The 135,971-nt window shown below is 55.8% G+C and overlaps 7 protein-coding genes and 1 long non-coding RNA gene across 19 annotated transcripts; 2 read left to right on the top strand and 6 right to left on the bottom strand.

The window, feature by feature from the left end:
• The first annotated feature begins 582 nt into the window (after nucleotides 1–582).
• On the top strand, nucleotides 583–19,056 carry LOC116799420. 2 transcript variants are annotated; one of them, XR_004361049.1, is made up of 6 exons: nucleotides 583–728; nucleotides 10,298–10,415; nucleotides 11,881–12,031; nucleotides 12,754–13,601; nucleotides 13,919–14,274; nucleotides 17,278–19,056. It is a non-coding gene; the product is annotated as an uncharacterized LOC116799420 (long non-coding RNA). The 2 variants fall into 2 exon arrangements; XR_004361050.1 differs by lacking the exons at nucleotides 583–728; nucleotides 10,298–10,415 and adding an exon at nucleotides 11,532–11,789.
• Nucleotides 19,057–26,157: 7,101 nt separating this feature from the next.
• On the bottom strand, nucleotides 26,158–26,949 carry TCIM (transcriptional and immune response regulator). Its single transcript, XM_032712550.1, has one exon. The coding sequence runs from the start codon at nucleotides 26,883–26,885 to the stop codon at nucleotides 26,565–26,567; it is 321 nt and encodes a 106-aa protein (XP_032568441.1). The 5' UTR covers nucleotides 26,886–26,949; the 3' UTR covers nucleotides 26,158–26,564.
• Nucleotides 26,950–40,635: 13,686 nt separating this feature from the next.
• On the bottom strand, nucleotides 40,636–47,589 carry IDO2 (indoleamine 2,3-dioxygenase 2). 2 transcript variants are annotated; one of them, XM_032712410.1, is made up of 11 exons: nucleotides 47,088–47,589; nucleotides 46,880–47,035; nucleotides 46,279–46,374; nucleotides 45,625–45,744; nucleotides 45,311–45,429; nucleotides 44,974–44,988; nucleotides 44,442–44,541; nucleotides 44,134–44,251; nucleotides 43,990–44,041; nucleotides 42,086–42,234; nucleotides 40,636–41,443 (listed from the first exon to the last, which is right to left on the bottom strand). In XM_032712410.1, exons 1-11 carry the CDS (start codon nucleotides 47,286–47,288, stop codon nucleotides 41,073–41,075), a joined length of 1,497 nt encoding a protein of 498 aa, XP_032568301.1. In that variant the 5' UTR covers nucleotides 47,289–47,589; the 3' UTR covers nucleotides 40,636–41,072. The 2 variants fall into 2 exon arrangements, with proteins under 2 accessions (XP_032568301.1, XP_032568300.1); XM_032712409.1 differs by having other exon boundaries at nucleotides 46,880–47,589.
• Nucleotides 47,590–47,617: 28 nt separating this feature from the next.
• LOC116799339 (disintegrin and metalloproteinase domain-containing protein 32-like) lies at nucleotides 47,618–54,956 on the bottom strand. Of its 7 annotated transcripts, none has more exons than XM_032712404.1 (20): nucleotides 54,731–54,956; nucleotides 54,425–54,486; nucleotides 54,209–54,287; nucleotides 53,993–54,069; nucleotides 53,676–53,868; nucleotides 53,411–53,476; nucleotides 53,101–53,172; nucleotides 52,346–52,512; nucleotides 51,830–51,911; nucleotides 51,525–51,661; nucleotides 50,798–50,984; nucleotides 50,455–50,544; nucleotides 50,000–50,198; nucleotides 49,485–49,593; nucleotides 48,976–49,159; nucleotides 48,589–48,669; nucleotides 48,379–48,490; nucleotides 48,135–48,300; nucleotides 47,812–47,938; nucleotides 47,618–47,781 (listed from the first exon to the last, which is right to left on the bottom strand). In XM_032712404.1, exons 1-20 carry the CDS (start codon nucleotides 54,941–54,943, stop codon nucleotides 47,674–47,676), a joined length of 2,511 nt encoding a protein of 836 aa, XP_032568295.1. In that variant the 5' UTR covers nucleotides 54,944–54,956; the 3' UTR covers nucleotides 47,618–47,673. The 7 variants fall into 7 exon arrangements, with proteins under 7 accessions (XP_032568295.1, XP_032568298.1, XP_032568292.1 ...); XM_032712407.1 differs by having other exon boundaries at nucleotides 47,618–47,751; XM_032712401.1 differs by having other exon boundaries at nucleotides 47,618–47,938.
• A 106-nt stretch (nucleotides 54,957–55,062) lies between these two features.
• On the bottom strand, nucleotides 55,063–79,030 carry LOC116799337 (disintegrin and metalloproteinase domain-containing protein 9-like). The gene is made up of 22 exons (XM_032712400.1): nucleotides 78,908–79,030; nucleotides 71,798–71,895; nucleotides 71,333–71,397; nucleotides 70,234–70,312; nucleotides 68,296–68,372; nucleotides 67,372–67,561; nucleotides 66,529–66,594; nucleotides 66,022–66,093; nucleotides 65,300–65,469; nucleotides 64,079–64,160; nucleotides 63,208–63,341; nucleotides 62,821–62,992; nucleotides 62,641–62,733; nucleotides 62,241–62,436; nucleotides 61,763–61,868; nucleotides 61,153–61,336; nucleotides 60,428–60,508; nucleotides 59,847–59,952; nucleotides 58,693–58,831; nucleotides 58,140–58,242; nucleotides 57,762–57,889; nucleotides 55,063–57,041 (listed from the first exon to the last, which is right to left on the bottom strand). Exons 1-22 carry the CDS (start codon nucleotides 79,014–79,016, stop codon nucleotides 56,933–56,935), a joined length of 2,559 nt encoding a protein of 852 aa, XP_032568291.1. The 5' UTR covers nucleotides 79,017–79,030; the 3' UTR covers nucleotides 55,063–56,932.
• Nucleotides 79,031–80,542: 1,512 nt separating this feature from the next.
• TM2D2 (TM2 domain containing 2) lies at nucleotides 80,543–81,735 on the top strand. 2 transcript variants are annotated; one of them, XM_032712412.1, is made up of 4 exons: nucleotides 80,543–80,764; nucleotides 80,841–80,928; nucleotides 81,002–81,117; nucleotides 81,225–81,735. In XM_032712412.1, exons 1-4 carry the CDS (start codon nucleotides 80,577–80,579, stop codon nucleotides 81,436–81,438), a joined length of 606 nt encoding a protein of 201 aa, XP_032568303.1. In that variant the 5' UTR covers nucleotides 80,543–80,576; the 3' UTR covers nucleotides 81,439–81,735. The 2 variants fall into 2 exon arrangements, with proteins under 2 accessions (XP_032568303.1, XP_032568304.1); XM_032712413.1 differs by lacking the exon at nucleotides 81,002–81,117 and having other exon boundaries at nucleotides 80,553–80,764.
• Nucleotides 81,736–83,034: 1,299 nt separating this feature from the next.
• PLEKHA2 (pleckstrin homology domain containing A2) lies at nucleotides 83,035–97,512 on the bottom strand. Its single transcript, XM_032712411.1, has 12 exons — nucleotides 97,462–97,512; nucleotides 93,874–94,037; nucleotides 93,415–93,471; nucleotides 91,895–91,943; nucleotides 91,677–91,774; nucleotides 89,493–89,639; nucleotides 87,466–87,615; nucleotides 87,132–87,200; nucleotides 86,940–87,010; nucleotides 86,524–86,587; nucleotides 86,159–86,236; nucleotides 83,035–85,790 (listed from the first exon to the last, which is right to left on the bottom strand). Exons 2-12 carry the CDS (start codon nucleotides 94,012–94,014, stop codon nucleotides 85,455–85,457), a joined length of 1,260 nt encoding a protein of 419 aa, XP_032568302.1. The 5' UTR covers nucleotides 94,015–94,037; nucleotides 97,462–97,512; the 3' UTR covers nucleotides 83,035–85,454.
• Nucleotides 97,513–103,941: 6,429 nt separating this feature from the next.
• Nucleotides 103,942–129,274, bottom strand: TACC1 (transforming acidic coiled-coil containing protein 1). Of its 3 annotated transcripts, none has more exons than XM_032712598.1 (14): nucleotides 129,189–129,274; nucleotides 121,077–121,189; nucleotides 114,262–115,276; nucleotides 113,190–113,225; nucleotides 111,489–111,564; nucleotides 111,087–111,285; nucleotides 109,633–109,688; nucleotides 107,992–108,114; nucleotides 107,746–107,822; nucleotides 107,259–107,302; nucleotides 106,997–107,157; nucleotides 106,655–106,761; nucleotides 105,957–106,077; nucleotides 103,942–105,490 (listed from the first exon to the last, which is right to left on the bottom strand). In XM_032712598.1, the coding sequence occupies exons 1-14, from the start codon at nucleotides 129,251–129,253 to the stop codon at nucleotides 105,422–105,424; spliced, it is 2,262 nt and encodes a 753-aa protein (XP_032568489.1). In that variant the 5' UTR covers nucleotides 129,254–129,274; the 3' UTR covers nucleotides 103,942–105,421. The 3 variants fall into 3 exon arrangements, with proteins under 3 accessions (XP_032568489.1, XP_032568487.1, XP_032568488.1); XM_032712596.1 differs by lacking the exon at nucleotides 129,189–129,274 and adding an exon at nucleotides 121,775–122,030; XM_032712597.1 differs by lacking the exons at nucleotides 113,190–113,225; nucleotides 129,189–129,274 and adding an exon at nucleotides 121,775–122,029.
• Between the last annotated feature and the right edge of the window lie 6,697 nt (nucleotides 129,275–135,971).

Below are 135,971 nucleotides of genomic sequence, written 5' to 3'. Positions count from 1 at the left end.
TGGAAACGTACCCAGCATGTCCCTGGCTACTCCAATCCCATTTGATAACCAGCAAGGCAGAAATAGTGCTTTCATGCTTCCTACATATTAGCTTGAGTGACTTGTGTAAAGAAAATATTGGCCAGAGAATGAATCCAGAGTGCAAAATGTGCTGGTTTTTACGTGCTGTTTGTGCTAGTGTTTACCCATGCCTCAACCAAAAATAGCAGCCTTTGGAGATATTTAGTGTTTTCCTCCTCATCAGCTCATAACATTCCTGTTGCTGTTGTCTGGCAGAGACTGTCTGAGCTGCAGAGCCGGTTCTGCCACCCTTGGCGGCTCTTTTCCTCTTGGCAGGGGTGAGCTGGCTCAGTGCTGCTGCTCCTGCTCGTGTCCTCTGCAGAGCCTTCCTCGGTCCTCCTCCTCCTGGAGCCCAGGGAGGGTGCTGGGCTGAAGGGGAGGGTGCTGGGGTGAAGGGGAGGGTGCTGGGGTGAAGGGGAGGGTGTTGGGGTGAAGGGGAGGGTGTTGGGGTGAAGGGGAGGGTGCTGAGCTGAAGGGGAGGGTGTTGGGGTGAAGGGGAGGGTGCTGAGCTGAAGGGGAGGGTGCTGGGGTGAATGTCTCCCTGCTGCCTGAGCACCCCCATGGCTCTTGCCTTGGGGCCCAGGTTTCCCTGAGTGTTGCTGGAGGCTGCCCTCGTTTGGTGTCAGTGAAGTCATGGAATAGAATTCCAGGGAGAGTTCCCTAAAATAGTGAGTTCAATTCTTTCCAGCTCAGGGTTTTCACTGTTGCATCTCAGAATTCCAGGCACAGCAGCTCGATCCATGAGCTCTGCCATAACCTGTGGTTCTTGTTTTGCCTCTGGTGACAATGTGACCTCATTTTGAAAGGTCTGAATAACTTTGGCCCCTGGATATGGTGCCGAATCTGACTCCTTCCCATTTTTTTATATCTGTGGCAATAATTATTCTTCCTCTCCAAACACAGCATTTTCCTCTTTATGAGAGTTTCTTCTCCTTCTCATTTCCATTCTGGAAGTGCTGGTTTCTGTTCTACTTTTAATGGAAAGGCTGGAGGGCAAATGTAATTAAACCACAGTGTATGAACTGTAACTTGTAATAGTTTTTTTTAAAAAAACCCCAAACCAGCTTGTCACTCACAGAGGACTGGCTTTCTAACCTGGGCTCCATCACAAGTCCAAGTTTCAGTTTTTGTGATCAGACTGAATGAGATCAGATCACAGAGGATTTGATTGAATGTGTTACCAAAGGAGATCTGGGCTGCAGACAGCACAGAGCTGGAACTGGGGGACAAGAAAACAGCACTCAGGGTCACTCCTCCTGGTGTCATGGGGGGGTTTGATGGGGAGCCTGGCTGTGTGTGAGTGTGGAGCTGCTCCCCTTGCATCTGGCACCAAGAATTATAAAGATAAATGTGCTGTTGCCACCTCCAGTGTCCCTTGTGGGCACAGGTGTGGGACTGTAGGATGCACCTCCCTGAGGCTGCCAGTCCCCTCCTGTGCAGCCCCTGTGTGCTCATGCCACGGGTAAGGAGGCAGCTGGGGAGGATGGAGTGACCTGCCATTATCTCTAATAGATAGGATCAATAATGTGAAATGTATCATCCTTCTTCATTTTCTCATCGTGCTGGAATTGATGCCCTGCCTGGCACAGGGGCTGCTGCTGAGGGCTGAGCTCACCCCTTATCACTCACCTGCTCCTGATTTACACCAGTGTTACATTTCTGCCATGTAAAAAATGGGCCATGTGTCAGTGGTGCTGATCACATCTCGGGCTCAGTAACCTCAGAGCTCTGAAATTATTCCATAAGAGCATCTCCTGCCTCAGTGATTTATCCCCCAAACTGCGCCGTGGTGACTCAGGGTGGTTGTTTCCCTGGAGAGACGTCTCTGGGCTGTGGAGAGGCACAAAACAGGGAGTCAAAGAAATCTTGTCCACCACTTGTCTTTCCTGCTCGTGCCTGGTGTGTGAGGGGCCCGGGGTGTGCACTTCCAGTGGGGATTTGCTGCTGGTGGTTTCCAGAGGTGCCGTGATGGCTGGTCAAATTCTGACGCACTCAGACAAAGTTAATTACCAATTCCATAAAACTTTTCACATCAAAGGTTTGAGAATTGTGCTCATTTGATAAGGAGTCACTTGTAATACCTTGTTACTTCCCTGGTTCTAATTATGCTTATCAGTCCGTGCTGATAATTAGCGTGGTGTGCAAGGCGAGAGCTGGTGCAGTGCCCAGGGAACAGATGGAAATCTCTGGCTGTTGGGGCTGGAGAGACATTCCAGGGGCAGCACAGTGACAGCAGGTGATGCACAGTCCAGGCCAGGCTGCCCCAGCACAGGGGGAATGCTTCCCGGGGGTGGGTCACACTTCCAGCCCCGGCTATTTAAATGCCAGTGTAACAACAGGACAAGGGGGAGTGGCTTCCAACTGAGAGAGAACAGGTTTAAATTGGATATTAGGAAAAAATCCTTCCCTGTGAGGGTGTTGAGGCCCTGGCACAGGTTACCCAGAGAAGTTGTGGCTGCCCCATCCCTGGAAGTGTCCAAAGCAGGTTGGACGGGGCTTGGTCCAGTGGAAGGTGTCCCTGCCCCTGGCTGGGGTGCGACTGGATGAGCTTTTAAATCCCTCCCAAACCATTCTGGGATTCTGTGATTAACACAGCCAGCTTCTAATGCCTCTGAGCTGGGAAAAGGTCCCTCCCCTGTCCCTGTTCTCCAGGAGTGTCTGGGAGAGGGTCTGTGCTACAGCAGTCGGGCTGCTTTGCTGCAGTGCAGGTGAGAGGCAGAATTGCAGGAAGGTAATAAACTGCCCCATTTACCAACCGATTAAACAAGTATTTAAAGCCTGACTTGGCTGCCCAGGCAGCAGAAAACAAGGTACAAGGCAGTAGAGCCTGGAACAACTGCTTGATGGCCATTCTGGCTGCAGCTATTTGAAAGTTGAGGTGCTGTTAATCACCGGAGTATGGTTTTATCTGCCTGGAATAGCTGCTTTTTGCAAGTTTTTTCTAATGTTTATTAGATGTCCCTGTTTACTTAAAGTTCACAGCATTTAAATAATATGTTTGAGCAGGTTAAAAATAGCACGAGATGCTACCTCTCTCCAGGCTGTGGGAAAGACTCCAGTTAACAGGAAATCTCCCTGTCCACCCTGCCAGTGCCAGATTCTCCTCTTGCTGTAGTTCATGCCAGTTCGTTTTTTTAATTGGCAACTTATTGAAATCAAAATATTGTGTTTGCATATGTTGTCACTAGCATTTAAGCAGCTCACCTTTCAGAATTCTGCCAGTTCTCCTTGGGGCGAGCGCTGGGATCAGATCTGGGGTCCCTGGTGAAAAGGAGCTGTGTGTTGTCTCATGCCTTGCAGGAGCAACTGGTAACTAAATTCATTTATTCCTGAATAAAGGCCATTTCTGACGGAGCTGGTGGTCTGGAGAGGGAAGTGCTGCTGACCCAGTGCAGGGAGCCCATCTCTGAGCCAGTTCAGTCTTGTTAATGTATTTCTTCCCTCATAATGAGCCTTTCCTGTCGTGGCAGATGCCTTATCCCCTGTAGGGCCTGTGGGCTAGAATTGGTGTTTTCCTGCTGGCAATGAGGCTTTGCTGGAGTGGGATCTGTGGGGGGAGGTCTCCCCGGGGTCAGAAGCTGCCTGAGCTCAGCTGCAGCCACCCGGGAAAAGGGCTTGGGGGGAAGGATGTGCTGGAAAGCAACTCACACTGTCAGGTTTGGAGTCAAACAGAATAAAACTGATAGCTTTTAAAAATTCATGGTGGTGTTAATGCACTCAGTCGAGTGTAATTAAATGTAGAGACTCAACAGATTCATATAAACACTCTGTGGGAGCCTGTCAATCTTCCAGGGTAATGAACCCCCAAACAAATGTACAAATCTTTAATATCTCTGGCAGAGCTGAGGGCTGTGGAGCAGCATCCAAGGATCCCTCTGTGCCCGTGTATTCCCAGGGGGACACATCACCTGTTAGTCTGGAGGAACAATTCCTCACAGTGGCTGTGCACACCTTTTGCTGCAGTGCAGACCCACAAATCTGGGGCTGTGAAAAGCAGGATGAGTGATCAGGGCATGTCCTGGGCTTTGAGTGCCAGCAGATGGAGATGCTGTGCCTGGCACTCAGCTGCACTCACCAGGAATTCCTCCTGCCCCTACCTTGTCCTTCAGGAGCTGCTGGAGCTGCTTTGCTGTGCCTGGACCTCTCTCCTCTGGTCTGGACAGAAAATAGTTACGCCATATTTAAAATGTGGGGGAAAAAAAGAACCAAAAAGTGTGTGGGGAAGGTGCTGTGTGCACAGCTGAGCGATGGAGGGCTGGCTGAGGAAGGAGAACATCTCCTCCACAGGAGAGGTTTTCTCCCACAAATTGCACCTCATCACTAGTAAGTGTTGGAAGTCAGGTGTGTGCAAAGGGCACTGAAACCCAGAGGAACCCACCTGGGCCCTGGCCAGCTCCTGTGCCACGGTGAGGGTTGGGCAGGGGTGGGTTTCTGGCAGCTCGTGGGGCAGGACAGTGCCCTGTGCCCCACGTCTCTGTGCATGTCGAGGGCTGCAGTGCCTCCTCTGGCTCCTGCACATTAACCAGGGCACTTCTGGAGATGTTTCTCCTAAATTTCTTCTTGGGAACTCTTCTACTGTCATCAGCAGAATTGGGAAAATCATCTAAAGCAGAGTGAGAAAGGGAGGATCAGCCAGTGCTGAGCTAATATTTTTCCCATTTGTGTTTTTTTTTCCTCTTTCCTTTTCTCAGTTCTCACCTCCTCACAACAGTTGCATACCACTGTAAACTTCATTTAATCCTTTGTGAAGTTAAAGTAAATACGCCTGAAAGACAAAATACATGCTGTACTTGATGTAAGCCTAATGACACGTCCCCCAATTATCTTCGGCGGTGGCACAGCTATAATCAAATTTAGAGAGCAGCTGTGTTGCTCAGTGCTGCTGACAGGGATGCAGCGAATTAGAATTGATGCTGCCTCTCGTCAATCCAGCAGCAGCCCGCTGGCCCTGGCAGGGGAGTGCTCACCCAGCCCTGGCACAGCTCCTGCACACCCCAGCAGCAGTGCTGGGCATGGCCAGACCCGCTCTGCCCCTCACCTTGGCACTGCCCCACGGCTGCCCCTCTGCCCCAGAGCTGCTCCTGGCTGGGTCCTGCACTTCCCTGAACGTGGGGGGAAGTGAGATGGAGCTCCCAGGCACCTTCTCCCTGCTGGGCTGCCACACCCTGCTGAGCCATCACCTCCCATGGCCCCTTCCCAACAGCTCCAGGGGGGAGCTGGGAACCTCTCCTGTTGGGCTTCAAAACCAGCCAAGCACCTGAGACGCTTTTGTTTTTATTTTTATTTTTTAGCTTTAGCACAGGCGGGTGTTTGGGCAGAGGACTCCTTTCAGCTGTCAGTTTTCTCAAAGAAAATAGCAGCTCTTTGCCTCCCTGCTGTCCCGGCTGCAGCAGGAGGTGTCCATCAGCAGCAGGGAAGGAACCCGGTGGTTCAATAACCCCAGAACCTTCTGTGGTGCTCTTGGGTTTTCACAGTCAATGTAATAGTGGTGTTCAAAATAATTGCTATAGAGCGAAAATGTGCCTTATCACAGGGAGCAGCATGTGGACAATGGGAGCATTTCAGAGCGTATTTTTAGGACAAGGGGAAAAAAAAATCAATCTAAATCTTATGCTTTTTTATCATATGCCTTGAGCAGTGAAAGGGGGGGGAAAGGGCTCAGCATTTTTGCTGGTTGGATGAGGCTGTGAGCAGCCTGGTCTGCTGGGAGGTGTCCTGGGGACAGTGGGGTCGGGGCAGCAGATGCAGCCACGAGGTGCCTCAATGCACCACGTTGGTTTTCCCTCCCCTTGGTGCCCATCTGGGAAAGTCAAACGTTTATGTGTAACCTAAAAGAAAAGCTGTTCTGCTGGTGTGAGCTATTGGGTAATAAAACAGGGAAAGGCACTGCAGTCAATAAAAGTAAATTAATAACTAGAGACAACAAACCTTGCTTCCCTGACTGGCATAAAGCAATCCTGTGCTGAAAGAAGGAAGAATGTCGCAGTTTATGAGGAGGCAGGTCGAGTCCAAGAGGAATGGGCCACGGAATTTTGTGGATATTTGTGATCACAATGTTTTCTTCCTAAAGCTTTCGTGGTTTATTTGTGCTGTGCTGCAGGCAGAGCTGTAGAGCAGCTCCTGCTGAGACAGGATGCGCCAGGACGAGGGAAATGGGTTTGGAAGGCTGTCGATCCAAGCTTTGGGAGGCAGCCCCTAGGACTGTGCAGCCCAGGGAGCTCCTGCTTCTCCCCATTCTGAGCCCTGGTGTCTCACAACACCTGAGAAACCGCCCCAGGAACTGGTCTGGGGCTGCTCGGGCGATGCCGACTGTGCCCGTGGTGCCCTCGTGGTGCCCTCGTGGTGCCCTCGTGGTGCCTGCCCAGCGCTGGGGTCCGTGCCTGGACCTGCCCTTGGCTCCAGACGAATCCCTGGCACAACTCAAGCAGCCCCGTGGTGCTGAGGGGAGCCAAAACCCCTTGGTGTGGTGGGTACCACCCACCCACAGCCGGCTCAGGGCTGCCCACACCTGCCCTGGCAGTTGTGCTGCTCATGCAGCACAAATTAGGAGGCTTAATTATTTCAATAGAGGTTAATTACATTAGTCACTACAGCAAATCTCCAGTTCATGCCATGCTTTCCACTTCATTTAATTCATTACCCCCTGTGACAGTAGATTCCTGCACAGAACTGCTCATTTGTATCCCCTGTCCCTTCCAAGAGCAATCCTCCACCTCAGCCCTTCGTTTGCTTTTGCTCCTGTTCCTTTCAGTGTTCCTGGTGGCAGTGACAGAGGGGTTTTGTGGGAGCAGCCTCAGCCATGCTGAGGTGGTGGGCAGAGCAGTGCTGTGCCCAGCTGGGCAGTGGGCTCCTGCCAGGGGGACAGGCTGTGCACCCCACAGTCTGTGTGTCCTGTGCTGTAGCTGAGCAGAGGGTGACTCTGGACGGTGTTTGTTGTCCCCTTCCCTATCTGCATTCTTGCTCAATGCCTGGATTTACAGATATGTGTCCTCTCCTGCCTGCCAAGTGTGGTGCTGTGCCCTGCTGGTCTTTGCCCGTGAGCCCCCTCTGTCCTGCCTCCCCTGTGTACAGGACAGTCTATATGGGAAAAAAAATCAGCCAGTTGTGCACCCAGCCCCTTGCAATGATTCTGAAAGAGCCATTCCTCATGGTTTAATGTGTTTCTGTAAATGGCAGAGTAAAGCTCTCGGATGGCATTTAATTAGTTTTACTGTGCCTTCCCCGCTCGGCAGAGATGCATCGTAATAGCTGAGGGATTCATGCAAAGGCCTGCTTCAATAATCAGAAATTCAAATGCCAAACAAGACAGAACAAGAAAAATGTGAAAATAAGCACAGAATATTTTTAAATTGCCCAGGTGAGTCTCAGTGCTGCAGGCACACAGTGCTGCTCTCAGAAGTAAACTGGGGAAGCCCCAGCTCTGAGCCGGCTGATGCTGGATCACAGTTAATCCTCTGGAGACGTGGTGGTGTTGGGAAGGGCATTGGCTGGGCTGTTCCAAAGCTGATCCCAAAGGAAGGTGAACTCAGTGCACACTGCCATTTGTTGAGCATTTGCCACACCCTGGGCTGAGCCCAGAGCCTGGTGTGTGACCACGGTCACGGTGCCCAGAGCAAACCTGTGTGGGCTGTACAGAAAGGACCTTCACCTTTCCAGGGCTGCCAAAGCCTGGGGAACAGGAGCTCTGTGCTACCACCTGGCTCCGTCTCTCCTTGTCCTATTTCGTTTTCAAACTTAGTTCATTCCTTTGTCACTGCCCCCAGGTGGGTGTTTGTTGTCCCCAGGTCTCCTGCCCCTCCAGCCCCCAGCACACACCACGGGGGGAGATTTCTGCAGTCAGTGCCCAAACTGCAGCTGCTGACATGTGCAAGGGGGAGGTGAGACATTTCCCACCTGTTCAGCTATTCTGTAGCTTGGTGGGATATTTCCTATTTTTAACCGTAGCTGCATTAAAAGGAATAAACTTGTGAAGGCAAACATAAGGTAACAACCAACGGAGGTAGTTTTTTAGATGCAGATCTGTCTGATTTAGTACGTGGTGAACATTTTCTTTAGCATAATGATACTTCTTAGGGTGCATGATAGAAACCTGCAGTAATGAACAAACACAATTCTCAGTTTTCACTCTCATCATTGGCTATCATTAGCATTTTGCTATTGTTAACCTGTGCTGGATAAACTGCTTATAAAATAGATATTTCTTTGTTGGGCACTAGCAGGTCTGGTTGTGGGGAGGGATGTGGAATTCAGTCTGCAGTTCTGCATCATGAACATGGACCGTGTGTGGCTTTGAGACTGGAGGTCAGGCCAGTGTAAACCAGGGAAATATTTCCAGATTTTAATCTGAATTGGGACTTAAGGATTTAAGGAAATTTGAACACCCAGCCAGGCGTTCCCTTTGGCTGGGGAACCATCAGCCTTGTCTGGGGGCAGAGGGACCTTCCACGGGGGTGGGAGCTGCTCTGGCTGCTGCAGGAAAGGCTCTGCCCTCTCTCTCCTCTCCTTCCTGACATTTTAGCACTTCTCCTCTGGCTTTTGGAGATGCTGCCTGTGCACTTCTGTCCCCTTGGCCGCTGGCATCCTGCGGAGCCCGGCTGGGATGCTGGGATGTGCCAGCCTTGGCTGGGAGCGCTGCAGGGGCACACGGGGCGGCTTCAGCTGCCAGAAAATTAGGCTCATTTATTTGGGAATCCGTGGTACACAAAGCACTTTAATAACCACATTCATCTAAAGGCCACATCAGGAGAAACAGTACTGCCTGTTCCCTCTCGGATGCCAGTTAGTGGGGAATGCTGTTGTTAACATTTAGCAGGAGCTCCAGGTCACCTTGATACGATTGAGCTAACACACATTTTAATGGTTGTTTAATTAGATTTACCATAGGGAAGATGCCATGGAAGAAAGCTGCATTTCTGCTTCCAGCACTTGAGTTGGTGGCTGGATTCAATAAAAATGCAGATAAAAAAATGCAAGTGATAGACAAAGATGAGGGTGGGTTTTTTTTTTACCCCTGTTCAACATAATCTTCCAGCCTGGTCTGGGTGATGTGGCTGCTCTTGCAGGGCTGGAAGCTCTCACACCCAGGCAGGATGATGCTCTTTTCTGCCTGCCACAAAGTGCAGGTGCTCCTCAACAGCTGATTTGCTTTTAGGTGACCTGAGCTTTGAGCTCTTTGCTGTGAGGCTCCCACCAAATCATTCCTCAGAAGCTGCCCCTGTGCCATCAGCAGGACTGAAGCAGAAGGGAAGGGATCTGTCTGGTTTCCAGCAGCAGTATCCGAATGTTGTGGCAAACTGGTCCCTGCATTAGAGAGCAAACAGCTCCTCTCCATGTCCCATCAATTCTGATTCCTGCACGAGGCTGGGGGGGCTCTGAGGAGCGTTTGGTGAAGCAGCCAGTTGCTCCCTCACAGGAAATAAACCATTGAAACATATTGCTATAAAGGATATGACACCTCTCCTGATGGATTTATTAAGAAGACCCCAAGAGTGAAGAGTTATAAAACCTGATCCAGTCGGCAGTTCCAGCTGTGTAATTGATATCCATTATTTCCCATCGACTGCTCTGCAGGACTTCGCTTTCTGTAGCATCAACAGATTCTGCCTCTGAGCTGCTGGGGCTTGGCAGAGAGCAGAGTCGATAGCAAACCCAGAGAGAATCCCAGGAGACAGCTGAGTTGGTTTTCCTCAATTTCTTCCCATAAATACACACCTTTATCCTAATTTATGCTGTTTCTCAAGTCACTCCATTTTCACAGGGCAGCACAGATCTGCTGTGGCTTTGCTGAAGCAGAGGCTGGGTGCCAGTCTGGTTTCCCCAATGACACAATTTCTCCTTATCTGCTTCATTTTATGGCAATTCTATATGTTTTACTGAAATAGGGTTATTATAGTAATGAATTTACTGGAACAAAACAGGCACAAAAAGGCTGTCCCCACAGATGCAGGGTGCTGGCTGTCCTGGGGACTGACCTCTGCTCCTGGGTGCTGCAGAATCCCTGAGGAGGCTGAACACAAGGAAGGGGCTCACACCAACCTCCTGCCCCTGTCCCTGCACAGGACAGCATTAGGCAAACCCATCATTTCTCCCTCTTATTACTCAGAGCTTTTCTATGCCATTGACCTCCTGCCCCTTTCTCCTGCGAATCATTTGCTTTTCCAGATGCTTCAGTATTAACTTGTACCATTTTCTTTCCTTTTTTTTTCTTTTTTTTTTCCCTCTCCTTATCTCACCTCAGGAAGAAGAGGGATTACCTCATTTCCACCTCCTCTGAAATAAATCCTCATTATGGATTTGCACCCGGGGAGGAAGAAGCTGATTTCCACTCCCAGCCGGTTCTGAGCAGATATTTGAAGGTAATTGTGCAGCCCAGTCATCTCACTTGTCCAATAACCATAAAGAGCACTTTTATTAGCACTGGGCTTGGGGCTGGCACTATTGAGAAGATATTTATGGGGAAGATATTATTTCAGAAAACTAGAACGTGGACATCAAATATATGTTTTATTCCGAGGTGGAGCAAAGGGAAGGACCCGACATCCAACAAATGTCTGAGTGCTGGTGGGGGGCTCATCCCTGGGCTGGGGTGGCTGCACTGTGGTGCCTCCTCACAGCACTCACTGGATTGCCTCAGATTTGCCAAAAACCATCATCTGAGGTGGCTGAACCCAGCAGGGCTGAGCAGCTTTTCCCTCATGCTCCAGTTGTGAAAACTCTGGTGTGAGCTAGCAGACATTAATGGTGTTTTTATTGAGGATCTTGTGCTCTAAGTTCTGCCTCCCTAAACACGAGGCTGAAATGCTGGTGTGATGAGGCCCTTTTTTCTCGGCTAATTGCTGCAAGATGAAATATGGGCCAGAATAAAATGTGGTCATCTGCTGAACGGCTGCTGTGCCCGGCTGTCAGGCTGTTTGCTGCACCCAGGATATACTGACTGTGGCAGCTTTTGGATGCTCCAGCTCAGGGCAGAACTGTGCAGTGATTTCTCTGGGCTTTGACCCGCCCAGTTCTGAGCTTCTCCCACAGAGCCAGCAGTGATGGACTGGACAAAAATAAACAAACAGCCCACGAGAACTTTCCGGAGGAGCAGTGGCTTGGCCCAGTGCTGCAGGTTTATGCTGAGATGCACCCAGACAAGCAGAGGTGTGAGACAGACGTCCCCAGTTCTGCAGCTCTGGGGCACTGGGACTCGTGGTGCCTCTGTGTCTGTGCCCTGTGCTGCTCTGCTGCAGCTTTGGAGGTGGCAGGGACCCCTCGGGCACCAGCTCAGCATCCAGCTGCTGGTGAAATTTTGATGAAAAGTCCTTAATTATTGATGAAGAATAACATCTCTGTTGCACAGCTCATCTCGTGGGGAGCACAGTCATTTAGTACTTGGGGCTTCAGGGCTGTGGTGGGCTGACATACCACGAGCTTCCTCCCCAGCCTCTGGTCCCACTGGTGGAAGAGGAGGGGAGGATTTGTTTGTGCAGGTCCTGATCCCAGTGAAATGGAGAAAATGTAAGTCAGACTAAAGTGCCAAAACCAAACACAGCAGAGGAGCCTTCCAGAGGCTTCCAGGGAGCATCCAGAGGTGCTTGCAGAGGAGCCTGGAAGCACACAGCAGCCTGGAGCCCCAGGAAGCACAGGGAAGAGCATTCCATGGTCAGTGCCCTCACTCCAGAGGTCCGTGGCTCCATCCAGCCCGTGTGTGCCTGGGGCTGTGCTTCAGCCCTGAGCCACTGCCTCGGGTAAGTCCGTGGGCTGTCTCACAGCAGCCAGGAAAGGTAACAGGGAGAAGCAGTTATCTTTAGTGTCTTTAATTCCCTTGGCTTTTTTCAGAGGTCCAGAAATGGAAAACCAGTCGAAAAGCACTGCAGCTGTGCCACGGAGCCTGTACCACGGTGGTGGCACTGGGGATGTGGCCTCGGGTTCTTCAAAGCCTCTGCAGCTGCCTCTGGACCTGAACTGTTGTGACTTCATGTTGTCCAAGGTCTGTATAACTTCATCATTTTCTGATAGCCTGTGCATAACAAGAGCACTAGAAAACTGTAGAGGTGGATGTTTCAAAGTTAAACTGATTCCCAGTCATGGTTTCCTTCCCCTAGAGCAGTTTTAGTTGTAAAGAAGATGATAGATTAAGTTATGTTTGACTGACAGATTTAAACTGGGGCTTCTTTCTGCAGCCTCCACATCCATGCTCTAAATTGGAGGCTTGGGATTAGAGCCACTAAATTACTTAGTTTATTGAAAAAATAAAATATCAGGAACAGATGAAGAGAGAGAAATGCAAATTGAATGAGTGTTAAAAAATGATTAAGGTAAGGTAGCAAATGAAATAGAATGGCACTAAAACTGGATGACACGTAAGAAATTCTCTCCAAGTGGCAGCACTGGGGAGCTGGGCTCTCAAAACATGGAGCTGTGGAGCTCAAGACAGGTGAGCTTGACATTGCCAAGAGCTGCTCTCTGCACCCACCTGCCCAGTGCCCTCTGCCCGTGGGGGTGGGAGAGGGATGGAGAAAGGGCAGGTCACGGATGGAGCTGACCCTCCAGGGGTTTACAGGGGGGTTGTTACTGGCCCTGGTCCTGCCTGCAAGTGGGGAACTTCCCACAGCTCCCCCAAATCCAAGCAGAGGTGGATTTCTGTCTGCTGGCTTTGGATAATTTCTTGTAACCTCTCTGAGTCTTTGCACATTTGCTGTCTCCCCCCAGAAATTACACACAAGACCATGGAGAGAGATCAAATCCTGCCATCTCCCTTGGATCCTGGAAACGGCCCCTTAAGGCACCCTCGAGCCTCGTTAAAGGAAACAAATCAAAGTGCTGCACCAGAGGACTGCAGGTAAAGCTGTGCTCCTGAGGACCTGCCTTTTCTAGATAGCCCCGTGTATGGGGAGTGAAACATTTCCAGGAGATTCGATTCCACCTGGGGCCTGGGGAAATTCCGCAGCTCCACCAACAATCCATCACCACTCGCTCAGGGAGGAGCGATAAATTCACCATCACCTTCTTCTGGAGCAGCTGTGGGGATGGCAGGAGGAGCAGCAGTGCAGACTGCCTTCCCTGCACGTGGAGAAGAGCCAAAATTGGGTCAAGGGAGCAGCTTTCAGCCTCTCCTTCCCCTCCTCTCCCAGCAGCTCTGCTCCCTGTGCCTGTGCAGCTGTGCTGGCTGGCAGCAATTACTGCTGGTTTCTTCACAGCCTTTGCTTTGGACTCATCATGGTGGTGGCTGTTACACCCCTAGGGCAGCAGTGAGTGTCCACCCAGGTGCCATTGGCATGTCCATGCTGACACGTGCAGCCTGGCTCAGGGAATGTCACTGTTCTCAAAAGCAAAATGCCTTCAGGGGGTTGTGCTCTGTCCCAGGGCGATGCTGCCCAGAGAGACAACCTCCTCCTTCCTCCTCCTGCTCTTCCTCCTCCTCCTCTCTGCAGGGCCAGCTCCTGGGATCACTCACACCCAGGAGGGACTGGATCTCTGCAAAGTGCCAGGTGGCATCCACGGGGAAGAGGCAGATGTTGCTGGATGACAGGATGGAGATCCAGCCTCTGGACCTGGTTGTAAGTGGTTTAATGACATCACAGCACAAAGGGGAGAGTTTGGAAAAATGGTGTAAGAGAACATATTCTCTCATGTTAAATCACCCTGTTGCCATTGGCAGCCTGAGGGATATTTTGCAGAGATGCTAAAACACATTGTAAATTAGGAAAACAAGAGAGAAACCAAACCAAAACACCATATTGTGTAAGACCACTTCTCTTGATACCAGAAAAGCTTTTCAGAACAAACCACCCCGTTCATGTTTACCTTTGTTTGGGGTTTTTTGTTTGAAGAAATGATTTCTGTTTTTCAATAAAAATTGATGTCCCCTTTGCAGCCTTGCCTCGCTGCCTGCAGAGGTCAGCAGTGCTGGAGTCCCTGTGGGATGTGGGCAGCCCTGCTCCTTCCCAGGCCAGGAAAAGAAGAGAAACACTTCATGATCCTTAAACTTGTCGAATTTAAAACTTGAAAAGGCACCTTCACGCTTTCAATCATTTTTACTTCTTCTAATGCAACTGGTCTAAGCTTTCCTAGAAGACCCAGAGGGAAACCAGGAAAGATCAGATGTGACATTCTGGACTTGGCATGTGAAAAGCAACTGGGGAAAAAGTAGAATAAAGTGAAGTACAGAGAGACTTGTGGCCGCACTTGATGCGCTGAGAGGAGAATAAAGAGACACAAAATCATGTGCAGGTCAGTTTTATACAAAACATCAAGGAGGGGTGGGATTGACTCCTCCCGAGCATGGTCAGCACTGGGGAGCAGCAGCTGGGAGGGATTTCAGAGTGTGGCCACCCAGGGAGCCCAGCGGGGACATCTGAGTGTCCTCAGCAGGAGTGAGAAACCTGAGCAGTGCTGGGGAGCAGCCCTGATCCCTGGATCCCTGATCCCTATATGCCTGATCCCTGGATCCCTGATCCCTGGATCCCTGATCTCCATATGCCTGATCCCTGATCCCCATATCCCTGATCCCCATATTCCTGATCCCTGATCCCCATATCCCTGATCCCTGATCCCCGGATCCTGTATCCCTGATCCCTGATCCCCTGATCCCTGGATCCCTGATCCCTGGATCCCTGATCCCCATATCCCTGATCCCTGATCCCCGGATCCCTGATCCCCATATCCCTGATCCCTGATCCCCGAATCCCTGCTCAGCTGTTCCTGCCGTGGGAGCCCCCAGGCTGGAGCCTGGGCAGGTGGGAGCCGCAGGTTCCAGGGAAGGGAAAAGCCACCCAAATCCCAGAGAGAGGTGGTGACCCCCCTGCAGGTCCCTGGCCTCTGCTCTGCCTTTGATGGCCACCTCCTGCTGTCCTTAATGGACAATGGCTGAGGCAAACTATAAAATTAAAAGAAACAGGGTGAGGATACAATTAAAAGCGGCGTCTCCGAACTGGAACTGCTTTGCCGTGAATTGAACGTGCCTAAACCTGGCCATGGTTGAGCAGAGCCATTCCACTCAGCACCGGATTAACTCATCAGCAGAGTGCCCACAATCTGATTTAATTTGAAAGACTACAGAATTATATTTCTCTGCTGATTTTCCAGGTGGCAGGATTAGACGCAGAGCTTTTAGTTTTCCGCTACTTCCTTTTAACCTAATTTGACAGAAATGGCTTCTGGTACAGGGCAGAATTTGCTGGGTGCTGCATCAGGGATAAAGGGAACATCGGAAAAACGGCACAGCGCAGCTGGGGGATGTTGTTTCCCTCTCTCTGGAACATGCTGGGTTTGATAAACTACAAAGGCTGAGTTTTCTGGAAGAGCATAAACCAGGGAGACTCGTGGCTCTCGTGGAACGTTTGCCGCTCCACCAGAGCAGCCCCTCTTTCCAGGGAGAACGAGGAACACCAAGAGTTGTGGCAGGACTTGGCACATCAGGTGTGTGCTGGCCCTCGTGAGGACACAGGGAGGGATTTTGGCACAGGCATGGCCACGGGCACGGCGGCTGCAGGGGAAGGAAGGGTGGTGGCCACAGTGTGGCCACAGGGCCGGCATGCAGGAACGGGAGCTGCCCTTCCTCCCGGCTCTGCTGATTAAGGAGCTCCTTTTCTTGGCAGTTAGAGCTGGAATTAAAATATTGCTGGGAGAGAGAGACCCAGGGGCAGGCGAACAGCTTGTTCCCAGCTGGCTCAGCACTTTCCTGTTTGCAATTCCACCTACCAGAGCTCAAAAAAGGCTCCCTGAAGGCGGCCGGGTGCCGGGCTGGCAGCCCCGACAGCCCCCAATACCTGGCATGCCCCAGTGCCCCCCAGCCCCTCAGCTGCACCAGCACTCAGGGGGCATCTCTGCTCCTCCTGCTGGGAAGGCAGTGGGGCTCCTGGAACATATCCAGCTGGAGCAGTGTTGGAGCAGAGGTGGAGGCAGGAGAAGGGTGTGCCCAGGCTGGCTTGGAAGCTGGTTTTTGGCTGCTGATGCTGCCGGGTGCTTGTGGGGATCCTGGAGGCTTCCAGGGCTTTGTCCCCATTTCTAAGGAAGGAAGGGGATTTTCAATCTGACCTCCAAACTGCAGGAGCTGGGGAAGGGTCTGCCCTGGAGGGGCACCAGCTGGATGGTTTAAAGGCCAAGCTACTTGGCTGCTCTTGTTTTCCTTCTCCCATGTCCTGCACTCCTCTGACTGCTGGAGTGATGAGGCTCCTCCTTGCCCTGGTAGAAGGGACAGACCCTGGTTAATGACCCCCCTCCACGACTCCCACTGCTCTTCTCCTGGTCATTTTGCCAGGCTCCAGTGGAATGGTTTGCCTGGGAAATGGTCTGTGACTTCGCAGGCAGTGTGCTTGTGAGAGGCAGGTTCCTAATGACTCCTCAAACTGAGATTTTATCCCTGTAAATGCAACTAGGTCCCAGTGTCCCTGATTAGCTTCTTGTGATGAATTCCATCTGCCTGCCTGGGAACAACAAGGAGCTAAAAAACCTGAGCACCAGCCATGCAGCCGGCTGCTCCCATGCTGGGCTTTGTCATCACAGGAAACCACTTAAAAAACAGGAAACTCTTCCTTGTTCCACTCAATTTCTTGGGACAATTTGCCTGAAATGTCACCTTCACAGATGAAGGAATGGGATTTATCACAATCAAGGCTCTGACATGTCCCTTTAAGTGAATTGAGGATGCTTTAAATTCTGACTCTGCACAGGGTTTTGTTGGTGCAGTGTGAGTCCCTTGCATTTTATAACACCCACAAACATGCACGTTTTTGGGCAGTGCTGCTGTGGTTTTGCTGCTCTGGGCAGCGTGGGCTGCCAAGGCCAATGGAGCACATTGATGGCACGTGGCTCATTGTTGGAATGCTCCAGGCATTCCTCAGGAATGCAGGGAGACAACCCTTGTGCTGGGCTATTGAGTGACTGAGCAGTTTCTTACATATTTTGAGGTATTTTGTGTATTGTGACTGTAACACAATACACAAAACATCCCGCCTGCGTCACTGCCCTCGTCAGTCACCGCATTTCTGGGGAGCTTTTTTGGGTTGTTTGTGGGACAAAGAGGAGCCAAATCTGTGACAGGGGTTCTGTGACATCCAGGTTCTGTGACAGGGTTCTGTGACAGGGGTTCTGTGACAGGATTCTGTGACAGGGGTTCTGTGACAGGATTCTGTGACAGGGTTCTCTGACATGGATCCTGTGACACACAGGTTCTGTGACATGAGTTCTGTGACACATGGGTTCTGTGACACACAGGTTTTGCTCTGTCCTCAGCCACCGGAGCTGCTTCAGCAAAGGGAGATTCTGGTGTGAGACACCCCACAAAAATGTGTTGCTTTTGCTGTTGCCATAGCACACAGAGGAAACCTGGAACACGGGGTGAGTCACTGGGGTGAAGCATTTATCCCAAACCCCCTGTCCTGGAAACCTTTTGGCAGGGATGAACTTTACAGACCCGATAGGTCGTGGTGGGAGTTACTGGGACCAGTCAGGGAGTGTCTGTCCAGGCTGGTCACACCCACCTCCCTGTGCTCAGACACCCAGCCCCAGTCCTGGGGCCAGATGTGCAGCTGTGGTACACGAGTGTCACTGGCCCTGCTGAGCCCCTGTGCAAATCCAGGGGGAAATGGTAATTACTTTTCAAAGCAAGATTTGTCCCTAAATCCGTGTTTAAGTCTCAAGGGAAGGCCAGATCCCCACGAAGTGATCTAGCAGAAGCTGTTCCCTCTGGGGGCTGGTTGTGGGACCTTTCCATGATCCAAGTTTGCTGCAGGGACTTGGACTTCAACATAACATACTATTTACCTGCAAATCATTTCCTGTTTTAAATGCCTCTCATAAAGGGGGAAAGGTTGAATTTGCTGGCTGGTTTGGTTGTGTTTGCAGCAGCTTGGGAAATAATTGAAAGAGAAAATGAGTGCAGGGTGAGCGTGGAGGTCCCACAGGGCTCGAGCCACAGAGGAGCCACCAGGGGTGGGTTTAAAGCTCCTGCCCAATCCTCCTGCTTTACTAAATAAAGAAAACATTATATAAATGGTGTTGAAATGTGGAATTGTTGGCTAGATGCTGCCATGGTCTGCAGGTCTCAGCACTTGGCTGATGTTTAACCTGAAATCCTGCTCAGGAGAATGGGATTTGCTGTCTGAGGGGTGTGTGAGGGTAAGGCCAGGCCAGGCCAGACTCAGTGGTGTTTTCCTCAGTTGAAGATAATTTGGGTTTGCTTGGTCAAAGCTCAATCAGCAGCAGAGTAAGGGCATTACCTTCCAAGAAGGCTTGTTTGGCTGGTGGAAGTAAGATGTTTCTGAGAAGTGCCTGCAACCACTCGAGGTTAAACTAAGAACTGGCATAAAGTGACAAGGGGCAGCATTTAGGACTCAATACCTGAACTAGCCAAACCCTGAAGAAACAAGTTCAAAATGGAATTCTTTCATTAGCTTTCCCCTGGCACTGACACCTGCAGACTGTGGGGGAAGAGATCACACTGCAAATGTAATTCCCATAGCATGGGACTTTGGGGAATCAGATTGTGTTTGAGCCCCCCCTGGAGAAGGACCCAAACATGCTGACTGTGCTACAGATTGCAGAGAATAGTGTTGCAACAGGGGTTAACATAATTAGAGAACTTGGAGCAGCATTTGATCTAAAATTAGGGAGGTGAGCCCCGGGCTCCGTCCTTGGCAGGTCTGTGATGCAACCCAGCACTGGGAAGCTGCTAAAATATATTGGGACACTGCTTCAAGTGCCAGTACAGATTGAATTTTAATATCCTACAAAAAACAGGTTACATTATTCAAAATTAAAGGGTCTCAAAGTCACAGCAAAGCTGAATTTCACTCTGTAACAGCGACCTCAGGTCATCACTGGGTTTGGTGCCAAACTCACCCGGGTTCTGTGAGGAGACTGAACTCTGCTCTACCCTGGGATGGGGCAGGTGTGTGTGGCTCTGGGCATCAGCTACTGCAAAGAGCAAGAACTGTCCCCCTAAAGCCAGGAGGATCCTCCTCATCCCCCACCGGCAGGGACTGGCTCGGGCTGGAGGTGGAGGAAGGTGGAGGAAGGAGCAGGAAGGTGGAAGAAAGTGGAGGAAGGAGCAGGAAGGTGGAGGAAGGTGGAGGAAGGTGGAGGAAGGTGGAGGGAGGTGGAGGGAGGTGGAGGAAGGAGCAGGAAGGTGGACGAAGGAGCAGGAAGGTGGAGGAAGGTGGAGGAAGGAGCAGGAAGGAGCAGGAAGGTGGAGGGAGGTGGAGGAAGGTGGAGGAAGGTGGAGGAAGGTGGAGGAAGGTGGAGGGAGGCTTCCCCTCCACGCTGCCAGGAGTTAATGGGGCTCTTCATTTCCCTCAATTACTGGGCACCCACCTGAGAAGCTGTAAAGAGTGGAACAGTAAATCTTACAGTCAAATATTAAATTATACCTAATTTATTTACTCCTGGCGAACTGTAAGCCCTGCAATCAGGCGTGGAAGGGTTTGTGTCACGAGCACTCCTGGGAGCCAGGGGCTGTCCCTGGCAGGGCAGCACAGGGAGGGTTTGCTGAGGGGGGCACAGGCAGGGACTGATTGCTGCAAACCCGGGGTCTCCCAGCTGCAGAGACCCTCGGGCAGGCAGAGGGCAGCTTGTCCTCTGCCTCCTCCGTGCTGCAGAGCTTTGCTGCCTCAGGCTCAGGGGAGGAAGGAGCTTCTCGAGCCTCCCCTCAGCCCTCCAAAGCCACCCCCACGCTCGTGCCTGCCTAAAAATCAGAGGCACTGACTGTCCCCATCAGTGGCCAGTGAGCCCAGCTGGCACCTCTGAGAGGTGTTTGCTGCAGGGGGGGCCTCTTGGAAGCAGAATAACCCTTCAGCACCCCTGACCCCTCTGTGCCCCTGGCCTCTCTGTACCCCCCTGCCCCTCCTGCCCCTCTTGCCCCTCCTGCCCCCTCTTGCCCCTCCTGCCCCCTCTTGCCCCTCCTGCCCCCTCTTGCCCCTCCTGCCCCCCCTTGCCCGTGCTGCTCCGTGCTGGCTCCTGGCTCTGCAGTGCAGCTGCTGTTGAGCTCTGGAGCTTCTTCACTCCACTGCTCTTCCCCACCACACACGTGGGTTTGCAGGGGGTGTCATCTGGCCGAGCGTGTGACGGGTAGAAATTGCTGTAAGGGAAAATATATAAGGGGGGAAATAAATGTGAGAGGCTTATCTTTAATGGCCAGGGTATAAATGTGTGTCAGTCCTTGCAGGCAGACGGAAAACATCTGTGAAAACTGTCCTGGTTTGAGTGTTAATTGCTCAGGTGGCTCTTGGGTTTGTCTGCAGTGACTGGGGCTGTTGGTTCAGGGTAGCACAGGGCTTTTCTTTCTCTCTGACTTGCAAATATTTAACCTCAGAAGGCAGAAAATGTTTTAGTCATTTCTCAAAAAAAAAAAAGGCCAAAAAAAAGGCCAAAAAAAAGCTATTTTATTTTCTGGCAAAAAAAAAAACAACTATTGTATTTTCTGGCCGAGTAACCAGGTAAAACCAGGTCCTTGACTTTGATAAATGCCTCTCCACCCTCATAATGCATTTTTGCATACTTTTATTGCAGCTAAAACACTCAGTCTTTGGGAAGAGGTTTATTGTTTGAATCAGGATGAAACTGTCATGTGTTTGGCAGCACTTTCTACAGAATATATTCAAGGTTCTTTTACTTCTGTACAAAATCCTTCGAGTCGTCTGGATTTTTTCCATAGGCTGCACTCTGCTCAAGGTTTCAGTTTGCCTTTGAATTGTGGGTTTGTCCTTGTCCCCTCTGGCAGCCCTGTGCTGCCATCCTGCAAAAGGGCTCAGGAAATGGCACCAGGCAAAGGTGCAAATTGGAGCCTCCTGGAAAGTCTGGTGGAGGAAAAGGGTCTGATGTCTCCTGAGCACGTTTGTAATGATAAACTGTGTCTTGTACTTTACTGTTCAGAGAGAGGGGGAGAAAAAAAAACATGTCTGGATTTGAGTTTTTTCAGCATTTGGGATGGCAGGTGAATTTTAAACAGAACCCAGCTGGAATATGGCCAGTCTGAGAAGCACAGTTTGACAGTTTTCTCTTCCCTTTCCATTATAGTCCAAGTAGGAACAGCAGCAGGTGGAGAAAGTACCTTGAGTTGTGTTGGGGTATTTTGTGTGCCAGATTTTGCCTGATTCCTTAAGGCACTAAAGCATCTTTACTTTGCAAAGACAATTTTTTCTTTTTTTTTTTTTTTTTTTTTTTTTTTTCTTTTTTTTTTTTTTTTTTTTGTGCCTGGATGTTTTAAAAATGGAATTGTTTTACAGTGATGTGGGAGAGCAGCAGCTTTCACAGGGATACCACGGGGAATTTCTTCCCCCGGGGTGATGGGTCCAGCGCGATCCGCAGGGAGGTGCCCGGGGGGACGGGCGGGGAGCGGGCAGGGCTCGGCGGGACGTGCCCGGTGTGCAGCGCCCGGGAGCCGCTCCACGGGGTTTGCAGGCGGCTGTTTTGGGAAGCGGTGGCTGTGGGATGGATCAGTGACCCCGCCAGGCCCGGGGCAGCGCTCAGTCACTGGCAGAAGCGGGTTTTCCACGGAGGAGGACGCAGGCCGTGGTGCTGAGCCCCAGCTGCTGCCCACTCGCCCGGGTGATGCTCCGATGATGTTCCCTGTGATGCTCCCGATGATGCTCCCGATGATGCTCCCGCGCGTGGGCGCCCGGAGGAGCCGCAGCCCGGGAGGTGCCGTCTGGCTGCCTCGGCTCTGATTCACTTCCCCGAGCCCCTGCTGGGAACCACGGACCAGGAAAATGTCACTGCTTCCCACGGCAGAGCAGCTCACGCCACGCCACGGGCACCAGTTCAGGGCACAGCTCGCCGGGAATAGGGGTTTTTCCCAGGGCTGTGTGTTAAGATTCTGGTCACAGCCCAGCTTTTGGTTTTTAGCAAAGATGAATGGCAATTGTGCCATCTCTTGTTGCTTGCAGTATTTTGGAGGCCTTTCTTCTCATAAACAGCCTTGTCTATCACTTCAAAGTGACACTGGAGCATCATTTTGCTGCATGTGAGGCATTTGTGCTTTGAAACCCCAGACCAGCCCTTTCCTGTGAAAACTGCACTAAATCAGCCACAAATCTCTTGCTTTGCAGTTCCTCACTCACATTTAACCCTCTTTAGAGTGGAGCTTTCCCTTGGCAGCCGCAGATGAAATATGTTTCATCTCTGTCTGTTTTCCCCAGCACGAGGTCCCCCCGAGCCGGGGCTGTTGGGGGCACCCGGGGTGTTGTTCTTCTGCTTTGCAAAGCAGAGTCTGTCCCTCCAGGTGAAGCAGAGCAGCAGCTCAGCTCAACAGTCAATTTTTAACCTGCCCCTTGCTCCGTGGTGTGGAAGGGAAGTTTGCCAGCGAGGTGTTGCCATTGACCCCGTCTCCCCACACACAAACACGGCCGGGTGAGGGCTGGCTGGGCTCTGCTCTGGACTCTGCTCGTGCCTCGTGTGCTGGATTTCAGCAGGAGCTGAAGGTCACAGTACGGGGTGTTCCGACACTGGGGAACGTCCCCATCTTCTCCTGAACCCCGTGGTCAGGGTGAGATGGGCTGTTGACTTGTTCCAACCCCATCTTTCTGCAGATAGGATGGTTGCAAGAGCAGTTTTTGGGAGAGATGGGTGTTTGATGGGAGGGCAGAGGGTGGGACCTCTCTGCTGTCTGCTGTCACTGACACCCTCTTTGCACCGGGCTCTCCCTTTCCAGCACCCTGGTAGTCAGTCCCCACCTTCCCCAGCCTGCCAAGCCAGAGCCTTTGCCAAAAGTCTTCTTATTTTCTGTCCTGGCTTTCTGTGGCTTCTCCCCAGAAGGCAGTGGTGATGGGGAACCACCGGCGTGCTCTCCTCACGGCTGCTCAGGCTGGGGCTGCACGGCCACCCCTGCACTGTGCCCTGTTAGACCAGCCAGATAAAATTAGCTGCTGGGACGCATGTTCCTCAGGATGCCGGGACAGAGGGACACCCAGTACGGCCAGTTCGGCTGACGGAGAAGAATTAATGGAAACGCCCGGCTCCTGGAGGGAGGAAATTCCTCCAACAGCCTTTTCCTCCGTTTGTTGCGTGGGGAGGGGGACAATGGGCCCTGTCTGGCCACAGCACAGCCGGGCTGGCTCGGGGTGCAGCACAGACAGCGAGTCTGCGGCACCAGGAGCTCAGGAAGGGCCTGGCACTGACGGGTGACAGCACAGCCGGTGACCTGCTCTCCCACACTGATGGGTGACAGCACAGCCAGTGACCTGCTCTCCCACACTGATGGGTGACAGCACAGCCAGTGACCTGCTCTCCCACACTGATGGGTGACAGCACAGCCAGTGACCTGCTCTCCCACACTGATGGGTGACAGCACAGCCAGTGACCTGCTCTCCCACACTGACGGGTGACAGCACAGCCAGTGACCTGCTCTCCCACCCTCCCCTGCACACACCACGGCAGGGCCCTGGAGCACAGCACAGCACAGCACTGGCAGTGCCTGCCCTGGCAGTGCCAGCCTTGGCTGTGCCCCCCCGGCACAGGGACTGCCACAAATGCTGGATTGCCAGGGTTGGGTCCGGGGGCTCTGAGCCACCCTGGCACAGCCCTGGAGAGAAGCAGAGCAGCAGCACCATGAGTGTGAGGTCCCTGGGATGGCTGGACATTTGTACCTCGAACTCTTGCTGTCAAATGTTCCATAGGAATTCATTACAGGTTTTTGTAACCCCACTGCCAGACACCTTCCTGGAGCACAAACCTGCCAGAGCAGTGGACAGGCTGCAACCAAGGAAAATTACCTTTTTCCTCTGCAAAAATCCAATAAACACGTAACTTCTTTGCAAGTGGCCTTTTTTTTTTTTTATCAGGGATGCCCCTTGAGCTGATAATTTCAGTGTAATGAGACAAGAGGGACTATAAAGTCTCCAAATCACAGGATCTTATCAATCATGTAAGTGTTGTGAGCAGGAATGTCTGGGCAATCCTAGGTCATGCCAGCAGCAGCCACTTCAGTGGGTGTTGGTTTCAGTCTGCCACAATTGTGGCTTCTGTCAGACTCTGTCCCATAAGGAAAGAGTCAGCAGCTGATGCCTGAGGCTGCCCAGGCTGTGGGGAGCACTGGGCAGCTCTGTTTGGTTTTGGGGACCCAGAGAGTGACAAGGCTCTACCAAACCCACTGTTGGCCCTGGCACGGGGGGTGCATTGTGGGCACCCCAAATGGCCCAGGGCAGGGGAGGGGAGAGCAAAGCCCCACAGGCAGAGCTGGGGCTGTGGGAAGCAGTGGGACAGAGTAAAGCTGATTTGGTCCCCACGGGGTGTTCTCAGAGCATCCTTGGCAGCAGCATTGTCAGGTCCCAGCAAGTAACACGTGGGTTTGGGGGCTCTGTGTTTGGCTTCTGCTGTGAGTGTTTGTGGCAGAGGAAACAGCTCTGATGGGAAAAGCCACCAGAGCAGGAGAAACTTCGCTGCATCCCCCGGGACAGGAGGGGCTGAGGGGGCAGGTCCGGGCAGTGGGCGGCCACCGAGGGGCCCTGTTTGGCCTTTTTTGGAAACAGCCCATTTGAGGCAGTTTGTGGGGATGTGTCGTGGGTGGGTGCAACAGCTGCAGTGAGTGTGGGACACTGCCCTGGGAGAGGTCGAGGGCTGGAAAACTGACAACTTCCTCCGGAGCAAACCTGCTCTGAGGCAGATTTTTCTGAGCGAGGGCAGTTCTGAAAAGCCTTTGGAGGCTCTTTAAAACAGGTTCATCCCCAAACAGCTCTCTCTAGTCTTCTTGGGAGGGGCAATCACCACGTGTTCCCCTCCAGCCGTAAATAATTACAATTACCCATTCTATTAGGCGATGTAAAGGGTTATTTCTAGTCTCCCTGACTTACAGGCAATTTACAGTTCTTACTGTAGGCAAAAAAACTGTAGCTGGGCTATCACTCTTCCAAGCTGCTTTATCTTTGTTGCTCTAAGCAGAGTCATGGGAATGTTTTTTTCTAACCCAGCAGGTTATTAAAGGACAGACTTATAAATAACCACTCTTGGCTATTTTTAAGTATTTTCAGCATCGTCTATCATGATAGTGCAGCACAACCTGCAGAAAAACTGTCCAATTTCGCTGTCAAAACTTCATAACTCACTTCTGGTTCTTTGGATGGTGAGGAGCCAAGTCCAGGCTCCCACTCTGCTCTAGGGGAATGCCAAGGACCAACGAGCTGCGCTGCCCACCCTGGCCCTGGCCCCTCATTTTCTAAACCTTCTTTCCTCCTTGCAGAAGGTGTCGTTCTCCTTTATCACAGAGAGGGAACTAACACTGGAGTTGGTCTACAATAAATTTGGTGAGGTATTTCTGGGGGAAATGCTGTAGTCACCATAGCAACCATGGGCCAAACTGGTGCTGCCAGGTGGGATGGTGGGGCTGCAGGGAAGGGGCTGCTGCAGCTCCTGAGGATGGGCTGCCAAAGCCACACCAGGGCGAGGAAGGAGAGCTGCAGGTAGTCTGCTCCTCAACTAAGTCTCTATGAAACGAGCAAAAAAGTCTGACCCCACCACTCTAGGAGAACTGAGCATTTCAGACAAGATAATTTATATTTACTTCATAATTTATTAATTTTCAGGTTACCGTATGCAATAAATTATAGTCAATATAATAATAACATTGTCATAAAATATTACCATGAAGTAAGTACTCATCTAATAGTAACCATAACCTACACAGAGAAGAACCAGAGTTATTATATTTAGATTTTTAGTGTTAATGGGAAGTGAACAAAATATTAAGGAACTTCACAGTAAATTCAAGGAGATCTGTCATTATTATTGCTTCTGTGCAAATGACTTTTACTGCACACAAAGAGCTTCAGAAGGAAAGGTACAGTTGTGCAGAGTTACTCTGGAGCAAACGTGTTCCCTGATGGCTGGACTTGCTGCACCTCACACTGAACAGATGCAGAGTGACCCTGATCAGGAGCTGATGGGTCTCCAGAGCCTCCCACCAGCCACAGCAGGAGGCTCTGCAGGGCTCAGGCTTCAACACAGCGAGTTTGAGAGGGCAGAGCCCCCGGGTGAAGTCAGTGAGCACCGAGTCTGTCAGAAGGGCCAGAGTCACACCCGGCAGTGGGGGGATCCCCCACAGCTCAGTCCCACGGCTGCCCAGAGGAGCCTGGCTGTCTCCCCCGGGGAGCTACCCTCCTTCTGGGAGCTGCCCTCCTTCTGGGAGCCTCTGGCCACCACGCTGCCACCCACATCAACGCTACCACGGGCACCAACGCTGCTGTGGGCATCGATGCTGCTGTGGGCACTGACGCTGCTGTCCACACCAACGCTGCCATGGGCACTGATGGTACCACGGGCACCAGTGCTGCTGTCCACACCAACGCTGCCATGGGCACTGATGCTGCTGTGGGCACCGATGCTGCCCTGGGCACTGATGGTACCCTGGGCACCGATGGCACCCTGGGCACTGACGCCGCCCTCGGTGCACAGTTTGCTGCGGGGCTGCAGCCCTGCGGGCAGTCAGTCAGGTCCCCAGTTCCACGGGGCAGTGGAGCATGCTGAGTGTGGCGGGAGGTCACAAACAGTCCCGTCCCCAAATGTTCTCCTCCATTTCTGCTCCCTTGGCCAGCTCAGTGGACTTTAATGAAGAATTTCCGAAGCGTCAGGAACTGGAGCAGTTTGTCTTTCCTCCTCTGCTTTAGCGCCATCAGCGCTCTCGTTTTCTCCTCCACGTCCTGGTCGGTGGCGAGGATTATCTTGGCTCTTTCCTCCGCCTTCTTGTCCCCGGAGTTTCTGAAGAGCTTCTGCAGGGACTCCTGGGTGATGCTCTCGAAGATGTTGGCCGTGGCTTTCTTGCGCAGGGCGGTGTCGAAGCGGTAGCCGTGCACCGAGGGGCTCACTCGCAGGGACGTCGACATGGCTGCAGCGCTGGAGCTTGTCTTTGCTTTCATCTACGTGGGTGCTGCCGGCTCTGCCCTGGGCTCCAAGGAGGAGAGATGGGTGCTGCGCTGGCTCCAGGACTGGTATTTAAGGGCAGGCTGGAGGAAAAGCTGGAGGGCTCAGGTTACAGTGGTGAGATCATGATGATGTCAACGCCCAACAGTCACAGGCCAGTTTAACAGTTAAGTTGCCAACTTATTCCCATCCTGCGGAAAAGAGGGAAAGTTCTCTCTGCTTCTGCAACAGAAATGGTTTTTCTTTGGCCCACCACAGAACAGGCTTCAACCACTGCTGTGAGACTGAGCCAGCACAGCCCAAACTCCACTCCTGCCCTTGTTGCACGTGAAAAGCATCACGTGCAGAAAATATATCATATCATAAACCTGTAAAACTCCAGGTGAGAACTGTTGCAATCCTAGCAAGAATTGTTGGCTGGAGCCTGCACACACAGCCGAGTGCTTGGCTCAGTGTCCATCAGTAACACTGCAAACCTGCTCCTGTCTGGGCATGGGGGCCTTTCTGCTGCTTCCCAGCAGATGCAGCTCATCTTTAGTGCACACAGAGCTGCATTTTCTAATTGGAAAGTGCTGTCCCAAAGGCAGGGGATGCCCAGGTTTTACACCCTCGGCTGCCCAGCTGCACATGGCAATGCTCTCGGGGCAGCAGGAAAATTCTCAGTTTGCTGCCCTACTCCTGCCTCCAGTGTCCTTTTTCTTAAATTTCCTGCTCACTGGGGCTGGAAAGAAAACTCACCTCTGCTCCAAAAGAGTCTGTGCTCTCCACACCACCCTTGGCCAACGCCAAGCCCTTGGGCTGGGAGGACTCACTCTTAGTCATATTAGGTTAGTTTTTGGCAGCCTTGTGAGGAGCAGGGAGTTGGATTTCATGGCCCTTATGGGTCCCTTCCCACTCCAGATACACTGTGGACAGGGCACAGCTGCCTGCAAGGGGGTGGCTCTGGCCACTGGAGCTCCTGCTGGGCTCAGACAGCTGCTGTTCCCGAGCACAGTCAGACCCGGCCCAGAATAACTGCGGGTTCAAAAGTCACTCGAGGCCGGGAGCCAGAGATAAGTGTATTTTGGTTAATGTTTTAAAGCAGCCGGATGCTGCAGAGGTTGTGTTTGGAAAGTTAGCAGCTTGTTTACTGTTGTGGCTGACCCTGTTACTCACCCTTGCTGAAGGACTCCAGGAACAGCCTCTGTCCCCGTCCCACTCGAACCAGGGGTTTCCCTTGTTTACCGGAGAGCTGCGGAGGTGACCTCTGACCACAGGGAAGAGCAGATCCAAAGGAACATCAGCCAGATGCTTCTCATTCCACATTCCCTTTAAAACTTCTGTTCCCTCGGGCGGAGAGAGGGGACACGTCTGAGTCCCAGCAAACCCCCTCTCCAATGGCCAGGGGAAGCCAGGGGAGAGGTGAGAGCACCCGAAGCCCATGTGGAGGTGCTTGTGCTGGCTGAGAGCAGAGCAGGGCATTACCTGTGAGCTGTTGCTCACCAGGTGATGTGCAGAGTGGGGCAGGTGGCTGCCTGGGCCCCAGAGTGACAGGCAACCACAGTTCCATCTGGGCTCAGGTCCACATCCAGCTGGCCGGGGCTTGCCAGGCTTTTATCCTTAGGGGAGGGATTGGGCTCATTTCGGTGCCTGACCACTTTCCTACCTGGGACTTGGGACTCGTCCGTTGGTCGTGGGCATGCCCTGGCACAGCCCTGTGCCCTGCACATGCCACATCCCGCCAGAACACGGGTTTCCCCACCGCTGCCGGGACTTTGATCCACGCCGTTGCTCCAGCACGAGCTCTCCCTGCACGTGCCTTTGCTCCCCGCTGGTCCTGTCTTTGTGTGAGTTACTTTTTACGAGTCTGTCCCAACTCCTCCTGTACGTGCAGGCTGTTCCACGCTTCAGTGGATAAACAACAGCCTTGCAAACCCCTGGGGTTCTCCTTTCCCCAGCCAGACGTGCAGCCTCTCACCTTGCCGTGGTCTTGCTGAATTGGTGAGAATTGCACCTCGGCCACTGTTTACTCGGTGTTTGCGGGGCTGGTAAATTCACCCTGAAAACAGGATGTTTTTGATGTGGCTGGGTCTCTGCCTGGGGAAAGACCCTCATGGTTTATAGACTCTGTTACCATGAGATGTGAGGGGGGAGCAGGGGGGAGCAGGAGGGAGCAGGAGGGAGCAGGGCCACGTGCATTGCCCGTCCCTCTGCCTGCTCAGAGCTGCCCAGAGTGCTCTGGGAGGGCGAAACCTGCCTGCAACACGGATGCAGCTGATATGCTGAAGGTACTTTGCTTCACTGGACAGATAACACAGTGTCAGGGTTCTTAGGGCAAAAAAACAGCGCCAGAAGATCGGACAAGATCTTCTGGCTCTAGAAAACAAACCCTTTCGTGTCCCCTGGTTGAAAACAAGAGCTGAGGCATGTTCACGTGCTCCTGGTTGTCACCACTCCCACTGCACATGGAATCGCTCTGCAGGTATTTGCAGAGAGCATAAATTAGCAATATCTGTGGAAGATACAAGCTCAGAAAAGTATCTGCCATGGAAACCAAGACTAAAGCTGATACTTTAGGAGTAAGACATCAGAAAACTGCCAAGATCAAGCATGCATTTCCTTGTGAGCTCATCTCACACGGAGCAGTAACAAATGTCTTTGCCCCTTCATGCTTCTCTGCCCACTTTGTATAAATTTAGTTGTGCTTGGCTCTGACGGAGTGATGAAACATGCCTCGTCTGTTTTTTTCCAGTAATTTTTGTTTATATCAGTCTTTTAATACTGCTTTCCCAGTAGTGTTTAGGAGGAATTATTCATGTGTTGGATTGGAGCAAAACTTCAGAGATGTGATCTCTGTCATCGTCCTCCCGCTATTACTGTGTAATTGCTTTGTGAGACACAAATGCTCCATTTCACCCGTTAATGGGAGGATTAATTCCCGTCCCCACCGTCTGCAGAGCGGGGCAGTCACGTCCCTCAGCGTGCTCTGCTCCTCCCTGCACGACGGGCTCGGGGCACTCCGGGTCTGCTGCTGGGGGGGGCCGGGCAGGATTGTGCTGAGCTTCGGGGCACAGGGTCCCTTCCAGGACAGCCACGGTGCCACTGGCACAGCACCCCACGGGCACCTGCCCCAGATCGTGGCCACGAAGGTTTTGACACTGAAGCACTTGTGGTTTGCTAAAGCCAGCCCTCGGGGCTCGCTGTCAAAGCCAGGCAGTGCTGGAGGGAAGGATTTGGGAGGGATGGGGACTCTGCCCCCGGGTTAGTGCTCTCAGGTGGTGCAAAGCCTGATTAAATGGACCCAGAGGCTTCTCCCACTCCAAGCTGCAGGATCTTGCCCGCCCCAGCTGCACCCGTGTGGGGACAGGGGAGGGCAAAGCAGGGCACTCACCAGGCCAAACACCACGGCAGGGGCTCCTGGAAAGCCCCCAGCCCCTGCAGGGAGCCAGCAGCCCCAGGGCAGGAGGTGGAAGGGAGCTGGGGCTGCTCTGACCACAGGGGTCGCTGGGGCAGCCAGTGCCTGTCCCACAGACTCTTGCAGGGGACTTGCTCTGCCTTTGTGTAACTTCCAAAACCACTCCAAAGAAGGTAATCTGGGATGGCTTTGCAGTTCCTTGGGGCATGTTTTGCATAGCTTTCCCTTCACCAGCCTCTGCTGAAGCCTGCAGGGCCTGTGACACCCCGTTGGGATCAGAGGATGCAGCACCCCCCATGGAGCATCAGTGCTGCCCAGACCTCCCCAGCCACACCCAGGATATTCAGAAACTGGGCCTTTGGAAGGGCACCTGGGAGGCTTGGGAACCAGGGAAGAAAGTTAAATTATTGCCTTAAAAAATGTATATATATGCATGTGTGTATGTGTGTGTGTGTGTGTTTCCATGAAAATCTAAAATTTGGGAAATGCCCAGGATTCTCCAGCCATCTCTGCTCTTCCCATTCTTTCCTGGCTCCATGGTTTGGAACCCTGGCTCCTCACAGCCTTTGCTGCTGCTGCCAGCCTGTAGCTGGAGAATCCCAGCCCTCATCGGGAGCCAGAAATCTTGCTCCTGGTGTGTGCTCTCTGCTGGGAAAGGTTTCCCAGATGGAAAGGTTTCCGAGATGGAATGCTCTGCAGAGACAGCTGTGGCATGGCTCTAAGGTCAAAGAGGAACCGCTTCATTGTGTTCCTCCTGGAACCCAAATTCCTGGGAGGTTGTCAGACACCCAGGTCGTGCGAATGGCAGTGCCTGCCCTGGCTCCAAGCTGCCTACAGCGTCTTCCAAGTGGAACTCATGTGCCTCTGGGACTCCACCTGGGATTTCTGTTTGTTTGGCTGTTGCTTGGGTTTTTCTGTGGTTGTTGTTTCTTTAGTAGAGCATCTGGGAACACTTGTCCAAATCTCACGGCAGGACACTGTGCCCTTTGCTCACAAGACCCTGTGACTCCTCTTGTGGTCCCCAGTTCAGAGCTGCAGGACAGGGCAGGTATTTTAAGGGCATTTCTGCTGCAGTTCAGTGGCTGGAAAGCACAGACATGTCTCAGACAATCCTCACACAGCTCCCTGCCACAAACCAGGGAAAACTGACTGATTTTCAGACAACAGAAGGCATGACTGCACAGACAAGCCAGGGAAAAACTCAGGACTGGCCTGAGTGAGGGGAATGCAGCCCCAGAGCTGTGCAGAGCAGCCCCTGCACCAGCCAAGGAATGGGCAGAGCTGGGTGAGCCCTGGGTGAGCTGAGCTTCGCTCTCTGCGGGGAGACCATATAAGAGTAAAGCCTGTGGTGGTGCTGATAATGAATGTCTGCTCATTTCTCATAAATTCTCTGCTAAATGTACGATCACCAAGTTAATAATGCAGTGCAGGACATAATGAATAGCCAGTTACAGTGAGTAAATCACGGCTGGTAAGAAACAGAACAGAAACAGAAACTTCTGGCGCTTTTACCAGGCAGAGCCCCTTGGAAGGAGCATCCAGTAAAGCAGAGCTGAGGACACAGCTGGTGTGGACCAGATGCCACTCACTGGCACAGGGAGCTGGAGGGGCTGGGATGGGGGTCTTGCTGTGTAAGGAAGCCACGGGTGGCTTCTCCTGGTCCTTGGGGCTCCCCAAATCCATCTTGCAAAGGGAAACCCTGGCTGTGTGCTCCCCACTTGTCATTGCTGAGAGCCGGTGGCAGGTTGCCAGCCAGAGAGTGGGCAGAGCTGAAAGCCTCGTGACAAAAAGAAGAGCCACGTCCGCGGGGATGCAGGGGGGTCTCAGGCAAAGGATGGGGTCGGGGTGTGGGGCAGGGGAGGAGCTGGGGTGGGATAACTCCGTCGGGTGGGAGCGTGTGCCCGCAGGACCAGCACCCTGCGGTGGCACCGACGTGTCGCGCGTGCAGCCCCACCCGGCAGCTCCTGCTCCTTCCATGGGAGACAGGGAAAGTGTTTTAACATCCTGGCTTCGGCATCTTCCCCCCGGCTCAGCAACGAAAGTTTAGACTTTCGAGCACGAACAACCTTTTTCTTTCTCTGCCCGGTTTCCTGTTTGATCTTCCTGAAGGTCCCGAGGACCCCTCGCTGGAGAGGGGCGAAGGCAGAGCCGTCTCCAGATGTCAGACAGCTCATTGTCTGGTGCCGAGGGGACGGGCTCACGGGAAATCCTGCCCGGGGTTGGGCCGCGGGGCTGGCCCGGGTCATTGTCACAGCCCGGCCCGCGGGCAGCAGCACCCGACACACGACACACGTCCCGGCGCCCCAGTGCCCCCCTCCAGGGCTCTAATCTCTGCCGAGCCGCTTCCTCTGCTGCAGGAGGGGTGGCAGACAGGATGTGCCTTTGTGCCTTTGTGCTGCTCCGGCTCCTGGGGGTCTGCGGTGCCCCCATGGCTCCCGGAGCCTCCGTGGCTGCAGCCCAAGGCTGTGCTCCGGGGTCAGCACCGCATCGGGAGCCAGATGTGCAAAAAGGGACGAGCCAGCACCTGGGAAGTGGGTGCTGGGGCTGGCAGGGGGGAGGCAGGATGGTGGCAATGCCCAGCAGCGAGGCAGGGGGGCCTGGGGGGTGTTAGGGGTGATCTGGTGTACCTGGGAAGGGCTGTGGTGTTGCAGAGGAGGTCCTGGGCTGGGCAGGGGGTCACCAAGGGCTCAGGCTGGTGGATCTGCTGGGGGGCCATGGCACAGGGGGAAGCCTGGGTGACCCTGCAAGGGGTCCAGGCTGGGAAACACCAGCTTGGTGTCGAGGGAGCTGAGTCCATCAGAGGAACAGGTTTCTTGAGCAGAAACCCAGCAAATTTAGTTTTGAGTTCCTTAATTTTGTGTCAAAGCAAAGTGACACGTGCCAGAGGGAGCTCCTGTCCTTGCTGTGTTTTGGGGAGCAGCAGCTGATGTCTGGGGACTTGTAGCTGAGCAATGCCGGGGGAAGAAAACTGAAATTTGGAGCTGAGGGAAAGAGTAAAGCAGCACCTGTGGAGATTTAATCAGGGAATCAACCTCTGCGTCAATCGTCTGGGAGATGAGCTCGGCACTGCAGAGTTATCAGCCTTGTAGCTCATTCCTCCACTAACAAAAGAGTTCCTGGGAGGGAACAGATGGTGTTTGGCTCCTACCACCTTCTCCAGTGGCCTGGCAGCCTCGTTTTGTAGCTGCTAGAAAAGCAATTTCTGTGATCCCCTTCCTGTCCCTGCGGCCATCCCCGAGCCGCAGGGGCTGCTGGCTGCTTCTGGGGGCTTTGGGGGTATTTTTTACATGTTGAGGCTCTCCTGCTTATCCCCCCCCAGGTGCCCCTGGGGCTGGCTGTGCTGCTGCTGCTCTGGGGGGACGGGAGCTGCTCCACGGGTGTCACATGGGTGGCACACAGGTTTGTGCCTGGGCTGGGGTTACAGCAGGTGACTGAACTTCTGCCAGCGGTTGTTTTCCTCAGAAAACTGCCATGGGCTGTGCACGTCAGCCCCGCTCCAAAGAGCAGCAGCAGGGCTGTAAAGCCTATCCCTGGGACAGGCGAGGCTGGAACTTTCAGGCACCAGGCTGGTTCACCTGCCACAGGTCTGTGCCGGGCAGAGCCAGAGCTGGGAGGCTCCTGCGATCCATGAATCATCCGTGGGGCTGCTCCTGCTCCATACGGTCACAGAGTGCTTCCCCTGTGCCCTGGCTCCAGGCAGAACCTCCAGCTCGAGTGCTGTGGCCCCGAGGCTTTCCGAGCCGCAGCTCCTGCTCTCAGAGGTGTTTAGTTCTCACAGAGTTGCCTTCGAGATGTTTCCCCACAATCACGTTGCCTAAATGTTACAGTCTCAGTGGCTGATGCCTTGTTTACACGCGAGCCTTGTCTTTGTTCTCGAGATCTGTCCTTGAGTCTTTGTCAGGTGTCAGTGTGCGGGGGCTTCGGGCTGTCTGTTGGGTTGTTTATGCAGCAGTTCAAACAAAAAAGAACCAGTTTAGAACTGCCAGTAGATTTTAGCTCTGTGTAGGAGGGGAGGGAGAGGGGTGATGCTGTGTGTATGGCAAGCAGTGCTTTGCAGTCCCTCTGGCAGAGCCCAGAAAAGCAGCAAAGTGCTGACGGTGAGTCTGGGCTGCGGCGGCTCCCGCTGCGGCTCTGAGCCCTCAGCGGTGCAGGGCTGAACCAGAAACCAGCCCAGCACTTCCTGATCTGGAGTTGTTGGCATCTGCCGGGGAGAAATAAATCGGATTTGTCTTTGTGTCTGCCTTGGGGAGAGAATCTGCCCTTCACAAGGGTCTGTGTGAGACTGAGGGAGCCGGGAGGCTGCTGTGCCAGGGACGCGTTGGGAGCCCCACACTCACTGCTCTGACGTGGAGCACAAATGGAAATAAAATACACCGTGTGTCAGAAAACAGTGTCGAGTGTGACGTCGAGTTGTTGGGGCCGGTGAGCTCATCCCCAGGACCCTCTCTGTGCAGAAAGCTGAGTCAGTTCCGGCCACGATGAGCTCTGGGGAAGGAACGTTTCCCAACACTGTTTAGGAAAAGCTTATGGAGAAAATAAACAGATATCTGAGCCCCAAAACCTGCCCCTCACAGGCCTCTCTCATCACAGCACCAGCTGGGGAAGAGGGTGCTGGTGCAGCAGAGGGGATCCACACACCTCGGGGCAGCCTTGAGGTGCTTCCGTCGCTGTAATAAACACCAAGTCTCTCGTTCAGCAAATCAACTGGGGAAGAAAAAGGATTAATAGCCTGGCCAACCACCCCTGGGCTGGGGGGTGGGACGGGGTCCTGATCTGTGGGGTTGTGTCCTGGCTCTCAGGGGTGGTGTCCTGACGTGCCCCATCCTGGGGTGTCCCACTGCGCGCGAGCCACGTCTCCTCCGGCAAATAGTTTCCTTGGGGACTTTTACTCTCCCCCCCTCCCCAGGGCTCTGGGGCTCCTCTCTGTTGAGGAAATGTCTTTGATCAGTAGAAATTAAACCAGGAAAATATTTTCCATTTGTGTCAGGATAAAAATGGCTCAAGCTGGGAGTGATTGATAGCTGAAAAAAATGGGAGCAGCCCCCGTGCCGTTTCGGAAGGCTTCCCACTGTCCTTGCTTACAGTAAACACAGAATATATTTAGCTGCAGAGCCCAGCATGACACAGCCTCTTACTGCAATAATAGCAGTGCCTTGTCTCTTTTCCTTTTTTTCCCCCTCTTTTCTAAGAAATGGAATTGATGGAGTGCCTGGGAAGCCGGGCAGGGATTGCCTCACAGGCTCACTGCACCTCCTGCAGTGTCTGTGTTTGCCTTTGTTTAGCAGGTCTAGCAACCACCGTGGTGACTAACTGGGCAAACAGGCGTTGGGGTGGCTGTGGCGTGTCCTCCGGGTGACACCCACAATGTGCCACCGCACAGGCGCTGGCCCAGCCCTGCTCCCGGGGGGAACCGGCACCCCGGGCATCAGAGAAACCACTCACAGCCCTCTGCCCACTTTCCCCTTGGACTGACCATGTCCCGGGGCTCAGGTCCAGCCCTGGGAATGGCACCGCTGTGCCAGGGCCCAACAGGAATGCTCAGGCAGCCTGGCATGCTTTGGCAAGCCAGGAAAGGCTGGCAGGAACTGGGTCTGCCCTGGCAGTGTGATCCCCCTGAATCCTGAAACGCAGAAGTGACTTTTATTGTGTCCCAGAATCCCACAAAGCCCCATCTGCCCCTTGTGCCTCTGGCGGGGAGCTCAGGGCAGGGCTGTGGGCAGGGGGCTGTGGTGGAAATCACTGCCATGGTCGTCATCCCCCAGCAAGGTCAGAGACCTTCCTCAGGGCCTGCCTGTGGCTTGTTTCCACTCTGCTTCTGCCCCACGCAAAGCTGTTTTTATTCTAATGCCAATGTTTGGGTCTCTGGTTCCTTTGTTTCCAAACAGCTCTGCAATGGAATACAAACGCTGGCCAGGCAAGGGATGCACGAGCAAAGAGGGTTCAGGGCTGAATGACAGAGCAAGGAGAACAGGATGATACAAATGACAGGACGAAAATAGTGCTGCCAAGAGGTCCCTGCTGCCTCAGGGTGCTGTGTCTGTGTTGGTGGCCCCGGGCTGGGACAGCCATGTGTCATCCTTTCTGTGCCATCCTTTTTCAATGATGGCTTCTCAATCTGTTCCCCACTTCCCCTCCATGTTAGGTGCAATTTAGCAACTCCTCTCTCCTCTTCCTTCTGTGCTGTAATTAGCACTTTTCTGCTTGACTCATGGCCTGTAATCATATCTGGCCTGCAGTCACTCAGCCAAGGTGAGCCCTTCCCTGGGCACAGATAAGGCTCTGCTTGTGCCAGGCTGGGTGTCCCGAGGGACACGGTGCTCGCAGCACACACCGACACACCACAGCTCTGGGTGAGTGGCAGCACCCAGAAGGACGGGGAAGGCAAATATTTTCTGTGCCCTCGTGTCCCTCCCAAAGGGGAATTGCAAAGCAAACTTGGTTGTTATTAATAAATTGCTTTGAGGCCCGTGGCTGAGGCAGGCAGGACCCTGTCACTGCCCAGGTGACAGGGACTCGTCTGCAGGGACGGCTGTCCCGGCTCTGGGCCGGTGTCCTTCCAGAAGAGCCCTGGGATTGTGGTGCAGGGACATCTGGGCCGCAGATGTGACAGCACTGGGGACTGGCTGGGCACAGCAAACGGTTCTGCAGCAGGGCAGAATTTGGGATGTGACATCCGGCAGCCCGTGGGTGCTCCCAGGAATGCAGCAGGTCTGGAGCTCCCTCCAGCAGCGCGAGTGAAGCAGGAGCTGGGGAGGGGAAATTACTCTGAGATAAACTCGCCAGTGGATGGAGGAAGACCGGGATAGAAATGAGCAATCCTGGCACGGATCAGGAACACAGGGAGAGGAATGGCAGTCGTGGCTTGGTCTGGATCTGGTCGTGGCTCCAATGGGACCTTCATGATGTAATGACAGCCCCGGGACCCTGAGATGGGGCTGCAAACTCCTGAACACTTAAAGGAGGTTGATCATGAAATAGTTTATAGCTTATGAGGAGGTTGTAAGTCAGCCAGGGCCTGGATAATGGGGGATTTTAATTACTTGATATTGATGGACATAATAAGTGTGCAGCAAACCACTAAGGGAAACCTGTGGCTGGAGGGGAGAGCGAGATTGATCTATGCACAGCATGTTAAATCACTTAAATCATTCAGAGCCTCTTCTGGCCCCAGCTCCAGGAGCAGAGCCAAGTATGATAAATAAGGTCGGGGTTGGGAAGTGTCTAGAATCCAAATGTTTTTATTCCTGTTCAATTTCCAATATTCTCGGGGACAAAAGAGCGAAGCTGAGTCTGCCCGGGGGCTGTGGGAATCCCTGTGGAGGGGGCTGGCAGCCAGAAAGGGCTTCCACCGCTGGGGGCAGCTCGGGAACTTTCACACAGATCTGTCGCAGGGGAAGGTCACCTGGGTGAGACCCGGGCACGGTGAGGAGGGAACCAAAGGCCAAAGCGACGGAGAAGGATGGAAAGTCTGAGCAAACAGTGTGGGTGGGATGACGGCTGCAGTCTGGGCACGGCCTGTGGGGCAGGGCTGGCCACCTCCTGCGGGCAGCTCCCAGGGCTGATGGGGCTCAGTGAGGTTTGGTGGCACCAAAGGTGTGCCCAGGTGAGGTCTCCTCCTGCCACCTTGGCCGGGCACCAGGATTCCTTCTCCATCACACGGGTCCAACCATCAGATACCATGGGGGAAATCTCTGCTTAAGGCAATGGGACAACAAGGAGTCAGGAGACAGATGGACACCCCAACGTGTGGCTGGGAGGGCTGTGCTGGGCCTGCAGCTGCAGCTCCACAGTGGAAACGTGTCCAGCAGCACTGCAGGGGCAGGGCTGTGGCTCCAGTGATAAGGAGGGAGGTTTCTGTGTGGGTGGCACACAGAGGTTTCTGTTGGGGCTAGAGCTGCTGCTTGAGGTGTGGCCGGGAGCTGTGACATCCCTCCTGGTTTCCCATCCCCTCCCTGGCACAGGTCAGTCCCAGCTGACCCGGTGGATGCTGCCAGGCTTGGTGAGATGGTTCAAAATCTTGTTCTCACTTGAGCACAGAGCCTGGGCAGTCTGAGCATCCCAACCTCACTGCAGAGATGTGCCTCTGGGAGCTCAGCACCTCTGAAAGAGGGAGAGGGCTCTTTTGCTGCTTTTCCCTTGCTGAGATAACATTAATTTTATTACAGACCTGCAGAAATGGGTTTAACTCTGCCTGTCCCAGTGTGGGGGGTCTCAGGTGTCCCCCAGGCTCAGGTTGTCCCACCTGGGGTGTGGCTGAGAGATCAGCCAAGCCTGAATGTTGCTGCTCAGTAAAGGTGATGGGCAGCTGTGGCTGGGCTCATCCCACACGTCCCAGGCTCTCCTGGTGCCTGGGAAACAAACCCTTCAGGGCAGAGCAGCCCCCATGGCAGTGCAGCTCCCACTGGTGGGATGTGGCACCGATGCCAAGCACGTGCTTCTCCTCAAACACATCGTGCCATTTTTAGGCACAGGCATAAATTATTTAAATGCCACGTGCTTCCAGTCAGAACACACCTGAGACCTCAGGCGTCTGCCTCTTGTGATCACTGTTAGACAGCAGTGGTTTGAAAACAGAGGGAAATCAAAGCTCTCATGGAGCAGCTGTCCCAGCCTGCCAGGAGAGCACAGGGGAAAGGGCTGGGCCTCACTGTGCAGCAGTGTTTGGGTACTGCCAGAGTGGCAGGATCCTCCCTGAGTCTGATTCTAAAGGAGCTGCAGCTGATTAATCGTGAGCTGGCTCCAAGAGAGAATTTGGCAACAGGAACTCAGAGGTGGGGAGCCCTTGCAGTGCAGTTTGCTGACCTGGGGATGCAGTGGGCTGACTCTTTCTCTGCAGTTTCTTAGGCACCTTCTTTGTCCCCCAAAGTGTTGTACATGAGTGTGCCCTTCAGTGCAGGGAACCCCTTTGGCTCTCCAGAGCCCTCCGACACCTCTCTGGTTTCTCAGTTCCCATTCTCTCTTCTGGGGTGACACAAGTCCACCCTCCTTGCTCCTGAGGATCTGCTCCTGGATCCCCCTGGCACGGGGCAGGGGCAGCCTGTGCAGCGAAGGGAGTTTGCAGCAGGAAGAAAATCCACCTGTGGTGGGTCCTGTGGCCTTTCCTGGCATCAGCATCGCTGCTGCCCAGCAGGATTTGTGCATTCAGAGCACGAGTGGAGCCCCTGCCCTGCCCCCCTGCAGTGCCAGCCTGCCCCAGCTCCCTCCAGTCCTGGCTGCATTTCTCACTTAGCTGGAGTGATTTTTCTCCAGCTCCAAGTTTGCTGTTTTCCTGAAATGGTCTGAAATGTAATAGACCAAGACAATCATCAGGATGAAATATTTCCTACATGAAATATGCAGCAGCTATTCAGAAATGAAGATCAAGTGGAAGGAGGGCTGCCAGGCAAAGATTTAAAGGTGCTGACATGTTCCCGTGGGTTGTTTACTGAAATCATCTCTGAAGCCCCAGTTTTAGGGCTGCATTTCAAAAAAGGGCACAAAATACAATTTAGCAAGACCTTTAATAATTCAAGCTGCGGCGTGCTGAGCTTCTTGTTGCCCTTATGGGAATGATGCCTCATTTCAAAGGACCTTGACTCTCTGCTGGTAGTGCAGAAGGGGCACTGCCAGGGCTATTTTTGCACCAAGACACTGATTGGGTGTGAAACCTGTCTCTGGTGGCCGTGCCAGCAAAACCTGGGCAGGCAAAACGGAGCCATATGGCCTGATTTCCCTAAAGATGAGGATTCCAAGGAATTTGGGCGTGCTCTCTTGCTATAAAAGGGCAACTTGGGCACCTGGCTCTGTAAGAAAAAAGGTTTATCCCTGCTCTTGGCGCCAGGCTCTGCCTACCCAGCCCAGCCCGGCGGGGTGAGCCGGTTCCTGCAGCCCCGGGCCGGGGAGCGGCACCCGGAGCCGTCGGGGCCCAGCACGGGGCTGTCCCCGGCTCTCACTTCACCCGCCGGGTCTGGATCGTGGGAGCCTCCACGGTGGGCTGACCCTGGCACCGGGCTGGGTGTTGTCCTGCTGCAGGTCCCTGCTCAGAGCCCTGGGTTTGTCCATCTATTTTTCCCTCGCTGTCCCCTCGAGGAAGCCGCGTCCCGTCGTGTCCCCCGCTACAGCGCGGTGTTACTGAGACTCAGGAAGGCAAAGCCCGTGTGAGCCCCAGCGTTGCAGCTTTGCCCCTGTGACATCCCGAGCCCTTGAGGAACAGAGGCTCCCCCCGCAGCCCCCCCAGTGTTTTGCTTCTCCTGCCGCCCGCCCGTTCCTCTGCCGCGGGATCGTCCGCGCCGCAGCCAAACGCGGGTTTCTGCCGCCACCTCGCGATGGAGCAGCAGCCCTGGGATGTCGCGACGGACACAGGGCCTGGCAACACGGCTGGATCGGGATTCGCTGCTTTATTCGTCCGTGTAACCCCCCGTGCCCAGCAGCCCCGACCCCTGGGGTGCTGCTGGCAGCAGGCGGGGCTGGCAGGGACGCGGCTCTTCCCGGTGCCGTGGGAGGAGCTGCACCCACCCTGCTACCTTGGGACGATGTGCTGATGCCAGTGCCACGGGAGGACACTGTACCCGTCTCCAGGCCGTGGGGGGGATGCTGAGCTCACTGGGTGCCTGCTGGAGGGGGGGAAGCAGCAGCACTGTCCTCCCTCGGCAGCCCCGAGCACGTTCCTCGTGTCCCAGACACGCACGGGTGGGAGTGATGCTGCCGAGGGGAGGTTTTGGACCTTGGCTCCTGTGCTGCAGACGGACAGAGGGGCCGCCCGGCCTCCTGCACCCACCATGGGCAGTACCCTGCCGACCCTCGGGGCACCTCAGGCACTTATCATCCCCTCCCTGGTGGTGTCCCTGATGCTCTTGAGGAAGCTGAAGATGTGGGACCCGCCCGTGCCTTTGGCCTCCAGCGCAGACGGGGCCTTCCCCAGGGCAGGGCCAGCCCTGGCACCGGGCTCTGCCCGCCCGGCCCTGGCTTTGGCCGCCGCCACGGCCACGTACTTGGTGACCACGGTGATGTGGTAGGACCTGAAGTCTGTCAGTGCAGACACGCAGCGGTTGAAGGCCCCGCGGAGCCGCCCGTCCCCGCGGGACAGCACGTGCTGCCTCAGGGACGGGCCACGCTGGATCTCCTCCACGAAGGCTCTGTGGGGCGGGGGCATGTAGTTCCTCATCCTGTGCAGGAAGGAGGCTGCAAGACACCGGCAAAGGGTGGAATAAGTTATGGGTATGTGGATTAAAGGCCCCAGAGAGAAGCCAGCCCAGAGCTCTGCTGCTGGCACGGTTTGCAGGGACCACGGTGCTGGTGGTGCTGAGAGCCTGCACAGCTTCCTCTGCTCTGCCTCCAACTCAGTGAGAAAGAAAACCCATACTAGGTCAGTGCTCCATTAGGGTTGGTCTTAACTCCAAAAGACAGGTTTTAGCCCTGCTCTCAGCCATTTGGTTTGGTTTATTTTGGGGTTTTTTTGCTAGTAGAGTGGTTTTGTCAATTTCTGGTAAATATTTCTGTTGTGGCTGGACCAACTCTCTGAATGGATGGGGTAAATCACTGGCAGGATGCAGGCAGGCTCTGCTCCCTCATCTCTGGGCCCACAGATAAACTCAGTAAAAGGTTGACAGGCAAAAAGCAGAGTGTGTCCTTTTGGGAATTTATCACGGTGAGGAAGCACCCACCAGAGCCTCATTTGTAACCTAAGGAACTGGGCAGAGCCTGGGCCCAGAGATGGGCACGTGTGCTGCTGGCTGGCAGAGCTGGCACAGCCGTGGGAATTGCTCCGGCTCATCTCTTCCCCTGCCCCTTATTTGCCTGGAAAAGGAAAGGCGTGTGGCTCACCGGTGTCCTGGCTGTGGCGGATCCCCAGCAGCTCATCGAAGGCGTGCAGGACCGTGCTCTGAGCTGCGCTGCCCCCCGAGAACGCCAGGGGCTCCTCGGACACCCCCTCATAGACCAGCCCGGCCGGCATGGCAGGATTGTCCTTCCAGCTGGGCGGGAGACACGGCGGTCAGGCAGTGCCCGTGGGGCAGCTGGGGACAGGGACTGTGAGAGGGGACTCTGGGCTGGCAAGATGGAACAAAACCTTCCTGGCCTGACCCCTCCTCACTCAGCGGTGCCAGCCCTCCTCACACGGGAGATGAACTTGGAAATCAAATGCTGTGCCAAGGTGCACCACGAGGCTGTGGGTGCAGGGAGGAATCCTTAATTTTCCTTTGCCAGGAGCTAGGGATTGTTCTCTGGGGTCACCATGCCCTGGTGAGCACCCTGTGGCGTGGTGCTGGGACACCCTGCCCTGCCTGGCTGCACCTCCTGCTCCAGCTCGGGAAGGTTTGTGTGAGCAGAGCTGCCTTGGGGAGGGAGGGGGCACTTGTCTGGGCAGTAGTGGCACAACAACAATTCCTTGAATGCCAGTGGCCATTCGAATAAGCAGCAGGTAGAGTCACCCAAATGCTTCTCTGAGTCCCTGAAGTTTGTACTTTGGATTTTCCTTTGTTCCTGTTACTCAAGGTTACATCTCTAAAAGCATTTAAAGGATAAGTAGAGGCTGGGTCAGGCTGCCTCTATTTATCTCCACAGATAACAAGGCTGGGATGGGATTTCCTCCCTCTGAAGCTGCTGGTCCTGGGCGGGCTGGGAGCCAGGAGCTCCCCCCACACACCCTGAACTCAGAGCCTGTCAGCCCCCACTGTGCAGAAACGGAGAAGTGCTCGCTCCCAAACAAAGAGAAGAGTTACGATTTCAGGGAAACAAAGTGCCTGGCGCAAAAATATCTGTTGACCTCCTGCAGAATGCTCCGTCCTGGGAGGCTGCTCGGGCTGTGGGGCTGCAGGGACACATTTTGCACAAACTGCACAGAAAATAGATTCATTATCAAATACCAGAATATTTTTAGTTCTCCCAGGGTTGTATTTATAGTAACCTCTACTAGTGGGAAGTTCTTATAAGCAGAAGGGAATTTTAAAGGCATGTTTTTCCAGGCTGATGACCATCAAGACAAGGTCAGCTTGGATGAAAAAAATAAGAGAAACCTAATCAGGATGCACGGAGCCTTTTGACTTGGGAATGCTGAGACATGCCGGAGAGAAATAAAAATAGAACCCCCCTGAGCAGCCCGGGAGCGAGCGGCTGTGGAAGCTGCAGCCCCGCAGGGATGCTGAGGGATGGGGAACATGCCACGCTGGGCTCTCAGGGCTGTGATTCTGCCTTGCCCAAATGGCTTTTTCAGTGTCTGGGGGATATTTTGTTTTTTCCAATTGACAGAATTGTATCAGAGCAGCAGCAAGAGGCTTGTTAGGGATGTTTCCTTAACGTGCAGTGGGAAGAGCCTCCGCTCGGCTTCGCAGCCTTGTGTGCACAGCGTGGAAGTGAAGAGAAATTCCTCTTCTGCTGTCAAAACTGTTCGGCCAAGAGCAGGAATGATTCATTTGTGCACAGTTCTGGCTGTTGGGGCACAGAGGCCTTCTCAGGGCTGAGCTGAAGCGTGGGATGGAGTGTGGGTGGAGGGGGGCAGACCCAGCCCTCAGCCCTGGTCTGTGCCCAGCAGATCCAGTGCCTGGGAACTCCCAAGGGACAGGATCATGACACCCCGAGGAGCATCACTGCCAGACATAGGGCTCGTCCCCACCTTGCCCTGGGGGACCCCATGTCCCACCTGGGCTGCCCCTTCCCAGCACATTCCCAGTTCCCCCCGGCCCTGGGAGCTGCCAGCATGGTGGGTCTGAAGGGAAACCCCCTGCACTTACCCAGAGAGAAAGATGCGGATCACAGCATAGAACACTGCAGGATCCACGTGGTCTAGGAGGAAATCAGTGAGGTCAGAGCTGGCTGCCAGTCACACCAACATGTGTGTGGCTGTGCAGACACTGCCTGGCTGGGGCTGCTCTCACCGTGCATCCGCCTCAGTGCCTCCCTCATGGCCTCGATGGCCCCTGCCAGCTCCTCCAGGGCTCTCTGCAGGGTCTCCTCATCGTGCTGCAGGATGGCATGAAGGGCCCTGACGATTGCCTGTGAGAGAAGGGAGAACACCAAGTGACAGGGAGTGGGATACCTGTGTACAGCGGCTCTGGACACTCACTGCCACCTATGCCAGCTCTGCTCCTTCCCAGTCCACATGCAGGGGACAGGGTCACCTCGTGGGAGCACCTGTGGGCACTTTCCAGGTGAGCAAAAAGCCCTGGGACAGGGTGGTACCCACCTTGATACCAGGCACAGCTGCTTTCTCAACCAGGAGGGTGACGAGGACGAAGCCCCGCAGGCTCTCTCCCCCGGGCAGGGTGATGATGGGGTCCAGGTTCCTGCACGGAGCAGCCAAGGAGAGGGATTAGTGGTGTTGTGACTCAGGATTTCCCTGCACACCACAGGACCTGCTGAGCTCTTGGAACAAAACACTCCCAGGCTGCAGAGCCTCTTATCTGCACCCCAGGCAGAGAGGAGCTGGCACAGAGCAAAGGGGGAGCTGGTCTGGTCTGGTTTGGAGGCACCCACCACCCTCCCCATGCCCTTCCCACGGCCCATGGGTGCTGGACCTGCACAGACAGAGCAGCCCACGCTCTGCTGCAGTCACTTTGCTGTCATCTCAGTGGCATTTGTGAGACAAACCCTGGTGTTGTTTTGTGTGCACATCGAGAGAGGCTCAGCCTAAGCAGAACCCTGCAGTGCTGGAGAGCTGAGCCCATCCAAACAAAACCAACACCGTGAGAAAATAAACGAGCATCTTAACTACTTACTCGATTTCCAGAGGCCTGAAGGCGTTTCAGTTATGGCCAACAAATGCACGAGAAAATGCGGGAGAGAGAGAGAGGAGCATTATAAATTGTTCTGGTGACGGGCTGTGCTCTGCAGGGAACGGGGGAGTTGTCCCCAGGGGCTGCTCCCACAGGCACCCACGTCCCCACAGGGTTCCTGTGTCCGCCCGTGAGGAGCCACCCCAGCGATGGTGGGGGGTTCAAGGGGGTTTGGCAGAACAGGAGCAGTTTGGGAACCGTCTGTCCCCGGCACCTGCTCGTTGCTGCTGCCGGAGCGCGGGAGGAGCCGCGCTTCGTCCTCCGGCGTTTGCCCGTTTACCCGTTGGGGTCCTTCCTCCTCCAGTTGGCCAACACAAAGTCTGCGTGGCTGAGGATGGGCGGGAGGCCCAGGGCCTCGGAGACCTCCCAGTAGGGGACGGCGAGGTTTCGGGGCAGGACCTGGACGGCACAAAGCACAGGGGAAGATGGGGACGCTGCCAGGATGCTGAACGGTGCCCGTGTGTGGGCACCAGCCGGGCACGAGGGGTCACACTCCTGCTGCAGCTGCTTTGCTCCTGTGGGATGAGTTCCGTGGGAGCAGCATCAGCCCCCGGATCCCAAGGAGCAGGTGAACCTGCTCTGCGTTGTTGTTACCTGCACAGTGCCCTCCTCGCCCTCCTGCCAGACGTAGCCCATGGTGATGAAGCTGAGCACCAGGTGTGCCAAGTGCAGCTCCTCACGTCCTCGGAGGTGCCGGGTGCTCAGCTGCGGCATCTGCCAGGGAAATCCTTGGGAGCAAGGGGCAAGGCCGGCAGTGCCAAGGGCCCCCGTGGTGGGGTCTGTCCCACCTGCCAGGGTGAACCCTCCTAAATGCCTCTCTCTGCCTCCAAACCTCCCTTCCCACCCACCCTGCAGGATTTGCTCCTGTTCCACTTCTGCTGGTTTGTGAGCAGGGACAGTAATCCGTAGGATTTTCCTCAAAAAGGTGCCCCTCTTCCCGGTCCTGGGATGCCTGCGGGAGCAGCTGATCCCTGCGTGCCAGAGGGGTCCTTGGCAGGGAGCACGGCTGGGATGAGACACGGCTCTTGTGACATCTAGAGGGCCCCTGCTCGCCCTGCTCCAGCCCTCACTGGCTGCTGCCTCCCGGCTCTGCTTCTGTGCCGATGTGAAGGCTTTGCTGTCCCTGGTGTCAGCCCTGGCTCAGGACACGGCCGTGCTGCTGAGTTGCTTTCCCACGCGTTTTGCAGATGCTGCTGTGTCAGACCGAGGTTTGAGAGAGCTCCAGAGGCAGGGAGGAGAACACGGTACCTGGTGAACGCGGGAGCGGAGCCGGTGGCTGGCGATCAGCTGGGGCAGCTCGTGGGCAACCTCCATCCAGGGGCTGTAGGGCTCTGGCAGCTCTGTCTTGGTGGAGAGAGGCAGAGGGGGGGCTGTGAATGTGCCCAGGCTCCCAGCACCCACCCAGCCTCGCACATCAGGGCTGATGGCTCGTGTCTGGTTCCCTCTCCTGTAACAGGAGCCTGCGTGGTCACAAATTAACGGGTGATGAACACGACCTGTCTGTGCCCCTGCACTCCCACTGTGGAGCCAGCCCAGTGATCAACGGCCCCGCTTTGGACACGGGAGACCTGCAGAGTGACTGCTCTTCTCGTGCTCCCCAAAATCCTGTAGAGCCAAGGCCAGTGTTTAAATGGCAAAGCTCATTCTCCTCTCCCCCCAGCCACTTGCTGCAGCCACTTCTGTCATTTGAAAGTGAGGGGTTTGTCCTATGAAACTGCCTGTACCAAAACAGCCCCTGCCTTCCTCACTGCTCTTTGTAGCCAAATCAACCCCCCCCTCCAGAAAGCTGCTCACAACCCCTCTCTTTTCCTCTCAGTAGCATGCAGATGGGGGCACAGCCAGCTCCTACCAGAGGATCAGGAAGCAGGAAGCCGAACTCCTCGGAGACCTGGAACCTGCTCAGTGCCAGGGGCAGCGGGGGCTCCTCTGTGCCATCGCCAGCCTCCATCGCTGGGTGCTGGCCGTGGGCTTGGGGTGTGCTGTGGCCTGGCTGCCCTGGCAGGATGTGCTGGGCCGTGGGCTCGGGGTGTGCTGTGGCCTGGCTGCCCCGGCAGGATGTGCTGAGCCAGCGCCGCCTGTCCTGCAGCAGGAATGTACCTTGTCTTGGGGGGAGCCAGGCCCGGCCACCCAATGGCCAGAGGGTCTGAGCAAACACGGGTAAAGGTTGCAGATAAGGCTTTGTCATGGAGCAAACACTGATCTCTGTTCCCATGGAGAAGGCTTGGGGGACCTCCCTTGCCCTCGCTAAGGGGTGTCATTGGCTTCCCCCCTGGACCACCCCGAGGGGCTGCCAGGCTCCCATGGGATGCTGCATCGAGGGGGCCTGGGGTGGCAGCTCAGGGCCACTGTCCCTGCAGGTGGGGTTCTCCAGGATCCTGGCAATGCCAAACTAGTGTGCCATGGGCTGCTGACCTAATGGTGACATGCAGGAGCCAACCTCCTTACCTGGGGCTGATCGGTGCCAAGAGGCTCCTGCTGCCCTCAGGGTGGAGATGGATGAAATGGGGCTGAAAGGGACCGAACAAGGCTGGGACCCCACATCCACCCTGCACTCTTCCTGTTCCTCTGACAAAAGGCACAAACTGTGTAAGCATAAAACCAGGGGGCACCGGCCACAGCACCGGCTCTGCCCAATGCCTTTAATCAGTGCCCGTGGTGCTGCTCCAGCTCCAGTGCTGGGCCCACGTCTGCCTTCAGCTCCGGGTGCAGCTCCAGGTCTGTCTGTAGCTCTGGGTCCAGCTCGAGGTCTGCCTTCATCTCTGGGTCCAGCTCTAGATCTGCCTTCAGCTCCGGGTCCAGCTCCAGGTCTGTCTGCAGCTCTGGGTCCAGCTCTGCATCTGACTCCAGGTTCAGCTCTGGGTCTGGCTCCAGCTCCCTGTCCACGTCCTGGCTGGTGCTGTGGGGAGACCTGGAGAGGTGCCTCAGCCCTGACTTGACTCAGGGTGGTCTCAGTCTCCCAGGGCCACCTCAGTCCAGAGATGACCTCAGCCTTGGGGAATATGCTCATGCCTCACCTGGGAATCACCCCATACATCCCTGGGGAATCACCTCATCTTCTCCCCTGCCCTCCCTGAGGATCCAGCCCCAGGCAGGGCCCCACTCACCCCTCTGTGCCCTGCGGTCGCTGCCCATGGCACCAGCCCAGCACCTCCTGCTGCCACAGGATGAGGATGAGGACGATGGCCGAGGCAAGGATGAGCAGGACGAGGCTGGAGCCCAGCACCAGCCAGGCCAGTTGCCCATGCTCCAGCGCTCGCTGCAGGGGCAGGCCTGGCAGGAGACAGCCCAGCTGGCACAGGGCACCACCACCCCTGCCCACGCCATCCCCCCTCAGCTGCCTGTACCCACCTCCCTCCATCAGCTGGAAGCCGCTGTCCACGCTCCCCCCAGAGCCCCTCCTCTGGCAGCTGGGGGGCCTCCAGCCCGGGTAGCAGTGACAATTGCCCTTGTTGTTGCACACCTGGAACAGCCAGGGGTGGGGGTAGAGGTGTGCAATGAGCTCACAGGACCTGCCCCCCTGCAGCCCCTCTGCAGCCCCCCCAGCCCCGGGGGACTCACGCCGTGGCCGTGGCACATCACCTGGCTGTCACACCTGAACCCCAGCACCGAGCGTGGGTGACACGTGTTGTTTATACACACCTGGGAAAAAACCACAGCAGCTCCAGCCCAGCACTGCCTCACCCACACAGTGCTCAGCAGGCCCAAAGGGGAAGGAAAACACACTATTTCTAAAAAAAAAAACCAACAAAAAAAGCTACAGTTCTGCTCTGGGGCTGGGTCATGCCTTGTGCTCACACACCACCAAACCTTTATGCAATGTTTGCAGGGGTTTATAGTGTTTTAAAATACCTGGCACACTGCTGCAAGGAGCAAGTGTTTCTAAAACCTTCTTAATATTTACAGTTTACATCTGTCATTTCAGATGATTACAAAGAGCTTCCTCACCCTTTCAGAGCCACATTTTGTCCCTGGTGGGACCAGAAGTGGATCCAGCAATGCTGATGCATTCAGATAGTTCATAGAGACACACAAATGCTTCCTCACTCGGGCGTAAATCACGGCGGCAGCAGTTGATCGGAAGGGGTTGCTGGACGGGTACGTGCAGACCAACTTCCCACACCTGAGATTCCTGGAAAGCCAGTTTGCACAGGATGTGTGTGACACACACACACACACACACACACACACACACACACATGTACTGCCTGATGAACACAGGAACATTAAACAGCGTATTCTGGAGCAGTGTGGGAAAACATCAGCAGGACTGGGAAGTCCGAGAGAGGATCTGTGACATAAGGAGAGAAGCCAAAACAAGGACAACGCACAGAGAACTATTTATTGCTTCACAAATCTCATTATGAACTGGAGTTTTGACACTCCCCTTGACTGCCCAGTCCCAGTTAAATATGCATTTTGACAGAGCCAGTGCCAGTGCCCCCTCCCCAGCGTACCTCCAAGAACAGCCTTGGTACCCACGGCCTGTCTTGAACCCGCAGTGCCCAAACCTGTCCCGCTGGCTGTTGATCTCCTCATAACAGGCCACAGGAGCACTCTTTGAATCTGCAAGTTTAGCAATTATATTTGTTATAGTTCAAAGGAACACAAAGGGACATACTATAATAACTTCATTTTTCCTCCTTTAATTAGAGAAAACATTCCTGTCCCTGCCCTGGCAAACCCCCAGCAGCCCTGAACCCCAGAAATCAGCAAGGGAGTAGCAAATGGGGCAGTCCTCTGATAGAGTTCACCCACACGTGACAATTTGCTTTTTGTCACTTCCATTGTTATCTCTGAAGCACTGGGGGACTTCATTAACCAGAGCCAAACCCAAGCTTGAAACACTTTCCTAAGGCTGTGCCCTTCCCTCCCGGTGCCCCACTCTTACCCGAGGCCGGTGCACTGGAGAGCACTGAACATCATCATCCCGCCCCCAGCCAGTGCCAGTGCCACCAGAAGAGCCCGTTACCTTTCCCGTAGAGCCTCTGGCACTGCAGGTCCAGGGACTGGCAGCGTCCCTGGTAGCAGTAGCCGGTGCCGCGCTCGCAGCTGTGCCCGTCCTGCACGTACACGTCGGGCGGGCAGGACCCCGAGGAGCCGCTGCAGAACTCGGGCAGGTCACACTGGGAGTCCGAGGTGGGGCGGCACAGAGAGTTCTTCTTCCTGAACTGGAGAGCAGGAAGAGCTCTCCACCCTCCCCTGCCAGGCTGAGCCCACACAGCCCCTCCTGCTGCCGGGCACTCGGGTCACCACACTCGTGTGACACTGCCCAGGACGATCCCCCCGAGGGTTCCCAGGAAGCCCAACCCCGGGAGCCTCTCCCGTTGCACAGCAGGAAGTTTGGCTCCATCCCTCAGCATGGGGACATACTACTTCTCCAAAAATAAACAATGATTTTGTGATAATTATAAAAGTGTGCCTCACCTGACAATTTTTACAACACGGTCCAGAGGCACATCTCGCTTTCGGCATAAGCCGACATCTCCAAGTGCAGCACTTGTCATGCAGGCATTGCTGGGGAAACATGGCAAAACCCACATTATTCTACTTTTCTGTACCCCCACTCTTCCTCCTTCTCCCCAGGAGGCTACACTTGGGCAATACTGAGCAGAACAAACGGGCAAAGCTGCCACCAGACTGGTGCCATCTCAAACCCAACACAACCCTTCTGGGCTGCCCCCTGCTGCAGTGGGGCCCTCAGCCTCAAGGGTTCGTTATTCCCTCATCCCAAATGCAGGGATTTAGCCGCGGTTCCCGTGGCACCCACCTGGGGTGCCCCGCAGTCGCACTGCTCGCCCGGCTCCACCACCCCATTGCCACAGAAGGCCCCGCTCCGGGGGGACAGGGACCTCAGGCGGGGTCTGTTGAAGAGGCACACGCCTCTGCCCTGCTTCAGGAAGGTCTCAAAGTCTCTGACGCTGCAGTTGCTGAAGGCTTTTGCCCCACTGAAATGGCTAAAATAAAGCAATTTTCAGTTTATGTGTTATGCATTCACCACCCCTCGCTCTCTCCAAACCTCTGTGCAAGTCAAGGGCTCGCCCAGACACCGGCACAGGGCACGATGGCCCTGGGGGTCTGTCAGTTCACCTGGTCTAAAGCTCATTAACGGAGACTGAGAAACATAAGTACCCTCGTTTTGGAGAGCAAAGGTCTCTTTTGTCAAATTAAGCACTGAATTGCTATTTAATTATTCCTTTTTTTCGGTCTCAAAGGAATAAAAGCAGGTATTTGTTCACTGAAGGGGTGTTCAGGCATTGGAAGGGGCTGCCCAGGGAGGCAGTGGAGCCACCACCCCTGGAGCTGTCCAAGGAATGACTGGACCTGGCACAAAGTGCTCTGGTCCAGTTGACAAGGTGGTGATCGGTCACAGGTTGGACTCGATGCGATTCCATGACTCCATGATTCTAATTTGTCATAATTTTTGCCATGGAATGACATTTGCTGGGGACACCCCTGAGGAGGGGACACCCCGTGACCACCCCCAGCCCACTCACAGTGCTGAGGGGCTCATGATGCAGCCGCGCCCGGCACAGCCGCAGGCTCGGGGGCCGTCGGAGCTCACGCCCAGGCTGCGGCCCAGCACCTGTGCCAGCAGGACAGAGAAGGACTCCAGCGTCGCCTTCCCGTGGTGCTGGAGGGAGGAGAGAGCCAGGATGCCACGGCTGAGCATTCCCTGCAGAGCCCCCTGCTCTGGACGTGGATACTCCCACCCATCCCCGCCCTGCTGCCCATGGGCGAGCTCGGGGTTCTCGGCCACGTGGGCTGGTTGGGGAGAGGCAGGGGGCAGGTGGGACTGTACCAGGGCCACTGCAGCAGCAGCATCTCTCTGACAAGCCTTTCCCAGAGCCGCTGCACCCACAGGTGCTCCTTGGTCCCTGTACCTGGAACAGAGGGGAGTGCACTGGTCACCCAGCCCGGGACACCCCATGGCTGTGGGTCAGTGGGTCTGTACAGCCACAGTCCCCTCCAGTGGCCCCGATGGCTCTGCTGTCCCTGGGGGAGCTGGGATGGGCTCTGTGTGACAGTGTGTCCAGTGCCAGAGCCTGTGGAGCCTCTCCTCAGCCAGGGCAGGTGGGATGGGATGGAATGGGATTGGATGGGATGGCACCACCGTGGCTGCTGCACTGCCACAGAAGAGCTGGTTGGAAGGAATGCCTTGGAAGAAACGCTTCCAGAATATTAAGAAATCAGGAATTGTGTAAGAATTATGGCTTTTCAAAAAAGCATTTGTCATGGGAATCTTCGTAGTTCAACCTACATTGGTCTGAGTGATCTCTACTACGTAACCTTTAGTGCTAAGGAACCCTTATCTTACCCTAAGAGAAAAGCAATATCATGAGCCTGCAGTGCCAGGGTCAACTGTTTCCACTGTAAAAATCGCTGCAGAAGGTCATCTGGGTCCCCTGCTGTCTGTATTTTATCTCCCTTTGCCCACAGCTCCAGGGAGGACAGCACAATGGTGACGTTAAGGGGACTAAACATCTGAAAGCAGAAAGGAAACACCTTCTCACAGACCTTCCCTTTTGAACTCTGCTCACAAACACATGGGAAAAGCCAACTGCTGCTGTCAGCCCCTCAATGACATCTGTAGCCAAAAAGAATGAACACACCTAAAAAATAGAGAAAAATAGCAAGAGGCCTGAGCCAAAGCCCAGTAACTTCATAGGAAGGCCTTAGGGATTTTGGGACTAATTTCTCATTGCACACATGAACCATAATGGCACCAGTGGAGTGAAGAACAGGATTGGAAGCTGTTTATAAGCACCTGAGAGGAAGCAGGTTAATTGGATCAGTGAGAACAGGGATCTGCTGTGTGGAGAGGGGAGCAATGCTGGGTTTTGGCAAACTGCCTGTGTTCTGTCCATCTGCACGAGACATGGCCACTGCATGGGGAAGGATGTTCTTTTGCAGCAGACTGACACCCAGAGGAAAAACCTTCTTGGGAAAGTTGGAATTTTTTACATAACCTCCTCCTAAACCCAAAAGCAGCTAGGAGAGAGGTGACCACTAGTAACATCACCCCTGCCCACCCCTATCTTACTGCAGTACAAATCAGACTTTAAAACTCACATTGTTGACTAAATTGAAAGCCTGGATTATCTTCTGTGTGACAGCATTCGGGTCTGACCCCATATAGTTGTACTGAAAAACAACCCAAGAGGATGTAAGTACAGAATAATATCAGAACACTGAGATGATTCCCAGCACCCAGCCACGGAGATGTGAGCTACAAATTTGCACTCCTTCTTTCCTTCAAAATCCACAGGACACGTAATTTTTCGAAAGGGAAAACAAATCCCTGTACAAGCTGGGAGATGGCACCATTTCCCTGCTCACAGAAGTCAGGCAGAGGCAAGGAGAGTGTCTGGCACAGACTCACCAAAGCGCTGTCCAAAACCACGTACACTGTGAGGTATTTGGGAGATTGTGCTGCAGCCCAGAGGAGCTGGAAGAGAAAATGGGCTCCAATGTACTCCAGTGGACAGACCCCTGTGTTCTCTGGCCCCTCACCACTGCCCTTTGCTGTGCTGCTCAAGCCTCCTTTCAAAGCTTGTGGCCAAGCATCCGGCCAAAGCTCCCTGTGGGATCAGGCTCCTCCTCAGGGACAGGACAACAGCAGCACTGCAAGGGCAGGCACCGCTCACCTCGTCACCCCCGTGGGCCTTGGCCAAGGTCTCCTCTGCCACCAGCCCACCCAGCCCTCTCCCGGGGGGGCTGTGGGCCGGGAAGGAACCTGCTGTGTCCTCCTCGCTCACTCGATACACGAGGTGCTCAAACTCGGGGGAATCGTCCAGGGGCTCGATCCCGTAGCTGATGTTCTCAAACTGCAGCAAACCCCTGCCAAGGCAGTGGCACTGGCCATTTACTCCTGGCACTGCCTCCAGGCCATCCCTGGGCTCACCACAGCAAAGCCTGGCAGCACCCAGGGGCAGGGCAGCACAGGGACGTTGTGGTACCTTACCTGAGCCCCGAGCAGGTGCTGAGGGTCACTGCTGAGCTGGGGAAGCCATCGATGTACCCCCAGTAGTGGCAGCCTCCCTACAGCGTGACAGAGGACAGGGAGCCCCTTCTGTGGCTGGGAGGGCGATTCTCACCCAGACAGCTGGACTGGCTGCACCGGGCAGAGATTGGTGCCGTGACACTTAGGGTACGAACACCCCAAAGCAAGGCAGGTTACCTCCATCTGGGCTGAATCAGGGGGCAAAGAGCCCTCCTCATCCGACACGTAAATCTGGAAATCATCAGATAAAAAGGCACTACAAGAGAAAGGTGCAAAGTGAAGCACCTACAACAACATCCATCACCCTGAGCTTCTCGGGCTTCTCGCAGGTCCTGCAGCCACCGGGGAACGGGGCAGTGACTGTCAGCAGGGGCAGCATCAGGGCCAACTCACTGCTGCTGCAGGTGGATGGTGTAGGGCCTCCCCTCGATCCTCAGGACGTAGGACACTGTGTCCTTGTGCGTGCAGAAAAGTAGAGAAAGGGAGAATTAGGAACAGGGAGTCGGACCAGCACCATCTGAGGCCCCCTGAGAACACCAGGGATGAGCACAGAGCGGGTGCTGTGCTGGCAGCTCTGCTGTGGTGACACCATTACAGCTGCCAGCACATCTGCACCCCCCTGGCTCTCCTCTGCAGCTGAAGACCTCACTCCCCTCCACCTTCCCCCCATCTCCCCTCTCTCCCTCCCCAGCACCGTGCCTGCTGCAGCCACGTCACTCCGGTCACGTTTGCCGGCAGCCGCTGTGGGATCGTGATCTGGGATGGAACCTGCCACCCCAGAGGGGACAGAGACCCCCATGGCTGAGCCCAGAGCCGGGGGGTGGAGGGCACGGGGGGGCCCTGCCCGGCCTCATGCAGCAGCTCCAGGAGCAGCAGGAGCAGCAGTGGTGGCATCGCACACAGTGGCCCCATTGCGGGCTGGTAACAGCCCCACTGGTAACAGCCCAACAGCCCACCAGTAACTGTTCATGGGTAACGGCCCCACTGGCAACAGCCCCTCCCTCCCCTAAAGCAGAGGCTGAGGCAGAGCCTTGTACAAAACTGGCATCTTTATTGCTCGTTGGGTCCGTACAAAGGGGTTGGGAACAGCCCTTTGGCCAGAGCTGTGGAGGTGAACACGGGTGACCACAGCCCCGCCAGCTCCAGCCCTGCCTGGGGACAGGTGTCCGTGCACTTTACAAAAGAAAGTCAGTAGTCATCTTCAGTATTCTACACAAAAAACTGGAGCCAGTTCCTGTCCACGGGATCAATTCTAACCCCACACGTCCCTGCCCTCCCCGACTGCGGCCGTTCCAATGTGCACGCCCGGAGTACAAAAACCCTTTGTCTGGTAAAGGCACCATTTTCAGCATAGTTTAGTTCAGACACACAGCGTCACACACAGTGAAGTACATCCCTCTGGATGACTTCATTCCCTGGATCCCCTCCTCCGTCCCACCCTCCGACTGGGGCTGGAGATGGGCCACATCCAGCTGCAGAGCTCGTTGAGACAGACAGACAGACAGCCAAGGGGAAGCAGGACACAGCAACATTAGGAAGAGACTGATTATCTTGGAACAAACAGGAGACCCCCACCAGTACAGTTGGTGAAATTCTAGGTGACATTTTACAGATTTTAATAGTGTTATAAATCTTAGTCTAAGTTTATGGGAAACCACAGGAGTTCAAGTATTTTATTACTGCACACACTATATATATATATATTTATATATGTATATACAGAGGAAAACATGATTTTTTTTGGCAATATTGGGGGGATTTTACAGATTGAGCTGTGCTTGTGGCGAGCACAGAGTGAGACAGCCCAGCATTCTCTTCAGCACTTCTAGCAAGTTGTGCAATAGATTCCTATTTGTGACCACGACATCCAGCTTCTACCCACGGCTCCACAGGATCAGGATGCACAGCTCCTTCTCCTCTCCTAGCACACTGGATGCTGAGCAACTCTGCTCAGGAGGAGTTCCAAACTCGCAGTCTAGTCTGACACAAGGTGGCCTGAAAGCATCCTGACTGACACTACAAAGGTTTGGGGATTAAAAGAGGGGGTGCATCAGTCACCAGGTTCCTGTTTGAAGTGCACAGAGAAGGTCCAGTGGTCCAGGCAGAGACTCTTCCTGCTTCCTACTGTTCTGCAGGAACTGCTGCTCTGTCTTTAGACCTGAATTAAAACCTATCAGCACCCCATTTTTTAAAACCAGAATATGGCCGGGTCTTCTCGTACCTTTATCTTCACTGCCCATCCATGTATTAGTGGGAATTAGTACAGGAGTCTCATTTAGCCAATCTCTAATTAAAAAGCATTAAACTCAGTGCTCCTATAGCACAGCTTAGTGTCAGTCAGCATGGAATTAAGAATTTAAGTGCATCATTACGCATCTATAAACATATATACATGCACAGACATGTTTAAAATATCTCTCTCCCTCTGAAAAAGTCCACTGACACCTCATTCCACTTGTGCCATCAAGGTGTACGTACCCAGGAAACACTTTCTAGTCCATGCAGAGTAACTGTAAGTTAACTGACCAGATCTCCTTGCTTTGCAGGTGGGTTACTCTGATTCCTCACTGCACAGTCAGAGAGATGACAATGAACCAGACAATCTCCTTACCAGGGCTCAGGGCAGGAACGGGGGAACCCAAAGCGACGCCCCCGTGCCGGATTTCAGGACTGTTTCCCTCCTGTGCTCCCACTGCCAGCCCGGCTGCAGAGCGAGGAACAGGCCGGGGGTGTCAGTCCCTGGAGCTTTGGTCGAGGTATTTATGAGTGTAGAGTCCTACATTCCTGGTTTGGATCTCTGGCTGGCCCTGCCCCGGCAGTGGTGCCAGAGGGGGGGCCGCGATTCCGGCTCTGCCACAGCCAACGGGTCAGCTCACGGGGAGGCCCCAAGGGAGCCAGAAGCTATTTGGGAGGCAAAGGTGCCGGTCGAGAGGGGTAATACTGTCCCTGAGGTAAACATTTCTGCTGTGGCGGCCCCTGAGGTACGACCTTCTGCTGCGGGGGTGGCGGCCTGCAAGAGGACAGAGGAGCTGCCATCAGTCAGGGGGGCTGCACCCACCACCCACAGCCCTCACCCACCCAGGAGAGCCCCCGGCCACCACACCACTGCTCCCAGTCCTGGCCTCCGTGCTAGGACTCCCTTGGAACACACCCTGGGGTCAGGCTCTGCCTTACGCTGCCTGACACCCTCAGGGACCCCCAGTTTGTTAAAATTCACCTTTTCTCCCCCCAAATCATTTAAAGACCACCCCCTCAAGTGCCCCACCAACACAAGCTACATTAAGGAGCTCCCACTCAGTACCCAACACTTCCCAGGCCCATGTGTGTCATGGCACAGCATTACAGCTCACGAGCAGAGTTTGGAAGGAAGATGAAAAACACAGGAAAACTTCCTGTTCAAAGCGATGAGAAATGATCCTGCACTTGGCCATAACGTTCATGAATCAGCAAAGTGACAGACTTTGGAGTAATTTCTTTTTAACCTGCCTGTTCTGAGAGGCTTTTCATCCAGCAGGGCAAATGTGCCCCCCCAGAAGGGCTGAGCCCCCTCATCACCACGCTGGGTGACGGCCCAGCAGCTCAGGGTGAAGGGAAGGAGAAACTTCTCCTGGGGAGAAGTCAGCCCTGCCTGCACACACCACGTGATGGAACACCCCAGTGCTCCCAGGGATGGAGGCCAGGGGGATAAATCCCTTCAGTGCCAGCAGGTATCTGCAGTAACTCCACTGACCTGCTGGGCAGCCTCGGGGGCTGCTGCACCGGGTACTGTGGAGGGGGGTAGTAGGGCTGGTGGAAAGCCTGCTGAGGGTGCTGGTTAACTGGGTAAGCTGGGACAGGAAAGGTGTTTGGATCCATATCCTGCAAAGAAAACACAACAGGAACGTTCACAAATTGCACGCAGGGAGTCGAAATATTTGTGTCATTGGTTAAGTGACACTCAGGACCGCTGATTAGGAAATAAGTATTCCCTCTGCTTCTCAGCAAAGAGACAACACCATTTCCAGAAATGGAGAAGAAACTTCGAAGCTTTTATTAGGGCAAAAATGATATAAAATACTGTCATCTGTTACTTGAGAGTAACAAGTAATGGAAAGGAGATGATTCCTACCGTGGGCACAGCTCTTGGAGCGTAAGGGGTGCCGTGGGAGAAGCCTCTGTGCTGGTAGTCCCTGGGTTCGGTGTCTGGCCGAGGAGGAGGTGACTGAAGTGACCTGAAATCCATGGATAGGGACTGTGTGAGCACAGAACAGTGACTGTGCAGGCCATGAACCCTGGCAGCTGGATTTATACGGTCTTATTACACACTGAATGTCAGGAAGATAATATCTAGCACAAATCTAGTAAGCAACAACCCTTTTTCTGTTTAGGACTCTGAGAGCTTCCCTTTGCCACTTTATGCCAAGATGGGATCCAAAAATATAGACCCCATCTCCAATGCACGACAACAAACATAATGGTAAAGAGAAAATTCTTTGCTCTCTTGATTTAGGATGAATTTGTCTTTTCTGTCATTGCCAGGGGCAGGCTACACTGGATCCAGGGGCCTTTGCCTGACATCCTGGGAATGGGATATCCCTCCACACCTTGGCACTGGCTTGTATAAACAACATCCACAGGGTGTTCAAAGGCAGAGGAGAAGGAAGGAAGGAGAAGGCACTCACGAATGGCAGCGGGACATCAACCTCCTGAAGCATCTCTTCAGCCTGTCCCTCCTTACAAAGGCCAGAGCAGCAGCTACCAGGAGTGGGAGCACCAGGAAGAAGAACACCAGCAGCCCGTTCCTCAGAGAGGTGTCCTTGTCTGAGGGCACAAAACCGGGGGGAAGAAATGAGTCTGACGTGGTGTCAGCACCACCACCTGACTCACAGCAGCAGTGAACTGGTTCTACAACCGTTTTCCACTTTTTAACAGAAGGAAAACAAAAGAACCCAGTAAGACTGCAAGATAAATGCCCAAAGAGATTCTTTTCTGTGTATCTTTTCACAGGGATTGTCTGGTCAAAGATGAAAGAGCCGTACATGCCATGACACCCCGGGCAACAGCAGCATATTGAATTAGGAGATCAATCCTCATTTTTCATTACTGTGAAGATGTTATGAGAGAGGAAAACAGAGCTTCTGCTCTTTGGTCTGATCCTAAATCTTCCTCTTCACCAACCACTGTTTGCTGTAGGCAAAGAACTCGGGTTCTTAACAATCTCTACCTTTTTATATGCAGCAATTTCTCTCCTGTAGACTGTACTAAAAGGGCCTTTCCCTTTTTTGCCTGATGATTTCAGGGATCTGCCCATGCTCCACTGTGATTATCCACTCTCTTATTGTATCACAGTGTCTAGCTTTCCCCTAACCCACATCATCTTATGAAAAACAGTCTTCAAGATCATTCTTGCAGCTCACAGAAGCTATTAAAACAGTCCCATCTTTATATAGTCCACGTGGACACAGCACAAGTTTTCTCCAAATTATAGAGATTGGCTTTGGCTTCCTATTTCATCTTCAAACCCTCTGTGAGCAAAGTAAGCTTCCCTGCTCTGTCAGTTTGCTTTCTCACCTGCAAGAATCGTGGTCCCCTTCACTGGGGCTTCCCTTCCCAGCCTGGATACAGAGAAGCCCAAGGTGGCAGAAATCACCTGAACTAAACCAGCCCAGTTCCTTACACATTCCAGCCCAGCATCCCAAGAGAGAGAAGTGCAACACCTTCAGCCCAAAACCTCCACTAGGATTGTTCACAAATGAAGCCCAGTGCAGAGCCATCCCCCAAACCTTCCCCACGTGTGTGGGTGCCCAGCCCACCCCAGAGCCCTCACACCACTTGCCATTGTAGGGAGGGCCACTGTCCATGCTCCCTCCGTAGCCTTTGGTGTCACAGAAAGGGGGGGCCCAGCCTGCTTCACAGTGGCAGTTCCTGTTGTTGTTGCACACCTGTATTCCAAAACACAAACACCACAACTCAGTAACTTCTATTTCCATGCGTTTGGAGCAGCTGTGCAGCAGTCACAGCCTGTTCTGCTCAGCCTGGAGAACTTCACCCAGTAACTCCCCTGTCAACTCCAAACTCTTGGCCAGGCATCCCAAGATTTCACATGACTGAGCACACACAGCACTGTTCAGGAAAAGCTTCCAAGGATTAGCTATCCCAACAGCTTACACACCATGGCTTTTGCTTGCCTCTTTTTTTTTTTTTTTTTTTGAGATGCAGAGTCAAATTTCATTAGTAATACTGGATTTGGGAATTCTTGCCTGGCAAAGAGTTTTGTGGAAGATTTTTTTTTTTGACACTGTTACAGGCTCTCTGGCCTAGAGACATTTTATAGAGAGTGTTACAGTTCACACAAAACAGAAAAATAATGTTACTAAACACCATTTAAAAACTTGCTGCCCCTCCTGCCCTGCTTACCCCGTGCCCATGGCACTGCTTCTCCACATCACAGTCGTAGTTCAGGACAGAGGCACTCACACACTGGAAGTGCCTGCAGATCTGGGGAACAGAGATGCACAGAGATGAGGGAAGATGACATTTCAGTGCCCCCCTGCCTGCCCAGCTCCCTGCTCCCGGCCTGGGGCTCTGCAGCCACACAGTGCTCGCTGCCACAAAGCCTCTCACACTCTCACTGATAAACCCCAGCTCTGCAGAAACTCTGTCCCACAAAAGGCCTCTCAGCGTGGGGCCTGAGCTGGCACTAGAGCCTTTTGTCTCTAGTCTGAATGTAAAGGAACAGCAATTAAATTGTGCCCAGTAAGGACATGTGGAATGCACATTCCTCTGCCGGGGCTAAGCCTCTGTGCTCTTTAGTTTAGTTGGATTTTAACTGAAAGTTGTCTTCAAGGCATTTGTGTGGGCCTGGTTCTTCCTGCTCATTGACAGAGCAAAGATTTTGGCTCTCAACAAACTCAATTTCTTTTGCTTCACCTACAAGTGAAAGGCTCATTAAGTGTTTGATGCACATGCAGTGCAGTCCTGGGCAGTGGGGGGAATCAATGGACTCACTGAGTTTTAAATTAACTGCAGGCATCAAAAAATAATGCTCATAAATATGCACAAAACAATGCAGCTGAAAATTTTATTCCCGTGAACATCCCGAATTATTACATTAGGATATCACTTTTTAATTGTTAAATTACCTTTCCATTACCACACTTGGTGCCTTCATTCACCATTCCTGGGTCTGGGACATCAGAGCCCAGCTGGAAATCCACCCCCCAGCACATGGTGTCTCTGAGGGGAGTTTGGATAATGGCAGGCTTGATTCCAAACACAGGCATGGCTTTCACGTTTTCACACTGCAGCTTCCCACACATGGCATTCCTACAACAGCAACACAGGAACACTGCAGTGACACTTGAATTCCCTCTGAGAACAAGACTACCACGCGTTTGATTTGATTTTTAAATTTGTACTTGAAGACACTACCTGAAAATAAAATTGAGGCAACTCGACAAATAAAACTGAACTGGGCCTCATTTCAGTGTTGCAAGAGCACCCTTCTTTCTGTAAGCTGTTGGGATCTTTACATTAAGGAAAACATGATGATTTACTGCTCCTTTGCCCACATGTGAGCCCCTGGGACAAGCACAATCCATGATGGGAGATGTGGAACACACTCCCCTCGCCACAGCCCCACGTCCCTCCTCAGTGCACCCACTGCAACATCCCAAAGGGACACCACAGCAGCCAAACACAGATTCCCAACGGTGCATTTCGGAACTTCCCAATGCACTGGGCTCAACTCACCAGCTGGAACACTTCTTGTAGTCATGGCCATGGAAACCACAGTTGCCAAATCTGTCCCCCTTGGAATTCACTTCATTAAAGCAAGTGTCTGGGGCTGCTTTGGCTTCTGCAAACAACAGCAGAGAGAGAAGACACATTACCCAGGGACAGAAACATCTCACATCATGTCTCCCATACCCAAAGTAATTACTCTGCTTCCCCAAGTATTCACCATGCAGCAGGGAGCTTAGGAACCATGAGGAGGTGACAGTGGCTCCAAGTTTACAATTACAAGCTCCAAGTTTAAAAAGAGAGAAAAACCAGTCGTTCAACACTGAGTCAGTTCTACCATTTAATATTTCTTTGTGGCTTCACTGCAGCCCCATAGAGCAGAAACCCCACTGCACCAGGAACGATCAACGACTGTACTTTAAATAAAACTCAGTGTATTCTTCAGTTACACCTCCTAGAGAGGCTGTAAGACCGTGCTGTGCCTTACTCGAGCCGAAGATGTCCTGGCACTGGGCGTCGTGGTGCTGGCACACCCCGTTGTAGCAGTAGGCCTCCTGGTTGTGGCAGGGGTGCCCGTTCTGCACGGTGAAGTCGGGCTGGCAGAACTGTGACGTGCCGTTGCAGTACTCGGGCAGGTCACACTCGTTGTTACTCGCCCGGCACTCGGTTCCTCCGGGAAGGAGCTGAGGGGAGAAGGGAGGGGAAAACTGCGTCAGGAAATGGGAACCTCATGGCAGGGACAAACACTGCAGCCGACCCACGGCACGCCCCACAGGGGGGCTGAGCTGAAGCCCTGGACTCACAGGACACCTCCCTCTCACAGATGCACTGGCCGAGCCAATGCTCTTCTTTCCTCAACTTCCAAACAACACGCTGGAGTCTCCTACCTGGCAGTTTTTGCAGCAGTCACCGTAAGCACATTCAGCACCTGATCGGAGCCTGCAAGTTCCTGGCTCGCAGCACGGGTCACTCTCACATTCCTGAGTACAGAAGTACTGTGAGTGTCACAAAACTGTCCCCTCTGAGCAAGGGGCACAAGGCTGCCCTAGCAATACCCAGCTACGAACCTTTGGTGAGCCACAGTCACAGTCCTCCCCAGCATCCACCAGCCTGTTCCCACAGTAGGGGATGCTGTAGGTCTCGTCGGGCCTCGGGACGTTGAGCAGGCAGCTCCCACCCTTGTTGAGTGTCAGCTTCTCAAAGTCTTCTGCACTGCAGCTGCTGAAGTTCCTCGATCCCCTGCAACAGAGAGCACGAGCTGAGCTTTACACTACGAAAACCCACGAGCATCCCCTCTGTTTGCAGAGCACGGGTGGTGTTTGCTCTCCCCATGAGCTACAAGTGCAACACTGCTCTCTGAAAGGGGAATTTGAGGACAAAAGTAATCCACAACAATGAAGTACATGGATGGGGTGTTCTGACCCTCCTTTGCCTTCCCTGGGTGAGCTACTTACGATGCTCCAGAGCTCATAATGCAGCTGCTGGCCCCGCAGTGACAGCTACGTTGGTCATCGTGGTTCATCCCCAGGTTATGGCCAAGCTCGTGAGCCATGATGGATGCAAACAGCTGGATACTGATCCTTCCAAACTGCACAGGAGTGAAACAGAAGGCAATCAGAAGAGAACTTATATTGACAGAGTCAGTGTTTACATATGTGCCAAAGAGACACTTCTGCTGTTCTGTCTCTACATTATCAGGACTCTCAGATCAACAGTGCTGGGTTTCCAGTCAAGTGCATGGAATTTGCTTAGTAATAAGAGCCTTCAGAGAAATCTCTTTGGGGCATTACCCAACAACCTCTGCTCTCTGGAGCAGCTGCAACATTAACACAAAAACCAGAATTCTCCACACCAGCCCTGATCTCCTGAAACGTGTGAATTCCAGCACTTCTGCCACTAGTCCAAGGAAACCAGACTGCTGGGATTGCCAGTTATCCAAGACCAGCAGGTCAGTTCATTAAGGCTCTGCAATTCCACATAAAACAGGCAGTGAACTGGCACTGCTCAGGGAGGTCATGGTTGCAGGTTAGACAGCACAGGACAGATTTGAGAAACCCACAGCTACCACACACTTCCAAGCCAGGAGTGATTAAAATATCACAGAAAAATCCTGTCCCTTTTGCATGAGTGCTGCACACTGAGCAGAGGGAAGCTGAGCAGAGAAGTTGTGATCCAGATATCCTGGAAGTGTCAGAAATGGTTGAGGACAATATAAAAGCCCCCAGTAAGCCACTTCAGCTTGGTTATGAAAGATTCTGCACTTCCAGGAAGACTTCTGGAGGGCAAAACTCTGATCACATTCAGAGATCACTAAAGAAATCTCACCACATTGATGCCCCCTGCATGGCTCTTGGAGCACACTGTTCCCACGTAGGCCATTCCAGCTGTGCCACCAAACCCCTTCTTCCTACAGTCATGGAGAGAAAGGAAAGGCCATCACCTGACTGTTCAGACACTCACAGCCCATCAGCACACTGCTCCTGCCTGTGGGGCACAAACCCTGCTGCTCCAGCTTTCCAGGAGCACTGCCAGGAGTGCTGCTACTGACTGCAGCCATGAACATACCAGTTCAGCTTTAGCTTTCTGTTCAGGATTCCTTTATTCTGTTAACTTAAGACAAGTGTTTGCAGAAAGTCAGCCTCTTCCACATCTCCCCTGCATATAAGAAGCTAAATGGTCCACCCTTAAAATCACTTGGTTTGATTTGCTGTCAGCTGCCTTTCTGCTCTGGCCAGCTCCATGGATTTCTCCCTTTGTCAGCTTCCTTCTCATTACTCTCTCATTTTGTTCTCAAAGCTGAAGTGCCACAGCACACTTGTACCACATTTTACTTCATACAGAACAACTTCTAAAGTTAGCATTTTCTCAGCCATTTTCCCTATCACCTGCATGCTGCTGTTCTGCCTTGGAGGGGAGGAGGTTCCCAGCTCCCAGAGGAAGGAAAGGGCAGTCTGGGCTGTGCTCCTGCCTCTGCCCTTTCCCTGCTTTGGGCAGTGACTTCCCAAGGCCTGTGCTATCTGCAGGAGTAGGAAGTGCACTGGGACACACGTCCTGGAACAGGGCAGAGAACAGCTCAGGAAGCTCTGGGCTTGCTTAAGGCAGCAGGGACAGACAGATTAACATCCTGTGCCAAATTCAAACCACGTCACCAGTTTCTGGACACCAACTGCAGAAACAACTTTTTCCCTGTTAAAACGCAACACTCTGCACCACATCTGTGCTCATTTTCAAGTGGAAAAGGCCCTGGATCACAAGCCCAATCTGTTACAAAGTGACAAAGGATTATCTGAGCAGAAGGACAACACAGAATATTTCAGGATATGTGGGAGGAGAAAAAACTGTGTTGTTTATCAATACACCTGTCAGAGGGCACTGAAATCAAAGAGCACAGAAACCTTCCTAAAAACGCTTCACTTCGCTTGGAATGTTTCCACAAGACATGAACCACTGCAGGTTGCCCAGCAGTTCATCTTGGCACAACAGCTGGGCTGAGCAGGCAGGAGCAGAAGGAGTTTCTTGGTCTCACAGGGGAGGTTTGGGACTCACAGCACCAACTGGGCACTGTCGTGTCTGCGCCGCACGACGAGGTTCTTCTCCCGCCACTGCACGAAATTCCAGAGCACATCCCCGGCCCCCCCGTCCATGCTGATGATGTTTTCATACTTCCAGATCTCCAGACCAACCAGCACGATGCGGATGTTCAGCATGATGTACATCTGGGCAAGAAAAAAAAAAGAGAGGGAATATCTATTAATGCCTTCAGATAAAAGCAAGTGGCTTCATGTTAGAGATCTTATTGCAAGTATCCCCCTTTTTCTGTGTGGGTTTGATTTTTTTTTCCCCCCACAGCTAGTACACAATTGGAATCAGCAGAATGCATTTGCCCTCTAATTTAGACCTTCATTAGGTAAAGGATCAATGCTTAAATGCCACACTGCAAAAAAGACACCAAACAGAAATAAAAAGGAGTCTCAGTCCCGAGAAATATCATCTGAAACAGTCAATTTACAGACTAACTCACTTACCCTAACCTTTACACAGACACAGGAACTGCAATAATTGCAACAATCTGTCCTGTCACTCACTGTACTTAGCACAGGTTGGAAGAGTTCCCTAAACTAATTCTCCAGGTGCTTGGCTGCAGATGAATTTAGAGGTGGAAAAGCTTCCACAACGATGCATTCCCTGAAGTGGTACCAGAACAGACCCTGAGGTGGAAGTTTACAAAAGACAGCAGAGCTGCAGCACACAGCATCCCTGCTACTCACACTGTCAAGCAGGTTTGCCAGCTGCACCATGTGTTCTCTTACTTCTGTTTCACTCTTCCCAAAATCTTCAAACTGCAAGACAAAAAAAAAAAAATATTAGTCATGAAGAGAAGAGATAAAGATAAGAGTCAGAAGAAGGAACAGAACATTTTAAGACTAAGAACATGAAAAACATTTTTGCCTGGCTCCAAATCTCCAAGATGCTGTGAATCAAGAGAGCTCAACAGCTTGATATTCCAAAGGAAACAGCAAAGGCAGTTTTTTACCATGTGCTTTCCTTACATTACAAGATTCCTTGCTGACAGAACCTCTCCATGCCTGGCAGTTTACACCTTTCCTGAGGAGGACTGCACAGCACACATTCATCCACTTCTAGGGTAGCAGATTTGCACAATCTTGGCTAAAGTGTCAGTGTTTTTCAACAAACCATTTGGGAGTAACAAAGCCTGAGGGCTTTCCAGGTCCATTCCTGAGGAGAAGAAAGGGGAAGCCACACACAATCCCTACCTTTTCTTTATCCACAACTATGAACAGCTCCACATATCTTGTCTGGTGCAGGACTGCTCTCTTTCTCTGGGGAAAAAAGTTTTAGACAACTTCAGTTTTATTAATTCAAACGTAAACAAGAAAAAAAACCCCCAAACCTCATGACACTGTCATATTTCACTGGATACAACCAGTGGTTTGAGACACACCCAAAGCACAGGGTGCCAAACACAAGCAGTGTAATCCAATGCAATGACCATTTCTGGGTTTTACACTAAAACTCAGCTTGCACAAAGACTTCCTGTGTCTCCAAAGCAAGGGATCTTTTCACTCTCCACACAGGTCACTTTGAAAACAGACAGCACACACTTTTTATAAAGGGGCAGAAAGATACCACAAGCAAATGCCAACAACCTTGAAGTGAAACACAGTTTATCTCATTCCCCTGCTTTCACTGGAATCTTGTTCCTGCACAGTCAGTCCTTGAAGGGCAAGGGGGACCTTCACAGCAAACTGCTCTTGTGGTGGTGAGGAGGATGGAACAAACACCACAATGTTCTCCTGGCTCCTGATGCAGCACTTCCTCAACAAGCCTCTCCACCAGGGTGGTGTTCCTGGCCTTAAAAGCACCCCCCAAAAAGCCCAGGAATATTCTAAGCAGTTGCCCCCCCCTCACTGCCCCGTGCAGAGGGAGGAGGAAACTGCAGCTGCTTTTGGTGAAGGGACTGAGTTTTCCAGCAGTGCAGAAACCTCCCAAATCATAAACCTTTAGGTATGTGCTAAGCCCAAGGAAATCTGCTAAGCTGCTTCCATACTCTGAGGTGAACTCACAAAACCCATTACAGGGGACTGGGAAGGACTTACCCGGAGCAGCTGGGTCATACTGGGATGGGGATTTCCCTCTGCCTGTTCCTCTTCCTGGCCTTCAGTGCTCACTCCACATGTCGTGGGCTCTTTCTTCACATTATCCAGTCGATACAAAATGTGTTCAGAGCCAGAGGAGGGCTCCATGGGCTCAATCCCGTAAGTGACATTCCCTATTGTCACCAAGCCCCTAAAACATGGCAGTGTGTGAGAAACCCAGCACTAAGCACAGAGGACAGTCACCCAGAAAGCAGAACAAGGGAACAATTATTCCTGGATAACCAAGGCCTGCCTGTATCTCAGTCCTTGCAAACCAGCACACTCCACTTCAGGCCTGGCAGCAGCCTTTCACTGGAGGGGGCCTTACAAACCCAGTAAATTAAACACTTCTGTAGGAGTCTGCAATGCCCCAGGAATTACATCACAGGCCTTAAGCAGAAATGCTTTAGTTCAAATACACTATTGCCACTCTGGTGCCTGGCATGGCCCTGCAGAAAAAAAAAAATCAGTGGCTCAAAACATTAGACCAAAAGGCAATTAGACCAAAGCAGAATAAATTTTCAATCAAACTTGAGGTGCACAAGCTTTAGGGCCAATTTGGTGAAATTTGCAGACTAGTGTTTGACTTTTCATTTCTGCACTTAGGTCCAGTTGCTTGTCATGACCATCTGTGCAAACTAGAAAATAAGACAAATTTGTGTCAAAACCAACCTGCTGGTAACAAACTGCAGTAATAACTTAATAGTACTTCAAATATCTGGGAACTCCACGAATAAAAGATGCCATAGGACAACAGCACCAAGGCAGCTCAGCCTGGCCAGTGACCCCCTGACTGGTTGAGCTGCAGCTAAAACCAACAGAAGTGGGTTTCAGGGTCAGCAACCATGACATGACAGACAGGACACAAAGGATGAGTTGTGCTACCTGAGCCCTGAGCAAGTGCTGACAGCCACCACGGAATCCAGGGTCCCCTCCACGTATCCCTGATAATGGCAGTGATCCTGGAGGGGAAAACAAGGGCGTGTTACACACGTGTTCCAGGGGGATCCCTGCACACCCAGGGGGATCTCTGACCTACCACTGACCAGCTGTGACTACAGCCTGAGAAAACAAAAGGCTTGCAGTTAGATTTACCACATGCCTTACAGTCTGCAGCTTCTGACATGGTTCCAGCTCTACCACATTTGCTCCTGTGCATCTAAAGGTTTCCTCATCTGCCTTGGTCCCACGAGGACTGACATACATGACACTAACCAAGATGCCAGGACACAGGACTCAACAGGATCCCTGCTCCTGTAAAGCAGACGCTCCTCCCAGCTCAAAGGGGCCAGCAGCTCACTAAGGGTTTCAGTTTGAAAGCCCACTGGCCCCTCAGCCATCCCTCCTGCAGCTGGACTCGGGAGGGACACCAGGACACTCGGGAGGGACACCAGGACACTCGGGAGGGACACCAGGACACTCGGGAGGGACACCAGGACACTTGGGAGGGACACCAGGCAAGTGGGCCTGGAGCCTTATCCAGCAGCTGGACTTCTACATGACCCAGGGCTACCCCTTCTCCTGTTCCATCCTCCACCCTGCCTCAAGCATTTCGAGGCCAACCCCTCCCTACAGATTTGGGCCAATTCAGTCTTCTGGCAAACAGTCCTGGCTCATCCACGGCCTCTCCACAGCAGGAGGAGGGACAGGACCTGCTGTCCTCACCCATCAGCACTGCCACAGCTCTCTGGCTCTGCAGGACAGCCCTGACAGAGGGAACACTTCCACTGTGCCCTCCATAGATACATATCTTAGAAACTAGACAAGGGGTAGCACGGGGCAAATACACTCCATTTTCTCTGGCAGGGGCATTTCTGGACACTGTTACAGGGGTTTATAATACAGATTCTGTCACCTGTTGCTCAGCAAGGAAAGCAGAAAGCACTTAAGGCATGTGCTAATCCTTCAGGGCCACTGTGACTCTCACGACCTCGTGCAGAAAAAGCATTTTTCCTCTACTCAATCCCTTTTAACTAGGAAGCAAATTCTCAGTTGACTCAGGTGTTCTACTTTCAAGAACAAGATCCTATGAATCATGCATGACTAACACTTCCCTTTCAAAGGAAGAGTGGAGCCATCAGAAACACTCTCATGCATTTTGTATCACACAACCTGCTTTTTACTCCCATTCCACTGAAGCAGTTACATTTCCACAGGCAGCCTGTTCAGACAGGCTGCTCGTGCAGGAAGAGGGCTGGAAATGCACTTTCAGGGGAGTAACTCCAGTGCTGCACAGATCACATCCTCTCAGAGGTTCTCCAGCCTCCATCTCGATCATCCCTTCCAGCAGTTCCCAAATTCAGGACTAATGGGTCTCCTGTCAGCCCTCCAGAGTGGTCAGTCACCACAGCCAGCCCTGCTGAATGGAGGGTCAGCTGTGACCATTCACGCTGGCTCAGGGACCCATCTGGAAGCCCATTGTGTGCAAAAACCAAAGCAAAGCTGCCTGTACAGTCCCCAGAGCACCCAGTGCTGCCCCACAGGCTCCTGGCCTTGGGAGAAGGAAGGCAGAAGTGACACCAGCCCCACGCTGGGCTCTGTGACAAGGACAGGACTGCTCTGACAACGAGACAGCTGAGAGCAGCACTGCCTTCTAGAGAGGAGCAGCTTTTAATGAGACAGCAACCACCTCCACATCAGAAAACACATGTTTGTTACAGGCTAGATCCTCATCCAAAATTAAGGATTCTCTCCAGGAAGAGGGCAGTGGGTCCTGAAGGTGGCCCAGCAGAAAATACAACTATCCTTTTGTGATCCTTGACTTCATAGATGCTCAGTGTTCCAGTCACCTTCAGTGTGGGCATGAAAAGAAAGAAATCCTACCTGGACATCTGGATAGTCCAATTGCAACTTTCCCTCCTTGTCATAGGTATAAACTGTGAAATCTTTGGGCAGCAGTTCTCTGCAAGGAAAGGGGAGAAGGAATACAAGAGGAATTTCATTAAATGACACTTGAGCAGAGGACCAAGATGATACTAATCAAAAGTGTGACAAATATGTAAAATGCAATTAAATAAGGAAGCACTCAAAAGGAAAAGCCTCCAAAATTAACAAAGAAATTGTGCATTTCCACAGCAAAATCCTAGAGAGCAGAATGGTGGAACTGTTAATGAAATCAAATGAACCACTCAGAGAGTAAAACAAGTAGCAAAACCCATTAAATTGTGCTAAAAGCCTGTTTTCAAGCAAGAAAAAAAAATCCCAGCCCTCAGTCTGCTGCATATGCCTTCTCTTGCCCAGTTATGGGAGAAAGTGCACTGGGAAAGTCTCCCACGACTAAGATTGCTGCACCATCCTGGTAATTCCATTGATGTGGTGCAGCTGAATTCCCACGTTTCTGAGGGTCAGAGCCTTGGCAAGTGGCAGCTGGAGCTCCCCAGGGACTTGTACAGTTGTGTCTCTATCACGAGGGCAGTTTGGAGCAGCAGTGGCCACGTGCTGGTGCTCTAAGTGGCCCTTTAACACTTCAGCCCCAAATTGACAGCATCTGTCTTGGCTGGGAGCTATCAGTGGCCCTGGATGGAAAGTCAGTTCCCTCATTTATTAGTGTCCTTGTGCTACTGAGACAGGAAAAAACACAAACCTAAAGCAACAAACCGAACCCAGACAAAAGTGAAAATATTTACTCGAAATGCAGTTCAGCTTGTTTATTTTTAGCTGTGAATGGAAAGAGTCGCGTCCACGGTTTCCCAGATCCCCTCTGAGCAAACTGCAGCTTCCTGCTCTGAAAGGGGATCCCAGGGCTGCAGGAATCTAAAAACGTCTCTGGCTGATAGCCAGGACTCTGGGACTCAATCTCTTCCCTTTTTGCAGAGCTGGGACATTCCTGTACTTCCCACAGAGAACCCCAGGAAATGGAACTCGTGTGCTACCTGCCAGCTTGTCACCTGGACAGCACAGACTGAAGGAACTCATCACTTACTTGTTCTTCTCTAGATGAATCGTGTATTCCTGTCCCTCGATCTCGATCGCATATGACACTTTGTCCTGAATATATATAAAAAAAATGTTGCATTTTACTCATGTCAATGAATAAAACATTCTTGGAAATCCACAAAAGTGGGTTAGCCTGGAATCTATTTTATAATTGTCCCTGCCTCCAGAACCTTGCATCCCTTCCTCTGTAACTGGGGAATGATTTCTCGACCCCTCTTGAAGCTCAGTCCAGTGCTGAACAACTCTCATGATGCAACTTTTTACACCCAGATCAAAAACCCACTGCAGCAACTCGTGACCTCAGCTACAGGCTGAGGATGGACACTCTGCAAGGATGGACGCTTGCCTGCTGCAGGATGAGTCTGACAGCATTCCATGAGCGTCTCAGGCCAGTTTTGGGTGGATCTCGTTGGGAAGCAGACACTAAACTGAAGGTGAGGCTGCCCAATACCTGCACTGAGTAGCTGTTGGAAGCCTCTCGTCGTTCCCTTCCCAACCTCTGCGGGGTTACAACTTCATAGGAAGAGAGCAGGGAAATCTGCTGGAAACCTGGAAAGCAGGAGAGAAACGCTGGATAAAGGAACAAAGCAATCAGAAGCACGAGGCACAGGGAAGAAAACACTGTCTCAGGAAAAGCACAGAGGAAACCTCCCAGCAGGACATGCCTGGATTGCACACCTGGATTGCCTTGTGAGAGGCCAGAGAAAACAACACACAAACAGCAGAGAAGACACCAAATTTACCTGAAAGTTTCAAAACTAAACCTTCACATTCCAGTTACTGCCTTACCAGTACCCATCTCCCACACCACCACCCTCCACCAGCAGCAATCGGAGCATTTAAAGCGGGTCAGCGCAGGGAGGACTCGCTCAAGGACACCCAGGCAGTGTCAGCCCAGGTGTCCTGTGCTGCAGAGCTGCACAACTGCCCCGGCTCAGCTCCCTCCAGGAGCTCCAGCAGCTCCTGCACTTCCCGACAGCACAGCTCAGCCTCACCCCCTCACCCCGCTCAGCACAGCCAAACCCCTGACACGAGCCTGATGCTATTCATTATGTCCTTAAACAGCTCTCAAGGGCCTCATCAAAACAACTGAGGTGAAACAAATCCCTGCAACAAAGTGGCCTCCACAGATCCTTTATGTACTATTTGCATATGCAGCATCAGGCAGATCCCCTGAACCAAACACAAATCCGGAGTTCAAGCTCCCTCCATAAAACATCAGGTATTGCAAGCAACTCTTTTACATCAACTGTGTAAACAACAATAAACTGCACGTGCAAATCACTTTTCCTGTCACGGTGGTGTCTGCCAGTGCCTGGCACAGAAGCTGTTCCCCCAGGAAGCAGGAGGTTGGTCACCCAGGATCGAAGGCAGAATCCAGAGCAGTGGTTTTACTGGCTCATGGCAATGGAATCAATGAGCTCATCAGAGGAGCCTGAGCTTCCCGACAAAGGTAGGGGGAAGGGAACAGTTATCCTCAGCATCTGTCTCCAGAAATCATCACCACGTCTGGGGCAGGTGAGAGAGTGTTTGGTGCCCGAGATACCCCAAAAACTCGAGTGGGACTAGGATGCTGCATCCACCTAAAACCAGCCCCTCTGGGCACACCAAAACTCACACCACACCTCCAAAGGGCCTTTGGCTTCTCCAGTCAAAGGACAGCTCTGTGAGCTCAAAGCCTCCATGAGAGGCCTGCTCCATCCTTTGGGAAGTGGGCAGAACCCCCACAAAGGCTTTAAATGCCAGGGGTTCCCCAAAAGCCCCCAGGCTGCAGTGACATTCTGGCTCCTGCAGATGCTTTTGCTGCCTCTTCCTATCCCTGGCAGGCTGACACACATCACCTCAGGTCAGCACTCAAACAGGAATCCCACGGGAAAAGCACATCCACTTCCGCACTCCTCCCACCACTCTCCCCAAAGAACGAGCCGTGGGGTCACTTCCAGCTTCCCTCCATGTCCATGTCCAGAGGCCACAGATCCACTGCACTGCCCCAGCCTGTCACACTGCAATTCTGCCCCCTGAGCACAGGCACAGCCAGGCTGCTTCTCGGGAAATCACCCAGGGCAAACACTGCAGCAGAACATTCGTTAATTACGGTGTTTATCGAATAAAAGGTATTTAAAAACCAGAGATAAAATTCCTGAAAGCAACCCCTTCTGTTCACCAGCTCCAGAACACAGTGTCAATACCTCCTTGGCCCGAAAACAGGGGAGGGAAGGGACGCTTCCTCCCCTGGGATGAACCTTCAAAAGCACACACTGCAGCAATCACTTCTCTGCATTTGTCTTTTCCAACCACACACTCCACTCGTGCCCAGCCCCAAGCTCCTGCAGGTCACTGCGCTGCACTTGTCCCCCTGCCAGCCCCAAGTGCCTGTTGTAGTGGGATGTGACACTGTGGCACCTGGGCTGGGTTCTGGAGATCTCAGGGCACATGTTACACAAACAGCAGGGCACAGCCAACCTTCCCAGCACTTGGAACACAACACATCTCCCCAAGAGTTGCTTGGAAGCAGAAGACAAAGAAGTGAATCATCACATGAAGCAGAACTGGGAGGGATTTCTGGGAAGAGTGCAACTCCAAGAAAATCCTCTTAGAGCAGAGGCACTAAAAGAAGCCAATTTTCAACTCTCTGAATACTCCGACAATTCTCTCCCCACTTTGTGCCCTCCTTCCTTCCCTTTGCCACCCCGAGTTTGGAAGGTGATGGGGAGTCTCCAGTAGGGAGACCACTGCAGTACATCAATGGTTCTCAAGCACAGCCGTTTGCAGTAAATCTTGCAGCAAGTTACAGGACTTCTGGTCCTCAGGTGCTTCCTGCCACTGGCCAAGGCAGCTGTCAGAGCTGGACCACGTCACCACCGAGAACACGCTGCTGCTGCTCCATTCCACGGGCTGGGATCGTGTTTCCCAAGAGAGAAACACCACTGCATCCGCCACACTTATCTCATTAAAGGCTGCCACTAATTAGCAAGCATTGGAGACGTGAATCATCTTCCCCTCCCAGCCCCAAATCCACCGTAGGAATTCTGTGCATGCTCCATGGCATGTGGGAGCTTGAAAAGCACGGGGACACATCACAGCCATAACGGCTCCCCAGACACTGAGCTGAGCTCTTGGGGTGTTCACTGCCTGGCAGGTAAGGTCTATATTCAGCAAAGGTCATGCTACAACCCCTGTACTCCCTGACCCTGGCATGCCCACGGATTGCTGGCTCAGCTACAGAGTCCCAACACGCAGCTACATCCACCTACACTCACACTTCCCCTCAATTATCATCCTTCCTGGGTTGTGACTCCTTCCCAAGACTACCAAAGGGAAGTCAAAGATACGCTCTTAAATGGAAGAAAAAGACAAAAAAAAAAAAGTTGAGACTGTGGCCTATTACACCACCAACTAAACTAATTTCATAAAAACCAGCTCAGCAGCACATGAGCAGCTCAGCAGCTTGGGCTGTTTGACCCAAACCATGCTAAACCCAGGGCATCAGTTCACAGCAATGAGTTCTAATCTTCCATCAACCACGCACGTGAGTCAAAAGATGCACATTGCTAAAGTATTAAATACCCAAACTCATTAAATTGACCCTGGTTATCATCAATTACAATTAACAGCTGAGGTCAGCCACACCAGTCCTTCCACACTCTGGCAGGGGATTGCTCACCAGAAGTGCCAAAAGCCTTACACACCATCCAGCCCATCGGGGCCCAGAGCAGGACCAGTTCCACAGAGAGCAGCTCCACTGAGCAATCTGATTTCCCACAGATCACATTTGTTGTGCTTTAAGCCGTACCTCTAATCCCCACAGGAGGGGAACAGTTCACTCCCTTCTCTCTGGCTGCAAATTTTTAGATTTCCACAGTGTGCTGTCACACTTCCCTCTCCTTTCCTTCAACTAAGGAATGCTAATATTCAATATTTCCTTGTGGAACCTATATCTTACACCCCTGCCTGTTCATATCAGGCTGTTCTGGCTCCACTCTCCAGTCAGACCATACCCATCCCAAAAAAGGACCCACAACAGAACACAACAGCCCAGTGAGACCTCACACGTACCAAGGCACACATGCCTTGTGTGTTTATGGATCTCCACAGGTTAATCTTCCTCCAAAACAGATGGCACATGGCTGATTCACTTGTCATTTAACCTAGTCCAACACTCACCCCCTTTCCGGCCAACACGCTCCTGCTCCCCATTTTTCACCCTCTCATACTTGTGATCTCGTGCAGACAATTATTTCCACCTCAGCAGAACACTTTGCACTGTCCTTTCAAAGCCACTTCTTTCTGCCAGATACTTCTCTCATGTGTCCAAATCACTGGGATTGCTATCCCTGCCTTTAAGGAGCCGGATCCCAACCGGCTGGAAGGGCACCAGCTGCCAGATCAATCTGCATTCTCCGTATCCTATTTTCAGAATCATGAAGGGCTTTGCCAAGCAGTGTCTGTTTGAGGAGAAACTTCCATGGCCTGGCTTACAGACGTCCTTCAGAACAACAGAACCACCACTGCTTCCTCAGTGGATTTCTCCAAGCAGTGACACACCAGGAAAAGCATTTTTAGGTGCAGCTGACTTTTCCACTAAGGTCACAGCTGTAGTAGGATTTACTCTTTGGATTACTGGAAGCAAACACCTCCTTCACTTTCATTATGTAAATATTATCCAAGTCCACTTAAAAACGTTTAGAGGTTTATACAAAACACAAAGTTAGTGAGCCTTCCACTAAAAGTAGGAACATGTCTTATGGAGCCAGCAGTTCCAGCTCCTCCCATACCTCAAAGGCTAAAAAGAGTGCCTTGGTGGTGCTTCATCTTCAAAGCACCAAGGAACATCTGGTCAGCTGTTCTTCTACAGGGGACTTTTCTTTCCATCTGTTCCCTCCCCTGTGCTCAGTCCTCAGACCTGCTGGGTCTCCTGCTGTCCCAGTGCCTTTCAGAAGGCAGGAAGAGGTGACCAACCCTCATGGCACCATGTACTCACTGGGTTGCTCACCTGGAATACTTGGGTGACATTAAAGCTGGCCAGAACAGTTAATGCAGCTTCTCTCAGTATCTCACTGGGGGTGTTGGACAGTGGTGAGGTTACAGGGCTCTTCCACAGCAATATTTCCTAGAAAATTCTTACCTTCCCCTTGCTGAAATCCAGACCTATGCTGTAAGTGTTTCCTGTCTAGACTCTCCCCATTCCTTCTGCCCTTCCTAAAGCAACACTAATCTGTCTGCAAGACAACAGCTCCCCTTGTTCCACAGAAAGGACCATCACACGTGTCTGCTGGTACTGCCTCAAGATCCTCTGCACCCTGGAACCTTCTCATAAGGAGAAGCAGGGCAGAGCCCAATACCCTGTGGAGGGAGATGAATAATCTCACCATGACACCCCTCCTCTACATCAATGGCCCTGAAGTCCCTCCCTTCCAGCCGTGAAAACATGTCCATGGAGAGGAGCTGAGCACGTGGAGCCCACTCACTTCCTGCCCACCTCAGCAGCTGTGAGTGTCAGCTCTGCTGACACAGCAGAGTCCGTGGGAACCTGCTCTTTGGAGATTTTGGCTTTACATTTGGCCACCAAAGGGAACTGTGAAATGCATTTTTTCTTTTTTTCTTTTTTCTTTTTTTTTTTTTTTTTTTTTTTATAATTTTAGCTTGAGAAATGAGAACGATCGGGATGCGCAGAGACTCCAAAGTCATGGTTCAAACCTTTTTCTGAAAGCAAAGCACTACAACAGGCAACGTTAGCCACACTGAAATGTCTTTCTTCTCATTACTCCTCACATGGAGGAAACAACCACAGACCCCCTCTTTATTCTGCTGAATGATTGTCTCAGATTTGTTGAAATATGGGTGAGGCAGTGCTGTGTTTGCCATGATCTAAACAAAAGATTTATCTTAACCAAACACCATGACTCCCCAGAAATTCAAACCCAAGCATTAGACACTTCAAGAATTCCTTTAAAAACTGGTAAGGTGTGGCTGGAACATTGTGGTATGTGTGTGACACCAAGTATCAAGGAAGAGATCAAGTAGCAAAAAACACAGCCCCTGCCTATGAGTTCTTTTTTAAGTCACAGAGCCAAACCCTGAGGCCTCCTCTGGACACAAATAGGAGAGGAAAAGCCACACTCCACAAATCCCTTAAGGCTACACATCATCATGTGATTATGGTCATTCAGGAAGTTTCAATTAATAGTTTCCATTAACACTGCATTTATTCCTCATCCCTATGTGTGTACAGAGCACTTGCACTATAACCCAGAAGTTGGAGGTTTCTGCCCTCTCCTTCGTGCTCAGACTTCAGACAAAGGAGGTTTATTATGTTTCATGGCAGGTTTGGCATTATTAGCTGGGACAGAGGTTTCTGAAGGCAGAGAGGACCACTGACATCCACCACTGGGAACTAGGGCCTGTGTTTCCTTCCTACAGGTAGGAACTAAAATCAGACTCCTCAAAACAGCAACCACTGCACTGGAAGCACCTGATATCCCAGAGATGCACTATTTCAGACTGTGTTCCTTGGCCTCCAGCCAGGCTGTGCTACCTCCACCCCCAGCCATCTCTCAAAGCTTGGCTTTCACCTCACATTGCTGGCAGGTGTGGAAGCAACACCACTGTAAGTGAAAGAAGAGATTCCAGCACAGAATCCCTCAGGGAGAGGCACCCACCACATGAACACTGTCCTCGGCATGAAGCACCTGCTTTAGAGAAGATTCCTCAGTTGGGAAGCCCTGACTATAAAAACATGCATTAATGACAAGCACAAAAGTTTAACACGGTACCTGTGTCCCTTCAGGAGGGGGAAATGATGAGAGAGAGACAATTCTGCCTGTTGTGTATGTATAGCCTTGAAAAAGAGCCCATAAACAGAATGGTCTCAATATCCATAAACTGCCCCTGAGGACACACCAGCAACAACTCCTTAAAAGCCACACCAAGTGCACGGTGTGAGCGTGTCCGAGTCCTGCCCCCAATCCCCGGGGACAGCATCCCTGCCCCGAGCCCGGCTCTGCCCGGCAGGACCCCCGGGCCCCTCGATGGTCGAGGCCACCCACCCGCACAGCCCTTCCCGGGGGTGCTTTGCCTCCCGCCTCGTCAGAGCCCGGGATCGCGCCCGGCGGGGAGCGAAGGGAGAGCGAAGCACCAGCGCTGCCGGGCACCTGCCGACCCGGGCCGGTGCGAGGGGCCCCGCGCCCACCGCCGGCACCGCCCCGCGCGGCCCCTCCGCACCAGCCCTGCCCGGGGGCACGGACGATGCCGGGCAGGGCCGGCACCCGCAGCACCTCCTGCTGACTCCCCGGGACAGCCGCGACCCCCCGCGCACGGACCCCCCGAGCCCCCGGAGCCCCCGAGCCGCGGGGACAGGACCCCCCGCTCCGGCCAAGGACACGGGGAGGGGGGCGGTGTCCGCCCCACCTGCCACCCCTCGGAGCGGAGGGGAAGGGGCTGACAAACCCCCGCGCCCCGGGGATGCCGAGGGGGGCCCGACCCTCCGGAGAGGACGGGGAAGGGGGGACGGGACTCGGGGGCCGGAGCGGGCGGCAGGCCCGGCCCGGCCCCGCGCACTCACCCGCGGGCCGCCCGGGCGCGGCCGGCGGCGGCAGCAGGAGGACGAGGAGGATGAGCAGGAGGCGGCAGAGGCAGCTCCGGGCCCGGGCCATGGCGCTCCCCGCCCGCATCGCCCCTCCCGGTGGGGCGCTGGGTCCGGCCGGCGGCCCCGCGGCCTTATGGAGCCGGGCCGGGGCCTGCGCTGCACCGCCCCGGGGCGGGGCCGCCCGCCCGCCCGCCCCGGGACGGCCCCGAGCCCCGGGACGGCCCCGAGCCCCGGGACGGCCCCGAGCCCCGGGACGGCCCCGAGCCCCGGGCACCGGCACCAGAGCCGGCCCCGGGCATCGGCACCCGCCGGGACACCGCACCCGCAGCGGCACCGCCCCGGGTCACCCGGGCGGCGGCGGGAAGAGCCTGGACTGTTCCAGCGCTTTTGGGGATTAAAAATAACCGAGTCCCCAAAGCGACGGAGTCCCGAAGGAAAGGCCCGCGAAGGGAGCCGGTGTCAGCACGGATCGGGGCCGCTCCGCCGGCCTTTCCTGCCGAAAAACTGCGCGGCACGTTGGAAGCACGGAATCACGGAATACACTGAGCTGGGAGGGACCCACAGGGACCATCCAGCGCAACTCCTGGCCCTGCACGGCCCCAGCAATCCCACCCTGTCCCTCAGAGCATTCTCCAAACACTGCTTGAGCTCGGGCAGCCTCAGAGCTCGGCGTCTTCCTCTGGGAAAAGCAGGAAAAAACAACGTGTGACACATCTGTCACATTACACTTGGGCGATGGAGGAGCAGCACAACACACGGTGTGTGAGAGCCCAGACAAACATGACACCGAGGTTCTCTATCTCCATCTCCATCCCTCCAGAGCCTGCGAGTCAGGAGATAAATACCCTGTGCCTGGGCATTGCCCAAGATACAGGAGGCTTCTCATGAATTATGATAATATCATGGACCACATACAGATACCTCTGTGCTGTGTACAAATAATGCACAAACGTGTATCATCTCATGGTTCCTGCTTGAGAGGCAAGAGATTCCCAGGTCCAGATGTAGCAAGAGCCACAACCATCTCACTTGGCTTCTCCCATCACTCAGCACCACTATTGCAGCCCTGCAATACAAGGAACTGAAGACAACACCCCCTGGGGCTCCAGAGACAAGGTGAGACAGCTGGGACAGCTCCTGAGCACACGTCTGGGGTCAAATCAACTCCCTGCTCATCTGTTCAGCCAGGTGGAACACACCTGGGATGCCCACATCCACAGAGCTGTCGTTCAGGCTCGATGGGAGCTTCTCTGGAAGAACCGGGTGAAACCACCCAACAAATCCTGGAGCTCTGCAGCGTCTGAAGCCACAGGTGAGACCAGCCCTGCCAGTCCCGGAGCTCCGCTCCTCCCGCGCGGGCGGCCCGGCCGAGCCCGGCGGTGCCGGGGAAGCCCCGGCGGGAGGCGCGCTCCGAGCAGCTCGCGCGCGGCACCGGCGCCCCGCCCCTCCGCCCATTGGCCGCCAGCCCTCCCCGGCAGCCAATCGCCTCCTCTGCTGGCGCGCAGCCCCTTCCGCGGTTTCTTCCGCCTTCTGATTGGCTGCGGGCCGCCCTTCCCCGCGCCCATTGGCTGCGGGGGGCGCGGCGGCGGGCGCCCATTGGCTGGGGGCGGCGCGGCCCGAGGCCGGGCGGGGCGGCGGTCCCGCCATGGCGCCGCCCGTGGGGTACGCGCTGCTGTGCGGGCAGGCCGCGCTCCTGCTCGGCAACCTGCTGCTGCTGCACGGCCGCGGCCTCCCGGGCAACGACACCGAGGCCCGCGACCCGCCGCCGGGGCCGCCCGCCTCCGCCTGGGCCTACACCGACCCGCGGGCGCCGCTCGTCCTCTGCACCTACCTGTGAGCGCTGGGCCGGGGGAGGCGGGGCGGGAGCGCCCAGCCCGGGCCGCCCTCACCGGCCGCTCCCTCCCCGCAGCCCCGAGGAGTTCGTGGAGTGCGAGGAGCCGGTGGACCACGGCGGGAACGCCACGGCGCAGCAGGAGCTGGGCCACGGCTGCGTGAAGGTGAGAGCGCGGCGGGGACGGGGGGCGGCCCCGCGGAGCCCCCCGGCCCCGCTGAGCGCTGCCCCCGCCGCAGTTCGGCGGACAGGCCCACGGCGAGGTTGACCACACGCGGGTGCAGTGCCGGGCGCTGGACGGCATCGAGTGCGCCGAGCCGCGGAGCTTCCTGCGGGGCAGCCGGCCCTGCGTCAAGTAGGAGCGGCCCCGTGTCCCCCCAGCCCCGGTGCCCGGGGGACGGAGCCCCCCCGGGCTGGCAGGGAAGGCTGACACCCCTGACCCCTCCTCCTCTCCCTTGGCAGGTACACCGGTCACTACTTCATCACCACGCTGCTCTACTCCTTCTTCCTGGGCTGCTTCGGCGTGGATCGGTTCTGCCTGGGCCACACCGGCACGGCCGTGGGGAAGCTGCTGACCCTGGGGGGCCTGGGCATTTGGTGGTTTGTGGATCTGATCCTGCTCATCACCGGAGGGCTGATGCCCAGCGATGGCAGCAACTGGTGCACTGTGTACTGAGGGAGGGGTAGGGCTGGAGCCCCCCCAGGGCACCTCCCCTCGCTCCCAGCACAGCCCAGACTCTGCCTGGCACAAGGTGGACTGACAGAGCTGGAACTCACCGTGCAGAGCAGTTACTCTCGTTAATGCTTCTGCACAAACCTTGGACACAACGTTGTTCAGTGTATATTTTGCTTATTTAAAATAACCTTGATTCTCTCCGCCCCCCCCCACTCCCCACATGGTGACAGCTTAAGAAATCAGACCTTGCAAACACAGGAGGTCAAACAAACCTTAATAAAATCTGGAAGGAGCTGACTCCATGTAGTTTGGGGATTAATAGAGTCACAGCCACACAGAGATGGAGGCCAGCCCCAGGGCCCTGGTTATCTCATGGTCATGGGCCACTCGGCCAGGGGACACAGGGTCTGAGGCTGGAACCTGTAAGGTTGAGCAACCCCTGTTACAGGGACTCTGTGGCAAAGGCAGGAGCTCTAATTCCAAGTTATTAACACCCTGTTCCCTCCCTCAGGGGAAGCTGGGTTAGGTTTGGTAGAACCTGCATCCTCTGGAGAATGTTCCTTTCCCCACTCCTGCCTCTCCAAAGCAGCTCTTGTCACTCATTAGTGACAGGGCTCGTTTTTACCCAGAGCTGGCTGGAGCATCCAGGAGCTGTCAGAGTGCTGGGAAGGGCCCTGAGCTGCCCAGGGGCAGCTCCTGTCCATGTGCCAGGCACCCCTCCAGCCCCAGCCCCAGCACGGGGTGCCTGTGGGAGCTGCAACAGCCTCGCACCCAAAAGAGGAAGCCCCACCAGCTGCAGGCTGAAAACTTACCCAGCTGAATAAAAAGGGGAAAAGGAAGCTGCAGCAAGTCCCAGCCAGGGCCAGACACAAAAATCCATGTATGCAAACGTCGGGTCACACTTGAGGTGAAACAGCAAACACACACTGCTGGTCTCACACAGCTCTGCAAGCTGAGGCCCCTCCAGCCCTTTGCCTTTGGCCACTGTCTGCCTGTGCTTCTCCTGTGGAGCTGCCCCAGGGCTCAGTTTGGCTGGGAATTCTGCCTGTTCCAGTTTTGCTTTGTGGCTCATTGCACCAGCTCCTCCTCTCGGGGCAAGGGGGGGTTGTCGCCCAGTTAGGTCACCACTGATCTGAGTTTGGCAGCTTTGACTGGGGTCAGGGGGTGGCTTCCTCCTGAAACTGCCACATTCCTCAGCAGAACAACTGGGCTGAAAAGTCCATGGAGGGGAAAAAAATTCTGCAGCGAGCCGGAAAAAAAAATAATAATCCCATGTGCAAAAGCCCATTGTCACGAACAGCTCCCACATCCCAGCCCCCTGCTGCCAGCTCACAGCAGGACCCCAAATTCCTTCCTGCACCAGGCTCTCCTGAGCTACACTGAGGAACACTCAGGGCCTTGGTCTGGCAGCTTCCCTCCTTCCCACACCTTCGGAAAGGCAAAGAGAGTTGTGACATCCCTGTCCCCCCAGACCCAGAGCCCCCGTGTGTGCAGGGCAGCAGCACTCTGAGAGTGGGGGGCACCCACCAGTGGCCTCGGGCTCCCCCAACTGCTGCACCCTGTCCCCCCACCCCACAGAGCAAAGGGACAGCCTGGGAAAGCAACTGGGATTTCCCTCTTTATTTAAAAACACAGGGAAGAAAGGGCCCTCCAGCATTTCCAGGCGAGGGGCGGGAGGTGGGTACCCACACCCCGGCGGTCACGGAGCATCACCCACACGAGGCCCCCGGCCCTAAGAGCACTTGAAATCCCCAGCCAGCACTCACAGGAATGGCTGCAATCACCTGGGAACGTCCATCAGAACAGAGCAAACCCTTCTCTCCCACCACTCTGCCCTCAGGGCACCCCAAATCTGCAGCACCCCCAGGAGAGCCCCACAGCACACGCTTCAGGAGGGACCAGCTCTGGGGGGATGTGTCCACATCAGAGAGCTGAGAGACAAATGTAGAGCTGAGAGGACACCAGTTTGCTTTAAAATCACCACAAAGCTCATCGAGGTCTGGCTGCATCCGCCCTGTCCTTCAGGAGGGGAGGGAAATTCCTCTCCCCAACACCACCTGCAGAACAGATGGGTCTGGAGCCCAGCTCGGCTCCACATTTGAAATTCATCTGCAGCCTTCACGCTGTCCTGGGGATGCAGGAGGGTGGGAATGAGCAACAGGAATGTTGCAATAATGCTGGAGTCACTGGTAGTTTCTCCTCCTGGATAATTAACCCTAATTGTGCAACAAGCTTCTGTTTTACCATCCCAGGCCTGAGGAAACTGTGCAATTATCAAGCACCAGGAACACTTTGGACTCCGTGGTTCCAAGGCCTTGCACGAGGGAACCATCATCCCTCTGCACTCCCTGTTCTCCAAGACTGAGGTCAGAGCGCTGTCACCAAGCACTGTGACTCTGATGGATGGGCTTACCAAACTACTGAAACATTCCTGAAACACTGTGTTAGGAGCCAAACAGCAAGTCAGCCTAAAAAAATTAAAGATTTCAAACTCTAGTGCAAATAAAGCAAAAAGGAGCAGAAAAAGGAACAGCAGGATCTGAGTTGCTACAATTAAATAACGAGTACTAACACTTGCCCTGTACCATTTTCATCGATTCCCACTTGTTTTCATCGTCTCGATGTTCTCCAGCACCTCCACACAACCCCTTTTGAGACCCCTGAACTTGGGGGGCCCCATCCCTGCCTCCCCCAGCTGCACCCAGGCAGCTCCCCTGTGCCTGCCCTGGAGCAGCAACACCGATCCCCAGAGGGGATCAAGGCAGGAAGGTGCAATTTGAATCATGTTAAGGTCAGTTGGGCTAATCAAGGCTCAGAGTTCAACTGATAAAGCTCCACTCAACCCTGGGCCGAGGCTGAAGCACAGCTGTCAAACAGCTGGAGGCCCCAAAAGGGCAGGGAGGAACCAGGTGTTGTGCTCCTGGGGAGCACGCTGGGCTGAGTGTGCAGAGCAGGGGATGTGCAACAGCCAGGGAAGCAAAAGGGGAGCTGTGTCCTCACTCAGCACCCAGGGATTGCACTCACTTTCGGGGTGAAGGTATCAGACGATCTCGCTGCCAAGGGAACACCTGGATTTTCTACACACTATTTATCACACCTACAGGAGCTCATTTGGTTATGGAAATGACGATTCACGTTGCTCTAAAAACTCGTGGTGGTTTCCACCTCGGGCAGGCAGTGGGTGAGTCAGCCAGACAAGTCTGCCCAGTTCCATCAGGCACTCAGTTTTCGGTGCTTTTTGCTAAAAGCCCTTCACCACCCAGCACAGCTCCCCGTGTCCAGGTGTGCCCAGTGCAAAACCAACACTGTACCTGAGGATGCTCCCACCTGGGAGCCACCGTTGCTCCAGCTGCCTGCTCTGGCTCGTGCTCAGGAAGTACCAAAAAACATTTGGGGAGGCTGAGCACCTGCCCGGGCTGGGGTTCAACAGGAGCCACACATATAAAGGACATAATTAAAAGCCAACAGACTGCTGATACACCCCTGGCAGGCGGTGGGAAGAGCTGGTCCGAGGGCAGTAAGTCATTGGAAGGGGAAGCTGCAGGGAGTCCCCTGTGTGGGCAGCTGTGGGCTGGTATCTCTCAGCTCTGCCCCACTCCTGGGAAGTCTGAGCAGCTTCAAAGGAGACAGAAACATTTTTCAAACACAAGAAAGGCCACACTTCCCTTCACGCTTCAAAGACCTCCTGCCGCTTCCTCCAGACTTGGTTTTTGGGGGAAATTGTGGAGTTGCAGAAGATGTCCCCTCATCCAGGCCCCCAGCACCTCCTGCCCCACACAGCAAGCGCTGGCAGTGCCCGGAGGCACCTTCCAAAACATGGAGCCACCGGGGCCAAGCCCGGGCAGGAGCAGCCAGGGCAGAGCAGGGCACCAGGATGCAGGTCCAGAGCGATCCTGCACCGCAGGGAAGGGCTGTGGGGAGGGAAGGGACCACCCTGCACAGCCCCAGTCGCCCCTCAGGGACCCCTGGCAGCCGCGGCGGCGGCGGGTGGAGCCGGGGGGTGGCTCGGTGCCCGGTCAGACGTCGGAGGTCCGGATGCTCTCGTCGTCCAGGTCGAAGGCGAACGGCTTCTCCTTGAGGTGCTGCGGCTCCGACCTGTGGCGCAGGCGCGTGCCCGGCGCGGCTCTGCCCGCGCGCTCCGTCAGCGCCGGCACGAACACCGAGTCCCTGAGCGGCTCCGGCTGCTTCCCCTCCGCCGGCGGCACCGGCGGCACCGGCATCCAGGGCTGCCAGGAGGAGCTGGACGGGGCCTTGCACAGGGCTCTCCGCTCCTCGGCCGCCGGCCGCGCCGGGGATGGGGCCGAGGAGCCGCCGGGCCTGCCCATGGAGGTGGATCTCATGAAGGACATCTCCTGCAAGGACAGAGCAGAGCCAGGCTGCGGGTCTGGGCGCGCGACGCTGCGCCCTGCCCGCTTCACACACTCTGCGGGAGAGAAGAGAGCCCAGAGCAAAGGGAAAGGCGGAATTCCGCAGCCTTTGCCACCCGTCAGGCTCTCGCTTGTGCCTCGGAGCAGAGCAGGGCTCGTGCAGGTCCACTTTGACAGCTGAACCTCACTTCTCCAAAGGAAGCTTTTCCAGTGACTGGCAAACCCAGGGAGGGCAGGGATCTCATCCTGGAATCAGTCTAACCAAGCACTTACACCATCCACTAAATAAATATCTCGCACATTGGCTGAACTCCATTAGACACTAAATACGAAGCAGAAAGGACATGACCTACCCTGGGGCGGGTCTTCAGGGCCTGGACTGCGCCCGTGATCGCCCGGATCCAGCTGTGCATGTCCTCGGGGCTGTCTGCCTGCAAACACAGCAGCCCAGTGAGGCTCTGCCTCCTGCCACCCACGATGCAGCCACACAGGGGCACGTGAGGCACCCGCTGTCCTGGCATTCCCAAGGCTCAGCTCTGCCTTTTCCTGCTCTCAAACAGCCCCCATCATAAATAAGCCCAAAGGAGAAGTGAACAGCTCTCACCGTGTGTTACAGCCCCAACTGTCCATGTTCACTGCTGAGGGGCTGCGGGGAACAGCCCATTTGCTGAGAGCTGAACTTACTGCCCCGAAAATTATCCTGGCCTTGGCTGCTCACCTGGATGTAGAAGGTCCTGGAGCTTGTTATGATTTCAAAGAGGTTGTCCCGCATCAGGAGGTCACTAGTAGCAGTGAGAAAGAGACAGTCACCCCAGCAGCCATCGTGGATGGAAAAAACCTGTGTTTATCCTCATCTCTGGGGCGTGCCGGGGAGAAACATATTGAAGGCAAACCTTGGGTCTCATTGGGATTTTGAGAAGACTCCAGCTCCCCAGAGACCCTCGGCCACACACTCTCCCCAGCTCTGCCATCAGCAGGCAGACCCCTGCCCTCCCTCACCATAACCCACCTAATTCCCAGCTCGTTTTAAATGCCAGCTTGCTATCACTTATTTGGAATAAACAATTCGGAGATACACCAATACAGTACATCTTTACTTTAGCCACGGCCAGGAAACACGGATGGGAGCATTACCCGGACTTGACCAGGCACTCGTGGGTCTTGCAAACGTCCTTCAGGAGAATCGAACGCAAGGGCTCCTTGTCCTGCAGAGGTGACAGGAGATGGTGATGGGCTGGGCTGGGATGTGCCTCTCACGGAGGGCCCCACGCCAGCACAGCAGCAGTGCCAGAGCTCTGCTCGGGGTCCCAGGTGGGGGCTGCTCACCTGCTCACACTTGTAGTAACTGATGGAAAACTCATCCAGGACGAAGTACCGCCGCTTCCAGCTCTTCCTCTGGAAAAGAGGAGGGAATCGCTGGGCGCTGGGCTCTGCCACCCTCCCTACCCACGCCGTCGTGGTGCTGCACTCAGGGCGTCCCTGGAGCATGCAGGGTGTCCCCGGAGCGCTCCCAGCCCGGGGACTGTGCCTGTCCCCAGGCACTCACCACATTCCCCAGCACTCACCATGTTCCCTGGCACTCACCACATTCCCTGGCACTGCCCACATTCCCTGGCACTCACCACATTCCCTGGCACTGCCCACATTCCCTGGCACTCACCACATTGCCCTGCTTCACACAGAAGCCGCTCTTGAGCGCGGGGGGCCCGGCGGGCGGCTTGGTGGCCGAGGGGGGGATGTAGCTCTGCGAGCGCCGCAGCAGCGGGTGGGCAGCCCCCACCTCACTGCCCTCCCCTCCGTCCCCACCGTTCTGCAAGTGGAGAGAGCAGAGTCACTGGGAGCAGGGAGGGGAATTCCCTGCTGGAATGCAGGACACCCAGCTGCAGGGAAAAGCCACCTGACGCAAGCCCCCAGCGCAGTGTGTGAGCCAAGGGCTAATGGCAGCACTGGACACAGGCAGGGAATGAGCCAGAGTCCAGAGCTGATGTTCTCTCACTACAGGCAGCTTTCCAGGCTGCTGCCTTGGTACTCTTCACCCTTTTGGCATCCACATGTTAAAAAAATCAGAAAGGCTACAGAAAAGCAAGAGAAAAATCTCTTGAAGCGGGGGAGTTAAGGGAGCTCATCTGTCTGGCTCATCACACGCTGAGAGGTGACTCAACTGCACCACTGCAGGTATGAGGAGAACAGGAACCACCAGACAAACCCAAGTTAGAAAGCAGGGATGCTTTCCAGCAGAAGGCGGCAATATATATTGGGAATAAACTGCTCAGGAAAGCCATAAAGTCTCTGCTCCACATTTTCAGAGCCAAATTCTCCCAAAGACACTGGTGTGCTTGGACTCGAGAAAGAGAAGCTGTGCCTTCTCTGGCCCCAAGCTGTCTCTCCTCAAGTGCAACACTCACTGCTACGAGCACAGAGGGGCTGTGGCTGTGGCCGTGTGCCCAGCACCCACCCCTGGCTCCCCCCAGCACGTCCCAGAGCACCCCAAGGGGTGGACCCTGCCCCGCTGCCAGCATCGCCCCACCAGCGCCCTCCCTTTCCCTCCAGCAGCAAAGAGGATGGTTGAGATGAAACATCTGCTGCACTCAGCTCCTTCCCCGTCCCTCCAACCCCTTCCTCCCGCTGGGCTGAGGTTTGAGCATTGCCATGGCAGCGGGGTGGCCCTGGCTGCCACCACCCTTATGTGGCCCCGTGCCGGTGCGACTGCCGGTGCGGTTAAGCCGACAGCCTGCCTGCCCTGTGCCTTCCAGCACCTTCCAGAGCTGCTTCAGCGTCCCCAGGACAGACAAGCAACCTTTTGGCTGGCCCTAAAGTGCCGCCCAGCCCCTCAGGAGAGCAGTGGAGCAGAGCTCCAGCCCTGCTGGGACGGGGACACTGCCTGTACCCCTCGCCTGGGGCTGTGCCAGCTCTGCTGGGTGTTACACAGGTGGTGTCCAAAGCCAGAGGTGAGGACACTCCTGCAACAGGGAGGGTCACACCCCGGAGCTGGGGTGATGCTGCTGGCCAGCCTGGGGGTGCAGCCGGAGCGTGGGGCTCCCCCCTGCAACCCCAGAGCAGCACCAGCCAGGAAACCACAGACGCACCCAGGAAGCTGCAGCAGAGGAATGGCCATTTCACACAGAAAGAGGTAGCAAGAGCACAGAAACGTTCTGGCAGCTGATGCTCCACCTCCAAAAAACCCCTGTGCACCCCTTGCCCCCCACACGCCTCCACAGCCCCGCTGAACCCTGTGGCCAGGGACGTGTTAAAAGCAGAAACCACTGCAATGATCTAATTGTCTGCTCTATTTTTAGTGCTGCCACTGATACGGGCTGAAGTGAGACCCGGAGCTGGACGAGCGCCCAAAGGTGGGTGATGCCAATGGCCACGTGCACCCCCAGCCGTGTGCCAGGGCAGGGGGTGCAGAACCACAGCAAGTGGTGCCAGCCTCCCCCCCAGGACAGGCCAGTCCCTCTGCCCCGGGCACCTCCAGGCAGGATTGGACCCAGGACAAGTGGGTGGATGGCGATGGCCAGGAAGCCGAGCGGATTTGTGGCTTCCTCCTCCTCCTCACACCCCTCATCTCATCACACCTCAGAGCAAGACAAAGCAGAGGTGTCACAGGGTGCTCAGGGCAGCCCTTTATACCCGCAGTGGGAAGGGTACCACGCTGGTTCCCAGAAACAAAAGTGCAAACCAGCTCACCTGGTTGATGGAGATGGGCGTGTGGACCACCACCCCCCCCACAATCTCTGTTTTGTAGGCCACCTGGGGCTTCCTCTCCTGGGCCTGGGGGACCACCGGGGGCTTTGCAACCTCTGTGGCTGGTGGGACGCTGCCGCCCTTTGGCACCTGTGGGAGAAGCAAAGGGATGAAGGGCACAGGGTGACCAGGCAGGGCAGCCCCACGCCTGCACTGGGCACCCCTGTCTCTGTCTAATGCAGTAACATCCCTTCAAAAAATAACACCTGAATGAGCACCCCAGTTAGGAAGGGTGTGGGCCCCCCGGGTGGCTTGCAGGAGGCACCCAGATGGGAGATGAGAGGTGCTGAATGATTAAGCATCATCTCAGAGGCGCCTGCGATTCGCCTCTGCACTTCAGTGCGTTAGTGGGACACTTGCTCCTTTAATTGTCCCCGCTCCACTTACAGCCAGGCCTAATGAGGAGCTGGGTCTGGCTAACGAGGCTGAGCTGCACGTCCACAGCCGACAGCCGGGCGCTGTCGAGCCCCCCAGCCTGGCTGTGACCCTGCTGAGAGTGGCCCCACACCCCTGGGCACAGGCTGTGCTGCGGGAACCCAGCTCCCAGCACTGGCATCTTCCCTTTCCCCCTCCCAGCTCCTTCCCTCTGGCACCTGGCTCTGGACAAAAAGGCGTGTTTCCAACTTTCCCTTCCCGAGCCTGCACTTCCACCTCCTTACTGCCATTAGTGGGGTCCCTGGCTCCAAGCCACCCTCCTGCTTTGCCCCCAAAGCAGGGCAGAGTGGCAGCGTCACCCACATCCCAGTAGCCCTGAGTTTCCCAGCCAGCCTGTGACAACTCCCTGCAGGGCTGGAAGAGCCGGTCGGCCAGCTGGGACACAGCCAGAGTCGGGAAGGGCTGGCCAACATCAGGGTATGGAAATCACCACAGTTTCTTGCAGAGGCAGAAGATGTATCTCATCTTCCCATCACCCCAGGTCCCACCTCTGCCAGCCTGGCAGACCCTCCACCCTCTCCAGGCAGCAACCCCTGAGGAAACTACACTGATGGTAGAGCCAGACACACACCCTGGGCAGGCTCTGGCTACAGCTCTACCCAGCTCTGGAGGTGAAGGTTGTGGCCAATATCACCTGGATCCAGAAAGAGAAGGCATGAGCCAGAGCCCCTGCAGTTTGGTGGCTGCAGGCACAGAGGTTGTCACACAATGTCTTTGCAGACAAAAAAAAGAAAATACAAGCCAGGTCTGATCTTGCAGGTCAGTTTGCCACAGAGGCTACAACATGGCACTCCAGGGATTTTAAAGAAAAAACTCATCTGATGGGCCCCAAACCTAAGCTGTTTACCATGATTTTTCCTTGCCCTTGGTTTACACACCACAAACAGCACGCCTCAGTGCACCATCTAGCAGAACTCTGCTCGCATTAAGCATTGGCCCCACTGCTCGCTGCAGTTCAGCAGAAACCCCCAACCCCTTCCCAGGGACCCCCCCCGTCCAGGTGCAGGGAGAAGCCATCCTGGAGCTCCCAACCCCGAGCCCCCGGAGCGGGCACTGCCAGCTGAGCATCACCCCCAGCCTGCAGAGGAGGCTCCTGTTCCATTCCCACTGCACAGGGAGGGAGAGCAGCACATCCCCCATCGCCGGGAGCTCCGGCAGCTGCAGAGCACAGACTGCACAGACTGCACAGACTGCACAGGATCTGCACAGCCTCTGCACAGGCTCTGCACAGGCTCTGAGAGCTGCTGGGTCAGTGACCATCAGCACACGGCTCCCTGAGCACAGCAGCAGATGAGAGGAGATGGCAGATGAACCCCCCTGGACGCAGGCACAGCCCGCCCTGCTGCTCCCCACAGTGCAGGGCACTCGCTGCGCCTCGCCACGAGACCTGGCGTTCCAGGAAGAACAAAAATTGAGTAAATAAGTAATTGAAGCACAAGAAAGACGCCCTTTGACAGCCACAGCGAGGAGCTGGCTGGGCTGGATCCCAGTCAGCAGGAGCAACAGGAGGGAGAGGGCCCTGGAGCAGGCGGGGATGGGGACAGCTCCAAGATTGGAACCTTCCTGGGGCGCAGCCGCCGTCCCCCACAGCTGGGCTGGGAGGGTGAAGAAAGACACACCCAGTAAATCCCAACCAGGAGGATCCCTGGGGATGGTGGAGGCAACATCTGAGAAGAGCTTTAAGTGACCTACCGTGATCTTACTGGCCCGGTTCAGCGCCTCCACCCAGTCCTGCAGATCCTTCTGATCGCTGGCTTGCAAGAAATAGCGCTGGGATAGAGCGTTGATAACTGCCGGGGAAGGGAAGGACAGGGACAGTTGGCAGCAGCCAGGAGGGCTCACAGCCCACCCCACAGCCTCTCGTGGCAGGGTGTCCCCTCATAGAGCCCACTGGGGTCCCCCTCACTCACCAAAGCAGAACGGAGTTTTCGGCTTCTGTTTCGGGGTGGCGACGCTGACCTGTGACAGAGCAAACCAGGGACAAAATTAGAGATAACAGCCCATGCTCACGGGGGGCAAGAGAGCTGGAACTTTCCACCCACCCACCCCGCTACGTGTCACCGCTGGGCACTGCACCCAGCCTGGGCTCTGCCCCCCTGGGCAGGACCCCCCGTGCCCCCTGACCCATGAGGTGCAGCACAGCTGTGCCAGCTGTTGGGAGCTGGCCCGTGTCAGAGTAACAGTGACCACAGGCAGCAGCGGGCGCAGGGTCCCAGGGGAAGGTCAGCACAGAGCCAGGACTTTCATCCCCCACGTCCCCCCTGGCACCGGCTGCGCTGCACAGCAGAGCACAGAAAGCTTTCAAAGGCCCCGGAAACATGAGTTCTTCTGGACTAACACAGTTGCTCTTGTCAGCAATTAAGAAAATTGAGGGAAAATAGCAGTGGTTTCTCCCTAAAGAGTAGGAATCATTTATATAAGAATAATATTCCTTGGGGCTCCAAGCACAGCATTCATGGAGTATTTATTCTGACAGCCCTCCTCCATCAGAGCCAGTCCATAATGCTTTAAATATGTTTTCTCAAGCAAACCTCCATTTTTCTGGTATATTTACTGTTGGTAGTTCCAGCTGCTGGCAGAACCCAACCACGCAGTTTGTGACCAAATGCTGTCCTGCAGCAATTTTCATTTAAACTAAAACCTATATAATTTGTAAGTGAGGCTCTTTCTGAAATGGGGAAGGCTCAGCCTCCCGGCGTTGCTTCATCTGCGCTTAATTTATAAATCATGATTCAGCAGGAACAGAGAGATCTGTCCAATTCTTTATCCGGCTCCAGGACAAAGCTGAGCTGAGCCCGGCGTGGCAGCCACGAGCCCCCCACTCCCCTCACAGCGGCCGAGGGGCCACTTGCAGGAGGAGGACGGTGCAAGCTCTGCTCTCTGCACTCGCAGCCAGGGCTCCACGTGTCTCACTCACTGGTCCTGCAACAGTTGTCACTTATTGCATTATTTCTGCCTTCTCCTGGAGGCCGGATAACACTCTTAAGACACGCAGAATTGAGTCTCCAGAAGGTCTCATCCTTCAAAGTGCTGCCCTCTGAGCACAGGGGAGAGCTCCTGGTGCACCACGGAGCCGACTGCCAGCTCCACGTCCAGCTCACGCCGACACCACGCTCCTGTCCCCACTTGTCCCTGGCTGCCCCGTGTCCTTCCTCTTCCTCCTGCAACCCGACCTCTCATCCCGTCCCATGCTGGTCCACAGCTGAAGGTGAACACGGTCCCAGTGCTGGGATCCCTGTGCTGTGGGGACTCCCTGCTTCCCACGGCCCTGCACAGGCTCCATCCCAGGGAGCTTGTCACGAGCTCAGGCAGGACCAGGACCTGGCCCCGGGTGCTTCCAGGGCAAGCCATTGCCTCTCCTGGGAATGCTGCACAGACGAGGGGATAAGAGGGAGCATTCACCTTTCCCTCCGCCCCACCCCGACATTACCTTGGAGATATAGGTCAGCTGCAGAGATCCCACGGCACCCGCTCCGATGGCCAGGTTCTGCAACACAGGGAATGAGCAATGGGAGGTAAATGACAGGGAGGAGGCGGCAGGGGCGAGCCAGGCTCTCGTTTGTGTCCCCGGGGTCAGGCAGCAGCCTCGGCCGCTTCCCTCCCTGTGCCCTGGTTCAGCTCAGACCCCCCAGCAGCAGGACCAGCCCTGCTGTGCTGCACCCCAGTGCTGTCCCCACGTTGGGACAGTCCTGGAAACCACAGAGGTCACAGAGGGGCTGGAGCCTGGTCACGGCCACACTCAGCCACAGGACACCCCAACAGACAACCCACACTGCAGGCAGTGACCTTCAGGGACCTGGGGGAGATGAGATGCCTCCACCAGGGAGGCCAGAATCTGCCTACAGACTCACTGACAACTTCCACAGGCGTGCCCAGCACATGAGCCTACCTGAGGGTTGTCCATGTACCACAGGAGGTGGTTGGCCTGGGTGTCCAGGATGAAATACCTCCGCAGAAACTTGCCACAGGTCTCATTTTCTTCGATGTCCAGGAACCCGCAGATACGGTTCTGTCGGTCCAGGTACGGCATGCCGGGTTCCTTCTGGCATCACCCTGCGGAGTGAGGACAGGCAGGGAGGTGGGTGCTCTGCTCCCACAGCCCCAGCTCTCCAGGGAGCTGCTCCCACACTCACAGCCATCCCAACCCCTTGGAGCCAGATGTGCCAGGATGCCAGCGCAGTCACTCAGCCACATCTGAGCTCACCAGAGGGAGAGGAAAGGGATAACCTACCAACCCATCACTCAGCCCCAAGAGCCACCAACCCCCAGGAAAGAGGACAAAGTAGCCACAAAGGATCTGACGTGAGACACCAGATCCCTGGGAACTGTGGCAAAAAATGATCCCGAAGCAGACTGTGCGCTAGAGAGAGCCCGAGCACACTCCCAGGAAATGGGAAACAATCTGCAACTCCAGCAGAAAATCTGTGCAGGCAGGATGCCGAGTCAGCAGGGCAAACAATGACCCATCACAGCGGGGCCACACCGTGCCCCCAGGTCTGCCACGGGCATGGGCCCTCCCTGGCACTGTCCCCTCCATGGCACTGTCCCCTCCACGGCACTGTCCCCTCCCTGGCACTGTCCCCTCCCTGGCACTGTCCCCTCCACGGCACTGTCCCCTCCATGGCACTGTCCCCCAGCTGGGGGGGTCTCCCCTGAGCCCCCCTGGGCTGCAGCAGGAACACCGTCACTTCCAGTCACTTCCAGCCCCACGTGGGGAGTGGAAGTGGCACCAAGAGCCGCGGGTGGGTGGGCAGGACACGTCCCAGTGCCCGGGCAGAGCCCCCCGTCCACGGGGCAGGGTGCAGGGAAGGGCTGGGGGCGGCTGTTACCCAGAGGATGAGAGTGAAGCCGCTGTGGTTTGTCTGGCAGGAGAGGGGTGATCACGCAGGTGCCAGAAGTGGAGCCACACAAATAAAAGACCTCATGCAGAAAAGGAGGAAATACTATTTTTGAGCTGCAGTGGAGTGGGGCCCGAGGAGGCAAGGGTTGTGCAAGAGCTGGGGTGCAGCTGCAAAGGTAGAGGAGGCAGAACACAAGTCAACCTGCTGTCAGGACCTCAGTTCATCACCAGTGTTTCAGAGATGGGTATTGGGGCTTGGCTCAAGGGGAACTGTGCTGCTGCAGGGGGAGAGGTTGATTTAGCCCAACACGGGTGCCCCAGTGCAAAGGTTTATGTGAGGCACTTCATGTCTCACTGCTTTTTTGTGGGGTTATTTTTGTGGTGGGGAAGCACGTGGAAAGCCAGTTGCCGGGTGCCTTCAACCACACCAACACATTCAGAGCAAGCCTCATAAACTCTCTCTTCCTTCTGCTGATAATAAAAGTCCAGAGATTTCTGCTTAGGAGAGGGATGAGGATAAGCAGAGTGTGCCACAGGCAGTGCAGGGATGAGCCCTGAGCCCCCAGCCCCATGGGACTCGTGATGGGACCCCATAGGTCCCTCCCCTGCCATCCTTCATTACCACAGGCTCGTCTGGGATCCCACAAAACAGCTCAGCCCTTCCATGCACGCTGAATGTGCACAAACCTCTGGGCAGAGGAGACTGGGACTGCCCTACACTCAGCCCCCAGCCTGTCCCCTCACACCCCACTGCCCACAGGACACAAATGGTCTGTGTTCTTGGGGCCACCGAGAACTTCACTTTTCCACAGGAAAAGGATAAAACTAGCATTTCCAGCTCTGCTAACACATCAGTCCCTCTGCTCAGGAACTCCAGGAGGGCCAGAAAATGCTCAATTCTCACCAACATTGACTATTTATACAGCACTTTGTAAATTCCAACTCCTAACTAATAAATATTTCTATGTGAAACCCAAACAGAAAAGGAGCATCATTTAAAAGTGTGGATGAGCCCCCAAAGGCCTCAGAGCGAAGAGGAGCTTCAGCTTCCAAGGACATCCTGTATGGAAACACGATGGGCATAACACTGGCACTGGGAGCAACGATTTATGGGTGATGCTCACCCCTGATTCACAGAGGCTGATCTGCCACCCAACAACGACGAACTTTCCGAGCATTGCATCGAATCCAACCCTCAGGAGGTTGTTACCAGATCCTGCTTAGGAATGCATGCCATCTCCTAGTGAAGCACATCAGAGGGTGTGCACTACCAGGACTCCTTCCTACCTCTGAAGCAAGCAACTTTCAAGCTTTTTCAGTCCTAATGTCCCAATAAAAGAGACACCCCTTTCCTGACTCAGAGAATGAGATGGCAAGTAGTTGGTCTGTAGAAGAAGTTTACAGCAAAGCACTCCCTCGTCTACCTCCTGAGACAGAGGGATGTGCTTCCCAGGGAGAGGCAGGAGGAGCAGGGCACAGTCCATGCAGCACCCTAGTCCCCTCTGTGGCCACGGGTGGCTCAGAGGCCTCGTGTGCAGCCACACAGCCAGACTTTCCGGGAAGAAGCCCAGGACACCAGGACTCCACCACACTGTCACAGCTGCTCGTGCCCTGCTCTGTCCTGCTCCCAGCACAGCTACAGCCACAGCAGTGACCCAGGGACACTCTGCAGCAGGAAAACCCAAGGCAACGGGAGACCCGACATTTGGAGCATCACAACTGCCAGAGCCATCTCCCTGGCACTTCACTCCACAGCACCCATCACACCTGAGGGCAGCCACTGCATCCTCCTCCTCCTCCTCCTCTCTCACGCCTGTCTGCCCGAGCTGCCCTGGTAGCGGCTGGGGTGCAGGAGGACCCCCCGTTTCAGAAGGGCTGGGAGCTGCGATGCCCGGTGCCCCACTGCCCCACGAGCTGAGCCGCAGCCGCAGCAGCTCCACTTCCTCCGACCTGCTCTTGCAGAGCAGCTCCAAGAGCTCGCGCGGCGACGTCTGTCCCGACCCGCGAGACGGACGGGGTAGGCAGAGCCCAGCAGCTCGCTCCTGCTAATTCCAGACATTTGCCTTAATGAAATGATTAACCTGTTGGGAGCAGGCTGGGAGCAGCCAGGCTACAGCTCTTTATCTGGCCACGAAGAGTCGGGGAGCAGAGCAAATAGCTGCAGATTCCTGATCCCCGCCGCACGTTTGCTTCCAACCCCACAGACTCTCGGCGGCGATGGTGCCCACAGTACTCCCGGGGCTCCTACGGGGACTCCTCCTCTGCTCCCCAAACCTCGTCCGTCCCGGCGAGCCCCCCTCGCTGCCCCCCGCTTCCCCGTCCCCGCCGGGCAGAAGCCGCTCGCACCGGGAGGGCTCGACCCCAGCCCGGGCACGGACGCTCCAGCTGCAGCGACCGAAGTCTCCGCCACATCCCGGGACCACCCCGGGGCCGCCTCCCCGCCCGCTCTCTCCGCCGGGGGCACCGACGCCTCCCGCCGCCCCGCAAGCCCGGGGAGCCGGGGGAAGGGGGCCGGAGGGAGGATGGGGACGGGGCAGGGGGGGCTCCCAGCCCGCCCCGCGGGGTCCCTCGAGAAGCGCCCGGGAGCGAGCGCTGCCCACGGGCGGCTCCGCGGACACGCGCGGCCCCCGCACTCACCCCGCGGCGTCCCTGGGCTGCGCCCCCCGCGCATGGCCGGGGAGCGGGCGGGGGGCGGCGGGGCCGGTGGCCGGGCCGGGGCTGCGGGCGCTGCGCACGCCGGGCGGCGGCGGGAGGAGGGCGGGCGGGCGGCGGAGGGGGTGTGCCCCTGGCTCCGCCGTCGCTTCTTTCCGGGTTAATTACGTCTGTCATTAGCAAACCCGGCCCCGGATGTGAGTGCGGGGCGGCTCCGTGGGGCGGGGGGTCGGTGTCCTCCGTCCCACCACCCTCCGTCCGCGTCCGGGGCCGCCGCCGCCGCGGGGAGGGGTTGGGACCAGCCCGGTGCCAGCCCCGATCCTAGCCTGCTGCAGGTTCCCTGCGCCCCCCAGGGCCGCCCAGTGCCAGGCTCGGGTCCTTCCCGGTGACTCCCCCCAGACCCCGCTCAAAACCGCTCAGCGTGTGCTGCACTCTGGCACTGATGGAGCTGAGTTGCCCAGTTTGAGTCGTGGTTCCTGCAGGAGCATCCCTTTGGAAAGCTGCGGCTGGAGTGAGCTCGGGGTGGATTTGGGGAGCAGGAAACACCCCCGCCCCAGTGCCGCCTAAGGGAAGCCTCCGCTTTCTCTCCGGAACTGCATCTGGCCCCGAAGCACTTTCTCCCGGCGCGGATGAAACCGATCCTGGCACTGCCGTCGCCGCCAAGGCTGCTCAGGAGCCCGGCTCAGGGACACCCGCAACCCTCGTCCGTCCCACGCGTGTCCTCTCCTCCCCACCGCTGTCTGCGCTGCCTGCTCCCGGCATCCTCGCCGGAGCTCCCGCGCCCTGCCCTGCCACCGCTGCCTCCCGCTCTCGCCATCCCTCCCTTTGCAAAGACTAATCTGTTCCACGGAGTATTTTTATACCGAGGCATCTCTCGCAGCCCTTGTGACCCGCCGGAGCCCGGGGCAGCGCTGCGCTCCGTGCACGGTCACACGGCAGCGAGTCACAGCGCTGCCCTCCGTTCGTTCCGAGAGCCTGGCAGTTCTCCTCATGGATTTTCCAATGCGTTTTACTGCTGTAGCCTGTCGGGGGGTGCGAGCAGCCCCGGGACTCGCTGAGACACCCCATCAGCAGATGTAGGAGCATGAGAGGAGTCCCAGGGCAGGGCACGTCTCTACTCCAGGGCCTTTGGAGATCCCACCAGCACCCAGAGCCCCTGGAGGAGAACACCCTTCATGTGCCCTGGGGAAGGAGCAGGACCCACAGCAGACGGGGAATAACCTGCTTTCCAGACACTCCCCTCCAGTGGCAGCAGCTCAGCATCCCTCTTATCTGGTGTGTACCCTCTCAAGACTCCATATCTATGTTCTCCAGGACTTCTGACTTTCTCCCCCTCCAGCACTCACCAAAGTCTCTGTTCCAGCAGCATCCTCCAGCTGGGAGTTCCGTGGCTGGAAACGAGGGTGCCAAATTACTTCTTTTCTTCTGTTCAAACTTGCTCTTTTTGGTTTCAGTACCTGTTCCCCTTTTCCTTGTGTGTTGACTGGAGCAGATGGCTGCTGTTTGCTGCTTGCCTTGCATTATACTTCTTCCAGTCAAGTTCCCATGGTCTCAGCCATCCTCCTCTCTGTTCATCATTCCCCTTCTCATTCTGTTCACTCACTTTTACCATCCTCCCTCACAAAACCAAGCTACACCAAGCACTCCTGGGGGTTTTTCTAGCAGACTTTTAGCCCCATGTCTTTGCAGCCACAGGAGGAAAGAAACTGCTCTCCACAGCCGAGTCTCGAGTTAGCAGAGAGCAGCCCAAAGGCATCTCTGTTGGGGCAGCTGAGATGGGGGAATCTGCTCTGGGCCCTCCACGCTCTGCCTGGCAAAGCCCCCCAGGGTGGCACCAGGAGCCAACCCACTCCGTTCCAGGACATTCCGTCGCCGTTCTGGTTTCCCTGTCAATGAGAGGCTGCGAACACGGTTCTCAGCGGCAGCGTTTATTGCACTGGTGGCGGCGGGACCCCTCCCGCGCCGAGAGCCCCCCGCCCGCGCATCCCTAGGCTAGAGCAGCGAGCAGCTACGCCGGGCCGGCCACCCCGCCGGGCCCTCAGAGCCAGCCCAGCAGCAGCGTGCCGGCCAGCGCGGCGGCCAGCAGGCTGGGCAGGGGCGGCGGCGGGACCCCCCCGCCGTTGCGGGAGCCCCGCGCCGGCCCGTTGCAGTCGTCGGTGAAGCAGCATCGCACGGTGGCCCCGCCGGAGCCGCCGCGGCGCGCCTGGTCACAGAAGGACTTGTAGGAGCAGGACTTAATGACGCTGTCTGCAAGGAAAGGCAACGCGACACGGGGGGGGTCAGGCACTCCCGGGAACCGAAGGGTTCACTGCGGGAGGAGAGGAGAAAGCAGAGCTGAGTCCCGGTACGGATGTGGAATAAAAAGGTCTCGCTCCTGCCCACGAGAGGAAGCCACCTCCTGCTCCGCCCCTACTTCTCCTCACCCTCCTGTCCCCAGCCCCTCTGGTCCCCTCGCAGCCCCCACAGTCCCCCCCCGCCCCAGCACCCCCGGTCCCCCAAGCCAAAGGACTTACTGGGCGCAGTGATGGTGGAGCAGGCGTCAGCGTACTGGGGGCAGCTGTGGGAGCCCTGCTTGTTGCAGTCGTTCTCGTTGGACGCAACACATTTGTGGCATTTCAGTGCTTTACCTTGGCAAAAACGAGGAGGAGGAGTGAGAGCGGTGACTGGAGCCCCCAGTGCCCCACCAGAGTCTCTGGGTCTCCACGGGCACTGGTGACCCCCAGCACAGGTGAGGGTTGGCACCGGGCAGAGCCGAGCCAGGAACAGGCACACAGCAACGTGCAGGTTGAGCCCCTCCTGTCCATAAAATTCATGCAAAACTCTTCCAAATGTGACTGTAAATGATGAGAGCTGAACTGAGCAGGTGAGCTGTGCTGAGTCCTCGCTCTGCAAAGATTTCCTGAGAGTCCTGAAATTCCCTTTACAGTAAAAACAGGTAGACATAATATTTTAAAACCACCCTAGATCTTTGTCTTCTTGTGTTTTATGGGGTAGAAGGGAGGATTCATCCAACCTGTGGGAGCAGGCTTTGTGTTTTGTGCCTGTAAATGACAGCAGCTCCCATAGTGTACTCAGGAAGCTCAGCCCAAGGGCACTGCCTGGGGACAGGAGCGGTGACAGACAGCAAAGGGAAAGACGAGCCATCTCCAGATTGTCCTCAGAGGAGGCTGTGGGCAGGTTAGACAAGAGCCAGCCCCTTGTTCCTGAGCGTCAGAGCCGATAGTGGTGCGACCCCTCAGAGCACACACACAGACCAGAAAAACCCAAACTTGAAGATCCTGCTCTCTCCCGAAATTATGAATCCTTGATTTTGATGCGGATGGGTAAATTGCCGCTGGTGTTGGAAGTAAAACTCGTCTCTGCTTTGCTGGCGGAGCAGAGCCCTCTCGTGGCAGTGGGGACCGGCTCCTGGCCAGAGCTCCCACCTTCATCTCAGCGAGAGGAGAAAAACCACGAATGGGGAAAACTGGGATTTCACGGGGTCAGATGTGAGTAAGCACCTGCCATTAACCCACAGTGACCCGGCTGCCACTGCTTTGCGTCTCCTTTGTGGTTCTTCACAGCTTTTCATCTGCCCTGAGCTAAAAACACAGGCAGGTTCATCTTGCCTCGGTCCAAAGACCCCGAAACCGTCCAGAGCTGCCCCCACTCCATGGCATTGCTCCGAGCACTGCAACCACCCTCCTGCCTTTACCAAGGGCTTTTTGTGATTCTGCCTTGGAGGAACCAAGTTTTAGCTGGGACACACAGCCCCAGCCACGAGAGGCTGCTGTGTTTTGGCTCAGGCACCTCCTCGGCTTCACTGGAGCTGGAGACCAGAGGCTCTGCAGTCCCTGCTGGGCACTGCACGCCCAGGCTTTGTGCCAGTGGCAGAGGCAAAGGGCAGGGGGCTCCTCTGTGTGCTACTCAAAGGAGAAAGCCACTCTCCCCAAAAAAGACCATCTTGTGCAAGGGGTGGGAGCAGCGTGGGGCAGGGGCACAGCGGGAGCCCGCAGGCGGGTGGCAGGGACGGGGCAGCAGCAAGCACAGCAGCAGCTACAGTAATTTACTGCCTGGAGCCAAGGGACACTCACCTTCTCCAGCCAGGGATGTGACAATGGCCAGGGCCAGCAGGGTCCTCAGGGCGGGCATTCTCAGCAGTGTGCAGTGTGGGGCTCGTAGCTGCTGTTTTGTCTTAAGCTCTCCCAGCTAATCTGCTTGGGTGATTGGACAGGGGGAAGGGGATGACGCCTCACTGCAGCCCCTGGATAATGCCATCTTAGCTGGGGAGGACGGGACACAGCTCCCCAAGGGCACGGGCCAGGCTGGGGTGCAGGAGCAGGCAGAGCATGGGAGCAGTGCCGGTGGTTCAGCATCACTGCAGGGTGGTGGGAGTCATGGGGGCAGCAAAGTCACTCCAGGTCTGAATTTCAGAGCTCAGGAACGTGGATTTCAGGAACAGATGATAACTGCGCTCATTTGAAATCAACTGCAACGTAAACCACGTTAATAAACACGAGGCAGAACGTGGCCCACCCTGGAAGGTAAAGCCAACTCCTCCAAACACCCTTCCCCGACCTCACAAACACCAAGAAAGCTTTCAAGAGGTGATAAACACAATTTTTACTCAGGCGATGAAACATGGAAAAAAAAAATATATTAGTAATCATTATAATAATCTCATTTGTGTGAGTATAACTCTTACAAATATTTACCTGACATATAAAAGGGAAATTATCATACATATAAAACTGATGGGGATGGCAGTTACACGGGTGGCACGAAGCAGCGGGGTGGGGGTCAGAGCAGAGGGAGTTCCTGCCTCGGGGGTCACACTGGGGGGGACAGGGGAAGCCATCGGTGGCTGGGGGTTGGCACTTCATTACAGACAGATCTGCTGGCAAATGCACACTGCAACGAGCAACACGGGCGGGGCCTGTCACTGCCAGAAAGGGGCATTTAAACTCTGCTGCGAGGAACACACGACAAACACACCCAGGCTGTGACCCCGCCTGTGGGCACCGGCCCTTCCCCGTGCTGGTCTTGGCACTTGGGAGCACGGCACGTGGGGTACAACAGTCCTGCCCCTGTGCAAACACACACCTGTTTCATATAACTACACCCATTACGCATGTATTTATAGATATGTAACTGTAACCATATTATAGTTAATAAATCATTCCTTAGGAATCTTCTTTGCCCAGGCTGGGGGGGTGTGGACAGGCCCAGGGATGGGTGAGGGAGGCAGGATGGTAGGACCGGGTGACACGGGGCAGCAGGGACAGGAGGGGTGGAGGACTCTGCCCTGCAGGGGATCACGATGGAGCCCTGCTCTGCAGGCAGCCCGGGGGGAGGTTGCAGCAGTGATCGTGCCCTGCACAGGTCGGGGCTCTGGGGAAGTGCCGAGTGGTGAAACCCAAACTTCTGCAATTACCTGCAGGATCCGAGGGCCAGAGCGGTGCCCCGAGGAGGGACCAACCCCAGGCTGTCACCCTGGAGCCAAGCCAGCACACGAGCACCACGGCCCTGAGCAGAGCAGGAGGCTGAGGGCTGCTGCAGTCCCTACCTGGGACCTGCACCGGGGCTCCACCAGCCTCACACCGGCACCTTGGGAACTGCTGTGGGCAGAACAGCGAGCTGGTGTGCCCCAAACCAGCCTTTCACCAGCTCTGAGAGGTTGTGCAACACTGCTCTCCAGTTCCTCAAGAGCTGCAAAGACAAAAACCCAACTGCCCAAGAAATCCCTGGGTCTCAGGTGTTTGCTTTATCAGATCCCACAAGTGGGACAGAAACAGTCTTCGCTGATCGTAGGACTGAGGCTTCTCCACCAGCCTGGGAGAGGGACACGTGGGGAGTCAAAGGGGAAGAAAAAAGAGGGAAAGAAAGGCTCTTCCTGTCAACTGTGCAAAGGGTGAATATCCAGCACACGCCACGGGTACACAGCTCTGAGTGGTGTCAGCCACTGGCTTCCCATCACACAGTGACCAGCCCATCACTGGGATAACTGGGAGCATGGAGAACAGGCTGGGAGGCTGCATGCTGGGGCAGGCTGCTGGCATCTTTGCTTAGGTGTATAATAAACTCTCTCTATACATTATATAACTAATAAAATATAATCAAGTGTATGGCTCTGGCTTAAACAGGTGTTTGCTCTGCATGCTCAACACAGGGAATTAGAAAATAGAAGGAAAAGAGCTCAATTCTGTTACAAAAACGTAGCAGCAAAAAGGTTTGTGAAAGTGTTCAACAGGCTGGGCAGGAAACAGTCCAAACTGCAAATATTTCCCTTATTTCACACTTCAGGACTACCCGTTCAAGGCAGAGAATCCACAACTGCAGCTACTTCCCGATCCCATCAATCTGCCTCCTGTGGGATGTGATGGGTCTGCCCTGACCCCGGGGGGCTGTGCCCACAACCCACAGCTCACCTTGATCCATGGCACACTCCAGCTCATGGCCCATGGCACACACACACACACACACACACACACATCAGCAGTCCCTGCCCAAGGCTGGGCACCCAGTGCTGCTCCCAGGGCACCACAGCCAGGGAAACGCGGCACTGCACGGTGTGAACAGTGCCAGAACTCACCAGGGAGGGCTGGCTCGTATAATGGCACTACCAGGAGGGCACACACGGGATCTACAAAGGGATTTAAACACGTTGTGTCACCCCAGAGTCCCCCAGTTCCCAGCTCAGTGCACAGGCAACCTCAGCAATTCTGCTGGAGCCTGGTGTGTTCAGAGAAGCAAATACCCCTGGAACACAGCAGGCAGCCTGCCTGCACAGAAAGTCAGATTTTGGGCTGCATCCAGGCAGATTTCAAAGGGTATTTTAGTGTCTGGATCTGCCTGTGCATGTAAAGGCTGGGTTTTGTTGGGTCCTCTTATTATTCAGTGCTGTAAGGGCAGTTTTGACAGCAGTGTGGGAGCCAGGGCAGCCCTGAGCTCCTTCTGCCCTTCTGGAAAAGCTCTCAGTCAGCAGAGCCAAGGGGCAGCTCAGGCTTTGCTTCCTTCCTCCTACAGCCTCTGAAACAGCACCCTGACCTCGCCACGGCACAGGGAGCCAACAGCAACAGCCTTGGCTTTGCCCATGTCCAACCCTGGGTCACCCAGGGGAGGACGGGCAGTCCCAGCCCCCCAGAACCAACATCTCCCCTGTTTCTAAACACCCCTTGGTGCAGCAGCCCCCTGCCTCCCCTCACCCGGACTCTCCACGGAGAGGACTGAAGTTCCTGCTGGTCATGTGCCTGTTTTGGTGCTCTGGGGGGACCAAGGCGTGCAGCAGGGCTGTGCCTGACTGGAAGGAGTGAGCAGAAAGCCTGAGTGAGTGCCCATAAATGCTCATAAAGTGCACGAATGCAGAGATGTTGGCTCCCTTCCTCTGAGGCCGGCACGGCCAGGGACAGGGACGGGCTGTGCTGTGCTTCACCCACAAACCAGAGACCGGCCACGCGTGTGCCAGGCCCCCTTTCCCAGTGCAAGAGCCAGCAGGTCCAGCCCTGGCATCACCCATGTCCCAGGGCAGGACCTACCATGTGGTTGAACCTGTGCAGCTGAGCACGTGAGGACAGTAAGTGAACAGAGCGTGGTGGGGACACAACCAGACCCAGCCCAGCCAGGGGTGACAGAGCCTGAGGTGTCACCTCCCAGCTGAGAGGTGGCATTGGTGCAGAGGGACAGCACAGCGGGCCCTGGGAGGGACACACAGAGCCTGGGAAGGACACACAGACCCTGGGTGACCGCAGAATTCCCAGCCCGACCGCAGGGATCCCGGTCCCGGAGCTGTGGGAAGCAGACAGGGACAGCAAGGGGAGCAGCTCTGCTGGGGAGCCACGGGTCCAGCAGCCAAGGGGGGCAGCTGGAGGCGTGTTCTTCGCTGTGGGGGGCCCTGGGGGTAAGGCAAGGTGCTCGACGTCACGAGAAAAGCAGCCAAGTGCAGAGTGCTGGGCGAGGGCGGCGGGGCTCAGTCTGACTTCCCCAGCTTCGCGATCAGCTCGTCACAGATCTTGGTCAGCTCCTCGATCTCCTGGTTCTGGAAGAAAAGCAGACCTTGGGGACTCTGGTGGGGGATAACACCTGGTCCCATCTGCCAGCGAGCCTGTGCAGGAAAGGGCAGCCAGCTCCTAGACCTGCCCCTGTGACAGCTCCTCTGTGCATCCAGGCACCGTGGAGACCCCTGGGCTCACCCCTCCTCATCCCTGTCAGACCTGCAGCTGCCCAGCCCCAGCCCACCATGCTGTGCCCAGCCCACATCTCTGCCAGCAGGCACATGTAAGGGAGCTCTGCCCATTCTGCCCAAAACACCAAAATCAACCCCAGAAAACACACACACAAAAAAAAAAAAACCCAAGCGAACAAAAAATACCCCAAAAACTAAACCCACAAAACACTTCCTGGTCCAAAAATCTGGAGGACGCCTCCAACCCCAACAGGATGCTCAGGGCAGCAAGAGGCACCGCTGGCAGGGCTGGCAGGGGGGCACAGGGCAGGTGTGTTACCTTCTGCTGGAGAGCTCTCTCCAGGGACTCCACCTTCATCTGCTCCTTGCGCAGCCCCGCGTGCAGCGCTGCGCTCTCCGCCTTGGCCTTCGTGCGCACCTGGGCAATCTCCTCGTTGGCTCTGCAGGGGGATGGAGAGAGGGGGATGCTGCTCAGCTCTGGGCACAGGTAGGAGCATCACGGCACAGCCTGAGGCATCAGCAGAGCCCGGCTCCTGCTCACGACCTCCTGGATGCACCAGAGGTGGCTTTCCCATGTGGAAACTGGATGAAACTGGATTAATTCAGCTCCCCCAAGCTCCTGTAGGAAACTCTGCTCTCTCAGAGCGGAGCTAAACCAGTTCCTCACCAACTTGGCTCAGGGCTACAATGTGCTGGTGAGCTCCTGCTCATCAGCTGAGCCCTGGGGCTGTGTGGCCCCTTTGCACAGCACAAACAGGAGCTCTCTGAAACGGGGGAACTCGGTAAGTGACTGTAAATAGACCGTGAACCTCGGATCCTCCATTAAAAAATAAATAAGCGGAGATCAGAGAATGCATTCAGGGATTTGTGCTGCCTTACTTAAGAGTCACTTGAGCCTGAGGTTGTAAAATGCAGCTTTTCACACCGTTCAGCTCCTGCCTTCCAGCCTCTGAAAAGTGAGTGGAGCTGCTGCCCTACAAGTATTGAAGCACCCAGCAATCTCATGCATGACCTTACTTGTCCAGTTTTTCTTCTGCATGGACTTTCAGGGCCTGATACCGCTGCTCTTCCTGCTTGACCCGGGTGAGATAATCTTGAGCACATTTCTTCAGAGCTTCTTCATTCTGGAAAAGAAAGTACATCTATCTGCATTGGGACTGGGCACAGAGACATCGCTCTGATGGGATGATAGATCCTGTTCTGAGTGTAAAAATAAAGGCTTTAAATAGAAACAGCTTCTGCCTTATGCTGGAGCCCCTTATCCAGCTCAGCAGCACAGAAAGATGGAGTGTGGCTCTATGGAAACCCTGTGTCCAGGGACCAGGGCTGCAGGGACAGAGGGAAACCCAAGGTAAGGACCTTCTTAAAGCCTTCCAGGACACCCTTCAGGTTTTCGTATCTCCTGAACAGATCTGACAGGGACCTCTCCACCGAGTTCAGGTCTGCCAGAGCCTGGTCCTTCTCCATGGTGAGCTGCTGCAGATTCTTCTGAGATGTCATGTTGGTCCTCTGCTCGTCCTCTGTGGTGGAGAACAAACAACAAGGACACAGTGACTGTGCAGGGATGGCTGTGGCAGCCAGCTCCCTGCCCTGCACCCCTGGCCAGGGGACAGCACAGTACCTATCATCTGGGCAATGGTCTTCTCATACTCAGCCACGATTTTCCTGGAAGGAAGAAAGAAAAAAGGCAGGTGAGAGGCTGCAGTTTTTTGTGGACATGCACCTCCAGCTCTGCCTGGGGATCAACCTGCCCCATGGGGGTCCTGCTGCCCCAGCACCACCACAGCCCCACAGGGCCCAGATGTCGGGGCTGAGACCCCATCACTGCTGCTCCAGGCCCCCCCTCTGCTGCTGCCCCCGGGGCTGGCACAGCTAATGGGCTTTTATTCCCACAACAAAGGAATGAGCAGGCTCGACACAAAGAGAACATCTCTCCTGAGACATCCCACCCTGGCCATGCTGATCCCTGTCATCCAATCCCACCCTGGCCATGCTGATCCCTGTCATCCCATCCCACCCAGCACCCTCCCACCAGGAATGCCCAGAGCCCGGGAGCCAGGGGCAGGAGCACACGTGGAGGGGATGGCCCTGGAGGGGATGGCCTCTACCTCATCTCCAGCACTTCCTGCCGGCTCTCCTCGTATTTCTTCTTCCACTCGTTGGCCTCGATCTCCTTGGTGATTATCTGGGTGGCAGCAGACACAGGACCCTTGGGACGTGCTCAGGGGGATTTCCCCACGCAGGGGACCAGAACCCCCCAGGGCAGAGCAGTGCTGCCCCTGTTCCCCCCATGGCAGTGGCCGGGTTGGGGTCTGGGGAGGGGCAGCCCCAGGGAAGGGGGACCTGGCTGTTACCTCCTCCCTGATGAGTGTGAGCACAGCTGTCTTCTCGGACTCACTGAGGCAGATGCCATCCAGGGGACCCTCGCTCCTGCTCACGCCGGGGCACTTGTCCGTGGGGCACAGCCCGGGATTGTCCTGGGGGAATCACCCAGCTGGGATGCCACGGGAAGTTTCTTTTCACCCCCTCTCCCCTGTTTGGAGTGTTCTCCCCTATTTTATCAGCCTCTGGTCAGGCACAGAACTTCCCTTCCTGCACACATGGACAACCCAGAGCCCGTTGCCATTATGGGTGCCCCTACAGGGGCTGGGGTGGTTGTACCCACATCATTCACTGCTTTCCCCTCCCAGAGCCCAGCTCCTGTGCACCTCCTGTGCACCAGTGCTGCAGCCACAGACACCAAACTGGGGGGAAGGCTCAGCCCTGTGGCCCAGGCACCGATTCCTGCCTGGATTCCAGCCCCATCACTTCCCCGGGGGGGTCCTGCAGCCTGACAGGTCTCCAGAAACATTCCTCCAAGCTGGGCTGACACCACCGCCTGTTCCTGCTTTCGTCACCCAGCCGAGTGACAGCCGTGTAGTCAGTGCAGTCATCTCCTTGGGAACAGGCTGCCAGGCCATAAATAGAGAAGTGCTCGGAGGAAGGAGGCAGCCTGCTCCTTGTGTTTTGGAAACCAGAGCATTGGAGCACTTCTCCCCTTCCCTCCTCCCCAGTGCTTTTGGCTGCTGCTCAATCCGAGCACATCCAGCCCCTCGTGGCCCTCCCACTCCCATGGCTAGTGGTGGGAGTCCCCCAGGGCCACCCATGGGGGCAGTCTGGGGTCCAGACACCCCAACACTGAGGAGGTTCAGCCTGGTGTGGTTTGGCAGTCACCTCCCACAGCATCTTCCAAAAGCAGGTGCACACCTGAGCACCTGCAGGTGCCTTTGGGAACCAGTTTGTCTGTGGGACTGAAGCCTGACCACACTGCCCAGGGCACAGGTTCACTTTGTCTGATGTCCTTGTGGGGCTCAGCACAGTTAAATCTGTCTCAGAGAAGCTGGTTCTGCTGATGTTGCTAATCTCACTGTCATCTGCTTGTCACCTCGAGCAGCTTTGGCCAGGGACAGCTAATCTAGCACGGGGTCCCCCGCAGTGGAGGAGTCTTGGGGCTCCTTGGGGCACGTCTGGGGTGCCCCCGCACAGAGCTGCCATTGTGGGGGTGCCAGGGTCAGGGGGGCTGCAAAGCCAGGGCTTCTTCACTAATCCCCCATCTCTGCTGTTGGCTGCCTTCCCCAGCACAGTGATTGAGGATCCCATGGAGAAGGCACTGGCACAGACAGGCCATCAGAGCCAGCCCTGGACACTCCACGTGAGTCACAGCCCGTGTCCAGCAGCTTGTCCCCTCCCCGTGGTCTCCTCTGCCCCCTCTCTGTCCTTCAGCCATTCCCCAGTGCAGCTCTGGCTCTGCACCAGCCCTACTCATCCCCAGCATTGCTCTCTCCCTCCCTGCCTCCCACCCTCAGTGCCCACCCAGGAGGGATCAGCCTGTGCCAGGCTCCTCCAGGCCTGCCAGGAAATCTCCGCTATTTTTATCGAGTCCCTGCGTGGGCTTGTCAAGAATTTTACCTCCCAAAGAAACTCATTTCAGAGAGGAGGAAGCGAGAGGCACTCACAGGGAAGATGCCAGGCCCGTCCTTTTCCATCTGCTTGCAGATCTCCTTTTCAAAGCCTAAAGACAAGGGAACACAACCTTTTATTGACTTGGAAACAGGACCCTCGGGCACATGCAGATTTTCCGGGGGGCAGGAGGGTACCCCTGAGCCTCTCCATCCCCTGAACTTCCCCTCCCAAAGGCTTCTTTGCCCCCAGCTCCTGCCCTTGCATGGAATCGTTCTTGTTGGAAAAGTCCTCTAAGACCATTGAGGAGTTTTCCAACCATTCCCCCAGCACAGTCAAGGTCACCATTAAACCCTGTCCCCAAGTGCCACATCCTGCACCCTGCCAACCTTCCTGCACTCCCTGGACTGGAAACCAACACTCCCCTCTGGTGGCAGTCCAGCCCATGCCCATGTCCCCATGGCTGCCACCCATGGCAGTCCCTCCCTGAGACCACGGTGGGTGAGGAGGGGGAAGATGCACAAGACATTCTGCACTGGGCAGGATGCATCCTTGGGCTGGACCAGCTGCTCAGGCCACTCCGAACAGCACAAGACTCAGCCCAAGTCAGCTGGTTCCAACACCCTCCAAAGGAGCTGCCACAAGGCCCCTGCTGTTCTTGGCAGCAGAGAGGAGATAAAGAACATCTCCTCCCATCTGCAATGTGTGGGACACCCTGTCCTGTGGGACACCCTGCCCCGAAGGAGGGACACCCTGCCCTGTGGCCATGGTGCTGCCTCACACAGCACGAGGGGTAATTTATGGACCTCACTCACGCAACTGCAGACATGGTTCAGACGTTGACTGGGCAGAGAACAATGTATTTCGAGAGCCCAGCTCAGAAAGGAAGGAGGTAACAAAATGCTGGTGACTGCAGATTTCCCACTGTTTCCCTCCATTTATCCCTGTGCCCTGGCCAGTGGCTGCATCCACAGTTCCCACCCTGTCCCTGCAGCCAACATCCAGCCCATGCACCTGCCTGGCCTCTGAGATCAACAACAATAAATAAACCCTCCCAGCCTCTCTCTTGGCTGTCAGGTTTTCCTCCCTTGAGGACAAAGGACCATTCTCCTCTCCCCGGAGCCGGCAGAGCAGCACAGCCACAGGAGAAATGATTAATGGGTCCCTGCAGAGGGGAGGGCTGCAAACCTCCTGTGGTGATCTCTCCTGCTTGCACCTAGGGCTTGGCTATTGATTAAATGTCATGTTGCCTGGCTTTTAATTATTTTGTAATGGCTTGGTCAGAGAGGCTAATTACATGGGAGACTGACAGTGGAATTCCTCCAGGAGCAATAGCGGGGTCTCTGTAACATCACTGAGATCTCCAACAACCACAGCTCCTGTGCCAGGACACTGAGTCCTGGCAGCTCTGCTCCTGGCACAGGCTCTGAGCAGGGATCCTGCAGCCTGGGGGACAGGGCAGGTTCCCTGGGTGCAGGCAGGGTGCATTCCCAGAGGGGCTGTTCCTTACCTGCCTCTGGTCTCTGCTTCGCTGCGGGCACAGGGACATTCGAGCACTCAAAGTACTCCAGGTCATCTTCTGGCTCAGCCTTCTTGTCCAGCCCAGTCAGTTTCTGCAGAGAGGTGGTGGAGGCCAGCTTCTCCTCATCAGTGGCACGTCCATCCCTGTTTGCAATATCTGGGATTTCTGAGATCAGCACTCCTTCCTCCTGCATGATCAAAGTGCGCAGTTAAGCAGGGCTGGGCGAATCCAGGGGGATCAGGCCACAAGCAGAGCTGCTGGATACTCCATGGGAAGCATGGAAGGCTTAAAATCCACCACCAAGCTGCTCCCCACCAGCCCTCCTACCTCCCTTTCCACCAAGACCTGCCCATGGAGAAGATGCAGCTCCAGGGTTGGGACCCCACGTACCTGAGTGCTGCCATCCAGGACCAGGGGCTTTGCCTCGTACTGCTTCACCTCATACTGCTTCACCTTGCAGCCACTCCTGTGGGGGAGAGAAGCAGTGGCTGAGGGGGGGCTGGGGGGGTTTGGGGCAGGCAGGGGCGTGTGTGGGACAGCCCAAGCAGGGGGAGGCAGCCCCAGCGCCAGCGTTGCACCCGCCGCGTGCCAGCACCCCACTCACCCGTGAACACCGAGGCAGAGCAAGTTCTGGAAGGAACAGAAGGAACAGGCAAACAAAAGACACGACTACAGAGTGGTTGGGTTTGTCTGTGAGGTGTTTATTCCTGAGGAAGGTAAGGAGCAGAGCAAGGACCCCGAGGGGCCGGCGGCGAGAGAGGCGACTGCCGAGGAGAAGGGTTTCCCTCGCTGCACCCTCGCCCCGTGCATCCAGTGCAACGGCACCTGAGTGCCTCAGTGTGTGTTGATTTTCTGCAGGAAGAACCATTTCCAGGCTGTCCCTGCAGCTGGAGGTTTGTCTGGGACTTCTCCACAGCATCCACACGTCTCCCACGTGAGTCAGACCCATGCAGCCGGGGCAGAGGGTGGGAGAGCACTGGGGCAATGCACCGTGCTTCGAATGAGCACTCCACCTGAAGCAAACACTGTCCCATGGAGAAGGGCCTTGTGGGTGGGAAGTTTAGCCCAGGTGGGTCTTGCAGGCGGTCCCCTTGCCCTCCAGTGAGGAAGCTTTCCCTGGAACTTCATCCCACATTCCTCAAGACACCCATCCGGAGGCCGCCTGCGCAGGACTCCAGGCACAGCTGCACCCCAACACACCAGGCATCAGCACCTTGAACGAGCGCCAGGCAGCGGAGGGACAGTCCCAGCGGGAATGTGGGTGGTAGAACACAAGCTCTCCTCCTGCATCTCATTCCCTCTCACTGCACACTCAGAGATCTCCCAGGCTCGTGGCCACGTCTGACCACCCAGGAGCCACTCGCTGAGCTGGAACAGCTCCTGTGACAGCCACTGCAGGGACCTGGGGAGGGATCCTGGCCCCCAGACACTGCGCTCCCCCTGTGGGGCCACGGTCAGAGGCTTGAGCTGTTCCCAGGTTTAGGGAATGCCCCCCCCCCTGCACTCTCCAGCCTCCCCCTCGCACACAAGCACAGCAGAGCACAGCGAGCGGCGTGGCACGGCCCACGAGGTTCCTCTGCACGCTGCCATGCACTCCTGGCTCTCACTGAGGAATCACCTGGGCTGCTCTCCTCCCTCATGCCCTGCTGCAAGCAGCCAAACTCGCTCTGCCCTGCGCCCTCTCCTGCACCACGGTTATCACATCACCTGGTGGCTGCTTTGAGCTCCCCCCCAGCACCAAGATAACAGCTCTGGATTGCACACAAACCTGCTCCCCCTCCACCAGCTGAAGGTTGTGAGCACTTGTCCACCATCAAAAGATGCTGCAAGGTGCATGCTGCGAGGGCAAGCACAGGGCTCTGATGCAGCTCAGCTCAGCTCTCCTCTCCTCCCTCACTCCCAGGCACTTGCCAGGCTAAGCTGCCCCGGGGACCCGGCCGAGGGGTGCGGGACACAAACCAGACAGCAGAGAGCACAAGTCAAAGGGCAGAAGGAGCCGGCATGCCATGGAGACAACTGGGCCAGCACACACCCAGGGAGAGGACAAAAACAGCAAAGGAAAAGAAAAGGAATACAGGAGAGAGTACTTACAACAGAAAACAGAGAAATTTCACTTGCTCAGTAGTCCTGATGCACCAAAGCACAGACAGGGAGAGAGACGGACAGATGGAGAGAAGAAGAGCGTGTGAAAAGACCTGGATGTTAACTCTGCTCTGGAGAAGCACAGTGAGCTGCCCAGCTCAGTCTTTGGGAAGGCACACACACACGGGATGCTCTGATCCTGCATTTGCTCTCCACAGCAGCGGGGTGAGATCCAACCACAAACCTCACTGCCAGGGCACTGAGCACCCAGAGCTGCCCACACTGCTCCAAAGGGATGGAGAGGGAGCAGAGAATTCCCTGTTGTTTCCCCTCCCCATCGGCTCTGCTCGCCCACAGCCACACGTGGGAACACCAGCTCTCAGAAAATTTGTATCCACTCTCTGCAAAGTATTTCCAGGACAAAAACATCCAACACAGCCTGATTTCTGCCCGCCAGGCTTTCTCTCTCTCTCTAAAAACCCACTCTCTAGTTTTCCCACCGGAGAATCGGACGGCAGGGTAACAGTCTGCCTGTCCAACCTGTTTGCTTCCCCTGATATAACACAGAAATCCAGTGGCAGCTCACACAGTGTCCCAGCAACACCTGACCAACAACACACCCGTGTCCAGCAGCTCCTGTGAGCCGGCAAACCCACCAGCTCCAGCCTCCACTGCAGGTTTCCTCTGACACCACACATGCACCCACCAGTTGGACTCCCGAGGGGTTTCCAAAGAGGTGATCCCGCAAGCAGGTCCCAATCCAGCCTTCCCCACTCTGCCCGGGGCTCAGGACACTGGTACCCCTGCGGGACATCTGTCCCTCTCCTCACAACAGGGAGAGGGGATCTGTCCCTCCACCAGGACAAGGGGCGGATGAAACAGGGGCAGCAGCAGAACCTGAGGGGCACGGTGGGATTCTGGGCTTGCTCAGAAGGCACCGGAGCAGAACCAGCACCAGCACCATCACCATCAGCACCAGCACCACCAGCACCATCACCACCATCACCATCACCACCAGCACCACCACGGCTCTGCCTGCTCAGGGGGCCGCAGCACCGGCTCCATGCACACCAGCACTCACGTTATCAGGCGTGACTTGGGCTTCTTGGGGGAATCTCTGCCTTTCAGGGGATCGTCCTGCGCCTCCAACGTCTGAGACTCGAGGATTTCATTGAGGCTGTTCTCTGCAGCGGAGCAGGAGTCGGGGGCAGTGCTGGCGAGTGTCTTGGTGGGTTTGAATGGATCCACAGAGTCAAAGTTATCGGGGTCAAACTGGTAAGAGCCCTTGGGGAGAGTTGGCAAGTTTTGCAGTGCTGAGCTGCCACTGAGGGAGTTGTGAGCAGGACCCAGCTGGGGGGAGTCCCGGGGCGGTGGTGGCTCCGTGGGACCCCTCTCTGCATCCTCAGCTGGTTTCTTGGGGGACTCTCGGTGTCTCTTTGGTGTCAGTTTGCTGGCCGGGATCCTGCTGCCCCTCCGGGGTGAAGCTCTCCTGGCCTCTGTGCTCTCTCCCACCTCCATAAAACCAACCTCAGGGTTTGGGACCTGCCCTGTGGGCTCTGGGGCTGGGTCCCCCCCCAGCTCTCTGGGATGGGGGAGGTGGCATGGGGCTGCCAGGGGAGAGCTCTGCAGCTGGCAGTTCCCTGCTCCAGCGGGGTTCACACTCCCATCACACCGCTCAGGCTCAAGCTGGTAGGATGCTTGGGGCATCGGGGTCTCCTCTGTGACTCCTTCTGTTTTCCTCCCCAGCGAAGGTGTTTTCCCTTTCCCAAGCTGGTCCTGGGCCAGGGCATCAGCCCTCAGCTCCACCAGCCCCGTGCCAGCGTCTGCCACGTCCCCTCCTGACATGACCCGCTGCCCGGGGGCTGTGCCCGCATGGGGCACCAGGGCTGGCTCTGCAGTGGGCACAGAGTTGGCCCTGCAGCCCTGCCCAGCCTGAGGCTGTGTCAGGGATGAGTTGTTGGGGTCAGTGTCCCCTTCAGCATCTGAGCTGCCTTTAGGGGCTCCGGTCTCCAGTTGAGCCTCATCTTTGGGGTGTTTCCCGGGAGAGCCGTCCAGGCAGGCTTCCCCTACCAGCAGGTCACCATGGTCACCTGGCTCTGAAAAATAAAAGCAGATGGTTAAACCTCGACCTGCAGTGCACCCCCTTCCAGGAGGGTTTCTGTCCCCCCCTCACAGCTGCTCCAGGTTCGGATTTTGTGGAGAATCCACTGACTCAAAACTCAGCTTCCCTCCTGCCAGATGACAGAGAGTCACTTCTCACCTGAGCAGAGAGTTAAAAACTAGCAAGGAGTGTTTAGGGAAGCACAACATGAGAGAGCACCATGAAATGTGAATAAGCAGGCCCCAGGGAGAAGGGGAATGGAATGGTGTCCTCAAGAAGAAGCAGAAACAGGCTGCAGAGGGGATTTGGGGGTCACCCCCCTGGTACTGGGGCTGCAGAGCTGGGTGTGCACCAGGCAGGGGGAAGCTGCCAGATGCAAAGTGACTTCACCTGCAGAAATCCTGCTGCAGTCACGCCAGGCTCTCCACACTGCTGTCAGCATCTCCTAATCACAAACCCTGATCCGTGACTTAATCACTCTTACTCCGATCCCTTCCCCTCAATCCTTTTACTGTTTAATCTTTTCTTTGCTATCAAGGGACGGGGGAAAGATCCTTTATCTACTGAGGCATTCTGAAAGCTGCACCCACTGAGCTCCCAGAGCCAGGACAGTGGTGCTGGTGTGCCAAAGCTCTGCCCAGCTCACCTGCACCTCTTCCCCTGCACCCCAACCAGGGACCATTGCCCAGGCTCCTGTGATGAGGCAGAATGGGATGCCCAGCACCCATCAGGGAGTGTGTAGGACCCATAGCTCTCACAGGCACCTCTCTGGGGAGGTACAGTCCAGCTGTGTCCTCCAAGGGCAGAATGGAACCAGTGCTCACCCAAGGACCAAACTGGTTTGAAAACCCGGCTGTGAAGAGCAGCCTGGATAATGGAGAGCTTGTGCCAGGGAATGCCAACCCCCAGCCCCAGCACATCTCCTGGGAAAGGCTTTTCCTATCACCAGGCATTTGCAACCAGCTCATGTTTGCTGGTGACAGAGTCACAGCCTGGCAGAGGAAGAGTGCATCAGGCAAATATCTGGTCCTGAGGCTAACCAGGGACATGGAGCCAACGATCCTGACTCAGCTGATGGCTCGTGGTTTGCATAATTGATCCCCAGGATGCTAAAAGCCATGGAAATGAATCATGAGGGTCTGTGTGCTCCCTGAGACTGCAAAAACGCTCCCTCTGACTGCAAAAAAAGCTCCCTCCAAGTAGATGTTGCCTTGATGCCCCAGAAAACGCATCAGTAAACACAAATCTAGTGGATGAGTACTTGGAGTGCAGCCAGTCCAAGGCAGTGCCTGCCAGGCCTTCCCATCATTAGGAACCAGGAAAACTTTCTTAACAGACCCCAAAGAAAACTCCATTACACTTGCTGTGTTGCTCAGATGTTTGAAGCCTTCCTGAGACAGCCCTGAACAGAAGAACAGACTTCAAAGTCGGGGCAAAAGGACCTTTTAAGTGCATTTTGCGTTCCCAGCGGAAGGTTTGGCAGCCGCCGTTCTCACAGACATGAGCCCATCCTGGTTTCTAACCCAAGCAATGAGTAATTACTTCTTGAATAACAAGCAGTCGGCACGCAAACCACCTCCCTGTGCTGTGGTGTCTGCAGGGCGGGGAGAGAAGGAGCAATGGCACATGTGGCCACTGCTCAGAACAACCATTTTGTCATAAAAATCAGAAGAACCACCCACCCAGGTTTTCCACTTTCATGATTCCCTGTTTTCTGCACCTGAGAGAGCTTGGCTGCTCCATCCTCTCCCACAGAACAGCCCATCCACTCAGCCAGTCCAGGAGCTGAGGAACTGGGATACACTGGGATACACTGGGATACACTGGGATACACTGGGATACACTGGGAGGTGTGGGCGAAGAGCAGCTCAGGTGCTTGCCTATGATTTTGGAAATCTTTTGCAGCAGAAACATCCCTCCTGCAAGCTCGGGGGAGTTTTCCCTCCGTTCCTCCCCCCTGCATTTCCTCTGCCTTCAATGCAGCATGATGGGAGCGCAGGTTCCTGCGGGAACAATTACACAGGATGCAGAACCCGGTGACCTGAAGGGCCTTGGGGGGCTTGGGAAGAGCAGAGCTCTGTGCTCCAGCCCCTGCAGCTGGTGGCAGTGCTGGGGACGAGCACAGCGATACCTCGGTGCAGCACTGCCCCCCCCAGAGCCCTCCCCAGCCCCAGCACGCTGCCTGTGGCTCTCCCTGCTCCTCCTCTGAATGCTCTGACATCCCGAAGCGAGTGCAGCTCCTGCCAGCCCCGGGCAGTCACGTTGTGAGCAGCCGTGTTGGCTCCGCACGTACTCCCTGCACTCATGGCTCCTGCCTGCAAACCAGCTCCTGGAAACAACCAGTGTCCCCCAGTCTCAGCTGCTGCCCCCCAGCCCTGCCACTGCCCCCCAGCCCTGCCACTGCTCGAACCCTCCTTTTGGTCCAAACCTGTGCTGAATGCCCCACGGGACCCCAGGAGAAGGCAGCCTGGCAGCCACCCACAACACACAGCTCTCCCCCTCGGACCAGCCCTTTCCACAGGCATCCCAGCAGATGCCTTCCCTCAGCATCCTTTAAAGGTGACCCTGGGCTCTCCCGTTCCACCTCTGGCACTGCGCCTGGCAGGTGGAGGCAGTTTAGTCCCAGCTAAAGATGGACACTGCCAGCAGCATGGCACAGACAGTGAGTCTGGGATCTGTCCCAAACACAGACCCAGCACAGGACGTGCTGGATCCCCGAGAACAACCATTGTCCCAGCCGTGTGTGGGCTGCAAACCTGCTCCCGGTCCAGGCAGGTACCTGGAGGGGATGCCACAAAGTGAAAATGAAGATTTTATATTCTTTAAAGAAAAACAGTCAGGACAGTCTGGCACCGCAGTAATAGGCACTTTGTGCCTGTGCATTATAATTGCTTTGCTTGTCTTCCTTGGGCTGAAATTAAACACAAACACCGACTCAAACAGCTTTCCAGCTGAGAGGGAGCCATCCCTCGCTCCCTCAAACGAACCAGGAACACTCGGCAGCGGCAGCGCCGCAAGGCAAAGGCTCGGTGCCCTTTCCATCCCACGGGCAGGCGCCAAGCAGAGCAGCAGCGATCCCTGTGCAGCCCCACGAGCCAGGCGTGGGCAGGAACAGCCCCTCCACTCTCCGAGCCCCGGACCGGGCCCAGGCGCGGTGCCCGCCGTGAGTCACACACTCCCCCGGCCCAGCACAGGATATCTGCCCCTGCAGCCAGCTCAGCCCTCCAACGACTCCTTTCCTCTTTTGGCTTTCCGCTCGTGTTTAACAGCCGTTGATCTATTTTTAAACCCATTCTGTTAAGAATTACCATACCGGCAAACGCTGCTGCCGCCGCTAACGCACCGGAAAACACGTGCCCAGTGTCGGGGTGACGGCAGCGAGAGCCAGCGAGCCCCCTCCCAGCACTGACGGCTCCAGATCTGCTGCTTCGGCTCATTTCCTCGTGCAAAATACCTGCTGGCAGGTGACCGGGGATAACTTGAGCAAGAATGGGACAGAATTACAGCCCCCACCATGAGAGACAGCAAGAGGAAACTGTCTGAGTGATCCTGAGTGGGCATAAAGCCTCCCTGCAGCCCCCTCCGGGGCTGGAATCTTTGTCCCCAAGACCAGGGTTTAATGCACCCAGGTCACCTCTCGGCTGTGTGCCGAGCAGCCAGCCCTGGAGTCACAGCTTCTGTCTTACACATTGCCTCACCCGATCTGTTCCCAAGGCAGGGGGAGACTGCAGCTGCACAGCAGACAGTGCCTGCTCCTCGCTGTCCCTCCGGGCCGGGAATGCCGCGCCTGCCTGCAGGTCCTGCTCTGGTGCTGCCCCCACACACCCCAGCGTGGCCAGCAGCTATTCCCCGGGGCTGCAGGGCAGTGGCTCTTGCCGTGGGTGACAGCTCAGCTGCCTTGGTGCAGACGAGCAGCCATTACACTGGATTGCCTCCATCCAGGCATTTATTCCCACTGCTGCTCCCGAGCTGCAGCCAGATGGAAGAGCACGGGCTGCTGTGATGCAGCATCACAAAGATGAGGCCTTAATGTACAGATTACACTGGTAAGGTGGTGGAACACCCCGGGGTGCCTCTGCACACTGCAAACACATCTGCATCTGGGCAATCCCTTCCCTCCACCATTCCAGAGACACTAAAGAGCCGCAGCCAGAAACGTGGGCAGGAAGGGGCCAGAGCCGGGTGCGGTGGCACCACAGTTTGGCTCTGCTGGTTCCAACATCCTGCTCTCCACCAGCCAGCACAGAAAAACAGCTTTTGCTGGAGATCATCCCCTCAGCTCCACAACACTGGGAGCTTTGTGTGCAGGAGCAGCCTCTCCCTTGCTGCTGAGCAGGAGCTGCTCGTCCCAGGACGAGGGGCACAGGCACACACAGGGACAAGGACACCCTGGAGTCTGAGGCAATGCACTTCCTTGAGCTTTGGCAGAAAATATCCTCCTACCTTCTAGGAAAGCCTTATCTCCTTCTCCCCCTCCCCAGACATTATCCCCAAAGTAAAGATGCCTCTATCATCCCTTCTTAAAAGGGAAGGATTATTCCAAGAGCTGTGATCATCAGAAGCGTGAACTGAATGCTCTCTCCATCACAGCAAACAAACCTGTGTTTTCCACAGCAATGGGTGAGCACCCAGATCCATCCCATCAGCAGAACAACACCACAGGAGATGGTGAGCCATGACATCCCGTTTCTGCCACGATCTACAGCACCTGGGCTCCTGCACGGAATGACCCACGGTCTGGATCAACCCCACATGCTCCAAAACCAGCCCTACAGAAAGCTCCCAGCCACTGTTGCGAGCACACTGCACGTGGCATGCCAGGGCCCACAGCAGTGAGAGGCAGCAGAGGGCAGGGGATGCCCAGGACAGCCTGTGCTGAACTTCCAGGCCCACCACGTGCTGCCTCACACCCTGCAAAAGTTTCTCTCCCGCAGACCCCCCTGGGGGCTCACAGACACCCTGACACTGCCCAGCCACCCTGCCCTGCTGAGAACAGAGGGAAGGGGAGGTCTCCTCCCTGCCCTGCCCTGATAACCTCCAGTGGTTGTTGCAACGGTGCTGGTGGCAGAGCTTCAAAGCTTCCTCCCAGCACGAAAACAGAGATAAACACCGAGTTCAGCCACGGGCACCAGCACGTCCCCCTGGAGAGCAGGGTACAGAGACAGTGGGCAGGTGGACCCCAAAAGACCACAGGCTAATGGGGAGCCAACTCAGGGGAGCAGCAGCAGTGTGGGACACAAGGATAAACCTGCAACAGCTCGGGACCGCTGGCAAAGAAAACCCCACACGTTTACAGCAGATCCCCCCCAATTTCTCCAAAAATGGGGCTTAGCAGCATTGAGCTTTCTCATCTTTAACAACAGCCACAGAGGAAGGGCACCTGGCACCTAACTGCAGGGAAAAATGGACCATGTAATGAAACCCCCACCACTGACCAGCCTGGGGGACACAAATCCAGCACCACGGCAGCTCCTGTGTGAGAGCCTGGGGCACACATGAGGCAGCTCCCACCAGCCAGGAGCACGGGGGCAGCCCCCAGGCTGCGGGCAGAGTGGCAGAGGGACGTTTAACTGCCAAAATGATTTAACAACATCCTCGGGCTCCTCTCGATCAACTCATCACACCCTTTGTGGAGCACCCGGCCCAGCCCCGGCATTTGAACCGTCCAGGCCATTAACCACAAAAAATGTGGCAGGCGTTATTCAAAGCCAGCAACTTTGCCTCCTTGACCCCACCCTGCCTTTCAGCCTCTGGAGTGCAGCACCGAGAGCAGAAGGCGCACGCCGGCTCTTTACCTGGGGTCCCGACCTCGGGCTCTGCTGATCCCGGCGGCTCGCAGAACTCCTTTAGTGGCGAGCAGGTCGGCGTTTCTGCTTCAGGGGTCTCAAAATTATCAGTGGAGTCCGAGCTGCCGAGGGGGGGGAAAAGAGTGAGGAATTACTGCTTTCAAGGCTACCTCCGAAATCCTCCACGCCGCCCACACGTCCGGCCAGGCCGGCAGCGGCCGTGGGCATCCGGGGCGGCCGCTCGCTCCTGTCCGGCGGGACACGCTGACAAACGGAAAGGGGAGAGCAGGTGAAACATCATCGTGAGCAGCCCCCCGTGTGCCCCCAGACCTCCGGGAGGGCGTCTGCCAGGTCATTCCCGAGCTGAGCATCCACCGCGGGCCTCCAAGGACGCGCAGCCTCGCAGCGTCTTCCCCCGCAGCATCTCCCCCGCCGCTCCGGGGGCTGCCGCGGGAAGAAACCCGGCCGTCCCGACCCTGTGCCCCCCCGGCATCCTCCGAGAAGCAGCGCCCGGCTCCGGCCCGGCCTCCCCAGCCCCCGGCGCGGTGCGATGCGGGATCCCCGGTAGCCAGGCAGCGAGCGGGCAGCGAGGGGCGGGTGGGGAGAGAGGGCCGGGGGGACGCGCCCGCAGCCCCGCACGCCGCGCGTGGGCGTCCCGCGTGGGTGCGGACGGGCAGCGGCAGGGGAGGGGGCCGCGGGTCACTTGCCTGAAGCTGAGGGCCGAGCCCCCCGCCGGAGGGTCCTGGTCCTGGTCCTCCTCCTCCTCCTCCTCCTCCTCGGCCGCACCGGCCCCGCCGTGCCCCTCCTCGGGGCTGCCCCCGCCCCGCACCGCCGACCAGGTCCACCGGGCCCACTGCACCGGCGAGAGGATCTGCCAGGCGCTGAACGCCATCGGCGCCGCTCCCCGCTCCTCTCCCCGCTCCGCTCCGCTCCGCTCCCCGCCGGGCTCACTGCGGCCGCGCCGCCGCCCCCATCGCGCCCCGCTCCGCTCGGGCCGCCCGCCCCCGCACCGCGCTACTGGCGGCGGGGAGCGCCCGCCCCCGGCACCGCCCGCCGGGAGGGACCGGCCCCGGGGCCCCCCCGCTGCCTCCGCCGGACCCCCGGCAGCGGGGATGGAGGCTGGGGGTGATGCGGGGCAGCGTCCCCGAACCCCTTCCCCGCCCGGCCGGGGCCGACAGCCGCCTCCCTTCTCCTTTCCCACGCGAACTCACAAATTCACCTATTTCTGCCTAAAGTCGGGGCCGGGGGACATCGCTGTCACCCCCCCGGGCTGCCCTGCCGCCCCCTTGCCACAGGAACCCCCACGCGAGAGAGCACTGGACTGTGAAACTCGATCCCCCCCAGTTTATCTCATATTTATTGGGCTGCACCTGTGCTGTCACATAGATGGCAGGACGCAGATTCCTTCCACTCTGGACGTGCCAGAGAAGACCCCACGCTGGCTGGGAACTGCCCTGGGGTGCAAGCAGCTCCCAGGAATCCTCACTGCCCCCCGGAAGAGTGGCTTCCACTGGGAAGGCTCACCCACCTTGGGAAGCCTTGTCTAGGGAAGGGGGCTTCCCAGTGCCAAGGAACCAGACAGAGGGGGACAGGGGCAGAGGGAAGGGACACACCTGCCCCTTCCATTTTCCAAGGAAATACCGGCCTCAACAGCCCTGGCTGATGTGATATCCTTCCGTGGCAGCAAGTTTATTTATTTATTAAACTATTGTTGTTTAAAAATAACAGCCGGCAGTTCCCGCAGAAATCAACCATGCTGGCCTCCCTCGGGAACTTTCCCTCAGGAACTTTCCCCCTAACGAGGGCTCCCACGCCCAAATTCATCAGCTCCCACACACTTGCTAGAGAGAGGAGGATAATGTTTCTGATGCACAGCGAGGAATGTCCGGGGCTCTGGCAGAAGATTTGTCATTGGCAGCAGCATCGCTGGCAGCTCCCCAGAACCCCAACTGGATCACCCCACTCCTGGCAGCAGGTCCCAGGGATGACCTGGGAAAGGGCAGACAACTGTCCTGGTGTGAAACCAGCCCAGCCCATTGCAGAGAAGTGTTGCTGGCCCCTTGCTGACCAGACCAAGAGTTCACGTGGCAGGCTGAGCCCATGAACCGGTGCTTCCCTGTGAATCATCACCCAGCTCTGAGAGCAGGGAATGCCTCTGCATGAGCAGAGAGGCCTCTGGGGCAGAGCAGACCCGTCCATCTGGTCTGGCTGCCTCTGACACCAGCCTCTGTCGGATGCTTCAAAGGGCTCATTCCTCACTGTGGAGCATCTCAAATAACCTCCCTGCAGCGATCCTTTCTCCCAGGCTTCCATCTCTTGGTGTCCTTATTAAATATATGTGTCATTGCTGCATGCCTTTACTGTCCAGCCTCTGTCAAAGAAAATCTCTTACCCCCTGTCATATCACTTCCAAACTTCCCCAAAAGATTTCCCTGGGAGAGCCAAAGCTGAGGTGCTGCTGGTTCCCACCGCAGGTCAGTGGCAGGAACAGTGCACGGGCCCCAGGGAACACCTCGGCCAAGCACCACACTGCCCCCCCAGACCCCCAAGTCCCGGGGACAAGGGGTCCTGCACACCCCCACTGCTGCACAGAGGACACCAAGCAAGAGGGGACCACTCAACACGTATCAACGCTCAGCCAAAAACCACGAGGCTCAAGCAAAAGCAGAACCTCAACATCCTGTTGCCTGCAGCTGCCGTGAGCAGAGCACAGCCCACTTCCCTGCTCCGAAGTGGCACAGCTGATTTCTGCAGATGAATTTTACATAAGGAGACCTTCAGCGTGAGCTGCGCTGCAGCCTGACCACCTCCTCCTCCTCCTCCTCCTCCTCCTCCTCCTCCTCCTCCTCCTCCTCCTCCTTCCCACCTCCTGCTGATCCCAAGGACCAGCCTGAGTGACAGCGTGGCCACGCTCTGAACCAGCTGACGGGTTCTGCCAGGGACCTCACAGGGAGAAGAGCAACACGACTGCAGCAGGAGCAGCAGCAGGGCTGGCACAGCAGCAGGGCTGGCACAGCAGCAGGGCTGGCACAGCAGCAGGAATGAGCCACCTCCGCTGCAGAGGGGAAGGAGCTGTGGCAGCCGAAGGGCAAAGCACAGGCTGATTCCTGCAGCCCCCCACTTGTTGGACGAGGGAACTGGGGCACAGGAGCAGAGAAAATCAGCAGGATCTGTCCCTGTGCAGGCTGCACACGTGCGGTGTGCCCAGTGAGGAGCCCCTGCTCCCACCCACCCCCCGGGGGAAGGAGCGTGGCTGCAGGAACAGGATCAGCAGGACTGCACTGCACCGTGCTGGCTGCAGAGCTCCTGACCTGTGGGGCCCGGGGCAGGAAGATACCAGAGCAGTGCAGGAGCAAAGCCTGTTTCCACTTGCTGTTCCTGATGAGCAGTTAAGAAAATGCCTCGAGTGGCATTTTCCAGCTTGGCACCTGACCCAGCCTGGCAGCACCGCTGGCTGCAAACCACCGCCAAGGAGATAACCTGACATTGTCAGTCACACTGAGGGTTCTGCCTGCCAAATGCTGCTTGGCACAGTCAGCAAACACATCTCTGCAGAGCAGGGAGGATGCTGACCTGTTCAAAAACACCTGCCAGCAGCTGCCATCCACACAGTGAGGTGCAGCCTGCACAGGCAGCAGCTGGACAGGCTGTCCTTGGCACTGCTGTCACAGGGCTTCACTGAGCCAAGCCCTGCACACACACAGTGGCTCAGGGACAGGCAGTGTGCAGCCCGTGGATGTCTCTGGTAGCAGCACTGAATGACCTAGAAACCACCCATGGCTCACACAGTGCCTGGGCTTTCTGGGAGGGGGAGAGCATCAATGCCCACCACACAGAGGACAGGTGAAGCCCCAAGATTTTGGAGCTGGAAGAGCTCTGGCATCGCAGAGCCTGCAAAAAGATGCAAAACCTTGCTCAGCTGCTCGTGCTGATCCTTGCAAGAAGCCAGCTGCGTCCAGGGGTAATAGCTCTGCACCCAGATGGACTTTCCCTGCTTTTATATTGGGGTGAACTTCCTCCTGGCCGTCTGGCAGCAGTGCTGCTGCCTGGCCTCACATCCTAGAAACACAGCATGCCCAGTTCCTCCCACTGTCACCACACCTTGGTCCCCGGGGAGGGTGTGGGGTGTAAGGCTGTGGAACAGGTATCACACAGCCACACCTGTGGCATTGGGAGCTGCAGTGCCCCAGGCCAGAGGAAGGCATGCACCTGGAGCTTCCATTCTTGGCCCTTTCATAAGGCAGGAAAAGATCTATTTCTGGCTGTGGAGCTTTTCTAGGCACAGCACAGCAGCCAGTGCTGCCATTTCTAGCTGAGAAACAGATCTTTTGTGGGTTTTCTTTCCTCTCCTCAGGTTCTGCCTCTCTGCTCCTCCACAGCCGGGCCTTTCACTCCCCCATGGGGACCAGGGTCAGGCTCCCTGCAGCCAACCCTGGGACAGAGCACGGGGACATCAGGGGATGGAAGGGACAGCTCAGAGATCAGCACATGGATAAAACACGAATCCATGTTACACTGCTGTGTAAATCACCCTCACAGCTTGTAATCAGCACTTTATCCACACAGCATTTGTCTCCTCCAGGCAAGAAGGTCCCAGGTGTTCCAGGAGCATTTTTCTGTTGCTGTGTTTTATCCCACCCTATTCTATTGATCAGGGATCAGCATCCCCTGGACTCGTCAGCATCTGGAGCATCCCGGAGCACCCCGGCGCATCCCTTGGGTTTGACAGCCCCCCAGAGCATCCCTCGGGTGCAGCAGCATCCCGGCGCATTCCCGGGAGCCCGGCGGGCTCGGGCGGGCGCTGCTCTCGCTAGAGGGCTCTCCAGGATGAGTTTCCAAAGGCTGCCGAGCTCTCCGGCCTCGGGAACGGAGGGCTGGGGCTTCGCGGCTGCCCGCGGGCTGGCAGCGCCCTGCAGCCCAGGAGAGGAGGGGTCTCTGCAGCCCGACCCCTCGCCCCGTCCCCGGGAGAACACGGGAGATGGGTGGGCACCCTCCGGAGGGATCACAGGAGGCAGCTGAGCAGAGCCCCGGGGCTGAGCCAATGCCCACGGAGCAGCCTGGAGGATCAAGGAATCCCAGAATGGTTTGGGTAGGAAGGGACTGTAAAGACCGTCTGGTCCAACCCCCTGCCACGGGCAGGGACCTTTACACTAGAGCAGGTTGCTCAGAGGCACGTTCCCACCAGGTGAGGAAGCCACTGCTGAGGGACGAGTCAGGACCGTGGGAGGACAAATCCACGACAGAAAAGTTCCCACGTTCCTTTTGCTTCTCCAGACCTTGACAGAGCCGCAGCTTGGACACTCCTGGCCACAGCCTGGGCTGAGCAGCACAACACCAAATGCCCTGGAGGTCAAGGCAGACAAAACCAACCTCCTCCCTCCTCTGGCTCTGCCACCTGCTCTCCAGGGCGCAGCAGGAACCGGGGTGTCACCCGCTGCGGCAGCGCCCTGCCCTGGAGCTCCAGAGCAATGCCCAGCGCGAGACAGCGCTGCCGAGCTCCCCCGGGACCCTTCACAGCCCGGGATGTGACAGTTCCCATCGCCGCACATTCCATCAAAATACCTCTACAGAAATAGAAGCAAAGGACACAACTGTCACACACGAGCCCGGGCACCAGCAGCCAGCCGCGGGCTCCAGCTGCCTTTCCCCACCAAACTGCCAGCAAATGGATAAATACAGACATTTGTGGCTGCACTGGAAAGGGGTGATGGGATAATGAATGCTCTGCTATTCCAGCATTTTAAAAACGCCAACCACAGCTTAATCTGGCTGATGCACTCGTGTGGATGCGATCTCATTTCAATGGGAACAGGCTCCAGCTACGTGATTTCCAGCCCCATTTCCACACTGATGCCGGATGAACACAAGCATCTGCCTTCATTGTGAGGCTTATTGACTCCCCCTTCAATTCCTTTGCTCTCTTTGCTAAAAACATCCATGTCATGCAGCAGGAATGTTCTTATCAGGTGTTTGTAAGGCCTTAGATCCCTGATTTTACCCTGGACTCAGTGATTTTGAGAAATGCAGGCAGCACCTCAGCCCATAACATGGGGTGCCAGCAGGGATGGGAGCAGCTGAGGAGCGAGGACAGCAGCCAGCACAGGAAGAGGGGCCAGGGAGATGATAGAGGGTGGGAGAAACAAAACAAAGTTTGCTCAAGGTGGAGCAAACAGGTGGGAAGGAGAAGCAGCTGAGTCCGATGGGGCAGAAAGGAGCAGCTCCAGCACACACAGGGAACACTGGGATGGTTTTTCCACTGGGAAACACCTCTAAAGTCTATATAAGAGACAACTGCAGGGAAATAAAGGCAGAACCAAGCAGGTACAAGGGCAGAACACACTTGTTTTCCTTGTCTGAGCCCAGTGTTTGCAAACAGCCTCACAGGGTACACCCCTTGAAGAAAATATTTCTGTTCCCAGAAGTGTTTTTGTTGATTTCCAGATAAGATGTTTATGCTTTTCCTTTTGATCCCAGCTAGTGCCTCCCCTTCAGTTCCCAGTGCTGGAACTGGTGGGGAGCGGTTCACCCAGCCTGACCCTGGCTCTCCCTGGCCTCTGGACCCCAAACCAGCTCCCACCTCACCCTGGCCCCCACCCCACACCCCGAGACCGGGGGGACAGCGGCACCCCAACTTCCCTCCTGGCCTGAGCTGCAGCTGGGAGCTCTGGTCTGCTGGGACCAGGGATGGGGGGTTTGGGCCCCCTTGGGTGGGGAGCTGAGTGTGGCTGGAGGACGAGAGGGAAGGGGAAAGGGGAAAGTTAACGCGCAAATTGAGGACTTCACGCTCTGGTTTCCCACCTCCACCGCAGCGAGCCCGGAGCAGCTCCACTCGTGGGGGGGACCCAGACCCGGCCCGGACCGCGGCCCCCACCCTCGCCCGCACTCACCGGCGCGGCGGGGCCCGGGGGTCCCGGGGGTCCCGCGGCTCCCGGGGGTCCCGGCTCTGGGCCGCCCCCATGGCCGGGCTCGCTGCCGCCGCTCCGCCCGTCCCGGCGCGTCCCGCCTCCGCGGCAGGGAGGGAGGGAGGGAGGGAGGGAGGGAGGAAGGGCGGGGGCTCGGCCCGAGCTGGGCAGCGGCGGCCCGGGGGGGCTCTGGGTGACCGGTGGCCCCGCTCCCACCCTCTCCGGACCCCTCTCCCGGGGGCAGGACCCGCAGCCCCGCGCAGATGCGGGGCCCGGGCGGGGGCTGGCGCGGGCAGGCGGCTGGTCTTGTGACATTGGGAATCAGAAATCCACGGAATCGCTTAGCTTGGAAAAGCCCTCTGAGTGCGACCTCAAGGCAGCACTGCCAAGGCCACCCCGACCCATGTCCCCAAGTGCCACATCTACACGTCTGTAAAATCCCTCCAAGGATGGTGAATTCACCACTGCCCTGGGCAGTCTGTGCCAGGGCTGGACAACCCTTTCCACAAAGAAATTTTCCCTAATATCCAGTCTAAACCTCCTCACCCATTTTCAGCCACTGGCCCAGCCTCTCCTGCTGGATGTTCAATGACAAAGTGGGGGCTGAGCCCCTTATCAGGGCACCTGATCTCAGTCGAGAAGCCCTGATAAAGCACCGGTGTAATTACTCCCCTGAAAACAGCCTCTTCGCAAATCGTGCCTTGCAGGGGCAGCCAAAGTCAGGTAGCAGCCAGACCCCTTCATGGAGGGAAGATTTAACGCAGTACTTTAAAAGCTCAGAGGTGACCCCGCTCAGGAAACGTCCTGGTTGGAGTTATTTTAATTAAAGTGCCTCAGAACGTATCCATTTCTGACACCATTTGGGGCTTTTTACTTCTGAGAAACTGAAAACCGGAATATCAATCTCTTTTTTTTTTTTCTGTCAGTCAGGGTGTTCTGGCTGGGGTTGCGGTATTTTTTGGCAAGAAAAGTGTTGGTGTCCTTGAAAGCTTTCACCTTCCTAAAAAAATAAAAATAAACACACAAAAAACCAACCAAACTTTCCTTGGATGAAAAAATGTCCTGTCAGGCTCACCTGCCCTTCTGCCTGTGACCGTACCCAGCGTGCCCACAGCCACAAACACCCCTGGGGACCTCCCCTCTGTGTGCACGGGGGCTTCCACAACAGCCCCGACCACCGCAGAGCCCCCGGCATGCCCCTGGGAGGAGGGAGCGTTACCTCTGCTGCCGGAGTGCCAGGAGAGAACTCGGAGGCTGTGGTCGGTCACCGCGGTCGGACACCATGGCAGAGTCAGGTGACAGCCCTGTGGGACACGGCGTGGGGCCCTGCCTGCTGCATGTGGCTGGATAATCCCTGGCAGGCATGCAGGCAGGAGCTGGGCAGCACCTTGCACCCACCACGCTGCTCGGGCACTGCCAGCCCTGCAGGAGCTGCTGGCACCTGCCTGCACCTCTGGAAACACCCTGGGATGCTGCAGCCTCCTGGCACTGCACTGTGGCCAAAGGGGTGAAGCAAAACTTGGCTGAAAATGGCTCCGAGTGTAGCACAAGGAGAGGTCTGCCCCAAATCCTCCCCACAGCCTGGCAGCTCCCACTGGGTCCTGCTCCCGCCCCTCCTCTTTCCCTGCCAAGCGCTGCTGGGGGAACGGGCCATGCTGGAGAGGAGTGCTGGAGCCAGGAGCCCCGAGCACTGACGGATTGTGGCAGCAGGTGAAAGAGGTGAGGAGATGATTTTTGGATTCCCAGGCCCAAGATGCAGAGCTCGGAGTGGGCTTTGGACTGCTCTGACTTCCTGAATGTGTTATAAAGGCCAAACACCACACACATGATGTGCTGTGTCTTGTGTTGCTGCCCATCTCCTCCACCTTACAGCCACGGACAAGCCCTGCCTCTGCACATCCTTGCCTGTGGAATGGGACAGGAGTGAGCTGTGGGCACGACTGTGTGGTCCCTGTGCAGTGTCTCTCTCTGGACAGAGTGTGCCCAGGGCCAGGCTCTGGCACAGGCAGCCTTCCCAGGGCTCGGTCCTTTCGTTCCTGTGCCTTTGGTTTCAAAGGAATTTCCTGCAGCCATTTCCCAGGGGTGCATTTTGAAACACTGCCCTTCCCTGCCGGGCAAAGCTGGAGACACACAGCACAGCTCCGTGTGCTGGATGGGGTCTGCCAGGCACCTGCCCGTGCTCAAGGCTTGGATGCTGCATCCAGGCTTCAGCCACTTATCCCAGAAATCGGCTTCCACGAGCTGAGGATCGCTACCAAGCGGCAGGAATTCAGCATTTCCTAAGACGTCCATGCTGTCAGAGCAGGGATCTGAACTGAAGGGGTGAACCTGACCAGGAGCCAAGGCTCGAGGACATGCACATGCTGGAAAGCAGCACTGAAAACTCTGGGCAGGGCCCACGGACGCAGTGGTCACAGCCCCCCCACTCGTGTGCAGGGCCCCCGCCCTGTGAGCAGTAAACACACACAGACCACTGGCAAAGTGCCGGCTTTCCCGGCAGATGCTGGAGGGAAAGTCAGGAGAGGGAAGGCACCGAAATTAAATGATGATTATGTAGCATCCCAGTAGAGAAAACCAGTTCCCAAACCCAAGAACCCTGAGGGCACATGGTGACGTCCCTCACCACACTCCCCAGAGTTCCCTCAGCCTGACAAACTGGCAAAAACCTGATGAAGCTTTTCCCAGCCCCTCTGGACAAGGGGGAGGGTCGGTGTCACTGTCTGGGAGCCACAACCTCAGCCCCAGAGTAGTGACAGGTCCTGTCCAGACCCCCGGCAGCCCCAGTGCAGCCCCCAGTCCCACTCTGGGGTCTGGAGGTGAGCACGGTTTCACTCCCCAGCTGTGCCAAGTGCCACAAGACCAAGAATAGCCACACACAGCCAGTGCACCAGAGCCAGCCAGCGGGGTGACCACAGCCTGCAAGGGGGCAGATGGTAATAATTACCCTTATGCTAATTCCATGGAAATTTCCATGTGCTTGGAAAAGAGGCAGCCAAGCCCTTCCGCTGCTCGGGGCAGAGGTTCACTCTTGTTTCCGGGGACTGTGACTAAGAGCCGGGTCTGTCACATGGATGGTGTTTAAATGCCTCCTTGGAGCCTCCCATCTAAACACCACCAGCTCCAAATCTACCCGGAACACCTCCCCTCTGCCCACCTGTGCTGGCAGGGCAGCAGCACAGCGCCTCGGAGGGAGGACACTGTGCCCAGGCCCTTCTCTTGCTCAGAGCTCTGATGGCATCTCCCGTTCCCAGGGGTCCCGAGGGAGGGCAGGCGGTGTGGAGCTGTGTGCCAGCACACATCATCGTGTCTGGCTCTGGCAGCTCCTCCTTAGCAACCCAAACAGAGCCACACCAGGGGCCTGGCAGAGGATCTCATCCCGCTGGCGCGAGGGGCCTGGTGAAGAGCCCGGTGTGCCCACGCGGCCCAGCCACCCACCTGGCAGGTGCCAGTGCCCTGCTCTGCCTGGGAAAGCACCATGACATCGAGCTCTCTGGCAGGGCAAAGAGGTTGTGCTATTCAAAGGTGTCTTCCAAGGTCTGCCATCGCTGGAGGAGCTGGGGACCAGCTCTGTGCCCTGGGCAGCCGAGGAGCCCTCGATCCCTGCTCTCCTCCTCCCTCCAGCCTGGTGCAGGCAAGCGCTGGGAGAGCTCCAGCCCTCAGCTCCCTTCTCCTTCCTACCTTTGCAGCCGCAGACTTCTACCGGGCTCTGTCACTCTCTGCTACCTGTCCCGGGGCTCCTTCGAAAGCTGCCTGCGTGAGCAGCCGCCTGGAAAGGAGCAGGGAGGAAGGAAGGGGTTGGACGGGGTGGGGAGGGCCAGGAGGCGGCGGGTGTCTCTGCACCCTGCAGCCCGGGGGGAAGGAAGGAGGATGTTTTGTAATATTTGGCGAGCGCTTCCACGGGCAGAGGGAGGAAGGCGGCGGGGACGCGGCACTGCGGGAACCGTCCCGGGACCGGCACCTCCAGGGTGAAGGGCTGGATCTCATGCCGGCTCCTGCAGGGGCCCCACTGGTGTCATGCCGTAAAAATGCGCTCTTGACTGGAATTTGGCAGCCTGGCCCCTGATGGGGAGGGAACCTCTCCGCTTACAGAGGGAGCGGGAGCTGCGGCCCCGGGGCTGCGGGGAGAGGTGGTGGAGAGCTGTTCCTGAGCTCTGCAAGGCCGCCGAAGGAGGGCCGGGAGCTCGGAGGTGCCCAGGGATGCCGCTCTCCCCCAGCTGCCTCGTGCGAGACAGCTCCCGAGAGCGGCTGGGCAGGAGGTGGCAGTGCCCAGAGTGCAGGGTACCAGCCCTGGGGCACCGGTGGGAGAGCAGGAGGTTCAGCTGGGGACACATTTTGGAGCAGAGGAGCCGTTCCGCTCTGGAGGTGCGAAGGTTTTGCTCTGGCTCCACCCCAGCGGGATGTTCTCGCAGCCGGGGCGCTGGGGCGTTGCTCTGCTGAGCGTCTCCGCACCCCGCAGCTTCTCCTCCCCATCAGCTCCCGCTCCCCCTCTGGGGAGGCCCCCCCGCGCCCCCCCCTTTCCCCGGAGCCCCGCGGCCACCCCCCCCCCTCCAGTTTGCCCAAGCCCAAAGTGCAGCGCGGTCCTGCGGGCCGGACTCAGCCCACCCCGCCCGTCGAAATCGGCTCCAGCCGTTCAGTTCAACCCCTCCGGCCTCACCCCAAAGGGTTTGTGCCAGAAGTGCCATCCTGGCGTGGGCTGTGAGCGTGGGGCTGGCAGCGACCCCGGCCCCCCCGGCCCCCCCCAGCCCGCGGCCGCTCCTGCAGAGGGAGCGCCAGGAGCGGGAATGAGCGGCGGGCTCCGCGCAGCCATTTCGTCCTCGGGAAGCGTCAGGCGGGGGTGTTGCTTTCCAAAGGGAAGAGAAAACTCTGCCCAGACGGGGAGCTTCCCCTCGCAAACAAATTGTGCCATCTGTTCCCGCAGCCCCGGGACGGACCCTGGTCCCCGCCCCGTGCCCGGCGCGGAATTACCTCCCCAAACACCCGGGACCCACGGCGGCTGTGCACGGGGAATAAACCCGCTCTCTGCACTCCCACCTCCTGCAAAAAGCAAGAGGAGGACGGTGATTGGGAAGGACACTGCTGCACCTTCCATGGGCAGGCAGGGTGGAGGGGGATAGCCCAGGAGCCCCCATTACTTCTGCCTTCTGGGGGGGGCTCCCTGTCTGCGCCCCCTTCCCATCCACCAGTTACTTCCTCTGTCCAGAAGGGCAGAGTGGGGACGCCTCGGCAAAGGAGCAGAGGTTCCACTCCTTCATCATGCTGGGGTGGCTGTCATGTCCCACCTGTACCAGCACCCACACTCAGCCAGGCTTGGCTCTGTGTGCTGCCAGCCCTGCACACAGCCCGTGCCACTCCCCTGAATCTCGTGTTCTCCCCAGGGTTTGGGGCAGGGGAGTGTTCCCGGCCGCTGGAGCCCCGGAGGTCGCTGCAGCAGTGGGCAGCAGTGCTCGGCTGCTCATCTCATTGCTGGCCCGGGTCCAGCCTCCAACTCCCAGCTCCCAACTGGCTCTTTCTTTTCAGCTTAAACTTCCTGTTGGTTCTCATTTTCATTCTTTACCTCTTCAGCAGTGCAGAAAATTGGCACTTAATGTGCCCTGCGAGGCTGCGTGGTGGCAGCTTAATTGACCCTGGTTGCATCACCCTGCCCACAGCTCGGTCAGCGAGCTCAGCCTTGAGCCACGTTCGTTTCCTGTCCCCTCTTTGTTTTCCTGCCCTTTTCAGGGGCGCTGCTGGTGCTCAGCTCCAGGTGAGGGTCCTGGAGGAGCAGGGGGTGTCCAGGCTGCCCAGTGAGCTGCAAGGGTCCCTCCTGGATACGCACCCAAGGAAATCTGGCTTCCTGCAGCTCTCCATCCTCCTTTCCACTCCCATCCTGTGCCTTCCCCAGCTGCTCAGCACGTTGCTCCAAACCCTGCACATCCCAGCATCCCACCTTTGACACGGTGTGTGGCAGGACTATGCTGCAGCTCTGGGAGCTTCCCCAAGCATTGCAGTCAGAAACCTGAGCCACCAGTTGCAGCCCTGACCTTGCTGGTTGTTTTCCAAGAGCTGGTTCTGAGCATCTGGCCTTGAATGGAGGGATCACAGGGTGCATCAGTCCAAACCACAGCAGCGAGGACCAAGTGGTACACTGGTAAAAAAAAGCTCATAATAAAACCAGACTTGTAGCAGTCACCCAAACATAGTCTCAGCTTAGCTCCAATTCCCTTATTGCATCATTTGGGGCAGAGATTGCTGCAGGAGTACCTGAAATAATTGATATTCAGTGCATCATAAAACTCCACGTGTGGTTGACGATCCAGGCAGGACTGCATTATGGCAGATGTCTAGCAGGGGAATAAGATTTTCCAGGTGAATGAAGGAAATGCATATAACTCTTATTTTGGGATATTCCTGAGCGCTGCTGAGGAGAAGTGGCTGCTCATTGCTCCTCTGCTGTGCGAGAGCAGGAGAGTGTTGCCACCCAGGCTGTGCCCAGCTGCTGCTCCTGCACGGAGCTGGCAGAACCCTCCTCACCCCGCCAGGCTCTGGGGGACATCAGGGTCACACCAGCAGGAGCAGGTCCCAGCAGATGTCCCTGCAGGTCCCAGTAGAATTCCCTGGGCTTGGGTGCAGGTTCCCAGGGCAGGGCTAGGGCAGCACCTCTGACGCTGTGCACCCGGGATGCTCTGTTAAGGAGGAGGGTTTCCTCCTGTTGAATATCTCACCACTCAATTTGCGTTGGACCATGGAGTCTTTCCAACACTCGGGACACAATGAGTTAGTATCTGCTGCTCTGCAGTTTGTATCCCGGCGGAGAGCCCGGCCAGCTGGGAGCACGCTGGGACCAGGCTCCAGGACAAAGAACAATGGGAAGGCACGGGCGAGGGGCGGCGGGGGCAGGATCCAGCCCTGGTGACAGCGCTGCATCTGGGGCTGCTCCCAGCTCTCTGATTCTCCACCGAGAGAGGATCACAGCTTCCAGACCCTCCTTTTAACTCTGCAGCTTGTCCCCTCGCTCCCCTTCGCCGCGCTTTCAGGCGGTGGGCTCTGCGTGCCAAATGGGATGCTGGGGAAGGCGCTGCTGCCTGGATGGGCTCCAGATGCAACGCAGCTAATCCATTTTTATAGCCGGGAGCAGGTGTCTCCTGCATCACAAGCAGCTCGTTTAAAGACCACTCTGTTCATTTGGCTGCAAGCACTGGAGGGGTCCAAAGGCATGAGCCACCACTTGGTGCCCTCCAGCTCCAGAAACACGCTCTGGGTGCCCTGTGGGGCCATGGTCCTGCTGCATCCCCCCAGTGTCACCCATGGGAGCAGGGAGGGCTCCAGGTGCCTGTTGGCACCTCCAGCCAGGGACACAGGACCAGAGCCATGTCTGCACCTCGCTCCTGGGCTTCTGAGATGCAACGACCAGTCCTGGGGGTGTGCAGCCCCCTTGGAGCTTTATGGCCTCACCTGCGTGTTCGTAAAATGTACTTTCCCCCAGTTCCTGTGCCTGTGCTCACCTTCACTGCTCAAACAGGGATATGCCCACACATCCGGAGGCTGTGAGCTCTGGGAAGAGCCAGTACCTGTGGGGAGGAAAAGACAAATATCTGCTGTTGGAGCCAGAGATAGGAAAGGCCAAAGGGTTTGTTTTCCATCCCCAGACCACAGCAATGCAGCGAGTGGAGCCCGGTCAAGAAACCCCATCCAAACCCACAGCTCCTGAGGCTGCTCTGGGCAAACAACGCCTCAAAGGGGCCCTCTGTCCCTGCCCATCCCATTCCCGCTCCGGAAGGGAGAAGGGACTGACCTGCTGCTGCTCTGGGGAGCCTCGGCCGTGCCGTGGCAGGACCAACACGCAGCCCCAGCGCCCACTGAGGTGACAACCCCGTCTCCAAAAGGAGGGGCTGCAGCTTTGCTGAAGGCAGCAGGTCCTGGGGAGCTTGAGGAGACCCCAGGAATGGTCCGTGGCCATGCAGGGCCCCAGCCAAGGAGCTTCGTTGCAGCAGCTCCTGACGCGCCTGGATGTGCTGGCCCTGCT

The sequence above is a fragment of the Chiroxiphia lanceolata genome, chromosome 28 (genome assembly GCF_009829145.1).
Source record: "Chiroxiphia lanceolata isolate bChiLan1 chromosome 28, bChiLan1.pri, whole genome shotgun sequence".
Classification (NCBI taxonomy): Eukaryota; Metazoa; Chordata; class Aves; order Passeriformes; family Pipridae; genus Chiroxiphia; species Chiroxiphia lanceolata.
Note: the sequence above shows the minus strand (reverse complement) of the source record. Positions and strands in the feature narration are given on the sequence as shown.

What these genes read in the sequence shown, in the direction of transcription:
- TCIM (XM_032712550.1), bottom strand. Translation starts at nt 26,885, where the DNA reads ATGAAAGCAAAGACAAGCTCCAGCGCTGCAGCCATGTCGACGTCCCTG.
- IDO2 (XM_032712409.1), bottom strand. Translation starts at nt 47,242, where the DNA reads ATGGGAACAGAGATCAGTGTTTGCTCCATGACAAAGCCTTATCTGCAA. An exon ending in TCCTGCTTCCTGATCCTCTG is followed by an intron (nt 46,375 to 46,879) that starts GTAGGAGCTGGC and finishes CTCTCCACCAAG; the next exon opens with ACAGAGCTGCCAGAGCCCTA. An exon ending in GGCACTGAGGCGGATGCACG is followed by an intron (nt 44,042 to 44,133) that starts GTGAGAGCAGCC and finishes ATTTCCTCCTAG; the next exon opens with ACCACGTGGATCCTGCAGTG.
- LOC116799339 (XM_032712401.1), bottom strand. Translation starts at nt 54,943, where the DNA reads ATGGGGCCACTGTGTGCGATGCCACCACTGCTGCTCCTGCTGCTCCTG. An exon ending in CCAGAGGCTCTACGGGAAAG is followed by an intron (nt 49,594 to 49,999) that starts GTAACGGGCTCT and finishes CTAAACTTGCAG; the next exon opens with ATTCAAAGAGTGCTCCTGTG. An exon ending in CTTCCAGCTGATGGAGGGAG is followed by an intron (nt 48,301 to 48,378) that starts GTGGGTACAGGC and finishes GTCTCCTGCCAG; the next exon opens with GCCTGCCCCTGCAGCGAGCG.
- LOC116799337 (XM_032712400.1), bottom strand. Translation starts at nt 79,016, where the DNA reads ATGCGGGCGGGGAGCGCCATGGCCCGGGCCCGGAGCTGCCTCTGCCGC. An exon ending in TGGCAAACCTGCTTGACAGT is followed by an intron (nt 65,470 to 66,021) that starts GTGAGTAGCAGG and finishes TTTCTTGCCCAG; the next exon opens with ATGTACATCATGCTGAACAT. An exon ending in GTGACTGTGGCTCACCAAAG is followed by an intron (nt 62,734 to 62,820) that starts GTTCGTAGCTGG and finishes TTCTGTACTCAG; the next exon opens with GAATGTGAGAGTGACCCGTG.
- TM2D2 (XM_032712412.1), top strand. Translation starts at nt 80,577, where the DNA reads ATGGCGCCGCCCGTGGGGTACGCGCTGCTGTGCGGGCAGGCCGCGCTC. An exon ending in TGGGCCACGGCTGCGTGAAG is followed by an intron (nt 80,929 to 81,001) that starts GTGAGAGCGCGG and finishes CCCCCGCCGCAG; the next exon opens with TTCGGCGGACAGGCCCACGG. An exon ending in GGCAGCCGGCCCTGCGTCAA is followed by an intron (nt 81,118 to 81,224) that starts GTAGGAGCGGCC and finishes CTCCCTTGGCAG; the next exon opens with GTACACCGGTCACTACTTCA.
- PLEKHA2 (XM_032712411.1), bottom strand. Translation starts at nt 94,014, where the DNA reads ATGCCGTACCTGGACCGACAGAACCGTATCTGCGGGTTCCTGGACATC. An exon ending in GTGTGAAGCAGGGCAATGTG is followed by an intron (nt 87,201 to 87,465) that starts GTGAGTGCCAGG and finishes CCTCTTTTCCAG; the next exon opens with AGGAAGAGCTGGAAGCGGCG. An exon ending in CCAGGACCTTCTACATCCAG is followed by an intron (nt 86,237 to 86,523) that starts GTGAGCAGCCAA and finishes CTGTGTTTGCAG; the next exon opens with GCAGACAGCCCCGAGGACAT.
- TACC1 (XM_032712596.1), bottom strand. Translation starts at nt 121,959, where the DNA reads ATGGCGTTCAGCGCCTGGCAGATCCTCTCGCCGGTGCAGTGGGCCCGG. An exon ending in AAATTTCTCTGTTTTCTGTT is followed by an intron (nt 111,565 to 113,189) that starts GTAAGTACTCTC and finishes TCTCCCCCACAG; the next exon opens with GAGTGGCTGCAAGGTGAAGC. An exon ending in TCCTGGAAGGCTTTAAGAAG is followed by an intron (nt 106,762 to 106,996) that starts GTCCTTACCTTG and finishes TTTCTTTTCCAG; the next exon opens with AATGAAGAAGCTCTGAAGAA.